This window comes from Anopheles ziemanni, chromosome 3 (genome assembly GCF_943734765.1).
Source record: "Anopheles ziemanni chromosome 3, idAnoZiCoDA_A2_x.2, whole genome shotgun sequence".
NCBI lineage: Eukaryota > Metazoa > Arthropoda > Insecta > Diptera > Culicidae > Anopheles > Anopheles ziemanni.
In genome coordinates, this window is record NC_080706.1 from 16,242,393 (window position 1) to 16,370,801 (window position 128,409).

At 46.4% G+C, this 128,409-nt stretch overlaps 4 protein-coding genes across 4 annotated transcripts; 2 read left to right on the plus strand and 2 right to left on the minus strand.

Moving 5' to 3' along the window:
• Window positions 1-15,044: 15,044 nt before the first annotated feature.
• On the plus strand, window positions 15,045-49,145 carry LOC131289342 (microtubule-associated protein Jupiter). Its single transcript, XM_058318575.1, has 8 exons — window positions 15,045-15,106; window positions 42,738-42,874; window positions 43,664-43,699; window positions 45,068-45,361; window positions 46,297-46,314; window positions 47,482-47,757; window positions 48,023-48,145; window positions 48,755-49,145. The coding sequence occupies exons 1-8, from the start codon at window positions 15,045-15,047 to the stop codon at window positions 48,898-48,900; spliced, it is 1,092 nt and encodes a 363-aa protein (XP_058174558.1). The 3' UTR covers window positions 48,901-49,145.
• Window positions 49,146-51,589: 2,444 nt separating this feature from the next.
• LOC131289343 (D-aminoacyl-tRNA deacylase) lies at window positions 51,590-52,347 on the plus strand. The gene is made up of 3 exons (XM_058318576.1): window positions 51,590-51,632; window positions 51,710-51,800; window positions 51,872-52,347. Exons 1-3 carry the CDS (start codon window positions 51,590-51,592, stop codon window positions 52,323-52,325), a joined length of 588 nt encoding a protein of 195 aa, XP_058174559.1. The 3' UTR covers window positions 52,326-52,347.
• Window positions 52,348-59,242: 6,895 nt separating this feature from the next.
• On the minus strand, window positions 59,243-60,679 carry LOC131284212 (ras association domain-containing protein 8-like). The gene is made up of 3 exons (XM_058313067.1): window positions 60,578-60,679; window positions 59,659-60,229; window positions 59,243-59,403 (listed from the first exon to the last, which is right to left on the minus strand). The coding sequence occupies exons 1-3, from the start codon at window positions 60,677-60,679 to the stop codon at window positions 59,300-59,302; spliced, it is 777 nt and encodes a 258-aa protein (XP_058169050.1). The 3' UTR covers window positions 59,243-59,299.
• Window positions 60,680-62,337: 1,658 nt separating this feature from the next.
• On the minus strand, window positions 62,338-102,525 carry LOC131284213 (la-related protein Larp4B-like). The gene is made up of 4 exons (XM_058313068.1): window positions 102,405-102,525; window positions 98,385-99,250; window positions 62,472-64,044; window positions 62,338-62,409 (listed from the first exon to the last, which is right to left on the minus strand). Exons 1-4 carry the CDS (start codon window positions 102,474-102,476, stop codon window positions 62,338-62,340), a joined length of 2,583 nt encoding a protein of 860 aa, XP_058169051.1. The 5' UTR covers window positions 102,477-102,525.
• Window positions 102,526-128,409: the final 25,884 nt, after the last annotated feature.

A 128,409-nucleotide genomic window follows, 5' to 3' on the forward strand; every position in this document is an offset into this window, starting at 1 on the left:
CGCGCCCCGTTTTTTTTTTGTTTGTGCCGCAATCTCTCCTAAAGCCGAAAACAAGGGGTAAAAACGCGATGGAAAAATGCACTCCTCCATCGTGCATCATGCGAGATTAACCCGCGCATGAAATAATGTCAGGCGCATAACAGAATGGGCGACCTCTACGCCCGCCTGCCCCCCCGGTTCAGTTGTCTTGAGTAATTATGTGCGCCGACTGCATTCCAGCGATATTGGTAGGGTGGGAACTCGTGTGACCAGGAAGAGAGAAATAAATCCGCACATTTTTTTTTTTTGCATTCTAACGCTCGCCAGGGGTGTGTTGAAACATCGAGAATTTGTTTTTATCCCATGTGGTTTTTTTTACATTAGTAAAGCTAAGTCTTATTTAATTTTCTCCATGTTTCGTGGGCATGCATCGAAAGAAAATAGTTACAAGCACATGTTGTACCGGTTTGTTTTTTTTTCTCTCTCTGTCTCGTGTCGAATCGTATTAGAAAGTTCACGTTCAAAAGAAGATTAATTGTTGTTAGTAAGCCCAACCGTCACTAATTCGTCACAGGCCTCCAAAATGTCAGCACTAACCTCAATCAGACTGTGGCTGCACTTTCACGTGCGCGTAGTTGTCACAACGTTTCCATTTTTTTGTCACGAGGTTCGTTTCCTGCACCATCGTCGAAGTCTTTCGTTACACCTAAGCTCTACCTCCGCCGAGATTTTGGACCGTTGTAACAATGCTGTTGACAGTTGACGGAAAAGCGATCGAAGCTCACGCACAATTACATATGTATCGTTCAGTTCGTACCCTTCGTTTTCTCCTTCTGCTCTTCTCTTCCCTTTTTATGTGTGGATCATTGAAGCCTGTGGTCACCCTTTATCGATCCCGGCCTCGTATGCATGTTCTATCAATTTCCTTTTCCTTCCGGCACGGGCGGTCTTGTCGGCAACTTGGCACTTACGGCGTTGGACTGAGAAAACCACACAAGAAGTCGACGTCGATGTTCGACACATGTATTGGGGATTAAATTATTGCCATACATACGTAATTTATTAATTATCTTTTATCCCCGACGGCGTTCATAACTGGATTGTATGGTGTGGTTTTTTTTTTTGCAGCGTGGATTCGATCGTGGCTGTATCCGGTTTGATACTTACGGAAGAAAGTATACTAAATGTTAATTTCCTAGTGTGTTGCTGTTAAGACCTTTCTTTATATTTTTATTTCAATTTTTAAAAGTCTTTGTAGGATAAACTTTTTTGAAGATAAATTATTGGAAAGCATGTGTCATTCAAATCTCCAGTCTCTATTTCTTTCAATTTCCGTCGCCAGTTTGAATTGAAATGAAACACAATCAGAGAAACGCATTCCAAAACCAGAGAACCCTTTCTCTCATACAGTTGACTTCTTGTGCTGCATTTTATTGATCAATGACTTTTCGTTCACTATTGCACTTCCTGCACATATCTGTCCGACCACGTGTGGATGTGTGTGTATGCGTCCGAAACCCTTCCCAAACGTTCCCGGCTGGCCATATCTATGGCGTATCTTTTCTCCCTCGGCAAAAGTCAAAAGATCATTCAGTCACTAATTATTTTCCACATAATTGCTCCGGTTCGGCTCTCGACTGTTCGTTAATGTCACCGCGGACACCGCGATTGTGGTGAGCTGCGCAGCGATGAATTGTGCACGGCCCCTCCCCAACCCTCCACTATCGCTTTCTTTGCCATTCTTACTCCTGGTGGAAAATTCGTCGTTTTCCCGTCGTTCGGCACGCTTTTAGTACCGTGTCCAGCGCCGCGGGTAAAAGTAATGACAGTACGGCAATAGAATTAAAACATAATACTCCCACCACCCAAACCCGACGCAACCTCATGCCCGGACTTCAGTTGTCGTTTATATTTCTGCAGGAAGAAAGCATAGAAAGCGGACGGAGTACGGATTGGAGATAAAATGGAACGCCCAACTTGGCTTGGGGTTGCTTTTTTAATGATTGTTGACAGATCAGCGGTGTTTCCGTTTTATCATGTCAGGATGATTTAAAGGGCGAAAGATTGCTGGGCTTTTGGTTCAGTTTCACGCTAGGGTTTAAAAGATCGTTATGTTTTCCAGGGGGAAAAAATACACCCAGGAGTCGGCTCTTGGGAGTTGGTTGAAATTTAATTGTGCTTTGCTCAATTTTAGATTAATCGTTATAAAACTGAAGCTTTTCTACAACTATCGGTTTTGTTTGGTTTGGTTAAATTATCCTTTTTACATATTTTAAACTTAAGTATTTTTTAAATGTTTATTATATTCAAAGTTCTGTCACAATTTAACCTTTCCAACTGACCCAAACCGGGTGCAAATACTACCATCTCACGGACTGTCAGAACACTTGACACATGATCGGTTTATGCTCGGTTATTAAGTCATTTCCACCCCAGCTCCCAAGTCCTTCTTCCTGGAGTCAAGCATGATCACGTTTTTCCACCCCATCTTTCAAAGAGATTTTTCATTCAAAGACTGAACCGTTTTCCCACCGAAAAAATACATCGCACTACGAACCACGGGGATGCTGACATTTTTGCCCCTGGTCACCCGCCCGTCCGCCCGCCCGCCTGTCGTATGCATCAATTAAATGGCCGCGATCGTGCCTAAAATGTTCCTTTCGCTTGTCGCACGCGCTCTTGCTGTTGGCCTTTTCTGCGCAGAACACGATGGACAGCAAGGTAAAAATCTCGCACACAACCTCCTGTCCCCCGATCCGCTGTACCGTGGGGCTGCTCCCTGGTGGCTAATGATGGGCACAATCGGTCCAAGATTATCCAATCGGGGGGTTTTTTTTTTCGGTCTCTCACCATCCACCGGTCAATGGTCTATCCAACAACGACGACGACGACGACAACGAGGTTCGGTTGGGCACGTTCACAAACCGCTGGTGCAGTTGATTGGGCGCGGGAGACACTGTTTTCCACATAACGTCCCCGGACCCAATGCGGAATTGCGCAAAAATCACGCTCCTCGAGCTCGATCGACATTAGCACGTAATTTTGTTGGAGGGCCCAACCCTTCTGGTTGTACGCAAAAATATGTGGTCTCCACGGGGTTGCTCATGGATTTGAGCGGCGCAATGTTTTCCGACATCGGTTTAGGGTGCCAGGCTAGCACTTTCACTCACATGTGGAGAACGCAGGTTGATAATCGCATGAATGTGGGTCTTATCTTTTCTTGCAGGACATGTCGCAAGTAGTTACTAAATTACTTTGTATTCCGCACGCAAGCCCTGTTATTGATCACTCTGTTTCAGCAAAGGAACGTAAGCGTGTGATTTCAATCGATCGATAATGATCGATAACGATATCGTAACGTTGAAGAATTGTTTATGTTGACAAACTAGCTGCTCATAAATAAACAACACACTAAACAGAAAACGTTCTCCAGATCCGGCACGATCCAACCATTGTTTGGCGAGCGCGAAATTTATGTTCGACGTGCATTCTTCATCGCCGACTTCCTTCCCTACATTCCCGCTGACATTCCTATCTGAGAAGCATGAAAAATGGATCTTTTTAAACGGTCGAAAGCTGCACGCGCATCACCCTTGACAGCAGAAGTGGGTGGGAGGACAATCTTTCGCCGGGTGAAAATCCCCCACTCATTAATTACTCCCTATCGACCCGGCACGATACGATCTTCGTGGGGAGAAAAATTGAAGGGAAACGGGATACAACTCCACACGCACACACATCCCATCGTGTGACAATGGTGCGGGACAAATCTGTCAAGCCGAAGATCAAGTTATGATGGCCTCCACGACAGAAGAGGGCGTGCAGTCCCTTCCGACTAGAGTTTCTTCATTGGTATTCCACCGACGACGACGACGACGATGATGACGACGTCGGACGAGATTGCCGATTGGGATTTAATCTAAGGCGAACGAAGGAGCGAGGGAAAACACCACCGCACTCTCGGAACGAACGGAGCGGAGCAAAACCATCGATCGTGTGTTGCACGCGGATTAGAGATCGAGTGGTTCGCCCAAGACAAAAACCTACTTATTAGGGCGCACCGAGGGTATGCCAACTCCTGCCACAAGGACCCCACCGTCTTCGGCGAGCAGGGGTTCCCGAGTGCATCGAAATGGCGTCGGCGCAAGCCTTCCCCAGCCTGTTGACGACGTGTTTCTCTTCTAATGAGCACTGACGGGCGGGTTTTACACAGGAGGACTAGGTCCCACTCCTCGGACACCCCGGAGGAAATTGATGCCTTTGAAAGTCCGGCCCCGTACACAATCGATCGCAACGAGGTGGCTTCGGTCCGTTCGAAGTCGATGAAAACTAATCAAATTCCTCTAATCCGCAACACGCTCGGACAACGAGGACGCGAGGCTTGTCGGGTTGAGTCCACATAAAAGTAATCTAAAGGAAAGTGTTGCCTCTTGTGCGTTAGTTCTTCGTCACCGTCAACAAATCGTCGATGAGCTTTAATTCGAACGTGTTAGAATGTTTGTTATTAGTTTAATTTAAATTATACCATCTTACGGAACGATGCTCCTGACGCTTGATACGCAAAGGAAACGGTATCGTGATTACACTGAGTGCTCGATTCTCCTCGCTATCGGTAAACGTTGTAGCTGGTTCCATCGGGGATAACAAGCACTGTTGATACCATTTGCCATTTGGACCAGTGATTCGTTGTGCTGGAATTACTGTAATTACTCTAATGCTCTACAAGAATTCGCATACTTCGTAGACGAGGAATATGGAAAGATCAGTGTGGTCTTATCCCTCGATCGACCTAAGAAATGATCCCATCATCATAGTAAAGGCACCTCGTGTAGACACCATATTCTTTGAACCCTCCGCAATGGAAACGTGCGTAAGCAACAGATTTAGTTGCGTTGATTTCACTCTCGATACCGTTCACTTCAAAGGTGATTGAGAATTCCTCGCTCGTGCCAACTCACAAAAAAAGGCTTTCACCTGCTGCTGCAGACCATCTTCAGCTCAAGTCTGGATGAAAATGGCATCCATAGCGATGGACACAAGTCTAGACGAAGTCGTCACCCACCCCTTCACCTTCCAGCCGGTAGCTTCTTTTTCCGCGGTGAAAATTGATTCATTCAGCAGCGAGCGATAAGATCTCCTTAGGAGTGCAGGTAGTCCAAGCTGGTGGAGTGCTCGGATGGCGAGACGTTGTTGTTGCTGATGAACTACCGTTGCACGGAAATGTGCGCGGACATGTGACTGAAATAGAATCCACTCTCCTCGGATGGAACCGAAACGTGTGTTCCGGGAGAGTTGCAACCGCCTCGGGTTGGTAGAATACGACTCCTTTCCCGCCCCCCAACTACCTCCCCCGATGGTGCAAGTGTTGGTTTGGCGTGCTCGGAATGACATAACCGTGGCAAGTGTGTTTAAACGTGCGTCGAAGCCGCCGCAGGCGCAGCATCGCTCGCTGCACTCAATCGATCCCGGCTTTCTCAGCGCGAGCTACGATTCCCCGCATGTACATGCATTTTAACATTCTGTACCACGTCCACACCACGTTGGCTAACCTTTTTCTTCCTCCGTCCATGTTGCCACCCGATCTTACAGCGGGCTAAATTTATGCACCACAATCACAGTTTTTGCGGACCCGCGAGTAGCATAAATAAAATAACATAATCGTTTCGCGCTTCACTCCACCATTTTTCCATTCCCCACTCGTCTTCGCTAGGAGTAAAAACGGGAAAGGGTGGTGCCATAGGAAGGCCGAGGAGGGAAGGAGGGAAAACTAGGCAAATATTAGCGCAGCGCACAAGTTTTCCACCGACCGTGTGCAAGATCACATTCAATGCAAATGAGTGCAACACCATTTGGAGCGATTGGATTTTGTTTTTCGTTCTATTTTACTCGCAGATGTTGTTGAAGCCAGTGCGGGTGGGGCGGGTGTTTGTCCGTTTTCGTACTTTGCGGTTAATGTTTTAACTTCAGTGGTACAAACTATCGTTGTTTTCTCGTTTTACTCATTGGTTGACTTTTTAATAGCGTGTGTTTGTTTAATTGCCCTTCGTTACGAGAACCTAATATGTACTAGATTTGTTTTCTACTAAATGGACATCTGTTTGAATCAACTCGATAAAGATATTTTCGGTCGTTAGATGTTGTTTCAGTTATGCTTTAAATCTAACTCTTTTGGATAATTTTTGAAAATTTATTTACTGTTCCCATCCATTACCAAATAATACACATTTCTACAACCTTTTAAATAACCCAAATTACTCAAGTGAAAGCTTGTTGACTGAACATTTTTGTGCTAGGAGAAATGTATTCAGGCATGCATCTGACCTTCCGCCATGAAGGAATGTAAAATGTGTGCTTGACTTCGTGCCTTTCTTAATTCCGATCATAATCGAACATCAATTAAATACTCTTTTCACCAATAACATTCCATACTAAATACGATATTTTTCTTTCTTTCTGCTTTTAGGTAAGTTGGATGAAGATTTACTCTTTTGAAACGTTTTATGTCTACAAACATCATACCAAAAGTTTGGTTCATGAATGCGGAGTATCAATAAAATGACACTTGACTCAATAAGTAAGTAGATTATTTTAAGTTAGTTAAATGCCATCGCCATTACACCTAGAGCGGCCCCAGTTCAGTTCAGTTCAGTTCAGCTGAGCTGAGCTTCCGATTTGCCCACCACAAAAGAGCGACAAACCATCAAAAACGTTGGCGGCTGATGGATGTTTGATTATGAACGTCCACATACCGAGCATAGGAGAAAGAGTGCAAGATCTTTCACCTGTCTCGGTTGATCCGATCCTGCGTCTTTGTGCAACCGTCGCCGGTGCATGGAGGTTGGTTTTTGTGGAGCGCAGGCTTGGGTTTTCTTATTTGATTTTCTTCTTCTCTTTCCTTCTGTGACACAAAGGAATTTATGTGCTCCCTTGAGTGCCTTCGGCGACCCTAGGATGGGTCCGGCGATATCAGGCCGCATCTCTCGCCGCATACACCCCGGACCGAATGCAACCATGAATCATCCGGGGAAATGCTGTGTTGTGCGCCTGCGATGCTTTTCAGCTTGTCACCACCGCGGAGCGCTGACAATTCGGTGAAAGGAGGCTGACCGATGATGAAATCTAAGTTAGACCAACGGCAGCACGATGAATGAACGGAGGTCGGCACTTGCCTACCGGCTAGATTGAACCATTGGCATATTTGTGCTTCCTATCCTTCCCGGGGGCGCACACAAACACAAGCCCTCAGTCGACGTTGGATGGACGAAAACAAAATCAATTCGGAGTCCACTAACTCCGGGTTCGGCTGCGGGATGAAATCGTGTTATATCATAACCCGGCACTGGCCCTGCAGCACTGCAACGGAAATGATGCTCTATTTGCAAACCAATCAAGGGGGAAAATTGGTGTACTTTTTCCCAGCTACGTTCTTTTTCCACGCCGTCCTGGTTCGTTCGTTTCACACTGCTGGGAACTCCTTTCACTTTTCGGTGGTTTCGATTTTATATTCCGTCGCTATTTTCGGCTCAGGAGATGCGGCGAGATTCGATCGCAGGAATCTAAGGTATTTTATTTTTGACACTGTTGATAAATTGCCGCCTTGCTCGATGGGGGTGGGAGGTGCGGGAGACGCCACGGAACTTCCCAGGGGAGTTTTACGATGCCACACTTTTGTTCGTTATTTGTTTTGTATCACCTTTCAGCGTAAGATGGGAGATCGGGTTATGGACGATTGGAATCGAGGCAATGACGTTTATTAATTGGGTGAAAGGTATCTATTAGGTTTATTGTTCGGAGTCATTTAAATTTTCCAAAGTTGACCTTGACCGTTTGCGTAGAAATTGTGCTCTGGGAAATATAATGACGAATATTATGGTACAATAATGGCATGGTTCATTTCATGGCTTTATTTTCAAAGTTGGTTTAGGTTTGATGTATTAGTTTTGGGTTTTCCTAGATTGTTTTCATGAACACTCAGTTACATTTGATAGCTGGAATTGTTTTCTTTAAGCAGTTAAATATACATCATTTAAGTAACTTTCCATTTCAATATTATTCATGTGCAATCAATCAATTTTGGAAGGTTTAATAATGTTACATGCATATTTTTGCCTTTCCCTTTTCAAACGATTTTAAAAGTGGTTAAGACTGCCGGACTCGGAAGTGTCTCACTTCCGTTTTTACTTTTCCAAATGTCGTGTGTGCAAAATCATGTAAATCACCAGGCAAAATGTGATCCGTTCGCGGTGAACAGGGCTTGGGTGGCTTTAGGAAGGAAGAAAACACAACAACAGTACAAGCAACACAGGACCGGTAATACAACACGCGCAGGCTCGTGTTTCGGACGTGATGACATAATGAAGACGAAGTCCGCCAATGGCGACACCTATCTGGGAAGTTTTCCTCCGTGGAAAGCTACACAGAACGGGAATGTGAGAAGGTTCAACCAGCGCAACGGAACGCTCGGTAGGGTGCTAGGAGGTTTCGGAGGTAAATAATAAATAATAATAATAAACTCCTCACTACTGCTCGAGGAAACACGAGAAGCTTCGGCCGCAAAACCCTTCACTCGCACTCTTTCACCGCGCCGTGCTCCGCTGCCGGCGTTTCTATAAATCATAAAACACCTCATGTGTGGAAATAAATATAATCATGAACTCCTACCAACAACGCAAATGAAAACACAAAAAAAAACAGCAAACGAACTGAACGTTCGGTCATGGATTGGTTAGCTGTGAAATGCAGAGCGTGCAAAAAAAGGCTGAAAGGAAAAGAAAACTTCCCCAGATGCAATCTCTTTTCCTTGCGGACGGTTTTCTTCTGCACACTTTAGTTGCAGCTGCGAACGGAAGAAAACAGCGGTTTTCCAGCGCGCCGGTTATTGCGCGAGTGAGCAAACGCAAAGTCGAGCGAGCCAAAAAGCTGGGTCATCGTCAACGTTCTTCTGCTCAGCAGCAGCGTCATCATCGCCATCAAACAACGCGGTGCTCTGGGAAGCGTAAAAACCGCGACCAACTGGAGCGCGCACCTGGACTCGGGGAGGCCACTTTTCCTTCGGCCCCTTCGCCGAACCGATTTGCCGTATACATGCTGCCGGCATTCGTTTCCCCCAAAGCTCCGTTAGTGCCACGGTTTGGGCTTGGGCTTAGCTGCGGATTTGGGATTTGAGCTGCGGTTCTTTTTCGTTTTGTTTGGCTTTCGGAGCTCGAACACGCAGCCGAACATGGACACACATCTACACGTGTGGTGGATGAAGTTGGTTTTTTCTCCTCCTCCCAATGGCTCACCTCTTCTACCACAACCCTCACCGGGCATTACGGTACACACGGACGATCGTGCTGAGAAAGGGAAAAAGGTTCGGGGCTTGCTGCGCCGTGCTGACTCGTGATTTTCGTCGACCCAATTTTTGGGGCGAATTCAATCGATGATGTTTCTCGATCGATCACCCTCCCCAAAATCGTGTCGATGGACTCACACGAAAGCCAGCGTCTTTGGAGGAGCCAACCGGAAGTCGATAAACCGAAAGTGGTCAAGTGATCGCGTACCGAGCGCAGGTTTTCTTATTTTCCCTTTCGATGCCATTTGGCAAATTTCATTTTTAACCGTTGTCTTTCGATTGGAAAAGTGACAGATTGAGAACCCTTTTGCGGGGTTGAAAATACCAAACACGAAACGATTTACCGTGTGCTACTTCAATAGGGGGGGCACAGTTCAACTCGAAGTTGTTAGGAAATAACAGGTGCTCCAGGGGACAAGGAGTTCGGTTTCGGAAGAACAAGTGAGGGGAGAGATGAATGTTGATGGGGATGCTGCCCTTGAGGAAATGGCTAGACAACCACACGAGTATCGTCTATCCTGTGGAGGGTTTTCGGTCGCCTTCCTTTAGCATGTCTCATGTCACGCCTTCAAGGGCTTTCCACTGGAGTACGAAAAGTTTTCCCTTTTGCTGATGCCAGACGTTGTTATCAACACATCGACGCAGCAAAACAAAAAACATTGCTCAAGAGTAGTATAATGATGCGGTGACGTTTAGCGCCCGTTCATTGAAATGGGCAATTCATGATTTCTGCCAGAGTTGTTGAGCGGAAGGGAAAAGGGTATCGTCACGTACGAACGAGAGCATCAAAGGTGAGTGTTTCGGGGCAGACGTGAAAACGAATTTAAACAACCAATCTCTTGTGACAACAGTAAACACTAGTGCTTTCGAAGCGTGCACTTTCTTCCGGAGGTTACGAATTTTATTTTTTACCTAAACCCGGTCATTTGCAAAAAGTCGTAACAAAAAATGGAACTCTGGAAGCAAAAGCATAATAAAACTAAAGCGATGGTTTTTGTCCTGGTGACCTTCAAATTGGATGGTGCGCTTTTTTAGTTAAACGATTTATGGGTGAAGCTAACAAATGCAAAACCACCGAATCACGCGTTCGCGTCACCTGACAGCGTCAGCATACGAACGATAGGCCAATAAAATGTCATTTACCCGCGTGCCAATATTATCGCCACCTTCCTTCGAAGCGGTTTAAGCAAAACAGGACTAAAAAAAACCCGCGGTCGTGGAAAACCACGGTTTCGGTTTGTCGAAGTGGCGTTACGCATGAATGGTCGTTGCTTGAAAAAAAGATGCAATCACGCGTCCGTAGGAATGCAGTTTTGTCTTGGGAGGCGTCGCCCGAGAACGAGGGAGCGCGGGAAAGGAACCGCATGGCGACTCAAGCCAAGAAGGTAAAAAAAGGCATACTTTCCGCATGGTCACCCACACTGGGGTAGGCCGGGGCGGAGTATGGAAAACCGACCAGACAAAACGAATTCACGGTGCGAAAGACGGGTGAACTGAACCTCCTGGATGTTGCGGAAGAAGCAAACCACACAGGAGTCAGCTGTCCGTGTTCGTGTATTTCTGTAGCGATGTGTTTTTTTTTTGCAGCGCCATAAAAGTCTAGAATCAATTTTCCCTTCGTCACCCGCTTCATGGTGTTCCGGGTTTAGGTTTTATTCTTCCTGCGGTGGTTTATTGGTGAGTGATTTTATTTAAATTTCATCAATACGATTCAGATGACATCACATGAACGTTCTTTTTCAATTGTGTTTTTTTTTCTGTATTCTTCACCACGAGGGGGGAAATGCATAGTAATTTGGTCACATTTTCTTCCCTCACATCGTCGTCAGCTTGGCTTTCGGAGAGCGTGGATCGATGTCGGTGAGACATATCGAACGAAGGTCATTGCACGGATAAGCTCTGGCGGGCGAGAACCGATATTTCCCGTCCATTGCGCCGCCAGGTTGTAATAACGCTTTGCACCGCGACTTGTCGGTCGGACCTCAATAATCCAGGTCTTATTCGGTGGATTTGTCATCGTTTAAACATTTCCGGACGAAAAAGCGGCGGCCCGTGAATCAAGAAAATTTTCTCCGGCTCACTTAATCCGGCACCCTGCAGAAATATCAAAAATGACTTCGATGACGATGTAATGAAGCTGGAAGTATTGTGGAACAGCAGAGGGTGGTGGGATGTGGGCATGATGGTTGGGTTAATGGCTGAAAACGTAGAGAACCGATGAAAATAAACATAGAAAACACAGCTGACTCGCAGACGGGCCGACGGGGGGATTACTAATGATCGAGCGTTTCGCTCATCTTTCCCTTTCCCTTGTGCGTCGCGAGACAAGCGAGCACCGAGTTTTCCACGGGTTCCCCGCTCTCGTGCTCTTGGAAATCGCAGGAGGAGAAAGATTAGTTTTTCCTATTGCGAGCAGCTTCAGTGAGTGCCGCCGGCGAGTGAGTGCTACACTGTAAAATGTTTTGGTCGTTTGGAGGTAAAACACGAATCTGTCGAGCACGAGAAACAAATCGTTTTTATTTAATAAATCGTTGATCGTGTTTTATTCGAAGTAATTATATTTTTGTACAGATCTTATGTGTTTCATTATTGACTACTTGTTTTAATGTTCATTTCATTTTTAATTTATTTCGATACTTTCGGTCTTGATTGTGTAATTTTCTTCTGCTGTATTTTACTTTATTTTGCTTTGGTGTTATTTGATCTGAAAAACATTGAAAAAGCTTGTACTTCAGGTTTTCCACCCGGTTCAAGCATCGTGAGTTCCAGTGATGGTGTTTATGTTGCAGCATAATTTCTCTCAAATCGCTGCTTGTCTACGAATCTTTCGCTGAAAATCTCCCATCTCTCGGCGAAGAGCGCAAAGATAAGAGCAGGAGAAATTTCACCCAAGAGAGTGAGAGAAAGTAGATGGAGAGCATAAAACTATGTTCCAACATTCCGATGGGTGGAACTGTTGTATGGGGGAGTTTATGGCCGACTAGCGGCATGTTGTTGATGGCGCTTTTCCTCTGTTGGGGGGGAGCATAGGCAGCGCGGTCTAGATGCAACGCTCTCAATTCTCATCGCTGGTTCTTCTCATTTCCCACCCCGAACCGGAATCACCGAACCCCCCAGAAACTCCCGCATCCCTTCCCTTCCCTTGGTACCGGAGAAGGCGCTAGGGCTCTGATTTCCAGCGTCGCGGGACTGGCTCCGGTCCGGTGGGCTGGCCTGGGAGCGTGCGGTGGCTGTGGCTCAGCTGGGAGGGAGGGGGGGATTGCCACAACGGTTCCCTCGGGTTTCCCGCTCGCTCCACTCGCGCCGTCTCGCTCGGCTGGCCATTTCTCTCTCGCTCGGTCTATGCTGCTCGCCTAGCGGACGACCGGGGCTCGTATAAAATGCCGCTGGCACCGTAAATAAAACCTTAGTCCAAACTCCAGTCTCGTACCGTGCGCATTCCGTGTATTTCCGAGGTGGGTCTTCCTAGCCTTTCTAGTGCTTCTGTGAACAACGGTTTTTCCTCCTCCACCCGGGTTTGGGGGTTTCCTTCCCATCGAGTGCAATTTTTACTGTGGATCAAGTGGATGGTCGTGTGAATAGGACTACGGATTTTGGGTGCCTTTTGTTTCACTGGCGCATAAATTGTGTGTGTGTTTCGAAGGACTTCTTTCGTGGGTGAAGTGCACCCTGGCTAGACAGTTCTTTTCCCGCCCTTCGTTCTACTCCGCGCCCCACTCGTGACAGTTTGTGATTTTTCCGGCCTCTCCGGGGTTAGCGATTTGAAGTGTTGTTGTGGCTCGGGAAATCACTTTCCTCCACACCCTGTGCGAGTGTGTCGAATTGCATACAGTGCAGCATATAAAAGCACTCGCGTAAACAAATACGGGACAGAAAAATAGAACAAAAAAAACTGATTGCATGTTAAGAGCAGCTTAAGAACTCTTAGTGTTTTTTGTATGTGCTTTGTGGCTTTGGCTGACGAAACGCAGCACCGAAGTGGAAGTGTCGGACGATGAACTATTGTTATGCACCGGTGAATGAGAATGGAACCCTGTGTTCGATGTTGACGCAGGGTTTGGGAGTGCATGTTGAAAACATTGTGATCTGGAATCGCGTGAAAAAGGAGAAAAAACTTTGGCCAAAGATTAGAATTTGCAGATGTTGCAGATTGTGTGATTTGTTTGTAGTATGATCTTATTTGTTGAAAAACTATTTGGTGTTGGTTCTTCTCCAGTATGGTGTTCATCATCAGTAGATGAAAATGTGCTAAAACTTATCCCCTTTCTTTGGATTCGATTTGACCATGAAATGTTATCGATCCGACACCAGATGTTGATGGTCGTTGTTGATGATGCTGCAACTTACATGGGGATCATCTCACGCTTTTTTTGTTCATCTCCGAGCAAAAGGCAGCATTCCTAACCTCCATCAACGTGGTTTGCCTTGCGGTGCGAGTCCTTGCACTATACGAACTCAGAAGAGCGAGTTAACCTGTGCTGACGTCACACTTTCGATGCTCCCAGCGGTTCCAGCATCCAGCAGGGATGAACATGTACCAACTTTTTATCACAAATACCACCGCTTTTCCGGCGCATTCGCTGGTGCGGCTATGCTTTTCTCGCTTTCACTTTCGACATTCCCACTCGAGGATGCCACGGGGTTTACGAGGACCTATTTGAGATGTAATTCCGCATTGTGGAGGCTGCTTCTCTCATGGCGCTTTGCGCTATTTTCCTCTCCTTGTGGTGTGGCCCACGGAGCCTCCTTGGACGGTGCCCATGGTATCGATGCTTTTGCGCGATGCTGCGCGCGTACGTGCGTTGTCTCTTTTTTACACATCCCGTTCGCATTCGCGAACTCCCAGCGGGCGACGAAAACATTCCTCCACCCCGTGAGGGAATCCTCGCATTCCGTGGACCACGATGAGTCACTGCGGCATTCCTCGCATCCACCAATACACCGACACATCTGTGTGTGTGTGTGTGTGTGTGTGTATTTTGTTGGATGGTGGCAGACGATCGTCCATCCCGTTCTTCGGATATCGATCGGCGAGTTTCCATAACGCCTTGTTGGATGCTGGAAAAGAGCAGCAGCTGAGAAGAACCTAAACACGGTTGTAACAAGAGTTCAAGTGTCCTAGGATACGCTTCCTGCAACGGGGGGAAGCTCTCTGTTTTGTGTTCGCGCCATCTTTGCTCCCATTTCCCCCCTGTTTATTTTACTGAGAAAAAAAAACACGAACTTTCAGCAGGACTGCGGTGAGAAACTGACACTCATACCAAGGAGCCCGGCTGACGAAAGGAGTCGGTTCCGAAGGCTCCGATAATTTTGTCGCCAGCTCGTCTTCATTACGGTCGGTGGCACGGACGGTTGAAAGACGGGAAAACCTGTTAGTTGAGAGTGTGAAAATTTTCCTAAACTCTAGAATCTGTGCCACGGGAAAAGTGTTTCAAAGTATCGCGCCCCCCCTGTACCTCGGCGTTCTAGTGCGCGTTCCATGCAACAGTTGACCAGCAACCGAATTCTCTATCTTGCAGGTTGAGTTTCAAGAGTTTTCCACCTTTATTTTCCACCAAGAACATTACCGCGAAGCAGTGCAATTTGCTCGCTTACGAAGCAGCGACTAACCGAGTGTGTTCCGAAGCAGTGCTTTTTCGTTTTATTTCCGTTCGTTTGGTACGCATTTCCGTGCGAAAAGCACTCAGTGTTCGCTGTTCGGTTCGACCAATTACACAAAAGCTAAAACAAAATGGCTACATACGCAGCGTTCAAGCACGTCGAGCTGTACAATGTTGGAAACACCAAGAAAAGGTAAGATTTGGAGTGCTTCTCCGGGTTTGGAATATAAAACGGTTGCTTCAGATGAATATTAAACTCATCTAGGGTACAGTTACCTACTTCTAAAATCGCCAAAAATGATGTCAAATATGTACCGAAACATTTTTCCCCTTAATTGTTATGTCCTGTGCAATCACTCGACAATTTTATGTGCCAGGAATTTATTTTCCTCTTCGGTACCAAATCTGCCATAACCCCAAACCGAACCACAGCTGACCGACCTTCAAGGTTAATTTCATTTTTATGTTGATAAAGTAGCTGCTCGGAATCAAGCCATGTTCATGTAATGCTCCGTACTCCTCCGACCAATGAAATGTTCTATATATTTCCCCCCTGAAAGCACACCGCCTCCACCGACCTCGTCATAATTTGGGACGTCGGACGGAAAAGTTGAAATTGAATTGCGTCGGTTGAACACAAATCCCCGACCGAATGGGGGTCACTGAAGTGGGGGGAAGTTGCGTTGCGTTGGTACAAACTGTCGCCAACCGGGGTAAAAAGTCAAACAGGACATCGTGAAAAGCCCACTCGACGACCACACTGGCTGGGATGGGATGTCGTATAAATTAATTTCCTATGCAGCATAAATTCCGATGGATTCCGAGCGAGAGGGGGAGAAAAAATCATTAGAAATACAGCAGGGTGAGGTGTGTGCTGCACTGGTCTGGTCTGGTCTGGTCGCCGCACTTCAAAAAAACGAAGAAACATGGTGATTTTATTTATCTAGGTTCCATCGCAAGGACTTCGATAAAGTGCCAGGATTAAAGGCTAGCCCAAAAGCCTCGTGCAGCAAAAGCTCGGCCAGAAAAGTAGGCCAAAAGGAGGGGAAGGCAAGGTAAAAAAAGGAAGAAGATAGCCAAGTGGAAGAACTAACGCCTCCGCACCCTCGATGGTGTATGGCGATGGGCTTTGCTGGGTTAAGGGCACCGAGTGGCTATTAACATTATGCGAAGGATAATTTCGGGCTGCTCAATCGGTGGCCAGTTGGCTTTGGTGTTTCCTCCGTCTGCAGGATAGGATTGTGTTTTGTTTTTTAGATTGACCGGGGAGTTTGGTCGATTGCCCAGTTTAGAGGGTTTTTTTCCCACTAAGCGTAGTTTGTTGTGTCTGACCAAGAAAGGATTTAAGAACGTCGATTGTAGATCAAACGCAGGAAAAAAGCGAAGGGAATTTGTCGGGCCAATCGATCGATCTGTTGGCAAGTGAAGTGGTTCATCGAAAGTCTCCTTAAGTAGAATTTCTGCTTCTAGCTTTAGGAACAATTGGTCCCAAAGGGAGGTTTGGAATGGTGTCATGGTCAGCTTGCTTTTCTAATTTCGATAAGATGGTAATAGAGTTGGCAATGGAGTAGATGCTACACGATTTTTATTACCCTTCACTGCCGAGTTATATTCATTGATTGTTGGAAAACCCGGTTTGCTGTTTGTTTTCTGTTCATGCCACTCCCAAATACATGCCATTACTGTTCGATTTCATGTTGCTCTTTTAGTACCGTTTAGTCGCTTTCTAATGTTAATCTCACATTACGCGGTGCGATTTCCAGTACACGATAATTTCTCTCCACCGAACACTTTCATTCTGTTTGACCCAGCTTTGCTGGCCAGCCTTTCTCACCTGTTCACAAGCCCCCGCCCGTGTTGGAGTGGTGTATTTCGGTGATAAATTATTAATTTCTCGATTATTGCAATTACTTTCGCGGGCGGATGAGTTAGGCCAGCGCCAGCCTGTTAGTGTACCCTTTCTACTACTGTGGGGAGAAACGGTGGAAACGAGGGGTGGAACCGAATATAAACTAAATTTTCCTGTGTGTTTCTTCTTCTCCCGTCTGCCTGTGGAGGGGTTCAGTCCACCCTTCTCGCCATTCGCTACCGATTTGATCGATCGAATGCGCGCGCGCTATGGGCTTATGGGGCTATGCTCACGGTATGCTGCCCATCACGGTCAGTGGCGCCTCCCCATAATGTTTTTTTTCCCAGCCGCCAAATGGGTTTGCGTCTTTTTTCGAATAAAAAATGGGTAACCGGCACACAACCAGCCTCTCTGTTGCCACTCTCCCCGCTCCTCGTGGCTGGCTGACGTCTGGGGAGCTAAGATGGTTTACTTTTGTATTTACTTAACTCGGTTGTAAGACATGGGGCTGGAGAAAAGTGATGCGGTTACTGCATCACAACAAAAGAAAAGGGACATCGTGAATATTTGGCGCATAAATGGGTCCCTCGTCGTTGAAATAAAAGTATGGGGGCTTGTTCGTTTTAGAACTCTTTTCCCTCGGGAAGGTTATGCTCTGTTTACAAATCGGTGCCTTTTAAGAACGAACAAAACAGCGAAATTAAATGTTGCTCTAAGGAAGATACCATATAATTCAAGGCTCTGGCATTGATGTTACCGTTTTTGCATCGTTTGACGAACATATGCTAGCAAAGTTAAATATTAGCACAAAGCAAACCTTCCGCTAGCTTCAGGGACAGGTGATGGACCTCCCTCCCGGAGTATAAACATTCGGTCTTTATGTTTCACTTTCACGACCAACCTATCGGTTCCCGTCTACCGCGTTTGAACTGTTTGCCGATCAAACTGGAAGGGCACCTTTAATTAAGTCGAGCTACATACAACCCTTACCAAGGGTTTCCCTACCTTAGCTATGGGCTATACGAATGCAGGAATAAAAATAGGAGGCAGGTACATTCCCATCGAGCTTGGAGGCGAAAATTCTCATTTATATCTGTTGTCTTACGCTTATGACGTTTTCCTTTCGTTTCATCCACCGGAGGGGTTTGTTTCGCGTAGGTTTTCTTCACACTATTTTTTGCTGTACTATCGTGATTTATTGACCATTAAATGTATGTATAGAGCCGAGCCTCAGGTTACCTATCGTGGAACTAATTAGGGAGCCATTTCGAAGCTGTAGCTACAAAGTGTTGTAGTTATTATTAAATGCAGTTGCTGCAACAAAAACGTTGGTTTTAGTAAAAAACTTTAAGGTGATAAATATCTTTGATTTAGTCGACTAGAAACTTGTCGTTTTAACAGCAGTTGTTGCAGTTATTTAACCTTAATTAAATGGAAACATTTTTCTTAAAATGAATGATCATTTAATAGAAAACCCATCGCCTGTTAAGAGGCGATACGACAGGATTTTGCGCAAAAATTTCCGTTAGCGTAATTCGAAAATAAATGGTCACAAATTGTAACTCGATTTCGCTTCGACAAAATGTCGTTTTGACAAGTGATGATGTGCTATTTCTTTTTTTTTTCACGGCCATCGTTCATCGACCCCGAAAAGCGTTTCACGCCATTCCTTGCACGTGGCCTATATATCTAACGTTGCTCCATTTTCCTCGCACCGGCAACTTCCCAAAAACTAACAGGAGAAAAAAGAAATGGACTAAACATCGGGAACAGATTCCACCAATTACGGATAATTACAAATGAGCTGCTGCATTTTCGGGAGTCACCGACACCGCACGCTTGGCCACATCAGACCCGACCGGAAGTGGACGATTTCTGCCCCCCCCTCCCCCCCCCCCCCCCCCTTCTCACTTCACCCACTACCATCATAGTTTTCCCTTTTGGCAACCATTTTTTGTTTTGTTTTTTTGTTGAAGAACGTGTCGTTGACCACCGAAAGGCGCTTGATGATGGCACTATTAGGCTTGGCCTGGTGAACATTAAAATGGAGCCACACATAGACAGATACTGTACGAAGCGGGAAAATACAAAAAAATCGGATCTGAATCACTCCGGAACCGCAAACCCACTGTCCCATGAGCGTGTGTGTGTAATACATTCATTAGCAGTGAACTTTCATCGCGTTTTCGGTTCGGTCGGTTTAACTTCACCACCCCGTACCAACTCCCGCCCCCCGTCACCACTCTCAGAAGACAAACGGAACAAACAAAACATAAAAGTACGACCACGTCTGCGGACACGTGTTATGAGCTTTTAATTTTTCGGACAAGACCCACCGGGCTCCCCGATTTCACGTGAATGGGTTTCGCTCGGAGGGGGTCGTTTTGCATTCTTTTTTTCTACTTCTCTTCCCCTCTCGATAGTGCTGCGTTTTTATGCAAATGAGGTTATGATTGTAACTGTCATAAAGTAATATGCGAGCATAACCGATTCACAATCCCTACCCCATTCGGAGCAGCGGAACATTTGATTCCAACGCAAACCGAGACGACCCCCCCGAAGGAGCGATGAATAATTAAAAGCATGCATTACACATACGCAAATTCCTTAGCATATGAAACCATTGGGTTCGGAAAATAAACAGGCGCAAGCTTTTACTGCCAGTGGCGCAGCAGACAGAAGCAACTGTTCTTTTCCGCCGACCCTTTGCTTTTATTGCAGGCCCTTTCCTTGGAGGCCTTAGGGATGTGCTCGTTTGTGCACTTGCTACTAGTACGGCGGATAAACAATTAATTATTGTTGTCTGTTAACCGGTGGCTAGTTTCCTACGCTCACGTGTGCCTCAAAAGCATCGAAGACACTTGCTAAGGGCGCGTCGGAAAGACAAGGTTTACGCATAAACGCAAAAGCGCTTTCCCGCTGTCAAACAAATATACACATTTTAAAGCCCCCGGTTTTGATCGTGCCCCGATTGCGACCACCTACCGATTTTTGTGATGCTTTGTGTGTTTGTAATGTTTCGTTTGTTTCTTCCCCGGACGGTCCGGCTTTCGGCCGCGATGTGTAACGGCTTTCCAGCCATATTTCACAGATTGGGGCCATTTTTCTTCGCCACGATTACGATCGCGAGCGAGATTTCTTAGCGCTTTTAGTGGCTTGCGTTTTGATGATGATTTTCATAAATGACCCCCGTGGTTTGAAATTTATAACCCGTTACCCGCGGTGCGCTTGTTCGTTTCGCCCCTCCCCAGAGGAAGCAGTGAAAGTGTTACGTTTACGTTGCTCCGGGTACCGTTTCGCTGTTCGATTTGGAAAACTGTCAAAAAAGTCAAAATATTACCGCAACCGGCACAACATTTCACCGACTGTATATGCAAATAATGTGTAAAGCTTAGTGTCTAATTTTGCTTCTTTTCTTGTTTTCTTCTCTGTTGTAGGTAAGTGGACACGAAAACGATCTCAACGATTGGCCATTTCCTTCCGGTGGCACGCCGTATGTGATGTGAGAAAGTTAAATTTTCTTCCCCCCCTCCCGAACCGCCGAATGGAGCTTCCTGCAGCCTTCGCGGACAGCAAAGGAACACAACAAAATACGCAACCGGACAAATTACTCGTACCTGTCAAAACTTCCACCACTATCTTCATCATTCATTGCACACCCGAAGAACGGAGGACGGCTGTGGGGAGCACCCGAAGAGCGGGTGGTTGAGGGATCTTGCCCCCAAGGGTTGGCGGATAATCGGGTGCGCGTTGAAAAATGCGCGCACCCAGCAAAGAGGAAGCCCGAAAAGAAGCAGCAGAGTCGACACACGGTCTGTGATGTGTGGGGCTAATGTTAACTGTCTGGTAACGACCATTTCCTCACCTGGCGAAGACCCAAAACGTCAGCCCTTTTTGTCAGCGAGGCAGGGAGAAGGGAAGTCTGGTAGTCCACTTTGGGTGCGCCTGCGATCTCACCTATCGGGAAGAAGGTTACCGGAATGGCGTTAGTTTGTTTCCATTTTGTTAGCTTGTCACGAGATAAAAAGGTGACGGCGGTAAGGAAGGAAGGAAGGAAAGTAGAGCTATACAGCCGTGTCCCCTGCCGAGGAAGGTGTGTCAGGTCCGAAGGGATACACCGAGGTCGTAGAAATAGCCTGCAGCAAGTAGTAGCAGCACCCCGAACATGTCCGTGAGCGTATGCGGACGCGAAGTCACCGTAAATCGGTTAAAGAATACATGCACGAACAGGAAGTCCACTGTCGTCGGCGAGAAGATTTGTAGCATCTACGTGTCCCGAGTCCGAGTGGGATCCGAGCGGCTGACGAGCAGAAGGTGAATTCCGAGATAATTTAAATGGAGATGGAAAAAACAACGGGACACTGAAATAGATTCCTCGCAACATGGCATACCAGATAAAAGTGGTTCTTCTCTTCGGATGCTCCAAATTGGTTCATTCCACTGAGTTTTACCGGGCTTATGCTAACGGGAATCCGTTAAACCTATTTTACATGGTGCCACATTGTATTTGTTAATTATAAAGCCGTACTTAAATAGGATTTGTTTTCGGCTGTGCGTCATTCGCTGCTCAATCACGCTTTGGCCAAGAAGTTTTCCCATCCTCTCCCGATGAGTTACTTGTCCCCAACGGTGTATAGTTGCTTACGTCGGCCTGTAAAATTGTAATTAGACAAGCACACAACGAACAATCAGTTCGTTTGTCCATTCTCACACAACGAATCGTTCGGCCTCGAGTGATCGCGCGCGTTAGAATTAGTTTCAAGCCGTCAAAATTCCACTGAACCCAAGTCGTGACAACCGATGGTGTGCGATTAAGCGGCCAAGCAACTACCATTTGGTGGTTAATTTAATTAAATTATTCCCCCACGTTCCGAATCGGCCGGGAGGGACAAACATTAAAGGAATGCCGACCATCAGGTTGCTACCAGCTGGCCCTAATTAGTCAATGCACACTGGCAAGTGACAGTCGAACAGAGGATTTCCATAAGCGACCCAACCCACATTTATGATTCCTCCTCGAGGCCGTATGAAAGATGCCCGTCGGGAACGCGGCCCTTTGGTGCGATCAATCATCTTTTCTAAGCTCACCGTTTCGACTACTTTCACCCGTTCTTACCGGCATTAGTCCGGGGGATGGTCTGCTACAAAATGGGTTTTACAACGCGCCTGCTATTGCTCTTAACGGCTTCCTCTCAGGCCCTTTTCCTGGCGAATTCGAATTGCACTAAGTGTTTGTGTGGGTCGATGAATGATGACAATGCTACCGGGCGTAGCTTATGGAAATACGACGTCGAACTGTTCCTCCCAACATTGGTGTTGCGTGTTGCCTCTCCCATGTGTGTGTGTGTGTGTATAGAAAACGAGGGAAATTGAAATTTTGACAGTTTTCCTTAAACGTTTGAGAAATGATAGCGTGAACGAGATAAATCTTCACACCTTCCCGCGGGTTGAGTGTGTAGAGGTGTGGGGTTGGAGAAACACGATCGTGTTCGCACGCCAAAGGGTGGATGATCGCCAATTTTCCTCGCCGTCTGCTGAACCGGTATGCGCGGTTTTTAACATCTTGTTCATCGTTGTAGGCGAGAGTGTGATCAGTTGTTCGCGATAAAGGGAGAGAGGCGGGAGTGGTGGTTTTTCGTTTTAGAAAATGGCCTTCTGTTTGCCCATCTCGTGCCCTGGTATCGTTACTGCTAGCTGGTGTGTCTGTAATGAAGTTGGCTGTCGATTATCATACACCGGGAGCAATGGAAAATGGAATCTTGCCTCTAGTTAAGGGGGGGAGACTGCGAACATTAATCATAAGGTTGGAAAAAGGCTTTCTGCTTCTTGCAGCGCGCTCTCGGCGTGTGCATTATTGGCGTGCGACGACGGTGGTGGTGGCAGCTGCAGTAAGCCGGCATCTCGCCGGCCACCGTAGACTTAGGCCCTCGACCTACACACAACACAACACATCGCAAAGTACACGGAAACTTTCCACTAAACGAATGCTTCTTTTCGCTGCACTAATGCACACACAATGCTTTGGCAACTAATCTCGAGGCCGAGGGGGTCTTTCCCGACGGAAAGTAACTGGATTAGGAGAAATCATAATTTGGCCTGCGAGTGTGGAAGCGAGAAAGATTTCTTTCTTTTTTTGATAAATGATCAATTTAATGGCCAAGATTTTCCTCCGATTCGCTTAGTATAAACGGGTGGTCCCGTTTGTAACCGATTGGATTTTTGATGGTTTTTATGTGGCCTTAATGAACGATTTCGTTTCACTTGCGCGATATGATGAATCATATTGCACCGGGAAAGCCGAGGTGCATCAGCATTTTTCCTCCATTTGTCTTCTCTCTCCGCACGCTTGATTGCCTGTTGCGCATCGACGTCGTTTCTCAACCCCGCTGTCCAATTTAACGATTTGCCATTAATTTTCCTCTCCCCGGAAGTTGGAAGCGAAAGTCAGGTGTCGGGAGAGATAAGGTTGGCCCAATTCGGTGTTGCCCGGAATTTTACGAACTAATCTTCGATGTCAACGCGCGAGATCACCTTCGCTCCGGGGCGAATATCTTAATTAACGGGAACCATAATCAAACGATGGCCGTTTCGGGTTTGGATTCGGTTCACGCCCTTAGCACTCCCCGGCTCCTCTTCAGTCTGGTGCGCAGGTGTTGTGGAGTGGTCCGAAATTCATCACCTTGCCTTGAATCGAAACCTGCCCGTCGGCTCAGCCGCGAAGACTGATATGACTTTATCACCAAAAATCAGCTTCCATAAATTTACGCTCGCGAGCTCCGTTGAAAGAAGTGGGTTCCCAGTGTCTGGCTGGCCGCCTTTGCCTTGGATGATCCTCGGGGGCACCAGAACAACCAGGGATGCTCAATTTTAGATCTTCGATTGGCGCTTTAAATGGGTGTAATAAAATGTTAATCATTTGGTAATTTATTTACCGATAAACTTTATGACTTCTCCCAGGCAACGTTGTAGGCGCGGAGCGGAGTTGGACATGCTTAAACTTTTACTTCGGTGTGTGTGGGAAGAAAAACAACACCGCTCGAGGAATGTGCTCATTTTCCGCAAACTTGTTCGGTCCCATGCAGGAAGAAGCTGCATATGAGCGCGCACTCTAGTGAACCTGTGAAGGCAAACATCTGAAGAGCCTCCGGAGATGAGAATCTCGTTGCCATCTCTATTATTTTAATTAATTTTAGCATGGCGTGCGGCCAAGCCCGACTTCTTCGGCGTCCGATGCGATCTTCTTCCGGACTTCTCCGAACCTGAACCCCGAACTCGAAAGCGTACGCCTCGAACTCGAGCGCGACTCAACACGATCGCGATGCAATTAATTAAATCGAGAAATTTACATACCTATGCGCCCCGGCTCGGCTGCTGCCCTGGTTATCGTAAAACTTCATCTTGCGCGTTTTCCCCCCCAAGCGCGCGAGCCTATCTGCAGTCATTGATCTTCGAAGCCTCCCGACGGAGCCGAATGGTAGATTTTTTTCCCCCCGTCTTTTGTTTCAACCGTGGCGAGGTGTGGTAGCTCGGGTTTTTTGCTTCAGTATCTCATTCCGATTAGCTGGGGAGGGAATTCCATAGTGCGGTTTTCCACGCCATTCCCCCCAGTCTCCGAGTGCAATGAGGAGCGAAGAAAAATAAAACACAGTCATCTCTTATGGCACACCATAAATTATATGCCACTTTTGTTGCGGTGTGTTCGTGGCCTAGACGAAGAGTTGTTTCCACCGCGACGGGCAGGGCTAGTTCCCTCTTCCAATAAGTGACGTATTGAGTATCACTGGAGCTTGCTTGCTCTGGTAATTTATCCCCCAGGCGCAGACATATTCGATAGTGTGCTTTGTGGCTTTAACAAGCCCTCGACGGGTTTTCCACCAAGTCGACGGATCGTCTTGCCTTCTTTCGTCTTACTTCAATCGCATTTCCGACTGGAGTACTTGAGCGCACGAGCTCCACATTTGATCGTCGTTGGTTGGCCTTAGCCGCGATAACTAATCATCCCCACCGCACGGGCCCTTTTGTGGGGAGTGTCGCGGCAAGAACTCCGACATTATCACTTCCCGTAATTGTCTGCGTAATCGGGCTGGTTCTCTGCTCCGACATTACCTAGTTCTTGCGGTTTCCGCGGTTCCTGTGGCTTGGACATACACTTGCCCCAGCGAGAACCAAGCGAGTGGGCATTTCCTAGTCCAACCCTCCGCTTGTCATGTTTAATTTTCTTCTCGTCTATACCAATGTGTGCGGTCTCCAAGCTGTAGCGCCACGGTGCGCGCAAAGAGCTCTGAGCGTCCACTCCTTGCGGTTAATGGGCGTCATGATGGTTAGCTCGCTGCACATGTAACGAGGGGAGAAAAGCAGGCCACCAGACAGACAGGGCATGGGCATGGACGCGCTGCATTCCACCGCAGAAATCATGTTATCATGTCAGCCCTATCAGCTGTTAATGGAGACAGGTTGCTGCCGTGAGCAACCAATGCGCTGGAACGGTTACACAGCAGCAGTGAACAGATCCTCGAATCGGACGATAACATTGTACAAAGTTCTCGTCGGATTAATATTGAATGTCAACTTCTGAACTTGGAAAGTTGGTGTCGGGGTTTGACTAATGTCTCAGATATCTTGTAAACGCCATGTTTGGGTTTAAGAGACAACGTTCCTCGAGATCCTCTACTACACATTGCAGCTATTCAAGGAACCAATACCAGCTATCGGGAGTGTTGCATGATTCAAGTTTGTTGCTAGTAACCTTAAAGTTGCCTCAATCACCCTAGAGCGTCCATTTGGGGGAGAGTTTCGCCTTTTTTACTTTCCTCCATATTTCGTTTTATGGCCAGAGATTAATTCTATTGGTGCAATAAATCGCGCTCAGATAGGTGAGATTTTATAACACTCTTTTTTAGTGGGTTTTATCCGAAAATCATACAATATTGGGGATCTGTTGTTTCTAAGTCGCTATCATCTCTGTGTCGGGAACATTACTCAATTAAACTACTTTCTATCGGCAAATAAAAATAAAACGCAGGGAACAACGTGGTACGTTCAATGAACCTCTTCTGCCGTGCTTAGCTTTGTTTTGGTTTGGGTATCTTCCCTTTCCTTTGTACACTGATACCGAAGCACCACGTTAATCCGCTTAGTTGGCTCCGTTTGGTGCAATAGTACTTCGTCTATTGGGATTTTCCAATGGCGACCATTCTGTCTGGAAAGCCTCTGCCTCAGAATGGTTCACTAGTTTCAGCTGGGAAGCTCCATAGCTGATGTACGATTGCGGGCTTGTGTCGGACAGTGGGAGCAAACGGAGGAGCGTGGGGTTCGTTCCGAAGTGTAACGAAACGATTGAAGTTTTCGATTGAAAAGTAACTGGAAACCACTGGCATGGAACGGGAAGGTTTTATGGTTAAGCCATCGCAAGTCTTCTCTCCGCCCAGCGGATAAGGGCTTAGCCAACACATCTGGTTGTAGAACAAACTCCAGTTCAACCGTGGCTGTTTGTGGTACTGCACGGGACTTACGTTAATACGATTTTGAACCATAAACAGAGCTCCGGTTCCAGGGAACACTTACGGTAGTTCTCAGCATTTCCGCGGTTGGCAATAGCGTTTTCCGTGGATTCCCAAGAACTTCTGACGTATCTTCTACGCCACGCTCACTCCTCCGATGGGTGCTATTTATTCCGCATTGGCCTGGTTTCCGTGTGTCGCCGGGAATCGGATTTTGCGCCGGCCGAGAACCGGGAACCTAAAACGATGGCGCACATTCTTGGAAGTAGTTCATTTGAAGGTTCCATGCCTTCTTTTTTGTGAACCATTTTGTTGCCTGCTGCGGAAGAAGCGAACGAGTAAGTTAGGCAAGTAGTTGTTGGACCCTTCGGAACACAAACTATCGCCTTTTCGTCGACGGTCGTCTCGGATTGATGCGACAGAAATAGATTCTCCCGGCCGAGGAGGTAAGGAACCCATACTTTTACGACCAGAACGGTGTGAATAGGTTTTGGCCACGAGGGTGAGAGATTTGTCTTCCGACTTCCAGCGATTGATGTGCCTTCGCTTGGCCGTGGTTCCCGAGAATTGGAAGGATTACGATTGGTGATTTGTTTACGATGATGCGCGGTGGAATATGGGGCTTGCGATGGAGGGGTTTAGTTGGACAGAAGGGGTTCGAATGGAATGTTTGCGGTGAAAAATGGTTTCAACAAAGACATGTCACGGGAATGTTTAATGATTAGCGTGTTAAATTGTGAGCTAGTCGTACTGTAGGATTGTTTACTAACGTGGAGGTATGAGGAATGGTATTTACACAAAGTGTTTGTTTTATTCCGGACAGTTTGACAAGCATGACGGTAAATCTTAACAGTAAAACATACTTCATGGTAGTTCTCTTTTATAGAACAAATGAGTTTGGCATATCAATAATATATGTAATAATGCGAATAGTATTTTCCTCCTGTACTAAATTCAGAATTCTGTTCTGAACCTAGTCCCCGTTCAGGAAACGAACGTTCAAAGGGCATTGCTAATAACCATTCCCATGTGGGAAGTTCATTGTCATGCAATGGCTGCCGGTGGGTGCAGCCTTACTTTTTTTTTAAACTCCCTCTTCCGGACAGAGACGGTTCCAGTCCCGCCACCGTAGTTGACCTGGCGCCGTCCGTGGCCCTGCCCCAGAGTACTTTTTCTTGACTTTCCCAGGGCCCCCGGGTCAACTGTCGGAAAGGGTTTGCCTTCCCAACCTATTCGCGCGGCAAGAAAGTAGAGGTTTCGCGACTAAAATTACCATACCGGGTATGTGGCGTGCAACTTTAGCCGAAACCCGCTTGGTAGTGGAGCAACTTGTCTGGCCCGTCCGTGAGGCAGACGATGGAAACAGCCGGTTGCACTTGCAGAAGCATGCAACTATGCTCCCCTTTTGGTCTCGGACCCAGGCTAACCGTTCTCGGTTGGTTTGAGTTGCCTCACGGCCCCCCTCATGGTGTTTCTAAGCCCCTTCGTGGTTTAGGCTTCAGAACTCGGCCGGTTTCGCATTGAACCCCGGAGCACACGCTCCCGACACGCCTCTGGGCGAGTGTTTAGTGTTTAGCGGTGGATCTATAAATAGCCGTGTCACGTGTTCCGTGACAGGCGACCGCGTTAGTTTTTCTCGCAGCGCTTGTTGAACTCCAACTTTTGACGCAAGCGAAGATGCGCTACGATGAGGCCGGGTCCTCCTAGGCCTATCTAGGAAGTAACATCGATGATCTCGTTGCAATGGACGATAACCATAAACGAGTTGACGAGACGAGAGAGAGAGAGTGTCTGTTTATTGCTCCAGTCGGTGCTCCATTCGCGGCCCGTTTCTGTTTGGGAGTGAGAAGTGGATGAATTAAACGTTGAGAAACACTCCGAAACTCCGACCACGACTAGAAAGGGCTCTGTAAGACGTAAACGGACAGAAACGAAACGGCTCGGTGTGTTTTATCGCACTTTTCCAATCGAGAATTGATTGTGGTTCTACCGGGCCGACCGACCAGCAACAACACATGCTTGGTCCAACGCCGCGCGCCTAGAACCGACCTCTCTGCTAGTCCTCAGCATAGGAGTGAGCACTCCCAGCACTCCGATGCACCGAATGGGGTGTTGCTGTTACACCGTGTGTGCCTTCGTTTACTTAAAAATAGCTCTGGAAAAACTCTTTCCATGGTGTGGGTGTCCCATCGTGTTGCGGTAGTCCAATTGGATGGATGGCGATTGGTGGCCGTGCCTTGGCCATAGGTGCGGTTCATTGAACTCCAGCATGGACACAAAACAAACGGGCTACTACGGGCCCTTCGCTAAGGGAAATGACTTAAGTTTTTCCCTTTCCACTGCTCTGCACACATCTGTGATTGCTCGCCTGACACCTTCCGCCTGTTGGGGTCCCTCCCCAGAAGCTCTTGTACCCCTCCCCATATCGGACCCACACGTCATTATTTATCGTTAAGCGCGAAGCGGTGGTGTAGGGTGCATATATAGACGCCCTTTCCTTGTCATCAATCCGGCACATTTTCCCCAGACCCAGGGAGTGTGATGATCAATCAGGGTAATATTTCCACTCGCGTATCACGAAGTAGTTGGCTTATCTTTTTATGGTGAACAATTAGAATCTCCACTATCTTTACGATTGCGTGGATAAACGCCCTCCCTTCGACGGACGCCTCTCTTTCGCTTGATGACGAGTGGCATCGAAATGGCACCAAAGGCGACAGTATAGCGTTACGAGGCTCGTTCGCGTTTGTGTTGTGTCTATCTTGTTGCAGGCAATTTATATTAATGGACCTCGCAATAGACACGAACCCGTGAATGACTAATTGGTTGTGCCTTCCCCCGGTGGGTGCGAGATGAAAAATCGCTTGTCAACCCGGACAGGCATGAATTATGCTCCGAGGGGTTTCTTTTTAGTTTCCTTCCACTCCACAAACTTGGGCAATTATCCACTCTTTTCGCGTGTCTTTAGGAAAGTTTGCGCATCGAAATTAATTACTTCCTGAGGTACCTCTTTTTTCCTTTTGCATTTCCTTTTTCGCGAGACACACAAAAAAAAGGGGAATCAATAAAGTCCCAATTGATTATGGCAAATTTGCAAAAGATTTAGGGTTGCCCAGGGTTTGTCGATCGTTTCCTCGTACCCTTCGTACCCGGTTCGGGGACCCATCAGTTCGCGGATGTTTAACGTCGCACGAACTCTAACAACCCCTATCTGGCACCATCATTCAATTTCAGCTTTTGGTTCCCAGAAATTTGGAAATCAATCCTCCGCGAACCGAACGGCCGAATGAACCCGGTGCAAAGTGGATGGATCTTCCGGCCATCGATGGCATATCGAACGGGTCAATTCAAACCCCGGGTCTCTCCCCGTGTTTGGAACCGAGACCCCCCACAGGTGGCGTGAATCGTGCGACAAGGCACAAGAGGAAGAGTAGAAAAAGTAAAAATCCCCACCGAAATCTTTCACATCCTTCGAAAATACGTCTCCCCGTGGCCCATTCCTTCTCGCCAGTGTGTCCGCCGAAAATTAGCCACTTCCCTTTCCCATTTTCACCCCGAGCAAACGCGAACCCGAATTAATCTAAAACACCGAAACCACCAGCACCACCAGACCTTAATCCGTTAACCAATCATCTCACCAGCGGGAAAGATGTGTGTTCCGAGGGTGGTCCGCAGGTGAAGGTTCGCCCGGTCCCGTTGGAACTCCTTTCTTTTAAATGGAGGAACCCCATTAGGATGGGGGGCAGTGTTGCAGTGTTCTACTCCGTACTATCGGTGTTGTGTTTTTGTCTTTCTTTCCCCTTCTCGTATCTCAAACTATGTATGAAGCGCCGATCGTAAGATTGTGTTGCAACGCGGTGTAATTTCTTCATGACTTTCGATGCGACTCATTACACCGCGCTATCTCTTCATACTTCCCGTTGGCTTTTGATTTTTTTCCGCCCACCGAAGGGCGCTCGCTTCCATTAGCTGTCACTAATCAGCATCAATTAGAGAACTTCAAACGCAAACGCGAACGAAGTGGATGGGCTCAACCGCAGTAAAAGTTTTCCCCTTTCGTCGACCCCCGCGATGGAGAGCGATTGCCAGCGCGAGAGAAGCGTATTTGATTTCCTCCGATTGCGCACCGAAAGCCAAGAAAGCTCAACTCAATGCACCCACTATTCAAACGTCGTCCGACGTTGACCTCCTCCTTGTGTTGTGGTATCTTATCCCGTGGCTAGTTTTCTTCTAATGGTGCTGCAAAAAATAAATAAAACTCATCCAGGGGGAAAAAAGTTGAATCAAATCAAACAACAACACAACGGTAACAAAACGCGCCACAGGAAGTGGGCTGTAAAAACTTTAACAACCTTCCTTGTTGGCCCCGGTCTTGCCCGTTAGAGTGCGGCCCGTCTGTGAGACATCACTGCTCGATCGTGGCCGTACGGCATTTTCCTCTTTTCACCCCCGTGGTGATCGCGAAAACTGTCTCGATCTCGCGAGCGCAAGTCACATTAAATTAAATCTGCACCATTTGCAACTTGACGCCCATCTGCGCCGCCGTCGCGATCGACGGCAGCTGGCAAATGGCCGCCGGCGCCTTGTGGGAAATGCATCGGAGTGTGGTCCATTTTCCCCACCCCACGCTGCAAGCGATCAATCGAGCCTCCATCGATGCAAGATCCGGCCGGACAGACGATCGAACAAATTGATCCTTTTTGATTTCCACGCTCCGACTGGCCGGACGGGGACGGGGTTGATGTTGTCGATGTTGTGGGGGCGCACGTGTCTGTAATGGGGTTGTTGCAACAAAGCGAATGCGATATCGAATGTCCCATTACCGTCCCAGCTGCACCGAGGGGATGCGGGATTTATTTCCCGGTGGGCACAACTGTCGTAAAATTAGAAGTTGTTAAACACAAATAAACGTTTGTGTAATTTTAGTGTCGATTTAAAAAGAAACAACATCTAAGGTGTTTTCAAGTGTGTGCTATAAAAGTAACCGCTTGAAGGTGAGGGTTTATTCCGCCCGTTGTCTGCATAACTTTGTACCGTGTACTGATCCACATTGAATTGGATATATGAAATTAAATGTTTATGGCACACTTTTGAAGCGGGTGAAACTTTTACCCTTTTTTGTGATGGACGTTGCTCACTTCAACTACAAGCAGTTGCACGTGTTTTCCTGCTTTTCGGGAATGGTAGATTGTTGTCGGTCACCCCATTCACCCCAAAGTCCAAGCGATCAATTTAACACAGCGGTTTGTACGAATGTGCTCCAATTTTTTTTTGTTAAACAAGCAAGTAGAAAGGGCGAAGCGCGATCGACTTTAGCAAATCCTGTAAATCACCTTCACCAGCGCAAACCACACTTTACTGCCAGTCACGGTTCGCCGATGCGATTGCCATTTAGTCGCTGGTAAGGCGGGCCAACAACACCGGGAGCGAAGGGGGAAAATTGGATGATCTTTTCGCGCGAGTGAAAGTCAACCAGCGTGTCGTCGAAAGTTGGGCGCTCGCTCTTCGGTCTTCACTCATTGCCACATCGACCCCGACGTTCCCGGAGGAAAATTAATATGAACTTCTCGTTTGGTTGATCGCCGCAGCTGAACTCCCCGTTTGGCAGGAACAAATGGATTGATTAACCGTATGCGGTTAATAGCTTAGCGTCAGGTCTTCTTTCTCGGCTCGCGGTCGACATTCATTTCGTCGGTAAAATGTCCCCGAAGACATTGGAAAAGCGAATCATAGCGTCAGCCCGGAACATGCAGCCAGTTAGTCAGAGTCTTTATTTCCGCGGACAACCGTGACTGCAAAAACGGGAAGCTCAATTCTACCGTGGGCAATAATTTCTGCATTGGGAGGAACGTTAGTATCCCGTTCGTCTCATCAGTTACGCCATCAACCGGAGGGTCGAGTTGTTGCATGACATTAAAATCGAATCAAATCACATTACTGGAAAAAAAAGAAACGAACTTAGAAATAGTTATATTTTTGCGAATATTTAGCGATACTAATGTAGCATTTTTGTTTTCTTCTCTCTCTCGTTTTAGGTACGTATGAAGGAAAGCTCTGACGTTATTCGCCACACCGACATCGAGTGTCATTCGGCCATCATCATGTGAACAAAATGTTACAAAAGGACGGAAAGCTTTCTTCAAGCCTCCCAGCGCTTGTCCCAAAAATATCGATGTAACTCCGTGAGGTTTCCGTTTTTGTGTTGCCCTCTGGAGAAACGAATGCCATTAGCATACACGGCGTCGAGGTGGTGTGGAGAGTAACAAAATCATAAAACTAGACCCGCTGGTGGTTTAACTTATTTCGGTTCGATCCTCCCACTCGTCCCCGGACGGGTTTCGTGAGTAAGCTGGATAAACATAAATCCTTTTTGGGCAAGGTAAAGGAAAAATAAAGCACCAAACCCGTGCAAAGGTCTTGCGGTTCGAGCCAACAAAACGGATATCTCGTCTGCGCCCTCGGAATTGCGTACCAGGAACCGGTTGGTGTCCTTTTTACTTGTTTCGACTCGCGGCGCCGCGAAGGAAAAAAGCTTTCCGGGCCACCCCGGACTTCCGAACCCGACCTGGTATCGATCTTTTTACAGCCCGCACTATAAAATGTTTCAGTCGCTCGGCGTCCGGACGCGGGACCTCTATCTGGGAAAAAGCGAAGGTAGATTCCTGGTGAACTAGTTTCAGCGGAGTTCGTGAAGGTGAAATTCCAAAGTCTACGCCCATCTCCCGTGGCTTCCCTTGGCGTGCTTCGAGCCTGTAGCTTGTTGTCTTCCAACGGTCTCGCCATAGCGACAATCGCAAACAAATAAAGGTTTCATCTTTCCTGCGCTAAACTCTATTTGCTGCGGAGGTGTCCCTTTCCTGACTCTTCCACTTGGGGGATTGATGTTTGTTGCGCGCGACCTATTCCGTGCGGTGGAAGTTTGCGCTGTTTCAATGGTTCCTGTTGCGAAAAAAAAGACCTCAGAAGGACCATCCGGTAACAACCATGAATCAACTTTTCGGAAATGGATCAAGCACGGGCAACAGTAAACAATCACATTCGTCCACGCTCCCGAACGATGATGGTGATGATGATGATATCGAGCATACAAACTTTTCCAAACCACCATCGTCGATGTCGATGGCATGTTTCGTGCTTAAATGGTGTAACAAAGTATATTCTCTAGGGTCGAGCAAAAAGGTGGATCGCGGGATGAAGAGAACTTTGGTCACAGTTTGGTGAACGGAGGTGAACATTACGTGACCTTTTTTTTTGTTGTTGTTAGGTTGGTGGACCTCCCCGTCAATAGTAGAAAAGCGGCCTTCACTAGGCTCCTCCAAAAACGCACCGCGCTTTTTACACGGCGAGATTTTCCTCCGCACACGCGAGGAACCAGAATGGAGCATGGATAGCGGTTGAATTTTCCCATAAATACAACACGACAAAGAAGGAACCTAGTGAACCGATCTACGCCGCCCCCCCGGGGCCACCTCTGGCAGAAGATTACGGGAATTTAGATAAACCCTGTAATTTAACTACCAACACCAGCTTTTGTGAGCCGACCGAGAACGGAAGAGATCCTCCGGGCGGTTGGGTCGTCGAAAAAACAAAGGAGAAGATTAAATTTTCCTGTGCAACTATTCCATTAAATTGGAAAACAAATTAGTGACTCATCTCCCGGCCAGCTTCGGCTAGTGCGGCGTCCACCTATTGCCTAATTTTCCCGGCTTTCCCCGTGCAGAAGAGAATGAGGGGACGAGAAAACTGCGGCTTATAATCGACGGGTGGCGTTTCTTTTAAAACCCATCCCGCCGCGGTATGTTCGGTGCATGTAAACCAACCGTGAAGTGAAGGCCACAACCACGGGGAGCCCTTATTTGTAAGTGTGTTTGTGTGGAGGTTCTACCGGTTCGTGGCACGGGATAATTATTATGGAATAAATATTGTTTTACGGTATTTTCGAAAGAGATAATAATACGCCCGTTAGACGCTCGCCTTCCTGTGGACGCGAGAGCTAATTAGGTCGTGTTCCACCGGCTTCGGTATCTTTGAGCGTGCCATCTGCGATCAGTGCAATTTTTGAGGTTCCAGTGATTTTGTAACCAGCTTATCATGTGTCTCGTTGCGTGATTACTGCGAGTTCTATATGAAACGACTGAATTAGATTTTCAAATGGGGATCAATTTCGAATGAAGAATGAAACATACAGAAATCAAGTATTGTTAGAGCATAAAGTTCATTTCATAATAGCTGTCGACCCAGTTCGAGCCGGTTGGCCGACGGGCGAGAACTTCATAAATAACGTCAGGGAGGGAGAATAATTTGAATTTATTTTATCGATACTCCACCGAAAGCCGTCGTCGTGGCCCATTGGGAATTGGTCCGGGGTGACGGTAGCCGCCCTTAGGCTCTCTCTTTCGCTGGCTTCCGGAGTGATTGAAAAATGCTTCCACCCTCGGTAATAGATGGACTCACCCACATTTTCCGTCGCCGCCCTCCGGTTTGTCGGAAGTCGGAATTGTTTCAATAGTACTTCAAATGTTTGACCTGTCGACGACGGCGACGATGGTGAGGTCCATGACTGCTGGGTCGTCGATGTCCCCATTCGAAATGGTAAATTATCTCCCCGTCCGGATCGCGGGGCACGCACGCCAGGTCGGAGCTTCCGGTTGTTCCGGTGACCAAAATCGTGCGCGTTTTGGATCGATGATTTTTTATTATATTTATGCCATCGCTAGATAGCATCGCGGTGGATCTCAAAGTGTATGTGAGCCTGTTGGAATGAGGGCAATGGTTCTCACTCCCTCCCCCCCGGCCTCTGTAAACGGCACCGATTACTTCCGCCTGTCATTGGTGGTATTGAAAGCACCTCCCCGGTACGTTAAGTGAAACTGCGAGTAATTTCTATTTGTTCGTTTATGTCATCTTCTCAAGCCTTCTCTCTTTTTAGTGTCGATGCAAAACCGTTCCAATTCGCTGTCCGCAAATGAACGCTAATTTTCATTTATCATCACGACGAGGGCCATCAATATTCGCCGCATGATCGTGCGCGATAATCGCGCAGGCGCCAGGCGAGAAAAACGACGCCCGGTAGGAGCGTGGAAATTGAATCTTTACGTTGCGGAGCGGAATGTCGGAAAAACATGGACTGTCAACCCACTAATGTGTCCGGGTCCGGGCGCGGGAAGCACGCGTCTACAAATCAAGATGTCATGTTCGCTCGGGAGCTGCACGAGTGCGTAAGAAGGCACGTTTTCCCTACCGATGTCCAATCGATCTTCGCCGTGGACGGGGGAGAACAAGCGATGGGTGGAAAGATAAATCGAAACTTGAACAGTGCGGTTTCGGTCACGGAAAGGCGCGACATGCGGATCGTTCCTGTTTGTACGGACAATTTATGGTGCGGTCCGATACAATTTCAAACCCATTATTATTAACGCACGAAATGGCACTCTCCCGGTCTTCCTTAAACGGGGCACGATCGGGCAAATATTTATTGCGTGCTCGCGCGTCCGGTGTCCTCTTCTTCCTCCGATCGACTGATAAATAAATGCGCGAAAGTATCGATTTGCATTTACATAGCAAATCGCGTTGCGGAAAAGACATTCGCGAACGTTACACCAGAGAGGAATGCACCGGGAAATGCCCGTTCGAGATGCGCCATTAAAGGTTGAACCGCCCGGCGGAAACATTTCCCATCGAATGGTTTCCATTTCACCTGCTTCGGGTGTGTGGAATGTTAAAGGTTAATTTGTTTTGGGGTATGGCTGTTTTCCCCTTCATTTGGCGTGAAAATTCACCTCGCAAGGTGCATGTTGTCCCCCTCTCCCCTGACGGGGTGGATCGTGTGAAAGCACTCTCCCATCCATCGGGTGGTGATCATGGGAAAAACCCCCCGTGGCCGAAGATGGCTCGGTAGTATCTCTTTCGCTTTTCCGACCTTCCTCCCATGCCTCTTCCTCCCGTGTCGTGTGTGCGTTGGCGTGTTAATGAGTTGCATTGATTTTGCGTAACAAAAGCACAAATTACCGTTCAATTTGTTCGGCGGAACAACGGTGGTAACATTAATTCGCAAAGCCAAACACCGAGTCGTGCGTCATCCAGCTTGGGGTTGGCCGGAAAACAACCATACCGTAATAGCATGGCGCTCGGCGGCAATGGAAATAGGTTTTTTTGCCAACGGAAAAGAAAAACTATTTTCCCAGCATGGGCTGCATCCGACACTCCGCAAGGTGGGAGACGAATTGCTCGCGCCGGTTCGATCCCGGGAAAGCCAAACGTCATTAAAATAGTTTTCTATCCTCTTTCTCCCCTACCTCTTGGGACTATCTTTTGCATCCATCTTTTCTGTGCTTAGGTTTTCCCGCTGCACATTGCATGTTTTTTTTTCTCTTTCCAGAGTATAATGTTTAATTGGCAATCTTCTCGCCTAGTGGTAGTGTGCTATTGTGCAAATCCAAAGTGCACCCAACAATGTTAGAGAAATTTCTTTTCAATGCTTTGCAGACATCTTCCGTGGAAGATCGTTGATATCTCATCTTGGACGATTGTTACAAGTGTTGTAAATTACGTAAAATCGTGTTGATTAAACAGAGGAACTCTACGTTGTTGCCTAGAGTTTATTTTTTGTGATCTCTTATTTTTCTTCTTGCTTCATCAACTTTGTCTGTTCGGTTATGTTCTTTGGTGCAACCCGTCATCGATAAATTGTAACTGGCAGGGCTAATTCCATCCATCTCCTACCACCCGGCGATGGCGAGGAACTATTTGACTTAATAAAAAAGCCGTAATTCTATCGATAAAGACGACGCGGCGATGGCAATGATGCTGCTGCTGCTGCTGATGATGATGATGATGATGATGCAAACTGATTATAATGGTGAATTTTATTAACTTTTTTCCTCCTTCCACCCATCCATTCATTTTCCATTATCTTCAAGAACTCGTCGGTTCGGGGTGTGTGTTGGTTGTGTGAGAGTATGGTTTTTTTTTGTTGTTGTTGCTTCGACTACAACAATTCCTGCACAAACATGAGGCGGGCGGGGGAGGGCTAACGGAATCATCATTCTCATTTCCCTCAAGCCGGGGGCCCCGATGCCAAAGGGTCGGGTTGGCTTTTGAAGAAGGAAGTATGTTGGTTATGCAAGGTTGCTGCTTGCTGTTATGTTGGCGGTATGATGCTGGTGTTGCTGCCTCCACCCGCTTTCGCGCCCGTCCGTTTCAGGGTAGATGAGGAAATTCATAGAACCCACACAACACTCACCCACCCACCCCGCCACCTTCATTTCGGTGTTCTTTCCAACCCATCGCGATGACGATTGTTGCATTCCAGAGCAGCTGATCGCGGTCTCATCAAGCTCCCATTGCAAGCCACTCTTGCGTGGAAAGCTCCGCTGGCGAGGAGGACAATCGATGTAAAAATCGCCTTCCATCCCTTCGAACACCTTCGAAACTCATTCCACCCCCCCCCTCTCGCACCCAAGGGCTGAAGAAGAATGGAAAACGAAATATTCTTCCTCCCATGGATCATCTTCGCGTTTAGCAAAAAAAATCCTATGTACGCCGAGCCAGTAAAGACCGACCGAGAGGCATCTTTGTTCATGGAGTGATCGCGCGTCATGAGAAAAAAAATGGAAGCCAAGAACGATGGAACGAAATTGTGGAACAAAATTTAATTTATTTTCTTCCCACACATTCGCGTGCGCTTGCCGCCGGTGAAGAAGTAAAACCCGCCCGGAGATCGAATTGCATCCCTCGCCCGGAGACGGTTTGCTGCCGGAAGGGTAGGTTTTTATCGTGAGGAACCTACCTCGCGAACCACATACGAACAAACACACCGGCAGCCGGGGCGGTTCAATGGACGCTCACGCTTGCGCTGTCGCGCGCTGCATCACGAAAGTGTGTAAATATTCATCAAACGATCGCGTTTATGATCAAGTTAATTGTCTCATATTCACAAGCCACCTTCGCCACCGGTGGGGGGATGGATTTCGAGCTGCTTCTTCTTAGCACACGGCACGGAATTGCGGCATTTGGAGTTCCTCTCCCTTCTGAGACGGCTTGTTATAATGAACGGGTTGCAGGAACACACACACGCCAGCTTTGCCGGTGTCTGGAGCCCATCATCCGACTCGTTGGGCCATGAAATTGTTATTGTTTCAGTGCGGCATCAAATCCAGACCGCGAGGAACGCAAGAAGGCACCATTTGGTTAGCTAAGCATAAATATTTCTTAGGTTCCGCTTGTGGTTAGACGCTTTGGGTGATCTAACGCTAGAAAACTTAATTTTACAACACGAACGAATGAATTTCCACCGCGAATGAGTATTTGTTTTCGAGCTAAAGAACATTAGAAATCAAGAATTTCGATTTTTTTTACTAATTTGATTAACTAAAAATGAATCAATTCTGAATCATCTGATCTCATCAAAAATCCGCACGTGCTCTACCGGCAATGAACTCCACTTACTCATCCGAACCACCGCAGCCATAACCGTATTTGATAATTAAGTTTTAGTACAGTTTGCTCCAATTCGTTTGGCGAAACCGCGTGCTAAGAAATAATGAGAGTTTGTGTTCCTCTTTCCCAGTTGTATCCCGTTGGAGCATCGGGTTGGTTTCGGGTGGATGATTAGCAGCGTGTGCTGGCGCTTATCGGGTGAATGAGTTCTTCACTCCAGCATAAGGAAGACTAGTAACGACGAGCAACGATCGCGTGGAGAACCGTGTATCGCACGAGAAGAACCCGTAAAAAGCACTCGAGCATACGAAGAAATCGTTGCCTTCCCTAATTTATTGTGGATAACTCATGTCTTGGCGATGGTTTCGATATTTGAAGTGCAAGCTGTCGCAAGAAAAAGGAAATTTTAATTTTTCGAACAAATTCCTTTCCAAATCTCTGATGTCCTACTTTGGTTGCATTGTTGGTGAGAAACGAAAATCAAACCCGACTAACGATCGTGGTTCGCAGGAAGCGAAATCCCAAGGTGCGAAATAAAGGCACGCATTATTGCAACTTGCCTTTGCTGCTTCACGCTGGAATCTTAACTGGATTGGGTACAAATTTGGACCGGTCTCACATATGGGATACGGCCATCTATGTGTGAAAAGGTGTAAACTGTCCAATTCCCGAACCGACGCGATTCAACCAGAGGTGCTAACGAGTGCCATGTAGAGACTCCAGGGAAGAAGGGTTTAATCCGACCGATCGGTACAAACGAGCGATACTTTGATGCTCGCGTCGTGGTGACTGCATCGGGTTCGGGTGAAGGTGCATCGTAATTTATGTAAATTTCATGAATGTGTTTTCTTTCCCCCTCGCGAGGGCCCAGTTTGTTGCTGGTGACACCTTGGTGCAATGTCGGTGAGTTTTATAGGCACAGCGAACGGTTGATCTCGGGAACACACGGTCGAGATTGGTGGATCAGTGTTTTTATTTCTTGTATCAGATGAAAACAGGCCTTCTCCACTACTAGAAATTAGTGGCAGTCGCGTTGACAACACAAGTCCCCCGTCGGTTTGGTGGAGCGCGCAGCACCCCCTGGTGGCAACAGGTCCGACAAGAGGGTGGAAGTCGTGTAGGCGAAAGGCGATAAATTTCCCATTCTTCCTCTCGGTGTGCGGCCACAGCAGGATGGCGGTTTGTTGGGAAAAACACATCTCGTTTCCTCCATCGGCGACAAATCATCGCAAGTCAAGTGTCGTTCGGGGTCGTTGGGATTATCATTCTGATTTAGCGCCCTAGGGTTGCGGTGGTCGTCGTCACTGTTTCTCACTCCCCCATCCCCCATTCCAGAGTTCAGTCCTCTTCCCTAGTCGACATCTTAATCTCCCACACTTCTTTTCACGCGACGCTGGAGCTGGGCTTTCGTGCTGGAATGTCTATGCCCTCCATCGTCGGCATGTGAGTGGTTTCGGGTAGTAGCGCCCGTGGTGGTGTTTTATGGTAGTTTATGGAATTTAAATCTCGTTAGAGTAATCGGAACGACGCACATCGATGGCCACTTGAGCCCCTTGAAATGACAGCTTTAGAAATGGAACATGGTTTTGAGACAAAGCTGTTTCTCCCATCGACCTTTTTAGGGACTGCTGGAGTAGTGTTTTATTTGGGGTCATATGGATTGGAGAAAAGCTGGATTCCATGGGTCTGTTTTGGGAGCCAACATTTATTGTTATATCTCAACCGATTTCCATATTCACAGGCTTACAGTATCAATAAAGCGCTAAAGATCAATTGCAAAATACATCCTTCCGTTCGAAAATAAAAGATCACGATCAGGTCCAGTAGATATTTACACCCAACTTCACCACAGTTCATCCATGACGATGTTTTGATTCCTGATGGGAAGCGAACTCAAACACCCCGAAGCCGTGAGAAGGTTCCCATCGATCGTAAAAGCCGAAATAATCGCACCCGAAATTTGGGGACCTCAATCCCTCTCGTGTGAGCCAAAAATTTTCAATTTTCTCCTCCCAAAAATGGGGAATCGAGAAGCTGGGAATCGCCGATCGATCAAGTGATCGATCGATCGGAGTCCGGTGGAAATTCACACGCAACGAAGTGCAGAAGGAGGCGGGGGAACTTCCCAGTCCAACGAGATTGATGAATGTGAGTCGGCGAATTTCCTACCTACGCCTCTTTCACCCAGTCCCAGTTCCCGGCGGAGGAAATCAAATCGAAAATTTCTCTCACTTTTACCCAAAATCAAACCGACTTGGGAAGGGTGGAGTTTTTAAGCGGACGGTAGGACGGATGTTTGGGTTTGGGATCTCCACCGTCGTCGTCGTCGTCGTCGCAGGTGCCTCTCGCCTAACGAAAAATAGCCGGAAACCTCATTTCTCACGTCGGGATTTGGCCGAATCAAGTCGATGGATAGTCGGCTACGAATGAGGTTACGACAGAATCGGCAAGCAGTCAGGCACAGACCCTCGGTGTCCAGGTGGGAAACGGCCAGTATCTACCCCGACCCGATCTGTGTCGACACATGCCTGAACGTGTCTAGAGCACGTTTTTATGGTTCTCAACCCCCAGACTTCACCCTGCGGCGGCTTATCTCGGCAGTAATGCCGACCCAAATGACTGTTCAAGGTCGTCGCAATTCTAAGCTCAGCTCCGAAGCACTCATTAACCCAGACACCGAAACCGACTTTCTTCAGCGCCAAGACGTCGACGGGGATGACGGCAGGGTTCTGTGTGTCACCACGTCTGCCCCAGCGGGGGAGGGTTCCTATGATTGCCACCCCGGGCTCGTGACAAATGGGCCACAAACAGAACGAAGAATTGGGCAGAAAGGTGCGTGACTCAGTATTCTAATTTCATTACGACTGCCGGCACCCAAAGGTGCCCTCTCAGGCGATCGAAAGGGACCCCCGAAAGTTTGGCGCTAATCGTTCCAATTCCGCCCCGCCAAGGAACTCCGACCCCGGCCAACATCTGATTTGGCTGGAAGCCTTGATTTCCGTTCCCATACGCACCTCTTCTTCCGTTCGTGGGTGTTTCTTTCGGGGTTTTTTAGCACATTGCAAACACGTGGCCCGGAGGAGGTCCCTAACGTGGCTCTCGAGAAATGTAAATACTTGACCCAAAATCGTCTTTTCATTACCTGCTTCTCTCTTGTTTTGGTATGTTGCCACTTGGTCCTTCTTTGTTTTACTTGCCAGAACATTACGTAGCGAACATACCTACCCCGAGGGTAGGGTTAACCGACTGCGCTTTACGGTGCCTCCGCGAAAAAACTAACAACGGTCAATACGTTCGCACCCGCCTCCTCCTCCTCCGCTGCCACATAACGACGCTTCCTTATTCCTGCCAACACCAATTAGCAACCGCGCCGGGTCCTTACCTGCTCGGTCACGTTCGGTCATGTCCGCAGACGGAGAGGCAGGAAACCCGAACCCCTTGCTTCAGGCAACATTAAAGCATAGCGTGGTTTATGCTAGCTCGTGTGCATGAGTGCGTGTTTATGTGTGTCGTGAGGGACAAAGAAGGAGGGATTACTTTATTGTGGGTCGAGGGAGATGCCACGATTAAAAGGACCTCACACATATTCACACACCACTATGTTCAACAACGACGGGCGACGATGAGAGAGCCCCCTAAGCAGGCTATGGTTATCCTTTCGGACGGTTTGTACTGCCATACCGAAGAATCTAGTCAGCCTGGTCAGTCAACGGTGCAGCTTTGTGGATCATTGGTTTGCAGAAACGATTACAGGAAGGATATTATTTTGGTCGGTTTTGCAAAGTGGTGTTTTATCCTGGAACATTGTGAACTTTGTGTCGAGGTTTATCGTTTTGAACAGTCTTCTGTGATTGGTAGTGAATTTTTCCAACGGAAACGGTGCTGCTTGTAACGGATACGGCTTGGGCTACCTTTGGCCCAATCTTTCTACAACTCGTTTCTTACTTTTTTGTAGGTTTCTGTGCCAGTTAATCGATGTCTTCTGCTACTCTATTCATCTATTAATCGTTATCTTTTTTCTTCTTTTGCGTTTTCAGAGTTCTGAAGCCACCGGGCGGTGGAAGCAGTGATCTGTTCGGCGCCGAGCACCTCGCGCCCTCGACCCCACGCACCATGAGCAAGAATCGCATGCAGTCGAACATCTTCGCTACCCCAGCGGATGCCCATAAGAATGGTAAGGCTCTCTATCCAAACAACGGGTTCTTTGGAATCTTTTCGTCGGGAAGCCCCCCCAGCAACGATCCGCTTCGAAAGCGTAAGGTTGTTTACGGCGGGGAGAAACCAGTGTGCGTATATGTGTGAGTGTTCAGTTCAAACGGTTCAACAACGGATCGGGAATGGCCTCCAGGAGCGTCGGCATACACACTTTCCGATGTGCATGATGGTTGCGAGCTTGTGTTTCCTTTAACCAACGCCGTCGTGAGGACGTTATTTTGATGTGAACTTATTTGTTTGTGTGTGTGCGCGCGATGTTCAAACATTTTATGTTGCCCTATGCTCCGACCCTCAGGTACAAAGACCCCCTAGTACCGGTCGAGGATCGTAATGCTGAGGGAAGTTATGCCAGATGTCGTAGGACAAACTTCCCAGGGGTGAGATGACACCCGGAGGAATGTGTATGCGTGTCCTGTTTGACGGATTTGACGGGGTGTTCGTGAACCCGGCCGATCCTTTGGCCAGCTGTGTTTATGCGAATTCAAACATCGAGTTCTAAACAAAGCAGGAATCCATTTTTGAAAGTTTGATGAGCAATTTTTGTTATCAAAGCAGCCAGTTTACAGTCTTTCGGAATTCTATCCTCTCAAAGTAACCAATGTTTTTAAATTACTAACATTTGTTTAAACGGGCAAATGATTTTCTTTATTACATAATTTTTAAAGGCTAATTCTATGTTCTTTCTCAATCTAAACATATTTAAACTTTATTGTAATCATACTCTTCTGAATGTATTTCTATCTTGCAGTCTTCCGACAAGGAGTACACCGATACTACTTTCTTGGTACATTTTCGAAATTTAACCCTCTCCTTATCCGTACCCTTCTGACTGTTTATGCTCTTGTTCATTCTATTTGTTTACTTTTTAAATATTCTTTGTATTTCACTGTTCGTTGTTAACTTTAAAGTTCGTCAGTTTGCGCTTGATCACGTGTATTCGCATCCGTTAACGTGTTTTGTTTGTTCTCAAAGCTACAATGAAATATGCTGTTAGGTAGAAAATTATTAAAATTGACTACGTTAATGCTTCAATTTTCATAATTAATGACTCTGCTACGGACAGGCAACAACGCGTTGATAATCCCCCGTGTCTTACGATAGTGTTTTTTCCCCCCTTTTCTTTCTTGAATTCATTGGTTTAATTTTCACCAATCATCAAATTATCGCACACCTTTGCTGATTACATTATATTTATCCATCCATCCCCCCACCATCATGGAAGCCACTTGCCTTCAAGGGAGCTTTTGCTCTCGTAAGGGATCGTAGAGATGCGCATGCGTACAGTTGTTTGCCCCATTTTCTCATGATCACCGTCATCGTCATTCCTCCCCGAAAAAAAAACAACCCTGCTGTAAAATCATCTCTCGCCCTTCATGATTCGTTTTTCCGTCCATTTCTTAACGTTTTCAAGTTGTTACCTCCCCACAATCGCTTGCAACCGCCCCTTCTCCACCGTAATCTCCTTCCAACCATCCAAGTTCCAAGGTTCAATAAAAAGGTGACAATTGTGTCCCGCGCACGAAACAATGGGAAAATCGACGGTTGACACCTTTTTCCCGCCGAGGGAGAACCAATTTTCTCCGATGCTTTCGCTACGCGGGCCGCACTCTGTCCGTTGTCTTATGGCGCTTGTGTAACGATATGGCCCTTCCTACGTTTGTAATCGCGCTTCGAGACCCGCAAAAGCCCTCCCCGTAATTTGCTAGTTTCGTAATTTGATCGTAATTCGACGCCAACGTCGTGATACGCGAGCTGCTGTCGTCCCCCCTTGTTCCTTGTTCTTCCTGTCGAGTAGAAAATTGAGGCATCAGTTGAGTTTCGGAGCCGGGGAGTTAGTGACGACCTGAATAATGTAGTGAAGTTGGTGTAGTTTTGTTACTCCCCAGTTTTAAACTAGTTAATCGAACGTGTACAACCCCGTACTGTGCCCACGCGATACGAGCCTCCGAAGAACTTCAGAATCGGGCCACGCCGGTTGCTGATTGATCGCGATTTCCGAGGATGTCGTATCGCGTGTGCACGTCGTAATGTTTCTGTGCTTCAAGTTCTCCATCTTCATCACCGATTGACGCATGAAGACGTGTCGTTCTTTTCCTTCAATTTGAACCAATCCCGCTAATCGTGTCATTGTGTTTCGTCCCATCTCCAGGAGGCACGGAAACTCCGCGCCGCACCCAGGGCCAGGATTCGCACAATCGCCTGTTCGGCGAGGTCAACCGCCCGTTCACGCCGGCCAAGAACCACATGAAGAGCAACCTGCCGATCGGCAACGGGCAGGATCACCCGGACGCCGGCAGCAAGCAGCACACCAACGGCAAGGCGAACGGTGTGGCACACCAGAACGGCAACGGCACCGCCAACGGACACGGAAACGGACACAGCAACGGCCACAGCAATGGCAATGGACACATTTCGTCCGCTTCCTCAGACAACGGATCCAGCCACAGTAAGTAGCGACTCGCCAGAGCTTCCGGAACTCCCAAAACTACCCTGGTAGCTGTACGGAATGTTTTGTATCAAAGTTTTGTGTGTAGATATGGGCGAGTGTTTGGAGTGTGCACTTGTGTTTTAGCTTTACTTTTTCTGTTCTACCTTTTATTATTGCTGTAAGTTCCAATTTCCGTGCCACTTGACATCCAGAAACGACGGGGGTTTGCGTTTCTGAACGTGAACTTCACGCTCGGTTGAAAGGTTACCGATTTAGTCGACGACGCAAACGATCAACGGATACTTCCCGCCCATTGTTCCTCGGCCGTGTGTTTATTTCACTCAGTTTTTTTCTCCTGTACATTGCAAAAATGGCACAGTTTATGGTTTGATCTCTCGGCAGACAATTGCACGCAACGTTCGATCAGTTGGAACGGTCGCGGATCGATAGGTTGCGCCGTTGTGCGTTCCCAGCGCCGATCGTCACCTGCGATTACATATTGCGCCTTGCGTTTCTGGGTGGTGGTTGGCAAGGTTTACATGATTTCATCCACCCCACATCATCACCTGAGACCCGGGGTGACATTCAGAATCCGTGTGTTTTCCACCGCGACGACGACGACGACGGCGGTGGTGTTCCGTATTTGGTTATACCACTTGCGACGCATTTCGTTGCGGGTTGTTTTGGCCATTGTTTTATGGTTTTGCTGTGTGACCAATTTTTATGTTTTTTTTTCCCTCTCCAACTTTCCGCTACCCTAATTTCCTTGAGCAACTTTGTGATCGTGATTATGTACAATTATTCACACAAACCACCCACCCACCTACCGAACCGCGGGTTCTTCCCGAGGGGTGTATAGCACCGTCCTGCGCGTCAACATCTTCTCAAGGTTAATCGATTTGTGTGTGTGTTTGTGCTTTTTTCCCTTCTCCGGTGCTTTACCAACCGCGCAGTTTTCCTGAGGAGATTAAGTAAGTCCGGTAGCGTGGCGACAATCGTTTGCGCCTTGAATTCGATATTGCTTCCCCATCCTAGTTGCTTGTAGTTGGAGAAACGAGCTACTTAGGACTATGTAAAATCACACACGTCACAGCATTTTGCATCGGTTCACCAAAATTACACAACATTCCAAAACGATTCTTTCGTTCCGGTCATTGTCATTTGTTTTAGTTTTTGTATTTACCAATTATAATTTAAAAGCTACGTCAATGCTCTGACTGTACACAAGACTTGTCTGTTATTCTTCTTGTTAAAACCATATACGTGGTTAGTCAATGTCGTGATCAACATCAGAAGAACGAAGTTAATTTTCCACTTGGTGAACCCTCTCAGTAATAGGTAGATAGGAAAGTTATACCTGAAAACGAGACCAATCCACTCGAGATACTTAGTAATCAAAGTTTACCTTCATCCAATTCGTGAGTTCTAGACCATGTTGCCGATGAGGAGGATTGTGTCGTGTGGTTGGTTGATTTGATATTTCTGCAGAAATAATGATCGAGTAGAAGCGAAGCATGTCATCAATAGAGTCAGGTTGATGACTGTGATTTGTGTTTTAAACGTTAAATGAAGAGAGTTTTTTTTTGCTTCATAAAAACACCTATATCCTACTGGTAGAACTGATATATCATGTTTAACCTTATTAGTTTTTAAAGCCATTCAAGATCGTACATTAAATCAAACATTTAGATGCTCTAGAGCTAAACATTTCATCGGACATTTGGGTGTAGAATTGGCCATGTTTGAGTACACTTCTTCTAAGATGCACGATTTCAACGCCATTCCATAAGTAGTGGCTGCAAAATTCATCCGCTGCACCCAAAAGGAAAATGGTAGTGTAGCCTGATAAACGTATCGCCATCGTTCTTAACGAACCAAATGTGTCTCGTTTTTTTTTCCCCACTAACCGCTTTACTACTTTTAACCCGGAATGCTCGCTATCAATCTACTTCTACTACTCCCGTATTCTTCCCGACTCGATGTCTGTGTATGCCTGCCTGCCTGCCTGCCTGCCTACCTGCCTGTTTGTCCGTATTTGCATCCTTCAATGTGTACTAACAACCAACTCGAACACTACCTCCGACCGAACCGCCAATAACCGCGATTGGAATTTCGGGGGGGATGACGGAAATGTAAAGGTAACGAAGACGCGTCGCCGGATTCGGCCTACTCGTCCGGACAGCAGTCTCACTCGCAGCAGCCGGTGGCCGGTCCGGGTGGCATTTGGGCTCCGTTCGATGGGCTGCCCCTTCCACCGTTGTCCCCGCGCCGCCAGCTGCAGTTCTATCCGAGCGGCGAGGCGCTGAATCCGACCTACGCGTCCAACATTAATCTCTGCATCAGTGACGACATCATTATCAGCGTGACGGAGCATGACGATGCCTCTGCGAGCGTGCTGCAGTCTTATGGCAAAGGTAGCACACGACGATCTGGCCGGTGTCGAGTCTGGTGCCTTCCATTAGAACGATACTGATCTACAAAATACTCTCTATACCTTTATATTTGTTTTACTATTTCCCAATTGGCATTAGTTTACTGTAACCGTTGTATTTGTTCCGTTGTGACAATGTGATCATCATACTACCCCCCTTTGGCTTCTGCTTGCCCCCTTTCTCGCTTTTTCACTAACCCGCTGTTTTCAACTTAAACGTTCAATGCTTTTCCCACCAACCAACCTAGCATCGCCGAGGTCACCCCGCTCGCCACGGTTTGCGCAACGGAACCCGGTTACCGGCAACGGAATCGAAGACTACGGAGATAAGCCACGGAAGCCAAGCTCGCGGCGTGGAGGAGCAGGAGGAGGTAACACCATATCCACACAACATAGCACCACCACCACCACCACCACTTCCTACTTTCTCTATCGCGCCTAATGGCCCTTGTTGCTCACCGAAACCGAAGCACGCTCAAGCCCATCGTTTGAGTGTGGTTTGATATGTTTTCTCACACTGTTTGTCTTGCGGGGGTGATGCACATATTATCCATACCTTGCTGCACTATGCACACGTTACCCACGTTAAAACCCATGAAATGCGCCCCGTCAACCCATCCACCATCTTCAATGTTCAAGTTGCTAACAGCATCGATCAAGCGCCAGTAAAATAGTAAAAGGATGCTAATGAAATGATGGGTTTGCATAATATCATAATTGGTTAAAGGTTTCTAACCGGTGAAAGGATTAACGATAACTTAAATAAGGTGAACCTTTGATAGTGAAAACTGCTCTCCATTCCATTAAGGAAACGTCTTCGAAGAAATGGGAGCGCAATGGTGTGAAAAATAAAAACCAAGCTGACCCTTATCAAGCGAAATGGAAAGAAAATGATCCCAACGATCCGCGCCACTTGACTCTGCTAGGCATAATAATATTTATACATCCTTTTTTTTTACTCTCCCCTTCCTCCTTCGTAGATGGCAACCCGGTAACCGGTGAAGGATACAGCAAATCGAACGGTGCAGCAGAAATCAACACAACGGTCCCGTCCCTGAACGGTGGTGGCCATGTCATCAACAAGAATCGCATTCCACCAGGCGGTTTCTCGTCCGGCCTCTGGTAAATCACATCGTCCGCCCGCAGCGATGATAGTGGCCACTATTCAGTGTTCCACTATCAAACACATGCATACACACAAACACACATACTACCATCATCGGACCCGACCATCGATGCCGTCGATATTTTGTCTTCTTTTTATTTATCAACCGTGTACTCTCCATCCGCATTATCATGAATATCAGGAAAAATAGGGAAAAACCAGTAGAAAAAAGCAATATTATAATGACGATATAAACTTAAAAGCAACAGATTTGGTGTTCATTATCCAACGGAGATGTTTGGACTGGAATGCAAAACCAGTATAGATGTTCAAAATCCCTTTCCTCTAGCAAAAAGAAAAAAAAAAGAAAACACGATAACATATGATTAAATCATAGAATCGAATCCAGGAAAAAAAACGGTACCGAGCTCGGTCCTTCCAACCAGAAATCAAAGCCGAACCGAACCGGAGATAATGAGAAATGGTTTTCATTATTTTTTTGAGTCGACAAAAATGAGCAAATAGCGAAACCCAAATGTGCGCGCGCAGATCCTTTTGATTGTTTTGTTTTCACACCGTTTTCACATCGAGGAGAGAGAATGCACACTTAATAACGAGAGTCTCTCGACGAATTGTGATGGGGATTGCAAACGAGTACGATTTATCGAACGCGCCCAGATCATCTCGTATTTACAAACAGGATAACGAACGAACCGCATGAGATGATGATCAAACGAAACGAGATCGAACGAGGAGGAATGGAAAAATATGCCGCATGTAAAAACATAAACGTTGAGATGAGTTTTTTTTTTTGTTGTGGAAGAAACATTTCCTCGAACGAATTATACGAGATTTCCAGCAAAAAACAAAAAACGCGTGGCAGTGCAACACAACCAATCGAGGAAGTTGAGAAATTTAACGAAAAAGAAAAAAAAGTTGAAGAGAAACTAATATGGCACTATTATCCATACAGTAATAAAATCTTTGTATTAATGAATCTATATAATCACAAGCCAGAATGGATGGATGAGATGATGCTAGAAATCAAATCAAATGAACAGGACGCTGCGAAATATGATGGCGTGTGAGGGTTTAGGAGCATCCACAAACTCGGGGTGGGGTCGTCTTAAATAATCGTTAGAGAAACAAGGGATCGCAGCTGCGGTATCAGAATAGTAAAGAAATTTATACACACATATTTATCTGAACATTGTGAGGAATAGTGTTACTGCTGGAAAGCGAGAGCAGCAGCAGGGTTGTAATTTAGGAGTCAAAGTATCGAAAAGGAAACCTATATACCCCCAATCCACTATAAAGAAAATTACAAACACAGTACCACACGGTAGTGGAAACGAACGAAAGGATTGATGTGGTCCGAACATTCTTAAAATGTTGTTCCCTCCCCCCAGAAAAAAAAACTGCTATCAAAGTTAAACAGCGACCATTGTTTAGTGAAGCAGTAATCCTTTTGTTTACCCTTTTTGAAATGCAATGTTTTTCGTTCCAAATTGTAGATTTAGCACAAGTCGTACATGTATTAAAGTTGAACCATCGGTTTAATTGGCCTTATACGTGGATCGAAATGCCCGACGTTCACTTACTGAATAGAAATGAAAAAAAAAAGAAATTACCGCTTCGGATAACTGTTGAGCTGGATTCCGATCGATCTATCTAACGGTTATGAGGGTTGTGTGGATTCCTTAATATGTGCGCGTCCTGCTTGTAGTTCTCTCTCTCTCTCTGTTCCCGCGTACATGCAAGCGACTTAGAGAGATCGATGGCAATATAATGTTCGCCTGGTATCCACTTGGACCCGTCTCGGGAACACTGAATGAGGGCTCTGGAAAGGGAAAAAAGTAGTGTTTTGGTGATGAAATTTCATTCGATTATAGTTCTGCTTGCTATTATAATTTTTATAAAATTACCAGCTATATAAAAGAATGGAAACATGGCGAGTTTGGAAGAAAACCGGAATCGGGCTAGACGCGATCCACCGTGCGATCGCGAGGAATGTTTGTAGAAGCATAAATATGGAAAACTCATTACTGAGAGATGTCTCTTGTGTTTTTTTTTTTTGTGTAATAACTGTGTCTTTCCAATTTCTTCCTTACCTTTTTTTCTTTTCAATGTCTTTAGTATGGGTATATTATGCACATTTACTGATAACTTCTAATATTCTATTGCATTTATGCAGCAGTGAGAAGGCAGTTTTGAGAGTACTGGGTGAGCCGCCTACCCGCTTTTCTACCCGGTGTAGCGAGAAGGGTAGTTGCAGCAGCACCAGAACCATATTTAATTTGTGCAAAATCATTCACAAATCACATACACACCACACAACAACTACCCGATATAAACGAATGTATCTCTTTAAACATGTGTATCCCATAACGGAATGAATTCTTTTTCTCTTTTGTAATAATAAATTTTAATTTAATAAATTCTGCTGTGTTTTTCCTTCTTTGCTATTCCGCAACATAGGAAAATAAATGAAAGAAAAAGAAACGGTCATTTTGAACATGCGTGGTAAGGTTACAGCAACAAAAGTGTATTTGAGTGGTTGGTATTGCTTCGTTTTAGTAACCTTGATACGAACATCATGTTTGTTTACATTTAGAAATGTCAATTCACCAGCGACTCGTGAAACCGGCGTTTTGCGTGTGCATACCTTTTTAAATTCAATTAAACTGTAAAATAATATAGAATACAGATAATGAAAGCAATAATTCAACGAGTCACAGCAGCAAAAGTTACTGGTAAGAGCAATTGGTACCTACAGAGTCGTCGTTTTTCATTCCATTCTCAATCAAAACTCCAAATTTTCCGATTGCAGTTGGGGATGAATTGGTTAGCTCGATAGGACGAGGCCTTTGTGTGCTGGTGGGAATATCGACCGACGACAATGCCAACGACGTAGACTGGCTGTGGGTAGGCACCGGAAACCGGTCCGCAGAACATTTGAGAGATGTATTCACGTTTTAATCTTTCCTTCCAGCGCTCGGAAACTGTTGAACATTCGGCTGTTCGAAGAACCGTCCACCGGTAAGCGATGGATGGAATCGGTGGTGGATCAGCAGTTGGAAATACTCTGCGTCAGTCAGTTCACGCTGTACCATCGCATGAAAGGAAACCGGCCGGATTTCAGCCGCGCCATGCAGGGTGCCGACGCACAGCAGCTGTACGGAACGTTGTTGCAGAAACTGCGCGACCAGTACGCCCCGGAGCGTATCCAGGACGGTCGGTTTGGGGCGATGATGCAGGTGCACATCCAGAATGATGGTCCGGTAACGTTGGAGATCGAATCGCCTGCCCAAAGCGAGCAGGAGCGTCAAAAGCTTCCGCGTGCTCAGGACCACAAAGCTAAAGTGGCCAACAAACAAGCGGTAAAGGCGGAGCCAAATCCGGATAATCAACCTGGCAGGATTGATAAGTTAACTCTTGGAGATTGACTCGATTTTTATCACGAAAAACGTTCATATCGTGTTATTTAATTACGCAGAATGTTTTTAAAAAATTAATTTCAGTTTAAATAAATAATCCTAAACGTGTTTGCCTACTTCAAAGAGTTATTTTTAAACTAATAAATGTATGTTATTTGTACATCTAATAAATATGCGACTCACCGAAAATTGTTATCAATTTAATATAATTTACAATAAAATATACTTCAAAATAAATTACAGTCTTTATTGTAATCATTTTATTCTAAAGTATCCGAAAAAACATGTGGAATTTCATACCAATTAGACCAAACACTGAAAACCCCTACCCCGGGTTCGATACCGAAATCCGAAAACAACATCGAAAATCGTTCGCCTACTTGGGCGCTATTTGCTTAAAAATCCACCAAAAGTAACAGGAGCGCAGAACCTACCAGGAGGTAGCACAACTCTGCCGTCGGGTTCATCGCTTGTTGTAACGTTGAAGTCTATAGACTTCAATGCCGAGCGGTTTGAAAAGCGACGAACCCTAGAATTAATTTTTCGTCCAAAATTTCAATTTCGGACCCGGAATTACAAAATAACACAGCTTATTGTTATTGTTCAATAAAAATAAAATAGTTTTCTTTTATTGCTTTTAATGCATGGTATTTTTTTGTACAATAATTCTTTGTTTATTGATGACTAAAACTCATTTTTCATTAATTTTATTATTGCAGCGTCCACTTTTTGATCCGTTTGTTCCTATTGATCTGCATTTCGTGATCCTCCAGTGAATGGTATCTGAAAGAAATGAAAATAAGGCATTTGTTAGACAATTTGTTTGGTTTATTTAGGAGATTAACTATGCATACCTGTTAGTCAGGATGTGAGATCGATACATCTCCGCCATCCGTTCGAATCGATAGCTAAAGAAATCTAAAGAAAACGATTAGTAGTTCTTAACAAATTACCATTTCTAATGGTATTCAATTCAAGAATAAGTTGATTGATACATTGCTCATTTCATTCGCATTTTCTCCTATATTTCCACATAGATTTCACCTTCCATTTATCGTATCATATAAATCGCTTTCAATGATTTTACTCTCATCTTACGTACAGTTCAGTTATTGCAAAAACTTAAAATAGAAACAAAATTCCTAAAACCAAACCGCTCCAGTTCAGCGAACAGAACGAAAAACATCAACATCTCCTCCGTACCTCGACCGTGTGTGTTGTTTTTTTTTATCGTCGCCACCTTTACGTCTCGTTAGACGTTAGCTCCGTTCAGTGGAAATTGGATAAGGCCTTCTTTCTTTAAAGATAAATTCACTACTTAAACATAAAATTCCTTAAGCCGATCGGAAATGGAATAAAATAAAAACGAACTGTTCTCGATTCTCTTAAACTTAGGGACGCTTAAAAACAAAAAATAGGCTCCTTGAGCCTTCCGGCACGCCTGTTGCCTTCCTATTGCTTTCCGTAACATGAACCACCACACTTCGAAACAACACCGGAAAAGTGTGGAATGCTTATCAAATAATAACGAAATATAAGTGTTTGTGTGGTTTTTAATCCTATATTCGAGGACAATGCTCCCCCATCGAAAGGGGAATCTGTGGGGGTGTGTGTCTTTTCTGCACTTTTTGTGTCCAATCATTTATTTTTTTTTTTGTACTTGGGGAATGTTTAGTTGAAAAATAGTATTTAAAAAACAATCGTATCACGTCCAATTCCTTGTGGTGCCAGCTTTTACTCACTTTCCTGTCTAGGTCTATCATTTTTAAAATTCTTTTTCTTTATAATGTTAATATAGGGAGCGTGGGGGACCGCGACAGCCGGGCGATAGCGCCGGTTAGAAAATCGGCCCATTAGCGCCGGGGCTCACCACCTCGACGGCGTGGGTTCGAATCCCAACCGAGACCGGACCCTCCCCTGTACGAGAGGACTGACTATCCACGTCTTAGATTTCACGCAATTCCTTTCTTAATTCTCCTGATTGGTTACGTAAAACTTGTAGTACGAACTTTAAGAATTTTTTTTTTTTTTTAAACCAAAACGGCCGTTAAGGGGGTTTATGAACATCTCTACCTCAAGTCTCGTCTCTACTGAACTCAATGTGTTTTGTTCTCAAAACATAGAAGTCAAAGAACTCGCTTGTCCTCATATCATTACCATTTGACACCGGAAAAGATCAATAACAGACTGTGCACGAAACGAACGAAGATGAATTTGTTTCAAATAAACATACCTCATCCCACACTCTTGAACCATTTCCATCTTCTCCCGAGAGTTGGAGGTATAAAAGTTTACCCAAAACGTTCGAGACCCCGTGTTTGTTTCCCCTTTCCTTTTACCGAACGATTGCTGAGCGTGTGCTGACATGACGTCGGATGCGTTATCATACGGAATAATTTATCTTTCCAAAGCGAGGTTGCTCACCAGAAACACTCAATTAATTTAGAACGGTGACTCGTTTGTGTCACGGTGTGAATTTGTATCCATTGATTTAACGCAATCGACAGAAAAAATGGCATGTTTAAAAGGAGGAGACATTTTTCATCGGAAAAATAATTATAACTTCTCGAGAGGATATAAGTGTGTTTTCCACAAAAAAAGAAAGCTCTGTTCAAGCGGTTACACACACGATTCTATATGGAAGGGTTCTAAAACTCAAATCAAATACTTTCGATATGACAGAGCCTACTAGGTTACGTTGCGTGGAAATGTTCTTTTTTTCGTTCAAACCTATTGTTCCTTTTTTGTTTTGAAATCTTATAGCATTTACTCTCTTTCAGTGTATTTTTGCATTGGGATATTTCTATTTGTCATTTAATTATATAAGCTCTTTCAGATTCTTGATCAATTTACTCTGTTTCTATGTCGTATGTCGCTGGTGTATTTGTGTGTCGGGATGATTGTTTATTCTAACCGTTTGCGAATTCGGCACGTGCATTAACTGATCGTCACGTGGTCGAGTGTGGTGCACTACCTTAGCATTTTGGTGACGAGTTTTTAACTCTCCTCTGATGGTCGCCAGACTGACTGAGAAGACTGAGCGGGAAGCGAAATGTGTAAAAAAGATTGCCCAGAATTGCGATGCCGCAAGATTAGTGCCGTAAATATATATGTAGATCTGGTGTTTGGTAGCTGTTCGTGTGTAAGTTTAAATTCATTCGTGCATCATGAAAACCGTTTCATAGCGTCCCTCCTTCTCTCTCTCTCTCCCGCCATCGACGCCTTGGGCGTTCTATAACATGTTTTGATTTTTCTCGTTTCAATTCCGTCCATCCACATCCGGTAACAATACGGTGCGCCGGTGACACGGGAGGCGCATTTCCATTAACAAGGGCATTGTGATTAACCGGAAGAACATGGTGCGGCCATACTTTTTATTCCCTCTGTTTTGTGTCTGTTAGTTTTAATTTATTTTAATTCTTTTTTATCCATTTTTCGATTTGTGTGAGTGTGTGTGTGTGTCTGTTTGTGTAAAAGGTATTGTCTCAAAGTTCTATTTTTCAATAACAGCGTGCTTTCATTAGCTTAGTGCGGAGAGGTTGGCTTAAGCCAGCTCCCATTTCGAACCGAGCGAACTTCACAGTCCTTTGGTGCGCTTCAACTTCCGGCGGGTGCGAGTTTCCACTTCAACGACAAGCTTTCCCCCGGCGGCCGAGAGAGCTCACTTTCCTAACTATGGGGTTCACTTTTTTTTTGCAACGAGTTCCATTGGGTACGAGGAGTTTGTGTACTCATTTTTTTCCCTCTATCTTTCCATCTTCTCGTCATCATCCTCATCCTCGTGGTTCAGTCGGTTCGTAAAATAGTCGAAAGCCGCTAGGACCAAAAAACAAAACAAAAAAAACCGACGAAAACTTTTGCCCCAAGCATCGTCGTTCGCGTGGGTGATTTAGTTTTTCGGTGTGTTATCATTCTTCCATTCGTTTTTCTCTCGCTGTAGCGTGAATGGTGAAGCGAGCCCTTCCGTCCGTGGAAAGGTGGACTAGTTTCGGGTCAGACCACCGGTGCCTTCTGGACAGAATTGAAGTATTTACGAGTCCTTCTTGTGTTCTGCCTAGGATCATGGTTTTTTTTTTCGCCCGGAAAGATTCTAATGTTTCGTGATCTACTCTAACATGGGGTAGATGTATGATACACTTTACAACGTCGACGACGACGACGACGATTGACTTACGGCGGCCAAAAGCTAGCACGGAAAGCCTTTCTATTTCTATCGACCGAGTCGTTTCGTCCGCTCATCCGTGTTTGTTTTCTACTCAAAAACAACTCTTGGTGTTTCATTTGCTTGATGATGATAATGATGATGATGTTGATATATACTCTTCTATTTTCCCATCACTCTCTCTCTCTCGCTGGTTGTTCGGTAATTAGTTTTAGCAGGTGAATTCAAACTAAAAGAGATTACTTCACCGCTAGACTGGCATTCTACATCGCCGGAAAATTGAATGAAAAGAAAAACAACCCTCATTACCCAACGCTTTCGTGGAGTGCAACCAGTAAATCTACTTCTTCGAAAGCTATTCATCACAGTTCGAAAAACATTAAAATGTATTTATACGACAAGCTACGGATCCATTCTACCCCCACCGGAAAGGATCAATATGTACACTGAAACCTTTCCCCGGAATGAGTAACTGCACGCCGGGCGGTAGATACAGATGGTGCATCTTCTTTAAACGAGCTCACACAACACACAAACACACATACTCACGAACTATAGCGAGGCTAGGCGGACCAGTCGGTTCCACCGGCACCCGTCGGCAGGGAAGAGGAGAGCTCGCTCTATACGTTAAAGGTGGTTTAAGTTTCGTTCAACGTTTGATATTTATGTTTTTGGTGTAATCAATTTCGCCCTTGTCTCGAGTACGGGGTAGTTTGTCCTTATAATTTACTTCCTACAGCGTTCGGCTCCAAGAGTTAAACGAGAACGAGACATAGAGAGAGAGCCTGAACCGGACTGACTGGTGTCACTTTGAGAGTCAGGCATGTAATGGGAATGTTTTGCACTCCCCGGAGCAAGCTTCCCTCTTTTTTTCCGAGTACATTCCATGTACGTTTTTCTTCGTCGTCTTTAAGTGATACGTTAAAATAAAGCGCATTGCACACACTTATAAGGGGAATTTAACAGTCCCTTCTTCTCGTTTGCCTCTCATCGACTGTTTTTCATTTTGATTTTCTTCCCCCGGTGTTTTTAACTTTTTTACTTTGTGTCTAAACTCAGCGAACGCAATAACCACTGGTGTATATCATAACAATATATATGAAATCTTTAGTTTTTCATTTTCCCTCTGGAAACACACACACCACACGCACACTTTCTGTTGTATTTCTTTTCCTCTTTATAATAGTCTTACTTGTAACGGGCACATGTACGCTCCGTTCCTTGTTCCGGTCGCTTTTGTTTCTATCATTTAAAACCCACCGAAAACGTCTCCCGGAAAGCTTGAACTAATGTACAAAAAGACAAACGCAACGAATCTGGCTGGGACTGAAGGATAGAATTTAACTAAAAATAACTATAAACAATCCTCAGTAGATGATATGTCACGACGGAGGTTGTGTGTCCTGCATTTTTTAAGTTTCAATCCACCCAACGGGATGAAAGTGAAACGAGAACTGAGAACCCTACATGACGGTTTAAAAAACTAACAAAACGAAACCCATGTGGCGGTTAAAAAAAAGTGTTTACACAATCGATGGCCTTGCGAAACGGGAGAAGAACTAACTCATAAGGGGGGTTGTTATCGTAATTGGGTGTCCAAATTGAAAAGAATTTTTGTTGCTTGCTTCTTAAAAAAACATTTAAAATAGTACGGTACTTTTCTAAATAAATTAAAAACATACAATCTGTAAAACATCCTGACAATACCTGTGGGCAAGTTTTAGTAAACTCTTCTGCATCGGCAACACACTTTAAGTAAGTAAGTAAATGGCAACCTAAACGAAAGTGAGTATGTGTTTTCCCATTGTCAATCTCACACGTCAATTTTAATAAAACTTTACATACAAATATAAAAACGTCCACTGGGGAGGGAGGGCGGGAACTAAACCCCAATTGCAATAAAATACGTTACAGTACGGACAAAGAGTAAGGACCGACCTAGTATGTGTTCAATCGGAACTTTTTTTTGTTGTTGTTGTAAAACCTATTTCCCCCTCTTTACGGTTTCGTCAAGGATAACCAAAAGGAGGAAGGAATGTGTGGCGGTATATATATAAAAGTATAGCGGGCTGGGGGAGGCAAATCCTTGTTAGGCTTTGCTCCCCCGGGGGGAAAAGCATACCCACTCGAACGCACTGGGAAACGTAGGCTTCCACATCTGGATCGAAATTTCCACTGCAAAACTTAAAACATTGGACCCTGGATTTTTTCATTTCGCTTTGCCTCTGTAATGGTATGCTTTTTTCGCCGCTTTTCGTCCTTAAAGTAGAATAAAAACAACAAAGACACGGGAGGAAAACATTGGAAAAATGCTTCTGGAATGCTTTTGCCTGCTTCTCTAGCCGCCGCGCCCCGCCACAAAGCTGCCGTCCACCAATCGTGTGGTTGTGTTTTGTAGTATTTGTTTTAAGTACAAGCGCATAACTCTACTTTCTCCCTCATTTTTTTCTATGTCCCGTGTCCCTCTCCCCTTCTCTCGCCCCTTCGCCTGTCTGCCCTTACCAACGATTATCACATTTGAGAATGGTTACCATCATTTTGATTACAAGAATAACTTCCGCACGCCGCCGCAGCCGTCGTTTGCTGCTGCCTTCGGATTCGACCGCGCTCGGGAGGGGGAAGTTTCCGAGGTCCGGCAGTCCGGCGGGGCTCTACTTACGCTCTATACACACAAACACCTCCGCCCTGCGCCGGTTCCCCTGATCCTCGGGAACAACACCCGCTCCCTTGGAATTCCAATTCGTCCAGCATCCGCACGGCGTCGTGGTCGTCGTTTTCGGCTGTCCGTTTGTCCATGGCGTTGCAGCATGGTTCCGGTTGTTCAAACCCATACGCCGTGGGGATTTTTGCTCGTCGGAACAGCGTTCTCCAGTTGCCTCGGGGAACCGATCATCCGTCGGGTGCTGCCGGGTTTAACGGAACCAACTGAAGAGGTGAGTGAGAAAGAAGGAAAGGGGATGAATAGTTTTAGTTGAGGTGTAGGGATTTTTTAATTGGGAAACTTTTTTTTTCGAGTCTCTTCTTTTCGGCATGGAACATCGGATGAATACAAATAATGTATTCGATGCGTTCGAAAGTAATGAACCAAAACAAACTCCGTGCGAAAAAAGGGAGAGATTCGAAAAAGAAAGCAAAAACAAAAAAAACAGAAACAAAAACGACTCTTACACTCGGACTCACCTTCCAGCAGATGCCGGACTTCCTCCGCCGGCGGCACCACCGCCAGGCTCTGCAGGTTGACCTCCTTCATCTCGTGCACCAGCTTCTCGACCTGCTTCTTCTTGTCCGCGATCGCGCCCTCCAGCATCGCCACCTCGCCCTTCAGCTTCTCGTGCGCCTTGTTCGCCTGGTCCGCGCTCTGGACCGCCAGGTCGATCTCCACCTGCAGCCTGTCAACTTCACACATTAGATGCCGCTCCAGCAGTTGCTGTCGGTTCGGATCGTACTGTCGGCTATACTTGCGCTGCTCGACCAGAATCTCGTCCATCAGCAGCCGGATCTTGTTCTTGCACTGCAGCAGCTCCGTCTCGCAGTTGGCCAGCTTGGAGCGGAGTAGTGTCAGCTCGGACTTGAGCGTTTTCTCCTGCTGCCGCACCAGCTCGCTCTCCTCCTCCACGTACTGGAAGGCCTGCAGCTGCTCGCTGGTGGCCCGGTACTGCTGGTCGGTTTTGCTGAGCTCCAGCGCGAGCGCATCGAGCTGGTCGATCTGGTCCCGGCTGCGGCCCTCCAGGTACAGGATCTCCGAGTCGTACTGCAAAACGGAAGGTGAGACAATGTTAAACTTTTCGAAAGGCAAGTCCGGCAAGAAGAGCCACCTATCGTAGGTGAAGCAAGTCCTGTTCAGCCCGAAGCAGAGACCCCTGCCGCTACAATAATCACAAGCGTAAAAGTTAATATATTATTAGCACACTACAAGCTACCGGCTAAGGAGATGGTGTAAACAATGTAAACCACAACCATTTACAACGGACATCCTCATCATCTTGTGATCCTTGGGCGTAAGAAAACCGATCGAAGAAAAAAAAAAGCCACTCGAAGGTAGCAGAAGCACCCGGTAAGTGTGCCCCAAAAGTGTCCTCATCGTGCTTGTCATCATTACCGGCTTGTCATCGCTGAAGTCCACCACCAGAATGCTGGTCTTGTTCTTGGGAGGCCAGCCAGGCATGCTGCTGCCGATTGGTTTCCACCTCCCTCCCCCCATTTTTGTTCGACCACATTCGGCGCGATTGGGGGGGATTCCACTAGGACGCTTCCTAAATCCACTTGAGGACCCTAGACCACTAACGCTGCTCGTCATCGTTATGGACTCGTTGAACAACACTTATATTCTTTTTTCGCCCAACCCCCCTCTTCTATTGGGCCATGATGTTTGCTGCGGCATGTAATCGAAGAGGGGGAATGTAAGTCCTCCAAGCATCGGCTCGTTGTGCCTTGTTTCACCTTTCCGGAACTGATCCCTACGTATGGGCTTCCGAGGGAAGGTATCTTTCCTCCTCATCGCGTACCGTCGTCGTGTTCGGTTTGATTTTACTTCTTCAGGAGAGGCACTCGCCGACTCGCAGTGTACGGTTTGTATGTGTGTATGTGCATAAGTCAAGAGGGTGGGTTTCAGAAGCGCGTGCTATCGAAACTAATAAGAGGTGAAAGCTTAAGTGGCTTTTTCGAAAGCGAAGAACGGAAGAGCGCTATAAGCCTTCGTCAAACTTTAACCGGATAAAGGAGAGGGCTTCGGAAGCACTATAGTAAAGTGAGACAGCCTGTTAGACGTGGGGCGTACCATCACCAGTTGAGATATACAATTTGTAAACATTATTATACCTTTAAATATTGTTTTTCGCAACATTGTTCGTCTTCATTTTTTAAACATATTTCTCGCTAAGAATCTATACTCCAAGTAGGCTTAATTATCAGTGAAAATGATCGAGCTAACGTAATATTTAAAGTCGAATGAAATGGCCATACAGTAGGTTCCCGCAGTACGCTAATGTTTGGGACCGAACGCTATAGCGTATATCCAGTTTTAGCGGATTTCCCCTACCATATCCTTAATACTTCATATTGAAGAGTTGACACCAACAACCGCTTATTTAACATATCTTCTATCCAAATCACTAATAAGTGTTCCATTTTTTCTATTATTTCATTACGTTTCCGAGAGGCTATACTCCTTTCGTAGAATTCCAGAGCCTATCTTAACTTTGCATAATGGTCCGCACTGTTGATTGTGGTCGTTTTATTTCCCAGCAATTGCATCGTAACTCTTTGCTTGTTCGAACACCTTGACTATTTCTATCTTTCATAGAAATTCGGGCCAATGAAGTCATGGCCTTTAAACGGCTTTTTAAAACTGCGTATTAAAAACTTCATTCTACCAAAACCAAGCAAAATTAACTAATCAGAATTCAAGCAACAACGGTAAACGCAATGAGCTGTCGGTTATAAAAAAAATCGTGTATCTCGAGTATAGAGTACTGTGGGGACCTACTGTTTATGCTATCTTATATTAACAAGCAAAAATGCTCATTTTGATCTTTAATTGGGTCGAAATCGTTCCAATTTGAGAGAAAATAGCGATGAAACAAAATACGTAAAACCTTGTTAAACAATTAGAGGCGGTATTATATTATTTCAACACATTCGCTGTAATTGATCTACAAACAGGTAGCTTTCAATTGAAAAAAAAGGCTAAGGAATTTTATCTTAGTGTTGTTAAATTGATGTTAAAATGTGTAATATAATATATTAGACACCGTGTACGTTACCGATCTTTCGCTAGGGTTAAATAAGAAATCAACTTAGATGGAAGGTGTGTAGAAGTACAAGGGACAGAATACATTACAAATGAAAATAAATTATAAATTAAAGGTTAACATTTATAGCCTCGTTGTTAGTTTCGTTGGTTGGGGTTTTGTGTAGCACATGCAGTACATACTAAAAAAAAAAGAGAGATACGTAGAAACAGGGTTAGTAAGCTCCCCGGAAGCAGGACCCACCTTCGTTATGTCGGCCTGTTGGTTGTTGATTTTTTCGCGCTGAAGTTTGATCAGTTGTACCAACTCCCGGTAGCCGGTTACCGGAGGTTGCTGGTCCGACGAACCCGCCCCGATCCCCATCAGCAGGTTCGTCTCGGCGTTGGTCAACCCGAGCAGCGGTTCACCGGGTCCCGCACCGACCCCGCTCCCACCCACCGACGGGCCACCGAAGGAGGAAATCGTCGACGAGGCGGACGACGATCCACCACCACCGGGGACATTCCCGGCGGCCGCCAGGTTCATGTTGATGCTGTCCTTCTCGTACTTCCTGCTAATACCCCCGGCACTTCCGGCACTTCCGGAGCTACTGAGACTGGTGAGCGTGTTGCTACCGTTGCCGAACGCCACGTGGTGATGGTGGAGATGGCTGCCGCTACTGTTACTACTTCCACTGTTGTTGTTGTTGTTGAGGCCATCGAGGAGGAGTCGGTGGGACAGTGGACTGTTCCGTGGAGGCGGTGGATCCCGGTACGGTGGTGGCACAAGGGCCCCATTCGAGGAGATACCGGTGATAGGGGAGTTGGTCGTCGCGCCACTACCCGCTCCTCCGCCGTGCCCGGAGGTTCCGCCGTTCAGCAACAGGTGGCTTCCGTTCGAACCGTTGCTGCCCGCGCTCTGATTCGCCCCACCGACGCTCGAGCTGCTGATGCTGCTGATGCTGCTCGTGTCCAGGTGCTGATGGTGCTGATTGTCCGTGCAGAGCAGGTTCTGGAGCTGCGTGTGGTGGTAATGCTGCTGCCCGACAACGCCGACACCGGCGTACCGATTTAACGTCCCCAGGTGCGGTGGGTGCTGGTTATGTTGATCGGCCTTCATGGTCGCTCCCACGATAACGCTTCCCACCGCCGCCGGGACACCACCACCGCTTCCAGCTGGCACGACCGCCGACACTGGCGGGACTCGCTCGTTGAGCCCATTGCTGAACACGAGCCCGTTCACCTTCCGGTCGAGCGAACTGCGCAGATCGGCCGCGTTAAATTCGCCGACCACATTGCCCCCGACACCGCCACCGCTCCCCGTCGCCGCCGACGCCGAGCTCCCGGCCGGACTGCCACTGCCGCTTCGGACCTGGCCGTTACTCTGGCTAACCGATGATGCATGTGATTTTGGCTTCTTGATTACGCTCGCATAAGTCGCCTCGACGGGCTGCTGTTGTTGCTGCTGCTGCTGCTGCTGGGGCTGAGGTTGTTGATGGCCGCCGCTTCCACTTCCCGCACTCCCTCCGATGCCACTGCTCGTGCTGGTATGGTTCGACGAGGCAGAGCTGGCGCTTGAAGAGCTCGCGGTACTGCTGGCACTACTGCTGCTACTGTGGTCACTGGTCGCCGTAACGCCGCCGCCGCCACCACCACCACCCTTCCCCACCACCGCCGTCACGTTCGGCGAATGGCGGACATTGTTACCGTGGTGGTTCTGCTTTTGCTGCTGCTGCTGCTGGACAATTCCTCGCACGATCCCCACATTTTGGTGCTGCTGTTGCTGTTGCTGCTTCGGTTGCTTGCCGCCGCTCGCCTTCAACGTCTCCGGGGACGATCTGAGGGGAAAACCATAATGGGAGTAAGACAGTAATTAATTGTTTGTGATTGGTTTTCGGTGTTAGCGTTAGCGAGTGCGAGTGTGTTGGAAGTGCCATGCACACCCGGCCATATCCCGTGGCGTCGAGAGAGAGTGTACGGTTGATTAGACGATGGATACCGTTTTACAATTGCCACACACCGGCATGTGCCATCCATTTGCTGCACACATCTCTCCACGAGCGCTGCAGCATGTTGCAAAAGCAATTACGAAATGGGGGGAAATGGGAAAACCGATCCCGGTTGATAACGCTGCGTCATGAGGCGAACCTTCGTTACATTCCGACGACTCAGCTTTACTCCGAGCCGGGGGTCGGTGGTGGTTGTGGCTTCTACCAAGGGCGAAAAACGAGATTGCACTGCAGTATTACACGGTGGAGAGGATGCATGATATTACCCGTAATCGCCAGTGCCACGGTTTCTTCGCTTGCCGGCACCGGCTGCTTGGGCAGATGAGTTCGAAACGATATCCAAGATTTATGGAGAGGCCAACCATAAAGTAGGCAGTGGTAGGAAAAGGTTCCCCCTCGGTCGTCCGTCGCAGGCCGAACGTAACGAAATAGTTTGGCGCTAATGTGAAGCGTACGGGTAGATAAATCCACTTGGTCTGGGGCAAAAAATAAACAACCAACGGGCTGAACGAGATTCAGCAACCCTCCTCCTCCGGGAATGAGCTTTAAAGTATCGATTAAAGGACGCCAAAATAACACCCAACAACACAGGCCCACTAAATTCACCCTCTTCCCTCCGACGGGGAGGGAAGGCGGTTGTACTGCAGCGATTAGAAGTGGTCCCTTGTCAGCAATAACCGAGTCGCCCGCCACCGTCCGCAAAAGGAAACGGGCGCACACCCGGCATGTGACACAATTAGCGAAATTCCTGCAATTTGTCGTGGCAGTAAACAAGCGCTTCCGAGTCACGGTGGGAGGCTTTTCCGATGCGCCAAAAGCGTGTAGGCGGGGGAGTAAATCATCAGAAGTTGGTCGACGTCAACACCTTCCTCCGGAAGTTCCGAGGTGGAGGTGGGTGATTAAAAAAAAAAAAACCTGCAAGCGTATGAAATCGAGATCAGGTTGGGTGCGTTTTTTTTCATGAAGCCACATTGAAGCTTTCCCTTTCGCTCGGGGAAAAATTTACGACACAAAAATGAACAGTGTGCACAAAACACACAAAACAAAAACGCAACAACACCCCAGGGGGGGGAGCTGGAAAATGCAAGCGAAAATTCCTCCACGTGGTGGTGGGGCCATAAATATCCTTCAAGTCACTTCGCGTGGGAGGGGGGCGGGAGGTCAGCTTTCCGGGTCGGAAAAACGTTACGCGCGAGCCAAAAGGGAGAGTTATTTCCGAAAGCCAGCGAGCTTGATGATTTTCTTCCATTTTATTTGCATTTCCGTGCTGTAGAAGGAATGTGTTGGCGGGTGAGTGATGTTGTTTTTCCGGGCACCCAACATACCAGATCTATTTTACACCATTTCCGAAGAGGAAAAAAAACACACGGGGAAAATGGTACTACGAATAGGCAGGTTGGAAATGTTCATGGCACCATAAATAACATCACGTGGCACTTGCAGGCGGGCCTCTCGTAATGCGACAACGTTCTCGCCTCCTCTCCCTCTGTTTGGGGCACACGAGGGTCGAGAACTGTTTTGGGGGCCAGCGAGTTCCTTCCACGAGCCGGGTTGCTGTTGTCACGTCAAGACCGGGTATCAAATTGCCTTCCGTTCTCCCGTGACACTGCGGCAGAGTGATCGCAAGTGTCAACCCCCTTTCGAACCCTTTTAACCCTTCGTTTGGGGTGGTGGAAGACGTCGAGAAGTCTTCTGCATATCGCATTTTCCCGGTGAGGAAATGCCACCGTGGCGACATGTTGATAGACCACAAATTCATCACCCACCGGGGTGGGGAAGAACAGGGGGGAGCTGTAAATGAAAATTGATGTACCGCGGGACATGCGGAAATCGGGAAAATCCCCCTTATCAAATGCCCCTTTTATGGTGTGTGTGTGTGTGTGTTCCGGTGGATCCAAGACCATCAACCGGTGCCGGTGTCAGTGACTAACACGATTTATCAATTTTCTAGCAATTTTCATTGCCCATCACCAACGCAACGCCCCCCCCCCTCCTCCCCTCCCTCATATCTTCCCGCTTTTCCCAGTTTCGCGTGTCAGAAGGAAGTGACAGAACTGACAATAATGTCGCACCGATCTGTCGCCCTTTTGCTCGGTGGATGGGTGGGGTGTTATGTTTGTGTGGAAAATCGAATTGAATTTAAACCGTACCACGTCGGGTGCACCCTTCCCCCTCCTACTCCACGAGTGGGTGGCGGTGGCACTTCCGGTGGGGCCGTCGTAAAATGATAATGTGCAGCGCGAGACGGAAAAGCCCGCCTTTTGCCCACCCCCCCCGGGGGGACTATTTTTCCGAAGCTCATTTTCACACCATCGCCACCTTGGAAAGGTTGTGGAAGGAGATGGGGATGGAGAGGGGTGGTGCGGTGAGTGCTCGTTTGTAAAAGAAGCTACACAGATGAAAAGAAAAACACATTTTACAGCCCACCACCACCCTCCACCACATCCCCCATCATTCCACTCTCGAGTTGGGGGACCGAAACCGTTTAAGGGTGTCGTTAAAATGCATAAATTTTTCCTAACTGAATTCCAAAGAAAATGTCCCCCATCGGCCCGTTAAAGACACGGAGCGTGGTTCCGGATGGATAAAAAAAAAGTTGTCCGCTGAATTGTGATTCCTTCTTTTTTGCATGCCCCAAAGAAAAGCTCGCTTTCCCCGGGAGAGGGGGGACGACTGTTTCGGAAGTAAGGTTAAAAAAGAAAGCATTCCTTAAATTCGCACCCAACAACCGGTGTCGCGGTGGACGACCAAGCCGGGCCGGCAGGCAGGCAAGGCATGTATGGCAGCAAGATTACTTTTACTGTTTTTCTTTGGAAAGAAAAACACCTGCAGCGCGCACTTACGAGACCCCGGAACCGAAAACCCGAGGCGCACGGACCGTTCGTTTTGGGAAGTTTCGTTTGGTAAATTATTTTTCCATCTGGTTGGTAACGTTCTTTCCTTTCTCTGGAAATCCTCCCCGCGCTGGCCGGAAGGTTAAGATAATTTTCCACATCTTTAGGGAGGTTCGAAGTGAAAAAATTAAATGGAATGAAATAAAAAAAAACCGAAATGACCATCGGCCGCACGTAGCGATACAACAGTGAGGCGCGGCGCTGTTCCGCGTGGAAAGGTTGGTGAAATTTATGATTATTTTTCATTTAGAAGAACGTCGTGCATCGTGTGAAATTATTCGAAGACCTGGACCTGGTCGGCATTTAATTTTTCCTGAGGAATATAACTTGAATGCCAAACTCGTTTAAATAATTGGAGCATAACGAACCGGGACGTGCCATCCCCAGTGTGAGGATTTAGGAGAGCTTGCAAACGACACGATAACACGTGATAACCGCTATGAAAATTGTTCAGTGGTGATATCTAAATTGCGGTTAGATTTAAGTTCCCATGTGCCGCATAGGAATTTTACCGAACAGATGGGAGAAGGTCCGCTTCGAACGGAAGAAAGGAGAAAAAAGTTTAGACTGCGCTTTTCCGGCGAATGAAATGAACTGCACCCGCGGAAAAACCCCCCGTCGCGGTATGTTGACCACCGGGTGTGGGGACGAAAATCCGGTCACGCGGTTTCGCAAACGGGAGGCCCGCGCCAGACAACGACATCGTTTAATGCGATTAAAAAACATTGGCTCGCCACAGATTCAATTAACACCTTAATCGAATTACGACCCACCGAACCGTACGATTGCCTGCCCGAGGGAAAGGTGTAGTGGGGGAGGGGGAGGAGGACGAGGATGGGAGCGGGAAAAGGACAAGGTAATCGACGCCTTGAATTCGCACATTCGCGGCGGCAAATGGTTTTAGTTTTCATGGGAAACGTCGTCGTCGCCGTTTCCGGCGAACGGAGGAGGGGAAACCCGGAGGACGCGTAACGGTGTCCAATTTTAAGCACGCGTTACGTGCGGGTCCTTTCGGAAACCGAAGCATAGTGGTTCAGTTCTGGTCATGTCGACGACTATTTAAAGGTAAGGATTCCACTTTGATTTAAATTTCCTTTTTGAGAATTTCACTTTTATTTAAGGACTATTACTAGCAACAGAAACAAAGCCGTTTAGTGAAATTTGTGCTTCATTTCCGGCTTAAGAAATTTTGCTCAAAACAATTTAAGTGAATAAGTTCCAATTATGCTTTTCTAAGAATGTTGAAAAGGTTATCAATGTCAGTAAAAATGGATTAAAGGTGATCTAAAACATAAAATAAAATATTTATAATTAAAACAAATTAAATTAAGTCAATCCAAAGCCAACGGCGCAGATTTCACTGTGCGAAAAACAAACCCGCGGTTCAGCCAGTTTCCTCGTACTATTGTGTTAGGGAAATAGCACATCGATGAACCCGACTGGATCATCCACCGGAGAGGGAAAATGGGGGTTTCGGGTGGAATTAGTTTTAAGTTTTCCAAGTTGACGATAGAAAATACCACCTGCACAAAAAGGGGTTTCCCGTTTTCCCCCCGAACTCGATCGAGAGGAATGTTTGCCAACAGATTGCGCTTTTGGTGCTCGCACACACACACAAACTGTATTACCACTCCGGTGGCTTTTTGGAAAGGCAGCAGGGAAAAGGGCACTCGCGGCGAGGACATTCGTAAACATTCGTTACGAGGACGCGATAAAACACCCAAACACCTGTCCTTTGGGGTTGCATACACACACACACACACACACACAAGCACGCGTGTGGGTTTAGTAACGCGTACGAAAGCGAACGGTTATCATCATCCCGCCCGCTTCGAAGTTATTCAATTGAATAAAGCTTCCATCCCATTTGGGTGCGTGTTTCAACACGACGATTTTCCCGCCCGTTGGCGCGTGACGGCGTAATGGAGGCGCCTGGTGGTTTTGTTGGGTGCGAGTGTGTGTGTGTATTTTTCGTCCTTCGTTCCCACGGGGGGATTCTTTCCCACTTCTTCGCCCGGCGAATGAAAGAGTAGGGGGAAAATAGTGGCAACTACCATCACACACCCACCGCAACTCAAAACGACAGTTCGATTTGGGGAATGCGGTTATGGAGGATTTCCACGCCGAGTGTTGGGTGCTAATCTGCCGGCCCTAATCCACCCAATTCCGACCAGCAGACAATATAATCAGTGGCATTAACGGTTCGCTCGCCTACCGTTCGGCCCGTACCGTGCGAAACCGGAAACCGCGCCTTACGGGTAAAGCGTAGCGACGACTAAGTCCACCTCCCGAAAGTCTCGCCCCGCACGGCTCGAGCCATCCAACCGGCTTGGATTGGGCCGTTTAGCGGGATGAAGCCGTCGCTAATACGGTTGTCTAACAAATAACGAGCGTCTTTGATTGTTCCAAGAAAAGGTTTAAGTGTTGTTTCCCCGGTGGGTGTGTTCAAGATTGCGATATCCCTGTGGAAACAATCTCATCGAAATGAGGGGAAAACAAAACATCAAATATAACATAACTATTCAAAGCCTCGTAAATTGAAATTTTTCTGGGAGATACCGGAGTCTTCTATAAAATCAATAAGTTTATTGACACACGTTTATATTTGTTTTATCCATCAGCAAACTTTTATGTTTGCATGTGAAAAGCGAATGATGTTTATGTTCCATCGAGGAAGCGTTAAAGTTTGACAGGGATTTGCACAAAATCTGAGACGTTTATGGAATTATTTGCACTTTATTGTTTAACTTCCAGTTTTCTTTTTTAAGTAGGATTTTCGACATAAAGGAATAAAAAAGTGGAACCACAAGCGAACATTTTCCAGTCGCATAATCACATTACGTACTGACTCTTCGCCTGCAGCTCGCTTTAAAAAACGCACAGAAAAAAATATTATCCACGGGAATAAAAGGTAATGGTCATAACGGTGGTGGTGGTTTGTGACTCGGCCAAACTGCACCATGAATGATTTATCGATGTCATTCCAGCAAACGGTAGCCTCGCGCGCTGTGAGAAAAGAAGCCAAAGAGAAGCCAGTTTCGCGGCACACAAACAAACGATTTCCCGCGATAAGTCGATAAGGCGTAGCGAGGGGTGAAAAAATGTGCTGCAAGGGAAGGAAAATAAATCCAACCGAAAAACGGTCTAATGATGGAGAGTGCGGGCTGAGAAAGATGGGTGAGCCCGACCGAAATAGCTCCTTTACCATAAATCAGCACTCAGTTGCAGCAGTTCCCGGAGTGGCAGTAAGTGTTTACTCCTCACTTCAGGAGAGGGGGGAGCGATGAGGAGGATTGGAAAGGAAGGGAGTAGAGCCATAATGCAAATGTTATATTTTTGGCAGTGCATAATTCACTTAGGCTGTTAAGATTATGGATGCTACTGTTTTCGGCATGGAGCGACAGATAGCGTCTTTCGGTAATTTTCCTATCCGAAGTTTTCTTTCTTCCACCCAAATAAGACTTAAGCTGTCATGTACAGATAATCAGAAGACAATGATAATTTAAAAACAAAGATAATTTAGCTGAATATGATTGGCAAATTTAAAACATTGGATAAATAAAACGATTTAAGTAGAGTTGTGTCATTAATATTCAGATGCATGAATCTGAATGATTCTTTGCGTTTTAGAGATTTATGATTTATTTGTTCATTTCAATAAGATTCATTAGGGTTTCGAAAGATTAATTAAGATTTGAAGATTCGAATCCCAAAAGATTCGTGAATCCATCTGAATGAATTTTAGGTGAAAGGTTGATATGAATGAATCTCGCCAATAGATTCATAAGGCACAACACTAGATTTAACGTTTTTAGTACAATCGCTGAATTGTTTGTACCCTTTTCTACATCATCATATGAGGCAATAACGCAAATGTGTGTTGCCCTAGATTCAACAAAATCTTGTAAAACAACGCTCAACACGATGATCGCCTGAATAAAGCCACCGTGTGTTTGTGGTGGATGTGTACACAGACGGAATCAGCTTTGTTGCATAAATAAACCGAATCCACAACCGAAACACACACGCATTCCACGAGCAACGAGGAGGGTAATGTGATAAGCTGCGCCTTTTCCCGAGGCCAATGGCAACCGGGCAATACTGCGTCATAAAATGTCCCCACGCCGACACGTTCTCGCCGGTTTGTGACGAGCTTATCCGCGGGCGAGCGGGAGAAAAAAAACGCTACCACCACGAGTTTTACGAGGTGACGATGGATGGGGCTTAAATCATCACTCCAGAGTCCAGAGAGGGAGAGAGAGAGACAGAAGCCACGATAAATCGCCGCCCTGAAGTGCTGACAGTTTACTGCACCACATTTGCACATATTACTCCGGTTCCGAAAGTAAGCAGCGTTCGTGTACAATCAAAGGGCGGACCGTGCTGTGCTATTGATTTTATTATGGCGGAATATGTTGTTAAGCATGATGTTAGGCTAATCTCCGTCGGCCGACGGATAATCCAATCCCGTGGAAAAGAACGTCATTTACCGAAAGACAATCAATCTCGGTGGCGTGTAAATTTCATCTCCAACCCATCCGCCCAAGAATGGCTTCATATTTTGAGTAAAGCAGAGGCAAAAGTGATTGTTTGTTTCTTCTTCTCTCCCCAAAAAAAAACTTTTCAAATTTAGTTAAACAAACGAAGGATCGAGATTCCTTCAATACCGCAGGGATAAAAACATAAAAAAAGATTTTAAAAACACACAACCCTGTAAAAAATTGCCTAACCTTGTTTGCCCGGTACGGAAGGATCATTTTTCAACTCAAACAAATTTACCCCGATTGTGTTTGTGTAGCGACGTTAACCGTGAGTTGGTTGACGAGGGACGAGGGACGAGGGACAAGAAGAGTCGCACATATATTCAATTTATGGATGGGTGACGGTTTTGTTTTTCCCCGTGTCTTCCGAATTCCATCGGGGCCTAGAAATTCATAACCGGATGAACACCGAACCGACACCAAATACGGCTACGTGTACCTTTTGCTCAGGTAGGGCCCCCACTTCAACCCAAAGCACCGGAGAGGATTTCGAACGAAAAGGACAAACTAACTTTTGAAAAACAATTCGACACACGACCGGCATTCCCGTCCTTCACAAATGTAGGGTGCAAAACAAAACAAAAAAAAAACACGGACAATTTTTCAAATCCCCACCACAACCGGGGAAACGGTCGAGTGGAATGAAATATGCAATCACCTTGGGGGGTGGAAACCCCGGGGATGGAGGCGGGACAATATTCAAACCGGGGAAAACAATCCGTTCCTAAACAACACTCGAAACTTCACTGACCTGAGATTCTTTTCACATTACATATTTTAAGCATTAAAAACAAAGAAGAAAACAGGAAACAAAAAGCGTGTGTACATGTGTTCCAACCGGGGGGAAATCGAGACATTTTCATGAAAAATGGAAATACAAACGACTCTCGAGGTATGGGACGGGAAAAAGAACCTCTGCATGTATTCCAACAGAGTAGTTTCATACCATCGAAAGTCAGCCGGGCCACATTCTTCGAGTGTATTTCGAATACGTATCTCTGTGGCAGGATGTTTCCGTTTCGCATCTAACAAACAACGAATGCCACTAGAAAGAAGACCACCACAAGGCGTTTGGAATGTGCCCGGATGTTAAGTAAAATGAAAATAAAATAAAACAACAGGGAAAGAGTTGGAAAACGATTCGACGGTACATTTAGCAAAGGTCGTCCGGGGACGGTTTTCCATGAGCGCGAGAAAATAGGGGGACAAAAAATATCACCAGCACACACCAAGTCGTAGTGGGATTGTTGTGTGCTTTTGCCATCGTCGCGGGAAAACCCGGAGAAAAACCACACCCGCACCCCACTACTACCAGCAGGCTTACCTTTTAACGCAAACCGACCAAACGACGAGCGTTTGTGTCGCGGTTTATGCGGGCAGGAGAACGACAAGATGGTACACGAAAGGATTTAAGGGGGATCGGGAGGGAAAAAAAGGCGCCAGGTGATAATGTCAAACCGTGGCACTGGGTTGAAGTCCAATCCATTTGCTTTGAAGGACTTTAAATACAGCAGAACGGGATAACAAAAACCGGCTTACCGAAGTTGGACGTTAAAATCTGGAGAGTTTCGAACAAAATAGGAGCAAAAAGCATCCGAACCTCAACCTTCAAAGAACCAATCGAGCATGCGAGGCAAGGAACCTCAGCAGATGGCGAAAAGGAAAAATCCCCCAACGACTTTCCTCAATATGGCCGCAAGGGTACGACAAAAAAACGGGAGAAAACTGAAAACGGACCTGCGAATGGTCGCCTGAGGATACAACTTTTATTGCGCTTGTAATTGTTTCGGTTGTTTCGGGCAGTTGGGTTCGCCGGTGCCGGTGGACTTTCATTTCCGCTTCCGGTGACAGTACCGAAGCCGCCGGTTACAAAAACCCCCTTCTGGGCTGGCGGTTTCCGCCCGGGTAAGCTTTTCACCTGTAGTCAAACGTTTTGCGAGGGTCTGTTTCCCTTTTTTTTAACCCCCCGTGAGTCGATTGTGTGTGAAGCTCGGCTCGATATCAGGGCGGTTCGAGAGTTCGAACGGAAATTCTCGTTTTTAACTAACCCTTTTGAAAAATCGGACGAAGTGGGAATAGGACCAACGGAAAGCGAAACGTTCAAAACTGGTAAAAAGTAACAGAACAAAAAACCATGATTAAACACTGGCACTAAATCAATTTGCCGTGAAACAAAGTAAACTGATGGACTTTACAAAAACATCCCAATGGTTGTCTAAAGTGTAATTTAAAATTCGAGGTGTGAGGAAACTAATCGAAACCGAATTCCTTTCGAATGAGATTCAAGTGATAATGTCAAGCTGAACTGAAAGCTCAATCAGGAGTTCAGGAATTTAAAGAGTTGTTAAAATACCGGAGAAACGAAGAACTTTCCATTTCAAAGCAAACAGTCGGGTGGAAATATAAAAACAAAGCACTCGATCAGCACACGATACCAAAGTCAAAGTTTTTGATTATGCACAAGAGGCTATTGAAAAATAACTAGATCGTTGAGAGAATCTCCCCACTGACGTTGTGTTTCTGTTCTCGTCTTTCCTCGGTCTCGAGCGAAGGTTTCCGCAATCTGTTAGTGAAATAAAATTGGACTCCAGTGGTACGCTAAAAAAGGGGTGGATACTTTCGTCACAACAGATTACCCCGGTGTCAAATTATATTTTATCATCATTTATCTTCTCCGCGAGGTTTTTACCCGCGGTTCTGGATACTGTTTTCTGTTTGAGGGCGGAAAATGGGGGTGTAACTTTACACGTAATCGATAAGGATACGACTTTGTGACGCCTTTCCAAGCGCATTTATCGGTGTTTTGGACGGCATGAGTCTCTTTGGAGTAATAAGATTTTAAAGCTCGTCCAGAAAATGAATGTGTCGACTGTTGCCGTGTTGATGGTCCAAAGAGTGTATTTGAAAAATGTCAATACTATCAAAACAAAGTACCTCCCTATCTTTCAAATAAAGCTTTTGGAAGAGAAACAAAAATCTTTCTCCGAGTGGATAAATAAACGAACGAAGAAGCTCTAAATAACTTTTTCCGATCTTCGGCAACGACACGTTTGCCTTCCAACACACACAAAAAAAAACGTCGCATGCTAATGGAAAAAGAAATCGCTCGCAGTGTGACTCACTCCAAAAGGCCACGCGGCAGAAAGTCATACCTGGCCGAAGAACAAAAAAAAAAACGGTGCCTCGCAAACTGTTCGTTTGCTTTTCCCAAAGCGTCTGCCGAGCAGACTCTGGCCTGTGGAAGTTGGTACACCGCATTTCGAAAATGTCTCTCTTTATCTTCGACCACTACCGTCACCACCGCGCAGGCAACGTCTAATATTCTCCCCTCCCGTCGTTGCCACCCACACTTCATATTCATACCGCGCAGTTTTCCGCTTAAACTCACATAACCGAGCGGCGAAAAAACCAACATCGTCGTCGTGCGCAAACTGTGCCACTTTTAGTGTCCCTTCGGAAGCATTGCGCCGTGCGCTGATTGTCTCGTCGTTTTGCGGTGATTGTCTGCTGCCATGGCCACGGCCTGAGGGGTGGGAGAAGGCAGAAGGGTGGGGTGGTTCATGTGTGTGATTGCTGGGTGGAGGAACGCCATCGGGTTCGGGACACTGCTGTGCAAAACTTTTCCATGTAAAAGCTTCAAATAAGTGGTGGCTTCATAAAGTGCAATTAAAATGATTTCGAAAATCATATTCCGAGAAGAAATAAAACAATGGGGCAAAAGAGCAGTTTTATTATCACAGCACGGTGATGAGGGGGTTTTCCTAGAGAGATTTTAATGGTCCTACAATGGCAACCATCACTTAATTATCTGTAGTTAATTTTTCAATTATGTTTACGAGCGCGATAAAACTATGGTTAATAGTGTTGCGGGGGGTTTTTGTTCCAGTGCCTGACCAAAACCGAATATAAATAACCCAAGAGAGAGAGAGGGAGAGGGTGAAAGAGCCAACGAAAAATGGTCCATTCCAGCTGACTCCGGCTGGGAAAAGGCCCACGGAATGGGTTCACAGGTGAAAATCGCTCGATATGGAGCGATAAAAGATGTCCCCCGGAAAGCATCCGCCGGGAAATGGCAATGAAATGGAGGAGGAGGAAGAGGTGCGGTGGGGCGGTACCAGAAGACCACGTGCAAATATTTACCCAATTTCCCTCCCTCCTTCACTCGCATGTCCACCGTCGGAAAATGTGTCGCGGCTGCAGAGAAGCGCGCGCGCGTTCGACGTGTGGTCGTTATTTTCGTGCTTATGAAAAGAGTTGTTCTTTCGCTATATTCTCATACCCCTCCCCCAACGACCATCACCCATTAAATTCCTCCCACCCACACCAGCAGTTCACTCGCGTCCGGTGAGCATTTGGCCCAGTAAGCAGCATTTTTCCCACCGGGAAGTTCCACATTTTTAGTGTTCGGTGCTGCACCGGATCAGCAGTTTGGAAGTGCTTTTTATGCCTTACTCTCATCTTTGCGGCCTCTGGTACTTTCGTCCCCCTCCCCTTTTGCGTTATCTCTGCCACACCTTCCCCACCGCTTTGCAGGAGAATTTGATTTAAAAAACAGCCAAAACCAGTACGAACCGGGAGCATCGGCGTAAAGCATAAACACTTCCGAGCGAAATGCCGTTAGCCAGCGACTTTTCTCCTCCTCCAAATCTGGTGCCAGCAGAAGGACCTTCTCGCAGCAAAGTGCTTCCCCGTGTTAGTGGGTGATGTGTGGTGGCTGGCGAGGGGGTGTTGTGCTCGTAAAAACAATGATTTCATTCTCATAACTTTCATTACAGCATTTGGTGCGCGCTGCATTGCCGTGTTTCGTTGCCTGGAACGGAAAGAGATTTTCCTTCGGGGGGTATGTTTACTGAAAGGGAAAATCCACCCGAAAGCATACCGAAAGCCAATAGTGCACCCAGGGTCTATTGATTCAGGCGCTTTAGTAGTAGAAATCTCGGCCCGGAACGGAGGAAAGAGTTAGGAACAACTGGAGGAATTCCATAAGTCTATTAAAGAGTTGATGGTGCCCGCAAGGATAAGCTCGTTGTTCGCCCCATTTTCCACCCCCCCGAGGTTCTGGTAGATACTTTTGCGGTGGCAATGACAAACCCACAACTGGAAATACGATCATTGGCATCGACAGTCGAACCGGAATTCGGACAAACATTCGTAGTCCGGTTTATTTCGGTTTCCACCCGGTAATGATGGTCTTGCGATTCATTCCCTTCTCCTTTCAGTCTCACAGTTTTATGTTGGTACCAATTTTACGAAATTACTTGACCATCGCACAACCACCTACGCCGGTGAGCGAGTACGTGACATGGCTTGCCAAAAAGGTGGCAAAGATTGTCCACAGAGCGGGTTTTATCCTCACCGGTCGACGGAAAAGGTAACGGCCGGTTTTCCCGCAACAGTGTATCCTTGCGACATAAAACCGCTTGGTTTACTTACCTCCATAATTGAGGGTGCACACGTAAGTGGGGACAATCCACGTCGTAGGTGTTTGAGGATTTGAGAACGAAATGAAAACACCGCGCGAAGTGAATGAAAAACTAACTAACCAATCTTGTGTGGTTTGCCAAATTAAGGTGCTGGAAAAGTAGTGGAGCCATAATTTTCCACCTACATCCTTAGTTCCATCCCACCGACGTCCTCAATGGCTCGTGGTGGTAAAGTTTGCGTCTAATCTGTCTTAGAAGAAAATGGCCACACGGGCTGGGAAGAAGGAAAAGCTCACCGCGAAAGGTGGTTTGATTGGATTCTAATTTAAAGTTTTCCTTTCCTTTTCATTGAATTATAAAAAAGAAGGTAAGCGGTTGGCTATCGTTACATTTTTACCATCCTCCCTGGCCCTGGCGGGGTTGTTTTATCCCCTCGGTGTTCCGGTGGCTACCTTACGAGCAACTTGTGGGGTACGAAAAGTTTTTCCGCCAGATTATAAACCCTCAGCTGGTGGTGAGCTTTTTTCCCCTCCGTTTTCTTTCGCCCTTGACGCCAATGTCACCATATCGCTGAAGACGAAGATGTGCCCGAAAGGCACTAAAGGAACTGTCTCCACATCCACCTTTCTTTGTTTCGCAAACAGTTCACCGTAGTCCGCATTTTCGTGCGAGTCGGAGGAGTTTGGTGCGCTGCTGTTGTGGCGTATTGACCTCAATTTTTCATCTGCCAACTTCATTCGGTTGGTTTTCATTATTTTTCTTTGCATTTTCAATGCCTCCCGCGCCTTGGACCGAGGGGGGATAAGTAAGAAAATCAAATTAGGATCGACGATTTTTCATTCCCAACTTCCCGGGGCTTCCGCCCGTTGAACCGGAAGGTCCGGAACTCTTCATTAGGGCTTTTCGGCGTTGGCGTTGGCGGGGAAAAAACGCTCATTGAAACCACATTGAAATGGAAAATGGATGAAATGACTCTGCCAGCGCGGGTCGGGAGGGAGGTAAAAGTGAAACAAAAAAGGGAAAACAACACTTCTCGCGTTAAGAATCTCTCCTTCGAAGGGTCCGTGTACGGCAAGCAATAAGGATGGGAAATGATGTTTCGAGCGTGGCTTTTTTGCCTTCCTTCCTTCCTTCCTCTTCCCCTCACCCATCTCCTTCATCTGTTGTTCTAAAATGATCGACAATCCCCTTGTGATCGGTTTACGATGATTGATGATTTACAGACTTTAGAGCTCCCCCGAGTGGGCGTAATAAAATTATTGTAAGTTGTGTTTTTTCCTTCCTTATGGCGTTCGCATGCTTCCGATCCTTTCAGCCAGGGACCCAATTTTCCATCCCAACACAGCAGCCTTTTCCGTGCGCTATTTTGCTTATTTATTTTTTTTTTGGCCCGCACGCTTCCATCCCATTAGGGCAGCATTATTTATCCGGTCCACCACGAAGAGGAGCTCAACAATCATTATCGAATGGCTCGTCTCATCGCAACGGAACGGTGCTGCTGTGCGTTCTTAGTCCAAGATTAAGAGAGTAAAACAGACACAAGAATGGCTTTCTTTTTTTCTCCAATCCCCTTACCTCTTCCCTGCACTTCGTCGCGTCGAGCGTTCCTGTTGTTTTCCCAAGCAGTCGTAAAATGAAATTGCAAACTCATCGGCGTTAAACTTTGGGGTTTTGTCTTTAAATTGCCCACGGCGACCGTTCGGCTTTGCATCGATTTTTATCGGCTCCAGACAGGGAAAAAGGTATGATAAGCATAATTACGATGATTTAAGTATGGTTTTATCGAAGTTTTACATCGGAAAGCTCTTTTCCTAATTTTTGAACAGTAACCGTTCGGTTGGAGATCATTAAAAGGCCTTACCGGCCGGTTCAATTCGACTGTTTTGACGCACACTAGGGAACCTCATTAGAGAGTGCTTAGTAAATTAAATATTTGTTATTGTTTCAATAGTTTGGTGTATTTTACTTTCAACACAGAGTATCGAAATCGCACTTGAACAGTATCATTCGATTGGGGGAAGAACCTCAATGAAAAGCTTCCAATCAGCATAAATTAATGCAATAATCTACCGCTGAAAAGGGAGCCGTCAATTGGACAGCACTTCCGGTAACCGATCACCATATTTGCTCGGTGAATAATTTCGTACAATTTCACACCGGAGCGCCGGCTAAACGCGTGAAAATTACAAGCCTCGAGCGACCCGAGGAGAACTGTAATCAACCGCCCAACCCGGGGTGGCTCTAATATTTGGGTCAATGTTAATTATTAGATACCATCGGTCGATGTCCCAAAGGCTCGACACGAGTCCGCCGCCGACGCCATCCGCCCACGCGAGGTTCGGGGGTGAGAGGTGAAAGTGAGAAAACCACCGGCTTAGGTACGGATGAAGTCGCCTTCACACGGATGCCCCTCGCTTTCACCGGCGCAATATGGTAGGCCGTTCGAGGAAATCCTTTCATTACAGGTGATGGAAAAGCCGTCCGCCACCCTCGTGTCGGAGTCGGTACATGTTCTCCGATTGGGGTTGGGGGGGAGGAGAGCCCCATTAGTCACACCAGGAGTTCCGAATGGAAGTTATTCAATCATTCCGCACAGCTTACCGGGGGGGTGTCGATTTTCATCCACTTACCCGTTCGGGAAATGGTTACGGTATAATTTAGCGAGCGTTTGTTTTTGGCGCAAAGGAAGCACAACAAAACCCATGGTCAGGATGTCATTTGCCTATTTTACCATTCAGAGGAAATCGATAAATGAATAAACAAGTGCATCCTGCGTAACGTAATTTGTGTCGCTTCTCGCGCGGGCAAAATGGTTGAAAGGATGCGGTTATCCAATTTGTTTCCATTTTAATCATCATAAAAGAACAGTGTTTTCCGGGAAGCGAACATATTTAGATACGTGTGGGGAGGGGGTGGAGAATACTATGGTAGCTTTTCAATTTGCATTCGATTGCAAAAGCACCCTTTTCACTCCGGATTGTTGCACATCCGCTGCCGGAACGGCTGCATCATTAGTTCTAAATCAATAGGAAGAGAAAATCCGTCTGATTTATTATTAAAATTTGCAGCGCACTTCCGCTCCACGGCCGGATGGGTGTTCCATTTTCTCGAACGACAAATCCTCGGCACAGCTGCGATCAGTAATGGGGATTTAATTATCCTCCCTCCGCTCCGCTGGGAAGGGTTTACCGGGGAGTAGAGGGGATTTATTTTATTCCTAATTTCGAAGAATAATGAATTTCCCCTTCGTCACGAAAACGTCATGCAATTCCATCATGCTTGCATTCGAACCGATCTCGATGATCGATAGGGATATTCCGCGAAGGATTCATCACTAATTCGGCCAACTACTTGTCAACTTATCGAACCCGATTCGATGTCGAGCGAGAGCCGACGAAATGAGGAGCGAATTGAATTCTCTTCAATTAGCCCGCGCTAATACCCGCCCGCGCCGCTTCCCTTTGACGCTCACTGACGAAGAGGATGATAATGATTTTTGCTCCTTCCTTGTTGGAAAAGCGAACGGACTAGCGTAGGCGTGCGAAGTGATAAGTCTTCCCGTGGATCTAATAATTGCCAGTTCGTGAGCGTTCGACGGTCCCTGGCCCTGTTCGTTTCCTTCCATCCCCCCGAGGGGGTATTATTGGATTTCTTTCGGCCTCACGCAAGACGTGTGTGTGTGTGTTTGTCGAGGGCGGAAGAAGATGGGCGAAACCCGAAACTTCCACCGTGAAATATGCTCCGAATAATCCCCAACTAATTAGCGCCAGCCAAGCCTTAAGGAAACAGACACATACACATACGCACAAGGATAATGATTGTGTGTCGAAAGGTGTTGGGAGGACGTCGAGATAGCGGCGTGTTCGAGGTGGAAAAGCTAGCGGGAGCGAGACGCTGCTGGAAGTCGCACGCACTACTGGACGATAAATGAACATCCTTACGACGGTGGCACACACACACACACAATGGAAAAGAAAGGAAAGCCAAACGTTTATACAACCCGCACCTTCGGACAAGGTGGGGAATGGAAGGCACGCAAGGTGTTTGTGGGTGGTGGGCGGCTGGCAGTAAAAACAAATCAATAGATTTTATTGACCCTCTACGAAGGTCGGGCCGGACTGAGGATAGGATACACACCAGTTTGTATCCTTGTTTGGTCGTTTGGCCGTGGCTCGGATTGGTTTTTCTCGAGATGGAAGGTAACCGGATCGCTGGGTCCGATTTTTCACGTAGCAACATTTGCAGACTCCCTGCTGAGACGGGCAGCCACACACACACACACACACACACACACTTGCAGAAACGTTTGCCAGTGAAACTGAGGTTACTTTTTGGAAGGGATTTCGTAAGGATTTATTTACAATCCACCTCACATTACACGACACGCGTTGCCTAGAAAGTTCAGTTTACACATACTTCTGCTACAAGTACAAGAATGAGGCTTTTCAAAGTGACTAGTGAATATTATATTGTTTTCTATACATTTTTAAACAATTATTTACGAGATTTAAGCTATCCCAGTTCCACAAAAAAAAACCCTTTTAAAATTTGTCTTAACAAACAGAATTCGAAACAGGGTTCAATTGCAATCTAACATAGTATCCCATCATGATATAATGTAGATGGGAAAGAGTTTTCCTCCTGCGCATTTAAAAACGTATCAAATGCTTACTTGTTACTTCATTCAAAGAACAGTAAACCTTAAAAGAAAACAGATCCTCAACACAAAGACCAACGACAGACAAGTTGCTACAAAACGGGCATCCATTTCGGGAACTCTGAAATGGAGGAGCAAGAGGACCTAGACGAGGGAGCAATGTCTGGCAACATGTGCCCGGAAATGTGTGTCCGTGTGTGGGTGGAAAGTAATATGGATTTCAAGGAGATTGCGGCGGAAAGCTCATGATGTTGGATGGTTTTTGGGAAAATGATGATCCCGCGCTGGAGTGTGGTTTTTCATTTCGCTCCAATGTTTAGTTGGGGGAAGGTTTTTTTGCGGAGCACGAATGGAAAAAAAGGATGGGGATGGGAGTAGCGTTGATGTTTTCGTTTGACAACCGATTCACAGCAAACGCTTACTGGACGTGGAAGAAAAACCCTCAGAATTGGATGCTTTTCAGCTCGTTTGCCATTTGACGAAGCAGTTGTTTTAAAGTGTTTTGTTTCACATCTTCCCACCGCCGGTCTTCCCGTCTCACTTCACACTCTGTGGAGGAAATGGGTTTGTTTTTCTTCTATGAGATCCTTTCCCCCCGTTTGGTAGCACCCAGTTATTTAGCCTTTCCTAATTTGGGTTACCTTTTCCTAGGCGAGAACTGACTCCGACGCGTATCGTTTTTCCTCATCCCGACCTTTCTTTAATGGGAGGCTTATGTAGTGCTAATGGTTGGCTAATAGACATCTGTTTTCCACGATTTAAACATACGGACCAGACGAAATGTGTGAGTGCTTTGAAACACACAATACAACTTTGTCCTGTTGAATAATAGAGAACGCTTAGCCAAACATTTATTTACTTTGCGAAAGAGTTGACAAATGATGAATGTTGAACATTTGTTAGCTACTTTCACCTAATTGGCCACATTATTTACGAGTCCGCACCGTGGCGTAAATTCCGCCATTGAAAACGTCCCAAACTTAAATTGACTGCCAACAAGGAATGAAATTATTCAAATTACACTCAATTCAATTATCGTCCAAAGTCAGAGTTACCGACGTTTTGAACAACCCAGAGCGCGAGATCCGAGAGGTTAACGGGGAAACAAAAGTTTTATTTTGTCATTATTTTTACCACTTTTCCCGGAATTTTATCAGCGGAAGAGAAGGTTTCTCGAATCGAAGAAGTGGCTCGGACCGGAGAACCGAAAAGTCAAATCAGAGCATACCAACATGACAGGGCAATAGGAAAATTGAATAAATATTCTTTATGAGTTGAAAATTGAATTGCATTCCAGCAGAACGGACGAAGTTGGATGAAGCGCGGGCGACCCGTCCGGTCAAAAGTTAAACTTTTCCAACACTTTCACTGCCCCTTCGTGGACTTTTTCGATGCTCCTTCTAGAGGATACCTTTTCTTTCGCCGAAAAAAAGCACCGGAATTGCTTAGACGACTTTTAACGAGCATACCCGATGTAATATTTAAGTAGTAAAAAAAAAATCCTTTCCTCGACCACCATCCGCCTTCAACAAGCGCGTTCGGAGGAACATCCAGCGGGAAATACAAAATTATTCCCGAAAGAATCGCGGCCCAGTGGCCAAACTTTAAGAAGAGAATACTCGTATGCACTCCTCCCTCGAGGGCAAGGTTATTCCGGAGGCTGTTAAATAGATTTTAAATTGTGCAAGCAATTACTTTCACGGAAAGTTTCTACGGCGAGACTTTGCCGTCCAGCAACAGTTTCGAAAAGAGCTTCCAGCGCAGAAACAATTGGCTTTTCCCCGAACGAATCGTGTAAAGGAAACCCGCCGAACAACGGTTTGGTAAAGTTAGTTCCTGCTGACAAACTGCACTTGTCTCTCCTTAGTCGTAGTAATTTGTGGTGAATCAAGTGAAACTAAATGGTTATTAGCTTGCGAGGCGTCTTCCTGCACGATAGCGGAAAATAGCGACAAGATCTTTAAGATATTCAATTTTGAAACCACAAGAACCATAACTAGGAAGGAAATGTAATGCATTGAATTTCATATCTGAGGCTTTTAGTTCGAAAACAACAGGAAAAAAAATAAAATAAACAGCTAATCTCGACTAGCATCAATTAAAACCAAGGCGCCATCGTCGGGTGTTCTCACCCCAGCAACGTTCGGAAGGCAGGCGGAAATAATTTGATCATTTGTGATTCAGTCCGGAAAACAAAACTAAAACCACCGCCAAACGACGACGTCCTCGCTTCGGCGGAATGGTCTTGATTAAAGAAACCCATTTCAAAACCAACATACCTCGGTCCAAAAAGGCCCCGCCTTGCCAACCAATTATTTCGGCTAATGTTAATGTCATGGCGATCATCGCCACACCAGGCGAAGCAACTACGCAACCATAAAATGCATGCCAACAAACACACACACACGCAGCTCAAGGGCGAGAAACGATGGTTTATCGTGACAAAAGTGGTTTAGTTCCGAAATGCGCACACGAACACGAAACCACTACCGGTTTGGTGATTCCGTCGTCATCATTAAAACGGTGAAACTTGTTTCAATCCGTGTTTGTCAAGTGTATCCGGGCGTGCATCGTTTTCTAACCTACATAGGAACCGAAGCATAAAGTCGTCAAATGAATGGTGGAAACATAAAGTTTGTACAATTGTACTTGAAATGTAAAATTGTCAGACGAATAGAAAATAAATTGTAAGATATTTGAAAAAAACACCTCTCGATATCCTTTCATGCAGTTGGGAAATATTGTTAATACACTCCCATTTTAGGATGGCCGCACTTTACAACCTTGAAAGTGCCATTGAATTTTCCGCACCGCAACCAAACAACTCCATCGGCATGATGCTTATTTCGGACGTATGCCATACAGGTTCGTTGCCATGCAAAAAACCCGAGGGGTTGGCATACAACCGAAGAGGATTTTCCCCGTGTGTTTCGCCAAACAAGAACTATGGCTCGCAAACACTGGCGAGAAAGTACGCAGGTCGGAAAGGACACACTGACACACACACACACACAGAGACCCAAGGGTAACCAGCGGTGGCGTACGTGTCCATGTACCTGGGTTGTCAAAATGAAAAATAGACAAACCGGAAAAAATAAGGGAAAACATTGTCCTTCGGTTCGTTCGGTTGTGTAAATGTGATTTTGTGTGACGACCATCCCCCCCCGTTTCTTTTTCTTCTCTTGGCAGGAATCAGTGGTTCAGCGTGACATCGCATGACCGCACGTCGAAAGCCACACAAGCCCGAGTGGGAATTCGGAAGCAATGACGGCTTTGTCCTCGTTCCGCCCCTCCTAACCACACACCTGGCGTCCTGGAGCTCGCAACATCGTTACACTAATTTGGTTAGGAAGTCCACGTGTGTGTGTGGATGGATTGGAGAGCTTTTTCACCCCGAGTGTGGGACACACTTTTTTCCCCAAACCTGACCGGCTCCATCCAACCGGTTGATGATGTAGGAAGCCCAACACCGTCCCTTGAAGAACACCTAGCCATATTCGGTGCGATTTATGACCCCCTCCCTTTCGAGCGTGTTTTGGCCTCTCAGAGACGTGGAAACCCTTGACAGGACGCGTCATGGAAATAGGTTTCGCGCTGCACGACTTCCCGTTGGGCTGCGATGATTTGCCTTCCGGCGATTTGTTTCCTTTCTCTAAGGGGTTTAGCTTGGTGAGTTTTGGGAGGAAAACTCAAAACCACACCAAAGACGAAGGATACCCAATTGATACACATTTTTCACGGGCAATGATAAATCGATTATCGTACCCACGGAGCGACACGGAGCAGATGGATTGAAGTGATCTTTCGCCGGGAAACCCGAAATGGAATAACAAAAAAAAACAAAAAAAGGGTTACGGAAGGTTACGCGCCATAGAGCCGACCAGAAGGATCGAGGTCAATCGCATGCCACGACGGTCGTCAAGTTTAGAGACCATCACTTAGTTTTCTCCATCGTCCCTTCGTGGCTTTCACCGAGGAGGACTCCAGAGAGAACCCATCCCGGATTGACAATGTGGTTTATCTTTATTGTTCCCACCTCTTTCTTGCCTTCCCTCCTCCTCGGTTCCCTGTTCCACTGGATGACGGGTGAAGAGAGATATCCTTATTTTATCTCTCCACTCCGAACTCGAGGTGGATTTTGGTTTCGTTCATTTCATTACTTAGATCGCTCGCTGCGGAGAAGCTGACATACCACCACCCAGGGAACGTCCACTGTCAGCCAGCGACAACGAAAAACTTGGGTGAATACCGCAAGGTACTACGACGGAGTTTTCCGCCGGGCCGGAGGTTGTTCGAAACCACCCAAACGACGGGCAATAAGGTAAAAGTCCTTTCAAGTCCCGCCAGATCCATTACCCCGAAGGTCCGAAGTTGGATTTGTTCGGCATCCTCCCTTCCCCAACCCTCCCCACCCCGGGCTTTCCACACCCCGGTTTGATGTCGGTGTTGATTAGCTCGCTCTGGTTCCATGGCCATAGCCGGGGACAACTTTTCACCCGTCACCGGGTTTTCGTTTTTTCCCGTCCATCGGATCGCCGTCTGCTTTCTGCTGCGTACACTCTCCCCATCCATCTTGCCATTCGTCCGCCTTTTGCGTGAGGACGGCGTCATGAAGATAAATGTTGAAATAAGGCAACTTCAAACAACCGGTGACAGTTATTTACAACTTGCCATCAGCATCGGACACGGAGACTCTTCGTGAAAGCTTATCGGTGGTGGTGGTGACTCGCCACGTCGTAAGGCAAGATGGCCAGCTCAAACCAAGGGCGGGCGCATTTTATGGTGCAGCGTGGAGGAGGAAGGACGGCGAGCCCACGGCCAACAGCCGGGACCGGAAACAGATTGGCAATTGTTTCCCGTTTAAGCGATGCCGTCGCCACGATTGAGAATCGCCGGCTCGGTTAAATGTAGATTTACGATAACGAAAATCTATTTCTTCGTCAAGCTGCTGACACGTCCGAGCTTTCGAGTGCGTTCCTTCCGCGCCTACGTCTACCGAACGATTGTGTCCACCCTTTTTTCCGCAACCCGGATTTCCACCCCAAAAAAACATCTCTTTTCTAGTCCCGTGTCAAAACCGCACCGAAGGATGCGATAATTAAAATTCTCCGAACTACTCGGCAGCCCGCTGGCGAACGGAAAAACTCTAAACAACCCCGTTTTCCAAAGCACCCCCGTCCCTCGCTCCGCGCGTTTCGGACAGTGGTAAAGTTGGAAACGGTTTTTAATGAGTTAGTGTTTGCGATTTTCCATCCAGTCCCTCGAAGCGCAATACTCAGGGATCTCGCTCAGGTTCGGTGAAAAGCCCGTGAAACATAATCAAATAACTATCAAGCCATAATCAAAGCCATCTAAATGCGAACACTGACCGAAGGATTCAATTAAAGCGTTTTGGGAAGAGATAACTGAGTTGGAAATGCTTAGAATTTTGAAGGGAATTTTTGCGCCCCCAATCGCTCACGGGTGTTCAGCTGAAAGGTGTGCAATTTGAGAACTTTCGGCGGGATTATATTTCCCAGCTTTTAAGTTTCGTTCGGTCGCGATATGCGCAATTTGGAGGCGATAATATTCTCATCCTCCCGGGAAACTTTCAAACGGGGTGATATCCCATCATTAGAGCAGCCATGCTGAGAAACGAATTTGGTTGTTGTTCTTCCTCCTCCTTTGCTTGCAGTATCCTAGAACGACTCAACCCCCACCCGGTCATCGTTCGTTTTGGGGGGAACAGTGTTTCGCAAAAAATTGACACCGGGAAGCGTGCTTTTAATCTTTGACGGGAAACAAGTTTTCCTACACCCATCATCCTTACGACCGTTTCCAGTGACACCGACAATATTTCACCGACTTTTTCCCCGGCTCAACAATTAGCCGAACGGTTTCAATGGGAGGAGTTGTGCGTTTGTTGTTGCTTCTTGGCAGCCACCCGGTGGTGTCGGTGTTTTAAAGAATAATTTCCCCGGCCGGGCGTCTGGTGGAAAAGAGATAGATTTTCCTACCGTAGCAAAGTTTCGTGCGTTGGGCCAACAAAATTGCGTCGGGCAGGAGAGAAGAACACGAACGAAGGAAAAAAAGAACTTTCCTGCCGAAAGTTTTCCTCCTTTCAAGCCACCGACGACGGTGTGTTGTGCAAACAAATACGCGCACACAACTGGTGGTAGTGAACTTATAGGGTGAAGGTTACGAAAGCTGCTCACTTCACTGATCCGCCACGCGGCGATGTCATGGAAGTTTTTCCTAGACTAGAAGCGCTGCAAAATGGAAATGGGACAACATTCGTTCGGTGTGTCACAAGTCAACAAAAAAAAATAAAATCCCGAGCTCACCCTGTACGAGAGCATAAATCAACCCACTTTTGCCCACCCACCGGGGGGGGAGGGGGATTTTTCACAAAGTATGTTAATTCATGCTCGGAAATAAAGAACGCGGGCAACAAAAGGATTTCGCTGTTCGCCAGCAAGTGCCACTTAAAAACCCATAAAGTTTCCCCAGAGCAAAAGAAGCACAAGATCGTCTGTGTGTGTGTGTGTGTGTATTTTGGAGTGAAAACCAAAATCGACATGGTTAATCAGAAATGAAAGAGGTTTCAAAGGTAAAAAAGTAGAACGCGATTTATCACAACAATTGCCGCGTTCATGTGAAGCGAGTAAACTTTTTACTGCATTTCGAACGGTAAATAAAAAACAAAAAACAAGATGAAAATTTACCTCAAACCGTTGGCGAGGGTAATGATAATGATAATGGGTTGGTCACCATCACAATCCTGCCACAAGGACACGTGAGGAAAGAGGTGTGTGGGGGGTGGGGAGGGGGGGGGTCTCTATGGATATGGTCCTTCAGCAGATGAACCACAGATTTGCATTTCAAATGGGCCACTCGCAAGCAATTAAATTCGTTGTAAGCCATTCACAAAACAGCGGGTTATTCGCCGGGATATAGGGAAAGAGCAGAACAAAAAAAAAAGGGAAAATCACTCGCTACTTTTTCCCACTTCCGGAGATGCGCCCATCCGGCACCGGGGAAGCCTTTCCTTGACGATAATTACGTACGTCAGGCCAGCATGTGAGTAACGGACCCGGCACAAAGAGCATAATTCCATCACAAACTGGAGCATCCATTAATACACCCGCGCTTTCCCGGGTAGCACACACGACAATGAGAGGTCGACGGAACGACGATCTACAACTACGACTTTCGCTTCGGCTGATCCGTCACGTAATCACCAGTGTTGCCCCCTGCCTGGCAGGCAATTATGAGGGAGTCATTTTCGAACAATTTTTCCCCAGCGACCACCACCGGGGCGGGGTCCGGGTTTTCCCCCGCGGTTTCGAACCGAACGAAAAGAAAAACATTTTCCCGGTAGAGTCGGCGAAACAAGGATACCACTTCATCGCGATTGTGCTGGAAAAAAAGACTTTCCTCGACCGTGCACCTGAACGGAGATTAAAAAGAAAAAAGGCGGATCGGAAGGATCATTAACGATGACACATAAATGGCAATTTAGTTCGCCATGTCGACGATTTTATTTGTCGTCGAACAATTGTCGGAGCGAAACTACTTCCGGCGTGGGGAGGGAGGGGTGGAGGTGGTTTGTTATGTTCTGGCTGCTACCCGGTCCATATGTTTCGTCGTTCTGTGCGAGCATCATTTGCTTTTATGGGTGACATTTGGTTCGACACGATGGAAATGGCACGGGACAAACAGCAAAGGGAAGGCGACGATCGGGAAAGGGTGAGTAATAACATTGGAAAAGATACTCCCAGTGCACCCAGATGCTGTTGGAAATCGGAAAACATTAACCCGCTCTGCAAGCACTGAACACCATGCAAGATTGGTGCAAGTGCAGTCAACGGACATCAGCACACAGAAAACAAAACAGTTCAACCGTGAACGGCATCATCGGTTTGGGGGTGTGCAGTTGAAATCAGCACCACGATCGTCATAGAGACACTCACACACGCACACGGAAGGCGGAGTGGTTCCGCAGTGAAGCCCAACATCGCATTGCGTCACGGAACGACTGCAAACTCACTTCCATTTGTCAACTTACAGCCCGACACTGACGTTTGCCACTGATTGACGGGCTAACTGGCCGGCTGGGTTAGGTATCGGATGCCGTTGCAACCCGTGACAATAAAGGTACGACACGGGAAAGCCAACGTTACCCTCTCTCTAGTGGTCAGAGTTGGCGAACATTACACGAGTGTACGAATATAACAACTATTTTCAAGAAGAAACCCAACTGCGTAAATCGTAAACAAGACAATTTTCTCAACATTATCAAGCTTATTTTTAGCCAATTTCTAAACCAATCGGCCGGATTGGATTAAATCCCCTTCGCCATCACTGACCGAACATTCCTTACCATGTTTCGTTCGGAGGCGGGCAATACACGATCGAACCCCGATGCGTCTACCAACACTTATCGTCCCGTCGATGCCAGTGCAGAGTGGAGTGGCCATTTAATTTGCTACCTGATGTTATTGCGAACCAAATGTGTCCTATCCGCACCGATTACAGTTATGCTGTATGTTGCAGACCGGGGGAAAAGTGTCGAGGGCGGGTAAAACATCCGGCAACATATTGACTTGCCAAACATATACACTTGTCAATTGGTCTGAGCTGAATATCACCAATCTCTTCTGTGTTGTGATCTCTTCTGTTGTTGAACTTTTCCATTGAAAAATGCCAAATGCTGGCTGGCTTATTTGTGGAACGGTGGTTGGACAGTTTTAAATAATAAAGCAGCATTTCATTCGAACTCGATGAATAATTACTTGTCCCTTTTTCGTTGGTAACCATTTTGATGAAAGAGTTTAATTACAATTTCCAAGAATACATTTCATCAAATGAAAAATTTAATTCTGGAAAAAGGTGTTATGTGCTTTACAGTTGTTGATAAATATCGAAGATAAAACGAACGTTATTGAATAGAATAAAAAGTTTATCTGTGATTTCACAGCACACAAAACTGTAAGAGATAAACTTTATCAGAGATCTAAAAAGTGCAGGGATTTGCACAATTTAAAAAAAAACATGCTCCGTTGAAAACACAAACTGCTTATCACAGCTTTCCCAAAATGGAATTGGAAACCTTCCAACCAGCACGTTTAGTTTCCCAGCACGGAAGCTCCCAAAAACTCGCCAAAGCCAAGTGTGTACAGATTTGTTTTGCACAAAGAACAAATGAAGTGGAAAAAGTAACACAAAAACAGGGAATAGGTTTACTCCACTCGGCAAACGAAAACCGTACCAATCCAAGCGGGAGGGGGTTGGTTGTAAAATATGGGAAAAAATAGCAAACGAGTCAAAAAAAAAAAAACCGGCAAACCATTTATCCAATTAGTGACCATTGCTAGAGACGTGGTGTGTGCGCGTGTGTGTTTGTGCCTGCGGTTGCACACCCGGTCCATCGAAGGGCGAACACCTTTTCCCAATCATTAGCATCGAGCTGGAAGTGGTGGTTTGCTTTACAGCTTCAAACCATCCCAAAGGGGATGGGGTTTCTGCGTTTGTTTTTTTTCTTCTCTCCGTCCGTTGCGCTCTTGTGTGGACTGTTTTCCATTTTCCATTTTCATTTCTACATACCACACAACCGGCACGAACTAGCCCGCCACCACCTAACACCATTAGCAATCTGCTCGCCCGGCACACATGCCCCTTACACACACAGGGATACAACCCATCCGTGGAGCTAGAAGAAGGCCAATCCCTCGCGGGAGGCGAAATGGGAGTTCCACCCGGCGGTCGTTGGCGCCTTGCCTTTAGGTGCTTGGGGTACTTCAATTTTCCATTTCGAATTGGCTTCGCTTGCTGAACCGCTTGCCGGTTTGCTTCGGTTGGGATTGTGTGTTTTTCAAGCTTTTTCGACTATGTGTGTTTTTCAAGAAGTACCTCAGATCGTTCTGTTTTATTTTTCCCTCCGCTTCCACGCGACTCGGAATGAGGAAAGAATCTCTGAGGCTGTAGAGTTTTCGACTCGGAAGCGCTCGGCCCTCGGGAGGAATTCGATAAACTTAATTTAGCGCCCCGTGTGACGAAAATGTTTCGTAAAATCTACCCCTCCCCCCTACCGTCTGAAGCAGTGCCACCCTTCGTCACCAAACGGAAGAAAACATCCAAGACATAAAACAATAAACCTTGCGACAGCTTTATCCAAACATCACCTGAACAGTGCTCGGGGCGAACACCATTTATGATCGATTCGTGTCCAACACAAGCGTGTCGTTGAGTTCGTGGTCTCTTGTCATCAGCTTGGTTTTGCTCGTTTTCATCCGTTTCGAGCTGGGAGAAGAATTCGGAAAATTGGTACAAACACAGCATTGAGGATGGTTTCTTCCCGTTCCCGTGTTTACCTTTTCAATCGATTCACGGACGGATTGGGAGGATTGTGATTTGAGCGAGGATCATGGCGAGGAAGAAATGTCAATACCGAATGCGGTAAAATTCGTCTCTTTCTTTGCTGGAAATTTAGCTCCACTAGGGGAGGGAAAACCATTTATACAACCTCCCGGAAGGCTAGACATGGGCTTTTTCCCGCACATGGTCAGCGATCGAATCGACATCGCCGTTTCCAAACGACAATCCCCAGTAGGAAGCGGGGAAAATTTACGACCACTTCCACTCATGTGCCAGCGGGCGCCAAAGCGGGCGCTGGGGGGGTTGTCGCCAGCCCATGGAAGCCGTCAAAGGCTGTCGCGAAACGTGTCACCGTCGCGTCACTTTCACCTGACAAGCATCGGAACCGAACGGCAACTACTCCATCATCGTCGTCACCGTCGCCATCATCATCCACATCACATCTCTTATCGAGACACTTCCATGTTCAATGATGGGTGTAAAATCGGACGTCACTCGCGAAGGCGGGAAGTGATTTGGAAAGCTCGCGGGAAAACGCGGAAAAGACTCTCGATGATTTAGTGTTTTTCTTTCCCCCACCCCCAGATGAAGTGGTTGACGGGAACACATCAGTGAGGGTGGAGGGGGGACCATTTGTCAACGGCAGCAGACCAAAGCCATCTGTCCACCGCCGATGGCGAAGTCGATCATTTTTATCATCCGAAGCCTTCTCTTTCGATCCGAAAACCAGTCGATATTTTCTTCGCTCTTTCATTCCACTCTAAGAAAAACCATTAAAAGCGCGGAAGCTGGTCGTTCGTCGCACGGTAGTAAGCTTCATCATTTTTAGCCACAGGGACACCAACGTTGACCACGAAATGTCAGGGCTCCAAACAAGGAAGGAAATGAAAAAAGAGACAAGACTCTTGTCTTGCTGGAAGGAGAATAATTAGCTGCCGGGAGGCATTTTGACAACGATGAGCGCTTCGTGGATGATTAAAACGTAATTACGGCTAAGGAGGAAAATTATGTTATGCCCGGCCCCGGCGGGTAAGAACGATTATCGATTTATGTGTAGCGTATCTTCACGCAATCGCGCAGGAAGGTTGCATCCATCGGAGACGAGATTAAGATTGGTTGCGATACTAATTAAATAGGGACCCACTTTTAAACCTAACAGACCAGATGGGACAGCATTTTATGATGTCATATAAATTATGCGAAGCAATCTCATTAAACCTATTTTTTTTTTTTGAGCATCACACTCCAATCCAATCAAATTGTAAACAAACCTATTTAGTAAATCATTTTCTAAATAATTGAGTTTTTCATCCGGTGCTATTTTTGACACTTCCTCCACTTCCCTTCGTAACATCCGGGGATGTGGTCGATTTGAGCCTCAGCCAAAACCCGTCTCTCAATTTCCATTACTTCCCCCGCCCGCTCGGCTTTCCAAATAACGAAGGGCAAACTGTCAACATTTGAAGAAGGGCTCCTCGACATTATTAAACAAGATTTGGCCGGAACGCAACAAACACACACCCATACAACACGGGGGGAAGAAAAAAAGGCGCATTGGCGAAAAGTTCGGCTCTTGACGTACACAAAAGGTGTGCGATAAGTCCCAAACGGTGTTAACGGTACGCCGAACGAAAGCACGGAAGGTGAGAACAAGCCGTGATCTTACGCTTGATGGACACAAATGGAACGAAGGGAGAGAAAATACTCATCCGGAAAAGTTAAGTCAAATTGTAATGACTTCTTGAAAGGATCCGGTGGGAAGATTGGAAAGGGGGTGGTTTCCGGGGAGGGTGAGTTATGGACGGCGGTAACGGGTTCATCGAGCACCGGGTGCTGGAACGATATGGCCTTAGCGGTATCCACAATTAGGTGGCGTGAAGAAAAACCTCGTACCACATCAATCCGGTTGATTCGATTAAAACTTGGGGCATAACTTCGATGTTGTTTGAGAAAAAAAAATCTCCCATGCGGTTTATGAGTTCAATTTTCCTAAGACGTTTTAAATTGATTTACAGGAGGAAAAAATTATACCGACACACATACATTTTTTTCCTTCCACAGCCTTCACTTGTGTAATAAATTTATTTAGATCGTATGAAAATGTTTGAGCCTTCAGTTGTGTAATAAATTTATTTAGATCGTATGAAAATGTTTGAGCCGATGGTCCCAAGTGATGCAACCGGGCAAATAGGAAACTCAGCCACACCTTTCTCAGGTAAATGTTTATTTAAATATTCCGCTTCCTCCTTGCCAGCGCTCGGCCGGCCTTTGTGATGTGGTGGCATTATTCGGTTATGTTATAAATTAACCGGCGCGCAGCAAACATTACAAAAACACCCGTCGGCACGCAGCACAGCTTTGCCGTAATCGACAAAACTTGATGCAATCAAATCGATTCACATGAGCTGAGAAGAGAAGCAACAACGCAAAAAAAAAGGAAAGCAGAGCATACGACGCCCTGGAAGATGAAAAAACCATACGAGCGAGGGTTGGTTGTTGATACGGAAGCAGGGTGGGGAGCAAGAAAAACCGGCGTCAATCCAGCTGAATCGCCCGACGTAACACGGTCGAGATAATGTGGTGCACAACTGAAAGGGAAAAGTTTTTCGGGGGGTGAAAATAAACGAAACTTTGAGGTCATAAAACGAAACAAAGTGCTGCAATTGTTCCACCGGGTGACGAAAGGTTTTAACGGGCCCTTTTCCGGGAGGGGGGGGTAGTGGCCGTCGTAAAAGTCAGTCACTGAGCCGAACGCTTTGGAGCTTTTGCTTCAACCCATTATCGATACCGCCCGCGACGCGAGATCGGAAAAAAGGAAAAAGAAACATGCGCACAATAAAACGGAAAAAAGCATAAGGTGGCGGCGTTCGTTCCGCCAACGCCGTCGCGTAGGTTCAATCGATAATCGCATGATTGGCGCAATTTCGGCGTTACATTTCCCGCCGCCCACGCGCCGTTCCGTTTCGTTTTCAACCGAAAGCTGGCGGCCTAGTTTGGTTTTTCTTTTCCTTGGCGGCAACCTGGGTAGGATAAACGAACGAGTGCGCTCTAGTGTGCTTCAGCGAAAACGATTGTACCACCAGGGGGATTTTGGGGGGCAAAGGAGAGGAAACAAACCTCACCTACCTATGACCCCTGTGAAGATGCGGAGCGGAGGTCAACGGGAAAAGGTCAACTTGTTGGGGGGGAAATAACTAGCGAACATCCTTTACGGCGGCAATCAGTTCGGCCCTCCTCGGCCACCGGACCCCACACCCAGCTGCATAGCCGGAAGATCTAAAATATGCTCCAACAGCTTTTAGCGTCGGAATGTCATTTTGAATATTTAATCGACTGCCAGGAACGAGGCCTCCCCGTTGGCTTCCTGGAGTTGGAGCTCCAGGCGAGTGTCCGGAAAGGACACCTAACGAGCGGCTGGTTTGGGGGAGAGGAGGGGAAGATAAAGGACACCCTCGTTGGGTAAGGACCAAAGGACAATATCATAAAGCGGTTGAGACGGAAACCCCAGGCCGGGCGTTTCCAGAAGGAAACAAAAAGGACATCCCTTCCGGGGTGGAGAAAATAAGGGAAAAAGGGGGCAGTGAGTCGATTGAATCGGAAAGTAGCCAAGCCAAAAAGGTGGACAAAAAAAAAATTAAACCAAATCCCCATTGCCATTTGGCTCAGAATTCGAGATAAGCGAAAACGATTGCCCAAGATCGTAGATTTATGCTTTAATGAGAGCGATAAAGTATGTACGAGACGGCATGGCTTTCCGGCCTACGGTTGCAAGCAATCGATTCGAGGCCGAAACATACGGATAATAATTGGATCGTAGACATGGGGAGCAGGAAGAAAGAAAGTCGATAAAAGAAGGATTTTTCCCAATCTCCCTCACAATGGCCGGGATTCTATCGACACTTTTCCCCCCCCCCGATCTCGCACATCGACTATCGGCGTTGACGTGGTGCAGAAAGAGAGTCAAGTCCTGGTTTCGTAGAAGGAAAAACTTTTCCCCCGGGTTGGGCCTACCCACTGACCATAGTTTCCGATGAAAAACAAAAAGCAAAATGGAAACAAACGAGGACCTTCCGGCGACGGTTCGCTTGCTTGGAAAAGGGATCATCTTTATCCCGCATCGGTCACCTATCGCGTGCGCTCGGGATTGGATCAGCCGGCGCTCGGCCGGCTCTTCCGCATTGCCTTGCGGAGCGCTCGGATTATATAGTCTTCGGCCGTGTTTGGCGAAACTCGAGCAAAATTGATTGCCATTTATTCACGCTCCAGATCGCACCACACGGAAGCGCCGGAAGCCGTCGGATGGGACTCGCAGTGAATGATTTAGTCTTTTTAAGGACGAGAGCGTCTTTCCCGAGCAGCCAGTAGTATGTGGCCTTTTTTTATCAGTCCTTTATTTCTTCCCGGTTCCTCCATTATCGTGCTGCTCCTCCCCGAACCATTGCCGATCGGGTTCGGGGTTGAAGTGTTTAAAACTTTTCTCGTTTATCGTAATGCCTAGTTGTCTAGTGGGAAGAAGGGAGAAAAACGGACACAAACGATCGGCATTTGTGGAAAGGGGAAGAGCTGATGATGGATAAGTTGTGATAGAAGTTCGCACTTTACCAACGATTATCGTCCATTCGAGACGATTGAATCGTCAAGTTGCAGATTAAATCAATGGGAGTTTGGTGAAGAGGTTTCTACCCAGCGGAAAGCAACAGTGCCCGAACTTTACTGCGAAATAAAAACACAATCTTTTCCACTAAACATCAATCAGCGCAATCAACAGATGATGTACAATCAATGACGCCAACATGGTTGAACTAAAAAGGCAGAAGAAAATAGAAGCAATAAGATTTTTGAATCATAAAAATTAAATAAAACACGGAAAGAGAATCATGTCCGAGGATGGGCTACCACAAATCTTTTGCCACAAATTTTACCCTCGTAACAGCTCCAACACCAACCCACATACTTTTCGAGGAGGGAGGGGGTCCAACCACCTACCACCCACCAAACTTCTCCCGCAGACGTCGAAAGCTATTAAATGAATATAAATGATGATGGCAATAATTTTATTCGCCCGTTGCTGGCAACCAGCAACCGGCTTCCGGAGATGGGCAGAGGAGCTTATTTATAATTTTCCACAGCCACTCGCCGTTCGGTTCTCCCCCGGCTTCCCGCGTGCCGCCACTGACTCATCATAATTTTCGGCCAAAGTTCAATTTGCTACCGAGCACGCTTTTCCGGGACGGTTTCGGGAAATAAAACAATAGCAGATCGCCACGAGCACCCCCACAACAATCGCGGGCCCAATTTACAGCGTCACGTGGTATGAAAGGAACTTTGTTGTGGCACAGGGTGAATTAAATCTCACACAAATCGCGGATATTTATTGCCCGAGCCGAATGAACAAACCTTTTCATTGGTGTGTTGGTGCTTACATTAGGTTGATTCGTAATAAAAGGTAATTTGCGTAAAGCACCGAGGTTTATCGTGGTTTAAATCATCGTTGTACCGTTATTACTTTATTTTCATCAAACCAGTCCTTAACGCGGATTTAAAAATGGTTGATACACACAAAGGCTTCCACAGTTAATCTCTTTAAATAACTACCAATGCGTATCGGTCTAATTGAATGAGGAAATTGGAAGCTCATCCATTTCATCTAGCCCCGGTACCACCGGTGTGGCAAGTGTGACGACCTTTGGCTCTTGAACCTTTGGGTCGGGAGCATACATTTTTCCTTCTTCATATTCTCCCATCATCAAAAAACCGGGAGGAAGTGGATTGCTTTTGCTGGTCATGGTCTTTTCTCTATCCAGTTTGATTTCTTCCTCCATCAATTGATCGCCGGCAGGGAATCGTTTCCAACTCTTCCCGCTGGAAAAGGGGGAAAAGAGGTAAGCGGAAGGTGGTGGTAGGCAATAAGAAATTACGTCCAGCGTCCGTCCGAGCGAAAGCACGATGGCCCGCTGGGTGCCACACATGCGTGTGAGACAACATAAACTAGATAACAAAAACGAACGCCACGCGGCGAGCGGATCGAAATACAACCCCGAAAGGGAAAATTAATAGCTGGCCGATAGCTGGACCACCGACAACACGGCGTAAAGATGATCAAACGGGTCGGCTATAAACAACGGCGCAGCCAGGGATAAGGAATGGAGAACCAGCAACACCAGACAATCTTTCCAACGGCAACGGAACGCACACAAACATCTTAAAGTTTGTACAGGAGAAGGCCAAGCGGATGGAGTCTAAAAGCACGAAAGGAAGGTAAACGGTGAACGGCGTGTTTGACGGTGGTGGTACTTACCCGGATGAATTGAGACTTTTTCTCGTCTCCCTGCCTCGCTCGAGCGGACCAACGTTCCCACTCGTCGGGATGATCAATTCCGTCTGCTTCGTCGCACCTCCGCCAACGCCAAGTGTTCCACTTGAAGGATCATTTCCGGTTCGAATTAACGCACCAACGCCGTTCGATTGAAGATGCTGCTGCTGTTGCTGCTGCTGCCGGAGCTGATCGGATGACGTTGACGAGGAGGATAGTTGGTGCTGATGGTGGTGTTGTTGCTGCTGCTGGTACTGCAGTTGATGGTGAAGGTGCTGCCCGCTCTGGGCGCTATTCTTCAGATTGTTTTGGTGAAGTTTACTCTTCGACTGCTGCAGCAGCTCATCGCCGTTGCTATTCTGATGGTGCTGATAATGCTGATTCCCGTTGTTGTTGTTGTTGATGCTGTTGATATGGTTGTTGTGCGCACTGAGGACGCCATTGGAGATGAGAAGCGGACTCGTGTTGGTCGTGTTGGGACTGGTCGGTCCACTGTGCCCGTTGCTGCCGAGCACTCCGATGTGATTGTTGTTCAGCTGGTTGAGCTTCTGCTGCTGGCGAAGAAGCTGCTGCTGCGATTGGGCGGGCGGTTGCTGAGTTATTGGTGGTTGCGTTTGATTCGGTTGACCCCCATTCTGCTGCTGTGGATCCTTTTTCTGCTGCTGCTGCTGCTGCTGCTGGTCGGACCGTTGCAGGATAAACTGGACATCGCTCGAGTACTCGCCCCATTTCATCAGGATCTTAAGGGGATTCTCGTGCGGTGCCAGCAGACGCTCGTTGTTGCGCCACCGTTCGATGAGCGTGAAGCGGCCCGTTTTTCCGGTGGCGTGTGCCAGCGCGAACACAACATCCTGTGGAAGGTGGGAAAAAGAGAGAAGTTACTATCATTTGTTACATTTTACAATTAAGTGGAACCATTTCATCCCCGCGTCAGCGCAAAAGAGTAACCACGAAGTGAAAAAAATGACTCTTTTCAGCAACAAGCCACCTTCTTCCCGTTTGCTAATCCCTGTGAAGGGCTTGCAACCCCATTTATTTCTTCTCAAACTCCCAAAACGCCGGAGGTTAAGTGAAAAACTCTCCTACGCTGTGCCGAATCCAGGGGCCAAATGCTAAGTGATGGCACGCGGTGGCATTATGACTCGTGATATGTGACACGTGATTTTACCCAACCCCAACACGCTCGCTTATGGCAGGTGGGCTCCTGTCGATGATTCTCGCATACTTTCACCACCTCCACCACCACCATTCGTTAGTGAAACTGGGACAAAAAGGAGTGCCAAGATGAGTCCCTTGCGGGATTCGATACGTTGGCAAGTAGGCGCTCGAAAAGCGAAGCAGCTTGGCGCTTTGTGTCGGCGAGGATGGTGCTTGGGGTGGAAAAATGAGGACGACTTCATTTCATCCTATTTTCATTCGTCATCGACCCAAGGAGGGCACCGGGAGGGGGCGCGCGAAACGCGTTATCATGCACATTCCCATTTCCATGCCATCGACGGGCTGTTGTTGTGTTGTGGGGTTTTTTTCTCCCCCCGCTCGGCTGTGGGTGCCCGGGGACACATCATTTATGAGACCGGAGCTCCCGAGGATGATGAAGCGTCAAATGGGTTCGGAGAAGGGAACGCCGGGTTCATATGATTCTGCCTCCGGGCCAAGTTTTACTGATCCCTTTATTTTGCAACGGTGGAAATCCTCGGAAATCCTACGTAGTATTTATCCATCTCTTTGCTTCCCGGCATAACTCTGGGAAGCTCGCAACGACTCTTTCTCTTACGTTGGTACTTTATCTCCAGGCTGAAACAAATCAGGGACGCATATTTACTGCACCAGCGGACTAAGAAGGGATTTCTCCGTTCCGTGACATTTGATTGCTCCACCCGGAAGCACCGAATCAATATGCAGCTGAAGGAACGACGCAGCGAACGGTTCAAGCGTAATGAGAAAAACCCAGGCCACAATGCGAATGTCCGGGGGATTAAAGACCACTCCTGCTGGTCGATATAATCGTACCGGAACGGGTGGAATATTAAAGGGAAAAAAAGCTCACTTTAAACGGAAATGTGCGCATCGGTTCTGCGCATTCTGCTAGCTATCATAATCCCCAGAAATATGTCCACGGAAGTATGCTGGATGCAAACAAAACAACAACAACAAGGCGAGCGATTCCGTGCGCCACCGCGATGTGCGTTTTCACCGCCGAACGGTTTTTCCAATCCATTTAATCTCTTTAATCCATTTACTCCGGCCTTCCGGCGCTTTTCCAAAATGCACCGCGCGCGAGTGGAAGAAGCATCAGCGGACATCGGACATTTTCCACGCGAGCCAGTACCCAAAACGGGGAGAGAAAAATACGGAGTTTGACGACAAACCAATTATTTAAAACAGATCCGTCCGGCAGAACGAGCATTCGAACGGGGGTAATCTGTTTTTCTTCGCTCCATACGCTGAGCCGGAAACAGGATCGGAATCGATACTTCCGAGGCGGAGGGAAAAAAAAGTTGTTTTTATTTCATTTATGATATGTACCGGGGGTTTTTCAATCCGCTTTTCTAATCCAGTACTCGAACGATGCGTGGTGCAAATGCAATTCATTATCATTTGAATCGAATCGAACCCGGCCCACCATCGAGTTGGAAAATTTGCATACATTTCCCAACGGAACCCATTCAAACGCAGAGAGCTTTATTTTCCAGCAACAGGTTGAAGGGTTTGAGTGCTGTTTTTCTAGGACTAGGAAATCTGAACCAGTTCCGGGTACGACACAGCAGCATTTAATTACATTCTATACCAATTTTCCAACAGCAGAGCAATCATGATCATCCCACTAATTGTCACTCCAATCAATGGTGTTTTTATGAAAGCCACAAAAAAAAGCTATGAAATGATAATTTATTTCCATGTATGCCAACGAGAATCGATTTTAATTCGGAGAAAATATAGAATGCGTACGACACACAGCTAGTGTTGGGTCAAGTAACACTTTTCAACACACACAATTTACTGTTCTGTACATTTGCGGTAGCACAGTAAAGTGTCCAACAGTCATACAACGTCTCTATTTATTCAGCAACACCTTTTCGATTCAAAAATGGTCAGTGTGGTCAAAATGTTCGATTCAAAAAGTGTGTGTGCGGAGTGTTGTAACTCTGCGCGTAAAAAAAATCACAAAAGGATGCAAAAGTATCCCAGTGTTGAACAATACAAAATTAGTACACAGTTTCTAAGGTACAACACGGATAAGGTGCATAATTTTGCTTGCTATTATGCATGCTCGATAAAGGCTGTAGCTTAACCTTAATATATAATCCATAAGCGATTAGAGCCAGTGTTTAAAATGTGTTCCTTATAAAAAAAAAACATTAGTTAATAAAAGCTAATCTATTCAACAATCCTGCTTTTGGAATTTTAGATTCTTGTCATTTTTGTTTCAAGTATATTTGTGCCTATCGCGCTTTTTTATACAAATGATAATGTTTAGATTATGTAACAACGATGTTCAAAATTCCAAAGACTAGACAATTTATTCCTATATTATAGTAGTTATGGAATTAGTACACCAAAGAACCAAAGAATTGCAAAGAACGAAACATATACCCCACAATGTGGCAGAGGTGAACTTTACCAGATGGAAAAAAGTACACCTAACGTAAGCACAAATATGTATGTACAGCGCAGATAAACTCATCAACATCGAGGTGGTGAAAAACATCGTCCTACGTGGGAGTGTGTAATGATATTGCTCTTCGAAGAACCGGAAGAGTACTCCACCGGTTTCTGGTATCAGCTTCTTATAGGTTCTACTTCTTCCTAGCGTAACGCTTTTCCCTGTTGTCGGTGTTCAATTTATCTTCAATCACTCACAGTACGGAGTGTACTGCGGAAATGCTTTAGGAGGATGTTCAGCGCGCCCAACACACGCTGACGACGCCCCCATTTTCCACGACATCCGGAAACATGTCGACTCGGTTCTTATGACGTTCTTCTGCCTCGCACAGCAGCACTCACCTGGCACGTGGTGACTTCCGTGACTCCGCACACGATTCGTTGGATTCCTTCGACCCACACCTTCAGCTCCATCGCGCCCCCGGCGGACGCTGGTGCCTGGGAGGGGGTGGTGGGCGTTCGCCACCTCCTCCGCTCGGGTTGTGCCTTCCGGTGGTAGGATCAGCCGCCGCCTGTCCCCGCGCACCCACCCGTTCCCCGGGCACCGTCGACAATGGTGAGGCTGCTGTTGCCGTCGCTGGAAGGTTGCGCTTCAGATTCACAAAGTCGTCAACCGGACTTCCGTTCCCGATATCGCGGACCGAACTGCGTCCGATAGACTGCCGGAACGACCCGGGGTTACCCCTCTCTTCCGGTTGCTAGTTCCTTCCCGCCGACGAGTGTCGCACACTTCCTTCCGACCACCGGGCCGTATCGCCACTCACACTGCGGCGTTGTGCACGGAACCGGCGTCGCGTCCTCATGAGGCGCCGCCCCGGGACCAGAGGCCAGTGGAAGTTGTCAAGCACGGGGCGTGGGCGCGTTGACTCTCTCTTCGCTGTTCGTCCTACGTGACACCGGCGAAGGTGGTTCGCATGTCACGGCCAGCACACACTGCAACGACGGATCCGCACCCTGTGACTGATGGGGGACACCTCCGCTGGGATCAACATCAAGCTCGGCGACCAAACTGTACACTTTTCTGTAAAAAAAACAACAGAGAAACACAGAGATATGATGAGATAAAGGCGAAACTAACGAAAAAACAAAACAGAACGTAAATCAGAAGATGAATATAAAAATCATAAGCCAACTCCGCGGCGAGCACGTCCGCGATGATCCGCTTCACGTGCGGCGCACGAAATCAGGATTCCGAGCAGGCAAAAGGAGGAAAAAATAAAAGTGAGGCTCAAAAAAGAACCAGCAAAGTGGTAATCAATTTCGTTACGCCGCACATTTTCGAGCCGTGGATTCGAGCGCCCGGAGATTGGAAGAAGGAACAACGATGCGCGCTCCTTCAAGGAAGCGAGCCGGTGGAGCCATTTTCAGTGCCACGGCATTGTGGGAAGATTTGGAATTTTTTTTTCTCTGCTCCTCTTCCAGCCTTTTTTATTCCCCTCCCCAGCGTCCCATCATCGGAGTGTAATCGATATGAGAGAGACGCGAGAGCAGTGGGAAGGAGGACGATAAAAGTGGGGATGAGTAGAAAAAATCGTGATCCTCCGAGGATTAGCTACGCGTTCGCGTTTTCATTTTCGTTTATTATTTTCATGGACGGCATCATGGAGTGTTCCTGCGGAGGCAGAAAAATCCATACGTTCACGTTGGGCCGGCCATATCCGGTGCTTTGGTAGCTTCTCGGGAACGTCTTGCCGCGATTTGCTCGATTCCCGACCCGAAGGAACGAAGGCCAAAGTGATTAAAGTGCCAGCCTGAATACCGCAGCAGCAGAGCGGAAGATCACTATGCTTGGCGCTATCCAAAAGCGTGGAGATTTCACCCGACCATTTCCAAGCGGCCTTCCAAGATGAGCTCCGTTGCATTTCTGTTTTAAAATAAAGCTCATTTTTAGAATTTTTATTATAGGCTTCGTTTTTGAAACACGTGCTGGAAAATACTTCCCTCCGCCGCAGCGGACTTAAAATGCATAAAACGTGAAACCCTTATATAAATGCATGTGATGCGGAATTCATAGGCTGAAGAAAGCTTAGCACTGATATGTATACCGTTCACAGGGGCGCTTCCCTCGCCAGACTCGGAACTTTCGCGAGCAGCATTTAACAGCTCGCCCAGAAGAAGAAGCGCCAACATGGCGAGGGTGTGGTTTTGCATAATCAACGAGAAGCCCTCTATTCGTATTCCGGGCGCGGCGAGGTCGAACGAACTCCCGGCAAGTGAACGGGTACATTTAAAATACCTCTAGCCAACCCCTCAGGGCTCGAGGGCTTGAGGCTTCCGTTCCACTGCACAATTGCATTCGCAACTGCATACACACAATGCGACGAGAGAGAGCAATCTGGCATGCGGCATATATTGTGACTGACGCGCAGATTCATATTACATCAGGAGGTACCGCTTCTTCTGAAGGGCTCAAGAACGCACAGAACATTCCCGACACGGCAAAGCAGGCGTTGAAGGTTCGCTAAGCTCTCCCCCTCCCACGGGTTGATGTCCCGGTTTCCGTCGACGACAAACGGCACGTAGGGACACCGGAGCCGCCCGTGGTAAAATGAGAACGAACGTCACACGGCGAATGCGACACGAATACGACAACGGATTCGTGCGAGGTTTATTTGCGATAATTACATACACTGGCACGCCCGGTCGAGCGGGTTCTTTCGCGCGCCGCCGGGACGGGAAAGATCGCATTCCGGGAAAGAGCTGGAAAATAGTTCGCCAGAACGTCCTTCTGCCTTGTCGTACCGAAAGGCGGTCAGTGGACGATTATTTTTCCGGGTCTTTTCAAGCATGCCCGGGCAGTGTTGCTCTCTTGAGTGCGGCTTACGGTTCTTCCCCAGCCAGCAAAGATATTGCAACATGACGTCTAGCGTTTCTGAAGTGAAGAGTACAGCAAGAAACCGTACAGAACGGACAATCGTCAGGATTTAATCCTGTCATTATGAAAAGGCCATCACCATTGCAATACAGGACTATTGTCCTAGGTATATTTAAAGGAGAAAAGCAAGGTTTAAGAAGATTTGTATGATGTTCTTTATTTTTCTAAGATAACATAACCATCCCCCTTAAAAGAGTTAAGCACACATACCTTATAAAGTCACTGTATTTAAGTCACCCAAATGTTGCAAGGTAATCAAAACAAATTCAATTTCACCTTGACATTTCCCTCCCCTTCCCTACACGTCAAAGTACACAACACCGTGCACGTGACATTCACCTTGCCTGATTAACTTTCCAAGCTCGTTTTGATAATCTTGTTTATGTTTTTGCAAGCTTTCGCCGTTCTTTCTTTCCCGCTCCCTATCCAAGCAAAGCGTCGGCTAGAGGCCGACGTCGACGCGTGATAACTTATCGCTCCGAGAAGACGGTGGCAACATGTAGGACGCCTCTTACGCCTCTTCCGTAGGAGACGGTGGAACTGAGAATGGAACGCCCAACACGCTACGAAACATTAGCATCGGGTAGATGTGACAAATGGGACGTCACGCGAAGTGATGAAATTAATTTTTCCAGCAATTAATTCCACCTCCGACCTTTGCCAGGGGCGTCAGGTTCAAGGCGTGAATTTGCGGTAAGAAGATAGGTTTCCTTTCCGATCCTGTTTTTTTTTGGCCCAGAAAGAGATAACTTTCATACTCGACCAGCGACCTAGCCACAAAACGACTTAACCATTCGTTGGAGTTCAGTTCAGCCATTGTGTTGAGGTCTGAAAGGCAGAACCTTACATATTTAATGGTTATGTTTCGCCCAGAACTTCATTGAAACCGGTTGACGTGTAACGATTTATCGCTAGGACTCCCACTCCGGAATTTTAAAACCGCTCCAAAAGCTCCAAACACAGGACGGAAACAAATGTAGTCCAAACTCCAAAAACCCCAGAAATCGTTCAAGAATATCGCACGCACATCTGGGACGTCGACAGGAGCTAGAGCAAGAGTTCATAGGTGTGTGTGTGTGCCTCCTCGGTTCTGATTTACTATGCAAGCAAAAGAGTAATATCGTTACGTAACGTTTTGCAAACGGTGGATCTAAGAGCATGTTACCAGTAGCAGGAAGAAAGCCCGGAGGACGACCAGGACCTAGGGCAGGGTGCGAAGAAATTGAATAAGAAGCGCCAGAGTATTTAGGCACCTTTGCTCCGCAGTTCCTTTGTTTTGCGAGATGCCAGAACTAGGGCTAGATGTAAGAGCTGGGAAACTTGGGGAACTTGAAGAGGAATGCCTTTCTTCCTCGGAGTTGCCATCCATAATTGATACAGCGCCAGCAGGAGGAGAGAACATGCATATCTTTCTTTGCGCACATCATTACATGGTGTTCTTGGGAGGCGGCCCCGGGCGGTGGGTGAAGCGATGCCATGCAAATCTATTCCACCTTCGATGTGTAGGATGACATGTTTCTGTACCAGCAGCGGAGGCAACGCGTCGTGCAAAATGATTGACACACATTTATGCTGCACACGGCGCTGTAAGACATCCATCCATCCAAACCATCCATCTAACCATCCATCACACACCCAATCGGAGAACAACATTCCCTCCCCCTTACGACTGTTGTGTGTTGTGCGTTGTGTGTGTTCAATGTCAGAGGCTCGTCCTCGTCTGCCCGCGTGGCTTTCGTCGATCTTTCGGGATGTGGAGTGAGTGTAGAGTTTGAGAGCCCTTTAAAGCAAACGGAACGGAATGCAAAGGGAAGCAGCATCATTTTCCGTTAAGCTTCACATCGTACGTGTGCTGAAGGAGGCACACGAAAATCAAACCCTCCCTTCTCTCCTTCTCTCGCCCGCTCGGTAGTAAGACGATGAACGTGACGATGGCAAGAACATGGATTTAGATTGATTTCAATCGATTTCCAGTAGTTATGAAACAACGGAAACATTTCGAACCGTTTCCGAAGGACGAGGAAAGCGCGCGGGCGGTAATGAATCGATCGATCAATCGATCGACCGACCGAAGCGAATGGATCAATGTCCGTGGGTATGAAACATTGCCCGCAATTTGCTGCGACATTAGTCTCACCGTGCGTGCGTGCGTTCGTGTTTGAGTTTCGTGGGATCTGCCTCCCGAAAGTTCTCCCCCAAGTTCTCGTCGCCTATCACAAAGCCTCCAATCAAAACCTACGCCCTCGGAGGGTTTTTGGCCCAAGTTTTGGCTGCAGGGACTTCCCGGGAGGGGGGGGGGGGGGGGGGGGGGGGAGAGCAGGGGCGTACGCATGAATGAGTAAAACGGGGTTAAGATGCCTCCGAAGAAAGCATACCAACGGTGGGCATGCTCGCACGGAAAGGAATTATTCCGGTAGTCCCGACGAAACCTGACGACTTCGAAGCCCGAACCGCAATCTGTTCTCCTTTCCCGGTGGGAGCTAAACATGCGCATGATTAATTTATGTGATTATGTAGAACAAATAGTAGCACCCCCCGGGAGTGGATCAGACGCACAAAGGGACGGAAGCATCGGTATGGAAATGAATTCGGTGGCTACATGCAATAAAATTGATGTTCCCTTTTAAGCCAATCTCCGGTCGGGTCTCGTGTCATGGATACTTTTTGCCGAAAAACAATGCACGTGACGTCAACTACATTATCGGCTTCCGACACCCGTTTCCTGGGAAAACAAAAGCGGCAGATGGTTGCCATTTGAATTAGCAACACAACACAGGATTCATTAAAACACATTGAATTACTGAACTGTACTAGACTGCTCGAATTTACTTTATCGTCCCATATGGTACACACGTCGACAGAAGACTTTTGTAGGACTAGAGCGACAAGCGAGCTCAGTTGGAATGGAAACATCATCCCCTATTATGTCCTGATAGTGAAACAAAAGCAACACTACGAACAGAAGCTCCCTTTTCTTGCGACATTGCATACCGATATCGGGTGATTTTTGGAAACACTGTCGTCGCCGAACGGAATAAGCTTCCCCCGAGTGTTTGAAGAAAACCCTTTTCTTAGACCGTTCTCCAAATGGAATGTCGTAAAACTATGGAAAAAGAAGGGATCTGTCCCTGGACGACTCGGATGGTGGGGCGACCGGACCGAATTGTCGAAAAGATAAAAGCATTCGAAATGGATCGCCAAACGCAGGGGTCGGCAAAGTCCGGCCCGCTAAATGATTTTATCCGGCCCGTTATAAAATGTTAGTGCTTCATACAAAAAACCTATCTCAATTCTTACCGGAATTGTTCACGATGTAAGGTTTGTTTTTTCCCCCAAATGAAGATTAAAATTGTTGATCGAGTTATTCCATACCAGGTGGCCTTCCCTTATACTTTTTTAAGCTTTTCCTATCTCATTTGTATTATTGATCGTTCTTAAATTTCCGAACATTGCGAGTCTAGTCAAAAATCCGGCAGCAGTAACTCGTTTACTTTGCATAAAAAGACTATATTCAAGGACTACAATTTTCATACTCAGTACGAACTAAAATAAGGCTCGCAATATTGAAAACATATCGCAGGTGAGCTATTTAAGTTACTCAGAGAATACGGCAGTAAAAGTAAGCTATTTTAAAATAATTTGTAAACAGGATTAATTTCAAGTACAATTTTAAAAAAGCAATTTATAGTACAATTAACAAAAATTTATATGTTGATCAAAACTCAACAAAAATACAGGGGTTTTCAGATGATATCTTAACAGTAGCAGTATTTATTCTAACTGCAGCACATGATATTCCAACAGTACCAGTTGGTTTTCTAACGCAATCATGTTTATTATAACTCTGTCAGATGAAATCAGAATCGTAGCAGTTGATATTATAAAGTTGGTATGGCAGGTCGAGCGATGTTCCAAGGTAGATCAACATATCAAGTGGTTTAAGGAATTTTTAAACAAGCATTTTTGATTAATTTTCATGTTGAATGTATGTCATTTTTTTACTTATTTTTGTGAGCAGTGTCGTTCCAATAAAATCAAATAGCTTCATTCGTTATGAACCCACCTGCCTTGTGGATCAACCTTGGGCTGTCATTCGTACGATATACGTTTACACTCGCTAGTTCCGTACTTCGCTCAAGCTGCTGTACCAGGAAGATTATAATATCAACTGCTGTGATTCTGATGTCATCTGACAAAGTTATAATAAACATGATCGCTTTGTAAAATCAACTGACTATCATCTGCTGCAGTTGGAATAAAAACTACTACTGTTATGATATCATCTGATAATCCCTGTAAGTATGAAAATTATTGTTTAAGTTTAACGATAAAATTTCAATTATTTTAGCTTTTTATGCATTTCACTTTTTATATAACTTTACGATTTAGAAAGTTAATTTTGTATTGAAAAGGGTTTAGTATTACTTTAAAAACATCATATAATCTTTCTAATGTATTCGAACCCCACTTTCGGAATCTCTTTAACCAACTGGCCCTTTTTGGAAAACGTGTGCCGACCTCTGGCCAAACCGAACGAAACGAACCCAAGCCGTGAGTCGAGAAGAACGGCTGGCGACGGGAGGAGTCGGGCATTACAAAAGCGTCAAACTAGTCGCACAAATCCGAATGTATCCCACGTTATAGTTACTTGGTTTACACATTCCGATGCACGACAATAAGGGGTTGCTTCGTCTTGCGCTTCTACTTAGGGACCCCTCGACTTCCCACTTCTTCACTTGTCGAAAGAGAGACCAATAATGGCTCACACGACAGTCACCGAAACTAGCCGAGAAATGTGTCCTTAGCTTTTCACCGACGGCATCCTTCGTCAAATGTGTACCACTCTGCCACCCTTTCTCCCTCCCTGTCCCCCTGCAACCGGTGAGGGAAATGTGTGCCAGCGGTGTACAATTGCACCGAGCGGCAGGCTTTATTTGGCGGCAAAAGCGTAAAAACTTGTCCGTTGGATACTTTCCAGACGGATTGCCAAACGGATGGCAACCGCGAGATGGGAGGGGGAGGCAGCAAGGTGGGAGGGGTGGAACGAAATATACATTCCGTCGAGCCAAATATATTTTCTACTCTCGCTACGAACCGGCGCTCGCTGCCTGGTTCCGGAGCGCTGGGTTTGACATGGAATTTCGATTTTGATACTATTTTCAGCCGGTTTCAGCACTTTTGACAGCGACGAACAAAAAGGCGATTTTAGTGCTCTTCCCGGTTTTCGCCTACTTTTTTATTGCGGAGCGGATTTATGTCACCGTTGATTTGTCCGAAGGCTCGGGCTTTCCTTTGCAGCACACGTTATGATTTGATCCTTTTCGGAAGAGGGGTGGGAAGGAAAGCGACCGAGGAATGAGCTTTTCAGGACTATTTTTATGTCATCATTTTCCAAGCGCTTTTAAGATTGTGGAATTGAGCCAGAGGAAGGTACTCAAAGAATTCAGAAGAACTCCAGATTTTCCTCGCCATCGAACCATTTGAATGATCCAGTTCCAGTGAGAAATTTCGAAAACCATCATGTACAAAAAGTATAAAGATTCTATTCGCTTATTCTCCCAAGAAGTTGGATAATTTTGAAAACTTTCTCACAACGAAAACTTTCCCAACCGTTGCCTCAACATGCCAAACGCAGACCCATTTAACACGTTGCTGAATTCCCATCCGATACGCCCAACTTACGACGAATCCAATCGTCATCAATAGGATTTGGCCGAAAACTCGTTACTACCCACACTTCGACCGAACGAGAACACTGAGCAATATTTACCACTGGCTGGACAAACCGGTAGCCCGGTGTTAGTTCTGCTAATATCACCTCTCTCTTTGCACCAGAAATCATAGATCGGAAGATTCAATTTTATCGTTTCGATAAACTTTTGCCATCCACTTCTGGTCTGCCCCCCCTGAAAACTCTTTGCTTCCGTGCTTTCCGGCTTTCCACCGCTGCCTACGGAACTGTTTGAGACCGATTTTTCCGCCCTGTTGCTTTTCATGCAAAAAGTTTTCCCTTTTCGACTTCTCGATCTGACGACGATTGATTTGCAAATGAAAGCACCGGAGCGCCGACGACGCGAGGTGCCAACGGATCGGTCGTCAGCAATCGAGAAACTAGTGACGCCTCGGGTTTTCCTGTCGGGAGCGTTACATTGCGGTGAGGTGAACATTCGATACCGCTGGGAAAAGAGGATGAGCGACTGGCAAACGGTGAAGTTTTTTATTGAATTTCCGTGATTTCTGTGAACGATTCTGGGACAGTTGGTACTTTGTTCTTCGATTGCTTTTGACAATAAAGTATAGAGAATTGAGATGATAGACTATTGAAGACTTAAATAAATTCTAGTTCTAGGATGTTAAGGATATCAGAATTACTTTTAAAATTAGCTTACCATGTGCGTGATAATGTTTGGACCATCGTACTATTAAAGTTCCCACTTTCTCTGAGCATACAAATCCTTGAATTTCTTTGCATCCACTTAATCCTTAACTCGTACCTAAACAGGTTGGGAACGAAAAACCACGTTGTACTTAGTTTAGCATTCGCGCCATGGCCAAGTAGCAGTGTGTTCACGATTTGTCTCAAGCGCAACTGTCGCAAAAACATATTGTCGATGCTATTGGAGTATCCCGGTGGACCGTTGAAAAGGTCTTGGACAGGGATAAGGTTGGATAACTATCCATGGGGCTCTGTCCCATCCCTCGAAACGGACCAAAAACTAGAGGCAGGAACAGCTTATGCTCTGGTCGAAATATATGTGGCCACCATGATGGATTCCGGGGTTACTCAATATGGCGCTTTATGAAGGTCAAGGCTTACTCTAAACGCCACCCAAGTATGACAGGCCTCCGGAAAACATTGACCAATTTTTGGAGAGAATTAGATCTAACCTACATTTTTAGAACCTGCAGTGCATTCCGCAAGCGCGTAGAGACTATAGTGGCCACAAATGGCAATTCAATCGAAGACTGACATGCTTAACAACATTGACAAACACGTCCTTTTAGAATAAATGAAAAAAACTACATCCTAAAATTGTTGAGGATATTTCAAATTTTGTTATTGCTGTTATGCTATTGGTGCAAACATTATCGCGCATACGGTATTTGGCAGATGAATTTCTAATAGGAATCTATAACAACATAACCAAGCTATTAATCTAAAATTTGACAAAGTATTAAGTAATCAAAACACACCAAACAAGGGGTAAACATATTAACTGCTTGGTTCTCACCCCTTTATATGGATAGTCCTTTAACTATACCATCCTTGCATCGACAACGTGTATGGTTACAGATTACAGCAAAATAAAAACAAAATAAATAAATAATCATCCGCATCCCGCCGGCGCTTCTGAAGCAAAGCTTTGGGAGGCTTCGCTTTCCGCGCGGGATGAGACTGTTATTTTATTTCCGTAAAATGCTCGCCACCCCACCACCGCCACCGTGGAGCGCTTATCACAGCAACAGGTTGCAGAAAAGGCAGCAAATTGCAATCGCAAACCGTAAGATAAATACTCCTCGCTCAACGCCAACTCCCTCCTCCCCCCACATATCTCGGATTGAAATATTCCATTCAAAAGCGACAACGCCACACACCGTTGACATATGTGCCGTCGCCGTCGTTTGGCTTTATTTCCCTCGGTTTTTTTTGCCTCCCGGACGAACACATTTCCATTCGCGAGACGTGCGAAACGAAATGTCGTTCGGTTTGGCGCGTGCGAGATGATATCGTACAATTGCCTCCCGAGTTGGAGTTGGTGAAGCGAGGAGGTTGCTCGAAAAAAGGATCAAAAGACTATGGCGTCAGGGGGGGAGAGAGGGCGCGCGCGTTGTACTGGCAGTGAGGAATCATAAATGTGAACATGAGCCAATATGAGCCCGTTGGTGCCCTGAACGGGCTTCGGAGGCTTCGTCACACGTGAGCGTCCAAAAGTCGGTTTAGAAGCTCTTTTAGCGCCACCACAAAGCGCCGTCGGAGGCATACGACATCCTGCAGCAGAACGATTTTGCGCGAGAAAAGCCTCGTGAAAATCAGCACACGACGGCGAAAAACAAAATCAAAAATACACAGTACCAGCGAAAAAAAGCGCTGCTCGAAAAGGGTACAAACACACACACACATGTCACACCGAAGACATAAATAAATCTCTTCCAAGCCAACCACCAGCACCGGCGAGAGCGCAACGGGGTTGACAAATGATGGGTGTTATGGTGGAGTCATTGTAATCCGGTTCATAAATATGCTCCTCTGCACCAACGGAGTGCGCGCATTTCGGATGCGGCTGCCTTTTGTAACCGACACCGGAAAAATGGCCAACACCGGCGGAAACAGCGCCGTATCGCGCGCGCCGTTCGTCTATGCAAACCAGTCACCAAAACATGGACGGCACCGGCGGAAAGTGCCGTTCATCAACTTAACCCTGCAATAAAGAAAGATGGAAAAAGGTATGACCGAGCGTGCGAGTCGTGTCTACTTCGAACTGCGAGTTCGACTCGGCCGCAGATTTAGGGACCGTTGGTTCGTGACGGTCCGGGTGGCTTCACAGTATTCCATTATTATTAAGGCAAAAATAGCAGGTTTGAACGAGGTAAAAAAACCGGAAAGAATAGGCATATCATTCTCCAGCAAGACGTATCCGGAGTGAGAAGTTCCGCAGAGCCCTTCTCCGAAAACCTAGTGGACGCCCTTGTTTGGAGATATCGCGAGGCGACTAGCGCTGGTAACCTCTATATATCACCTGGTCTATTTGCCTGGTGTGGCTTCTTCTATGCGGCACTTTTGCTGTCACACCGTTTCCGGACTGACTTTTTCGGCTCGGACGAACCCACGGTAACACGCAGGACACGTTCGTGGAAGTAACACAAAAGAAAAACAGTATCCGGAAATGTCTAAAATGAACTGAATAAATGAGGGATCTTTCGACCACCCCGTGGCGTGTGCGCACGGGTTGTTCCGGTTTTTGTCATAAATTTACGACCGGAATCCTCTCTATTTTCCCGACTACCGGGGGTTTGGTTTTCATCCAATCGTGTTACGTCGCGCGAAAAACGACTCATTTCCGAAGTCCGCACTCAATGCGTACGCCAACTAACCACTGCCGGGTTACAAGCTATGTCCTTTGTCTAAAATTTCCTTCAGTGAGGCAGTAAAAACAAACCATAAAACCCGGTGGACCTAGGGGACTTTCCATTTCCCGAACTCCGGACCGAATTGAATAATCAGTATTTTAAATTGGAAAAACGAGAAATGGGAAGTTTCTAAATCCAATATCTGGTTTTTTGCGGAGGAGGAAACGAAAAACAAAGCCGATAGGGGATAGAACAACTCCGACACGACTTAGTGTTCTTCGCACCATTTACCCCAATGGGCCCATGTGTTCGAGTGCTGGCATCAGAAAAGGGGGAGTGAGGAGGTGGGGAAAAAGTTAGAAGCTTAGCATAAATCTTGTTTTAACGATTTATGGAGATAGAGCCACGGTCACCATATTGAGTCGTTAAATTCTAGGGGTCACTCACAAACCAAGGATTGAGTGGAGCGCACCAACATAGAAAATTGGGGTGACTCCGATTAGGTGTACGGTCTCAAGCGTGGGGTAGGGGGGTGGGGGGCGAGGGAGTTTCCCAAATGTCCTCTAGGTCACATCACCTTTTCCACACCACACCGGATCGAGTTCTCGAGGCCTGCGTAATGGATTTCGGCAACTGCAAAGACACTGACAGTTCACCAACGATTATCTGTGAGTGTTCACAACCCTAACAAAACGAAAAACAAAAAACCTTCCAACCTCCCCCTCTTTAGGGTCAAATCTACGAGTGGGTTACGGTTGAAAAATGAGCAAGTATTCCATTACGGCTTTTCGTTCCCATCTTCCGGTGACGCGACGAGAGAAAGGATAAAATGCGATAGAACGCCGCCGGTAATCTACTCGCTCCCCAAAAATATTAGTAGCTTAATCCACTTTTGCCACAGTTGCCGCCCTCGAATCACTCACGGACACCACCACCACCACACACACATTCGTGTCGGGAAAAGGGAAATGGAAAAAACCTTTTCCTGGTGCGAGTTTTTATATTCCCCACCGACCACCATTCGGATGAATGTCGTAAGTTTGGTGAAAGTTTTTTAAAAAGGACAACCCCAGGAGTCGGAGCTTTACCACGTTGGCCAGATTCACCGGGGCCAAAAAAGAAAAACGGAAAACGGCAGAAGCGGATAAGCAGGACGAATAAAAAAGAGTTTTATTTTTCAGTCACAGTTTGCTGAATAAATAAAGAACAGAAGTCCGGTAGGAGCAAGAAAGACACAAAGAACTGGTAAGAAAATAATTTATCGTTTAAAGGCGCGAATAAAAACGTGCTGCACTTCCGTACACTTTCCGGGCCAGGGGCAGAAGTAAAATTGTGTTTTACCAAACAAACCCGCTGTGTGGCGTTTAGCAATCGTTATATTTAACAATTAAATATAGCCTTTTTTTAAGCTCTTTGTTTATTGGTCAGAGACTCGCATTAACTAAACCCTTTACAGTGGACCTTACTGATAAACGAAGTTTACTACATTTACAGTTTTTGCCTTTGCAAATGCCATTAGAAACTTCACAATCGGGTCCACCCAGAAGCAAACAAATGTTTGTTTGTTAAACCACATTGAAACAACAGGAACGTCCCCTTTAAAGTGTTGAGGAAAAAACTGTTCGCCTTTTTAAATTCATGACTCGGTGTTGGACAACTTCGAAGTCCTTCCCTTCAAAAAAAGAATGCCACTACACCAACATACATCGGGGAATGTAATGGCAACATATCCGAGGCATTTGTTTCAATAACAAAAAATCACGACTCCGAGCAACAGCGATCCTTTATTCATGAATATCATTCCCGAGCAGTTTGCGTTCGTCGGTCATAGCCGACGAGAGGAGGGACGAAAAAACACCAGCTTCAACATGTGCAGTATGCATATTTCATACGCTGTCCAAACAGATACGGTATTTTCGGGGACCCCGGGGGTGGAGTGAGACAGTGTGAGTAGAGTTGGATTTAAAAAACAAAAGGAACCCGTCCATACATGAAAGCACGCATTACACTCTTTTACACAAGAATAAACGAGACTCGGATGATGATGCTGGGCTTGGGAGAAAAAAATGAATCGAAATTATTACAGCACATACTTCTTCTGCCCAACGATGCGAAAGAACGAGTGATAATTGATTCTGCATACACATACACAAAAACAAGCGAAGAGGGAAAACAATATGCCGAAGCAGAGAAGCACCCTCAAAAGTGTGGTCAGCCGGAAAACATCCGGGGTGGAAATCGTTCCTGACGAAGCCAAGTGAGATGGCCGGTCGGTCAATGGGGGTGGGTTGTGGCATAACGTAACCTCACACGTTTGTCAGCCCAAACGATCCTGTGTGCCGGAGTAGCTTCTGCCGCCGGGGCAGGTTCATAAATTTCGTACGGCGGAATTAGCCAGCATCACACGAAAACCATAAGCCTTTATGCTTCCCTGCCGACATGCACGGTCTGCCGGGGGTGGGTTTCCCTTCCCTTCACGTTATGATGTTTCTCCCGAAGCGTCCTTTTTTATGATCTCCTTAGTCTCTTCAACCCATTTCCCTCGGACGAACCGTCCGTGAGTCAAACCACTTGACACCCGTGGTAAAATTTTTGACTTCGATGCAAAGAGCATCGCATCTCTACATACTTCCCCGACGGAAAATGGCCAACTGCAGTTGATGGAAAAGAAACCCGACAGGGCAGAAGGGAGCCCACAAGGAAGAGCCAGTGTGTTTTATCTCTCATCCACCGAACGTTCCACGACGGGTTTTCTTTTTCCTCCACCCCGGGGACGGAAAGATTATTTTTACGTCGGCCAGAAAAGCCCGCAAAACATACGGTCACACCGGGAGGGGGGGGGGGGGATCCCTCGTGGCGACCAAGTGGAAGAACGTGTGGCGAAGGACACAGGTCATCTTCCGGGGGGATCAGAGGATCAAGGGAACCATAAATATTCTTCGAAAACAAACTTATCGGCCAGAGTCAGCCTTGGCGCGCGTTAGAACGCGTCCGTGAGTGTTATTGACAGGAGATGATTGAATATTGACGCCTGTTTATCTTACGGAAGACTTATTACGACTTGTTTACACAGAAATTTGATCCCTTGCGGGCGGCCGTCGTTTCTTATCGGTACGAGTCCAGAAGGGAGAATTAAACCATCCAATAATGTTGGTGAAAACAAAATAAGAGGACAGGAAAACCGCTCCATTTTGAGCCAAAAATATAAAACATAAATGCAAGGGAAAAAATTTGAACAAACATGAAAAACTAATGGTGCAATATGCATAATTGCACCAATCTAACCTTAAACTTGCCGCAAAAAGTTGGCATTATCATGAAGGTAAAGAGATCGGCTTATCAAGGACTAACTAATTTGCTCAACTTCATGCAATGTGACACAAGGGAAGATTCAAGCAAACGAGCCTTTATGGCGCATAAATAGTTAGGCACCAAACCAGGCCACCCTTAGACTTCATCTCGACTCCCACCAAACTCCCTCCCCTCGCCCCGTCGGGCAGCAGAAGTTTAATTAAGTTTACTTGTTTTAGAACAGCATTTACCCGTTCTCGACGTTCGTCGACTGTCGGCTTCAATTTGGAGGAAACTTTCAACCCTTCACATACACACATACAAGTGCGCACGCACCAGAACCAACGACTCTTGATGCACCGGTGTACCCTTGAGCAGCCGACGTGGAAAAGTGAATCGACGGAAAAGGCCACTTCCTCGTGCACACATACAGTTTTTTTCCCCCGGCCGGAACTGACAGGTGGAGCACTCCATCTTTACAGCTTATTAGCGCAGCGACTTGTGCGACCCTTGGACCGGGGCTTTTCTTTTTACAATTTCGAACTGGAACAAGAATTTCCCACCTGCGAGACAAAATCATCTTCAGCGGAAAACCCGAAGGGTGCCCACAACCTCTTGCCCGGCGGGGGGGTTGGTTTGTGCACGGCGGGAACAAAACTAGGTTTGCAGAAAGGCGTCGGAAAAGTTTGCCGACTCACCAACACCGATGTTTGCTATCATTTCCACTGGTGTGCCGCCCGGTTGTTGTTCACACTCGCTTCGCATGCTTAAGATAATCCAGATGAGCCCAGAAAGCTCCAACAACCCGAGACCCGACTGATGGATGGGGAAAAATAATGATAGCAGTTTTCCGACCCGGAACGGAGAAGACGGTTGGCAGTGACCCTTTGTGTCAAGCACCTTTTTGCCAGTCCGTACCTTCACGAACGAATGGGTGGTGGTTTGCTGCAACAATGTATGTTTTGTCTGCACCACCATGGAATCAACAACCTCGCTACCGACACAGACAAGCAGCACTCGCTCGCCGCGTCAAGATATATCGTGGATGCAACGTGGAGAGATCAGATACCGTAAAGCGGGCGCGCTCGTGGGTGCTGCTGCTGTTGGATGCTGATAAATTACGAGCAGCATAATGCTTGACGCTGTTGGGGGCGTACGATTCAAATCCTCACACAGAATGATGATAATAGCATGGAGATTTGGAGTTAGAAACCTTAACGGGGCGCTCACACACACACGGAATGAGGGCAAGGGGAGACATGCATGTATTCCACCCCATCGTACGTTTGTCAGACGTGATGCCATGTCTGTGGGTGCCCTTCTTTTATTCCTCGACCAAGCGATAAGAGAAAAACGCGCGCGCATACATAAGATGAGGTGAGAAAGTCATGGCAAAGGCGCAGGTACGACAATCATTTTCCATCCCGTGTACCGGGGTGAAAGGGTCTCTCGGGTCGGGTTCCGTCTGTGGTAGTCAACCCTTCCCTCCCCCTAGGGGGTGTGTGTTTGTGTGCCACTGGTTTTTAATAATATGGGTCACACATACAATTCGCGCAAATGGTTTAAAGATTGTTTCCGTCGCCGCCAAGTTCGTCGCCAGTTTTCCTTTCCCGCGCGCTGACGGAGGGGTGACGCAGCGCATATGGAAAACTTTAGTACCACCACCACCAGGCATAGCAACAACTTTTATCCTTTTCTTTTCGTTCTCCTATCGCACATATGTTAAGCATATCGTATCATGGCCCCCCCCCCACAAACAGGTATGTCTTTCCCGGACGGAAAGCTGAATGAGTGAAAGCTCTCAAAAGTGGTGAAAAGTTTTGTCCACAAATGGGAGTGTGACAACAGGGGAGGAGGAGGCATTTACGGTGGAAAGCATAGAGGCGGCTAGAGCAACATAAAAAGATATAGCGTTGTCCTCAAACGAAACGCAGCTCAAACCCACGCAGGATTCTAGAACGGAGCAAACTTCAGCGTGGAAAAACCAAAAGCGAAACTCATGTCACCTTCACGGCGAAGCTTCACACACGATCGCATACAAACGAAACACTTTAAGGAGCACCAGGTGTGCCGGAACGTAACGATGGAAAAGCTAAGAAAGCAGCAGCAGTGGGTCCTGTTTTTTTCCCCAACCCTCCCGCCGGTTTAGATTTTCCACACGGGGCGTGATGTGGTCCGAGTATAATGGCATGTTCCCGAATAAAAAAAGCACCCAGGCTTAATGAAACCCAACATTAGGCATGAACACTACATAAAGCACAGCGCATGCTGGCTTTTTGTGTTCCCTTTCGCCGACGATTCCGACACATTCTATGTTGCATGATTTGGTGCACATAAACAGGTCTTTGAAAAACAGCCCTCTCAACGGCGGCTGGAGCTGAGGGGGAGGGGGAATGAGATGGTGTGGTTCGTGCCAAAAGCGAACCGAAACTAATTAAGTGTTATGATAATATCCCTCTCTGCCTTTAGTTGGCGGTGTGGCAAAAACTCTCATGGCGAATCAACGAACGCCAGGCGTTACGGAGAGATGCGGTACTTGACTTTGAACGATCTGCCATAATTCTTATCAAGAAGGGCGCCATTACTCGATGGAAATACGTTTTTCCTGCCTCGAGAGCAGCTTTCACTTATTGCTGACGTTTTCACTCGTCTTGCGTCGAAATGCTTGGTTGCGGAATTTATCTCATCGCAACCGATTTCTTGTACATTTTACATCATTGTGTTCCGACACTCCAAACACACTTGTGGTCGGCAAGACATTCGACAATCCAGCTGACGACAGGCGAAATATGTATTTTCCATGCCACAACGAGTTGAAGCACACGCCAGGACGAATGTTTTCACCAGAATCGCTCAGGTAAAGCCATGCAGCGCGACTGCTTGTGGTGAAGCTGTTCCTCAGCAAACCTTTCCTTCCCGGAGGGGCGTGTACAGATACTTGAGCTAACCATGATCATTATCATCATCATCTTCAACCGTACCCCCGCCGAACCGGTCCGCCCTCCGCTGGGGAAAGAGCCTCAAATTAAAGCAGCAGAACAATTACGAGGAAAATGTCACGTCGGTCTAACCCCGTTGCCCTCGGCTCTGGCTCGGGCACAGTTCCTCCTGTGTGTGCACCATTAAGAGCAGTAAAATAAATAGAAGGATAACGATGACGACGCGGCCCCCGCCAGTCGCTGAACCTGTCGGCAAATATGACAATTACCGATGTCCACGGGCGGTACAGCGCGGAGGACACTTCCGGCTGGCGGCAAGCAAAGCAGATGAACTTCTTGCCGAGCTTATCAACGTGACATCCCCCCGCACGCCGGACTCGTTACGGAGGAGAGATAAATGCGGCCAAGGAGGACAAGGATCGTTAGGGGAAAGTTTTAAGATGGTGGAAAAACTGCAAGAAACCAAAACCCTCTGTTGGAAGTGCTGGTTGTAGTTCGCGGACCATCAGGCTGGTTTGAAACAGGAGATGGATGCCGAGAGGGTCAATCAACAGTCGCTTCTGTAAACTGTGAAAACATCAATTACTCATCCTCAGTATGTCTCTAATGGATTTCTACAGGAAACAGATGATTTTTCACAATGTCACTTAGCTTTATTTGACATTTTGTAGTCAACGAACATAGTTTATATTAGGTCCGCAAATAAATAACGGCCGATTTTTCATAAGTTTATTTTTACACGTGGCATTTTTATTTGTAGAAATTGGGTCAATCAACGTATTGGCCATTATTATTTATTACTTTCTTCCACCTTGCGGATAAAACGCGGATTCCTTTTTGGGAAAAATGATACGTTTTTCGACGCAATATCCAGGCAGCCAACCAATTCTGGATCTGTTCATAGGAGGAGAACTGCTGGTCAGCCAATCCATGGGCCATGGATCGGAACAGATGGAAATCCGATGGTGCCAGATCCGGTGAATACAGCGGGTGGGTGAAATCACCAACCTGACGATACAGTTTGTTTACTATATGTCTAAGCTAAAATTATGAAGCGTCAAAATCGCGCCACAGGCCACAGTGGCCCCATCGATTTCAAAACGGCCGTTATTTATTTGCGGACCTAATAATAATTTAGAAAAGTTAAATGTCCTATGAAGCTCCTTTGGAATTATAACATTTTTATGAACGCTTCATCTACTCGTAATTAGACATTTTTCCTTACACAAAAGCCACTTTCAACCTCAATTCGTAATCTGCTCATGGACCATTTCCATGCGGTTGTACTTAATAGTAAGACGATTACTTTGCCGCATGATGAAGATTGGTACGGTTAAACAAGGCCTGTTATTGCCTCCGAACATGGCATAAGGCATCAACCACCTTCATCGTTCATCACCTACAAACCAGACGACACGCAAGGAACAACCTTCCCGAACAATCGCACGAGTGAAAAACGAAAACAAGCGTTTCAACGAAAACACTCGACATGAACGATCGAACACCGATTTTCTCCGGGGCGTATTTGTGACCTTTTTTTCCCCCTGGCTCGGTTCTTCTGCAGCCCAGCAGTCTATCGATGAAGCTGTTGAACGCAACGTCGGTCGTCTGTCACAACAGGATTGGATTTAATCGAAGCAAAAATGACGCCAAAGGCAATTGAAAATGCGAGAACATCAAACGTTTGTGGGGAGAGAATTTTGTGCCTGGAATGTGGCCCCGGGCAGGCAATCTGCTGGCTTGATTAGAGACCCCGAATCGGATCACATCACCATCCACCACCCTTCCACCTCACCGTGTCAACCCTTCTGGGCAGGTACAATTTCCACCACCAACGACCGTGCCCTCTGAGGTGCGTGTTGAGTTTTCCAACGTTCGTGGCGTTTTTTGTTTTTGGTTTTGGGTTTTCCATTCGAAGCACGACTCGATGTTAAATTTGCGTGCCGTCTTGTATTTAGAGGTGAAGCACAACAATCGACCGAAATGGCGTAAGGTTGATCGAGAAGGTTGGGCCCTTCGCATGTCAAAGGTCTGTTTGAGCCGAAGGAGACGAAGGTTAAAATCTTACGTTTGAAGCACTCTTAATGCAGAGCGGAGAGGCTATATTTTACCCAAAGAAACATTATTTCGGTTTATGATAGAAACGGATACCATCTATCGAAACCGCAGCATGAGAACAGAGGCAAAAGTTACTAGAAATAACTCACCGCTTAGGAACCTTTTCCTACCGCAATTGATGGCGGAGAATGAAATGGTAAATTATTGTTAAAGCCTTAACGTTCATTACAATCAACCCTTACTTTCTTCGTTCATCCGGTCGTACACTTCCAACGAAGCTAAAATTTTAATTACCCTTGGTTGGGTCTTATACAATAAATTATATCCTTATCAGGATATCTCAAACATGTTAACACGAAACTTTTAAGCAGGTATTGTATACATTTATTTTTTCATATGTATTTTGTTTCTCTTACTTTAAAAAAAGTTGTTCTAAGGGGTTCTTTAGTGAAATTAGATCCAATCATTCCATGCGTCATGTAAGAGATTGCCACGTATCCAAACACGAACTCATGAATGAGGAAAACACTGCAAACATGCGATATTACGGCTATGAAGGAACAGCCGATACATATCATTACCATTTCCCACATCATTTCCCATCGAGCCCCATCCTTGAAGCCTTCAATGTAGCTAATGATTTATCCTACCAAACCAGCTTACACATGGGCTGAGAAGCGGAGGAAACTCCTCTCAAAAGGAAATGAAACTGGAATGAATGGATCCTTGTAGCATGTGCTTCTGGGGGGGAAATCAGAATAACGTTAGCTTGTTGATGCTGATAAACGGAATAAAAACCTTCCTCTTTCACGACGCGTATCTACATTCGGGATTCGAAACGGACATATTATGAGGAGCAACAATGTGTGCATCATGAGCATGGTGTGTTCGATCTGTTCCATCGCTTGGGAGAAGTACCGGTGCTGGCATAAAATTATACGCCGTACGACATCATTCGAATGCAGAACAGGCAGCCGAACGAACGAATGGAGCGAATAACTAGGTCGTGGTAGCATCTCTCTTCTGGGATTCATTTGTTACTTTCTGCAAAGCGACTGAATATTCATTTGTCAAGCTCTTTCGTCACACAGCGATTTTTTTTACAATTTTCTATTTTTATTACAGTCCAATCGATGGTATCAGGTCTTTTCGATGACTTTTAATCTTGTGGTAAAACGAAAGTAAGTAAAGAGTCCTTTGCAAACCGATGAAGTATGAAATGAATGCGATGGAATAAATGAATGTTTTTGGATAATGCTTGAAGAAAACAAGACAGCTAAAAATCACGCAGTTTTGTAATTACAAAACAAAGTACATTGATGGTAAATTTTTGTTTGATTTCAATTCTAGCTTTAACAGAAGACGAAAGAAATGTGTATTGCATTTTGTTACAAAAGATTAAATAAGATCGACCATTTCTGGTGTGTTTGTGAAGACACTTTCCAGGTCTCGTCGGTGTACGCACAAATAAGCAATATTGCGAGTGAACACGACATACAAAAAAACGCTAATCGAGGCCGTGGGACGTGAGCGATTAGGTTCGTCAGGGAACTTAAAAAGCGCAAAATGGTCCCCAGACGTTGGCGCGACACCAGAGCCAGCAGCAAAAAGAATCCGTACACGGTGTGTGTACGCCCCGACATAACGAGCGCCTTTTCGAACCCGTCACAGCCCGAGACGCATTTCACTGCCGTAGGGAAATGATCACTCCAGGGAGAGAAGCCCTGCGACTTTTGAAAAATCTTCCCACCTCGGAGGGGGGGCTGGGCTGGGAGAATGTTGCCGTCTAAGAAACCCTCTTCTCCTGGGGGGGAAGAAAACGCATGACAACGCTACTGCTGACGGGGCGTAATTTGTTTCGTGAGAACTACCTTCTGCATAATAATGGTGGCACGCACATATTGGCTTCGTTTGTGCAGCATTAGCCTACATCTTTCGTTCACTTTCATCCCTCACTTAAAAGGGTTGAAGTGACATTCTGAGGAACCCTACCCTTCGGCGTGCTAAATTTCGCAATTTGTATGGAATTTTCCAGCGTAATGTCAAACGTGAACCTGCCCTTCTGTAAACCGGGTTAGCAGTAGCAGTGGTCCCGCTCCCCATGCAAGGCACAACAGGGACTTTTTTACACAAGCGCACATAATCTCACATACATCGCCGCGAAATGGAACCTTTTCATGTGGAGATTACGAGTTTTTGGGACATTCAACAAAAACGAAATCTGTGCAATAACAATAAACGAATCTGGGATGATAGTTAGTGGTTTTCAACGTCAGAACACAATTCATGCTCCGAAATAAGGCCCTAACATCATCATTACTGGGTGTTATTCATAACATCAATCGAATTTCTTGGTCAGCACATTTTAAACTGTATTATTTATTTATATAACAGGCGTTGCCAGCCAACTTTACCCCGAAAGCGGATGATTTTGTCTCTAACGCACTTTATTTTGAAATAGCTCATCAACTGTTGTCTCTAACGCATCTCATTTTGTCTCTAACTCATCTGACTTTGTCTCTAACGCATCTGGGTTTGTCTCGAAAATAGGAAATAAACAAAATAATTGTGGTTATGATACGTTGTAGAACTTCAAGAACAATAAACATTATTATTTGTGTATGCTTTAAAATGATTCTTATGTATTTTTAAACAATTTTTAGCAATTTTGGGGTCCGCGATAGCCGAACAGTAGCGCCGGTTAGAAAAATCGGCCCATGAGCACCGGGGCTCACCACCTTGACGGCGTGGGTTCGAATCCCAACCGAGACCGGACCCTCCCTTGTAAGAGAGGCCTGACTATCCACGTACAATAGGGTAAAAAAGTCTCGTAAACCCTTAAAGGCATGACCAACAAGGTCGTTACGCTGAGAAGAAGAAGAAGAAAAAGATAGGTGGCAAACCCTGTACTTTTGATAAGGATATTTAAACGAGTATAGAATATAAAACCACAAAATTCGAAGAATTAAATCCTGAAATTGGGCTACTGTTGATTAGAAATAAATAGGCCCACAAGATGACAACTTCAGTGTCCAACCAAACTGATGTGGGCCGGCAAACGATGCGGAAGATATAGGGTTGGCCAGTTTGGAAACAAATAACAACTATCATCCATTGGATGGAATGTTTTTTTTTTTCACTTTAAATCTACCGGAGGCATAGGTGAATACAACATATCATCCGGAAACATATATTATGCATGATAATTGTGTGTTGCGTCCATCCCTATATCGATTAACTCCAGCAGGATACGATGACATCGAAGAAAACGCTGCATGCTCCAATTAAAAATGAAATACATCAATTTGCATTCAAAACCCACACTTCCCCAGAGGGGGAGGCAAAACATGCAGAGCGAGCGTAGGTCGAAATGAAAAGTAAACATTCTTGTTCCACAGCAGCCAACCTACATACTGTGCGGTTTTGCCACAACCGTTAGTAACTCTTCCTATAGCAGCAAGGATAGAAAGATTGAAAACCAACAAAGTTCGATGAAATATTCACAACCAAATTGTTCCATCCGACATCCGAACCAATCGGAGAGTGCACAAAACTCCTTTTTAATTATAGCAACAATCGATCCGGCTTGATCGATCGGCTCCAGGGGGAGGTCGACACAGTAACGACAAAACCGACCTTAGCAGAGCAGTATCGAAATGGAGCCGCTGTTGTGCGGGCAAACATTAATAAAAAAGCACCTTTTGATGCAATAACGCAAATTTAACCCCCCCAATCAACGTGTACGGGGAAGAGATTCCACCAGGCATTAGATGGGGAAAAAGCATGCCTTCTACCGCCTTGAGATGGAAATGAAAAGGCTCCAGTGGAAGGTAAGAAGGCCTGAAAAGAAGTTATTATTATGAGCCCCACCTTCAACCGATGTAAAGAAACGAACGAAACCACGTCATCGTCGTCACCGGGCGAGCGGTAGAAATATGAAAATCTACTCTCCACACCAGGATGTGGTATGAAAAGGGGCCAGATTTTAAGCAGCATACGGCTCTCGATTGTTACTACAGAATAGATGGCAACACTTACAAAAAAAAGTTTGCTTCTTGCGCAATGTAATGCTTATGCGGGTAAGGAAAAAGAGGAATGATGAATTATGAGGGTATTAAAATATACCTTGATGACAAGAAAATGTAACCAAGAAGCTGGTGTGTCTAAAACGAAACTACTTTATGGTAAAACCGGGGTTAGTATGAAGCCATCCTGATAGCTACACGGCCAGCTTGGTCCGTTTTGTCATATTTTAAAACTAACTAAGGATCCTAAAACCAAATTTAACAAACAAACAAAACACAAAACTAATCATTTATGAAATGTTCAAAATGAATAAGAAACGAAAATCAATATTAAAAACATAATAAACTTAATGATTCACGTTATGTCATAAAAATAAGTAACAATCAAAAGTTGAATTTAGAAAAAATAAAAACAGATCAAATTAAGCAGGAGCGTTACGAAAGAGTTCATATTACCAGGTCAAAATGTCATCGCACACCTTCAATTGCAACAATATGCTGTTTGGAATCAGAAGGTATCGGTCGAAACACCGACTCCCCCCATCGAGGAATCGGATACGCGACTCCCTCGTCATTTGATGCTACCAGCATGAAACATTCGCAATACCAGCATCGCTTCATAACACTCCATGCTCTCCTCCTCCTTCTCCTCCTCTTATCGTGGGATAGAAGAGACAAAGCTAGCGCAAAGTCCCGGCTTGAGATTCTACAGAAGTTATTCAAACCAGCTCATTGAATTTGAATCTGCATAAATTCCAAACTCAGTTGATGTTGTCTTTCGGAAGTCCACCTTCCCCTCCCAGTTTCCCTTTTGCCTCCGCCACGCCATCCATCGGTGTCTCATTATGCCGGTCGCCTTCATGCTCCGCCGATTACGGTCAGCTTCGATTCGGGGGCCGGGGTAGCAAGTCGGAGGAACTGGCAGGGTGGTTCTGCGATGACGCGTGGATGGCAACATCAAATGCCGCCACTCACACTCACTCTCCATTTCTCGATCACGATCCGTGCACTGGAACTGCCCTCGGCCCCCGTGAATTGGAACGCCTGAACAATATTTGGCTCTGGCAATGACCCGGTTTAGTGTTTCGGAACATAATGTTTCGCCCACCCCTCCTCCATGGGCGGAGGTAAATGTTTTGCGAAAAGAACGACCAATTTCCAACAGTTTGTTGACGGGGCGCGCGGGCACGTGGGTGGAAAAGCCACCGCGTTTTGGAACCGTTTGGCTGTTTTGGAGGCTACACACAACAATCGATAGTCATTTTAAATTCCGGTACTCGTTTCAACAAGCTCGTTTACCGGTGTGAACATTGGGAAGGAAAACTGCAAGCCCATTTCGGCAGCATAAAACATCTGAGATCGGAGCAAATATCAGAACAGCCCACGAGCCGCTTCTTTGCCCGGTCTAATATTGGTTTTTTCCTTGGGCAGCCAAAAAGAGAACAACATTACTGGAAACTCATGACTATGTCTTTTCAGATGTTTTTCGAACAACGAGACAACAGAGGAAAGTTGTACAACGAAATTAAATTAAAAATGTGTTTAGTAATGTCAAGAATAAATAATCAAAGATGACATACAAAATGATCTCTTCTTGAAAATCTAAATGAAAGCAATGAGAAAAACCATAACAGTGGGGAAAGTTGTACTTCCCAACGGTAGTCTATCGAAGGACCCAGATGTTTAGTGGGTGAAAAAGGAAAAACTAGAAATGGTTTTAATATTCCACTGAAAAAAACCGCTCCGAATACCATGATCCATCGATTCGCTTTCCTTTCCGTATGACTTCGGCACATAATTCAATGGCATAACGCGCGATGGATGACGCTGGACCTCCACCAGCATTATCATAAAATGGCGTCTCGGAAAGTGATCAAAGATTATGCTGCTGCCTCCACATCCCCTTCCATCCCCGCACGTTCCTCGAACGAGAGCCACATTTCATTAAACGAATTCTCTCGCGAAATTGTTCATAATCAAAGCGCGCCCGCTTGACGTTTCTAGCCCCACGGACGGGCCGTCCTAGATATACACGAACGTCAACAAGCCCTACGGAATGGCTAACGGTGGGTGGGGGAGGGAGGGAGGAG

Coding starts and splice junctions, on each gene's coding strand:
- LOC131289342 (XM_058318575.1), top strand. CDS start 15,045: ATGGCTACATACGCAGCGTTCAAGCACGTCGAGCTGTACAATGTTGGA. Junction 47,758..48,022: donor GCTGCAGTCTTATGGCAAAG/GTAGCACACGAC, acceptor CAACCAACCTAG/CATCGCCGAGGTCACCCCGC. Junction 48,146..48,754: donor GCGTGGAGGAGCAGGAGGAG/GTAACACCATAT, acceptor CCTCCTTCGTAG/ATGGCAACCCGGTAACCGGT.
- LOC131289343 (XM_058318576.1), top strand. CDS start 51,590: ATGAAAGCAATAATTCAACGAGTCACAGCAGCAAAAGTTACTG. Junction 51,633..51,709: donor CACAGCAGCAAAAGTTACTG/GTAAGAGCAATT, acceptor TTCCGATTGCAG/TTGGGGATGAATTGGTTAGC. Junction 51,801..51,871: donor GCCAACGACGTAGACTGGCT/GTGGGTAGGCAC, acceptor CTTTCCTTCCAG/CGCTCGGAAACTGTTGAACA.
- LOC131284212 (XM_058313067.1), bottom strand. CDS start 60,679: ATGGGGGGAGGGAGGTGGAAACCAATCGGCAGCAGCATGCCTGGCTGG. Junction 60,230..60,577: donor ACTTCAGCGATGACAAGCCG/GTAATGATGACA, acceptor TCCGTTTTGCAG/TACGACTCGGAGATCCTGTA. Junction 59,404..59,658: donor AGTCCGGCATCTGCTGGAAG/GTGAGTCCGAGT, acceptor TCACCTCTTCAG/TTGGTTCCGTTAAACCCGGC.
- LOC131284213 (XM_058313068.1), bottom strand. CDS start 102,476: ATGGAGCTGAAGGTGTGGGTCGAAGGAATCCAACGAATCGTGTGCGGA. Junction 99,251..102,404: donor CGGAAGTCACCACGTGCCAG/GTGAGTGCTGCT, acceptor CACCTTCCACAG/GATGTTGTGTTCGCGCTGGC. Junction 62,410..62,471: donor AACAGGCCGACATAACGAAG/GTGGGTCCTGCT, acceptor TTTTTTTTTTAG/TATGTACTGCATGTGCTACA.